General features: G+C 52.1%; 2 protein-coding genes across 2 annotated transcripts; one reads left to right on the forward strand and one right to left on the reverse strand.

Annotated features, from left to right (window-relative positions):
• Positions 1–33,990: 33,990 nt before the first annotated feature.
• Positions 33,991–110,854, forward strand: LOC136993050 (olfactory receptor 14J1-like; the record flags this gene model as incomplete). The annotated part of the gene is made up of 4 exons (XM_067303069.1): positions 33,991–34,512; positions 34,942–35,138; positions 109,891–110,033; positions 110,763–110,854. Coding segments are annotated over 4 exons (954 nt in total), but the record flags the coding sequence as incomplete, so codon positions are not given.
• A 5,185-nt stretch (positions 110,855–116,039) lies between these two features.
• Positions 116,040–123,423, reverse strand: LOC136993051 (olfactory receptor 14J1-like; the record flags this gene model as incomplete). The annotated part of the gene is made up of 2 exons (XM_067303070.1): positions 116,040–116,198; positions 122,971–123,423. Coding segments are annotated over 2 exons (612 nt in total), but the record flags the coding sequence as incomplete, so codon positions are not given.
• Between the last annotated feature and the right edge of the window lie 19,198 nt (positions 123,424–142,621).

Here is a 142,621-nt window from a genome sequence, read left to right on the forward strand (position 1 = left end):
AAGCACTAAATGCAATAAGCCCAACTTCCCTGAGGTAGGAGTCTGAGCAGGAGAGCTTGAGGATCTGGGGAATCTCACAGAAGAATTGCTCCACGATATTGCCTTGGCAGAGTGGTATGGAAAAGGTGTTAGCAGTGTGCAGGAGAGCATTGACAAAACTACTGCCCCAGGCAGCTGCTGCCATTCTGACACAAGCTCTGCTGCCCATGAGGGTCCCGTAATGCAAGGGTCTGCAGATGGCAACGTAGCGGTCATAGGCCATGACAGTGAGAAGATAATACTCTCCTCCTATCAAGAAGACAAATAGAAAGACCTGAGCAGCACATCCTGAGTAGGAAATGGCCCTAGTGTCCCACAGGGAATTGGCCATGGGTTTGGGGACAGTGGTGGAGACAGTGCCAAGGTCAAGGAGGGAGAGGTTGAGGAGGAAGAAGTACATGGGGGTGTGGAGGCAGTGGTCGCAGGCTACGGCTGTGATGATGAGGCCGTTGCCCAGGAGGGCAGCCAGGTAGAGGCCCAGGAAGAATGAGAAGTGCAAGAGCTGCAGCTCCTGTGTGTCCGCAAATGCCAGGAGGAGGAACTGGTTGAGGGAGCTGCTGTTGGACATTTTGCTATCTCCGGGCATGGGGGACTGTGCAAAGAGGAAAAGACATTGAGAAGTTAGGAGAGACTTTTCAAGCATGAAACCCCCAAATGTTGCAGTTCTCTCTTTGTGTTGGAGGATGATCACGCTCATATGTTGCCCTAGAAAGAAACCAGACCCTGCTGAGAGCACACGAGTCCAGTTTCAAAGTGCACATCTCCAAACTTCTCTCCCTTTCTCTGGGCACCTGAGGGAGCTCTCCACACTCCCCTTCTAGCCAAGGACAGAGAAGGCTCTTTTCAGATGCCCACATACAGCCTCCCACCACCATCTCCATACTCTCAGCATCTCTGCACCTTCCTCATGGGTCTCTCAGATATCACAGAGATGCTGTGAGACAGCAGTGCCTTTCTAGAGGGCAGGTGGCACACTGGGACGACACCACAGGGAAACGGTCAAAGGACCGTTAGGGCTGAAGATGGGCTGTCTTTAAGGGAGGATCAGCTCATTTCCCAGCCCCACGGACGGCATTTCCTGGAGCTCCACAGGTTAGAAGGGGGTTGGGGCAACCTCATTCCCATGCAGACCCCTCTGTTCTACAAGTTGCAGCATCAATGTCTGAACTGCAGCTGAAAATACCCAACCTCAGAAAGCCCAAGAACAAGAAGAGGAGCATCATGGACAGGAGGGGAAACAAGGAGCAACACCATGATCGTGCTGCCAAGGGAGGCAAGGAGAGAGACAGAGAGGCATTCTGGAAAGCCTTCCCCTTACCCAGCTGGGCATGCCACCTCGCAGATGGTGACATTGCAGGGCAGTCAATCTCAGCCCCTTTGTCAGGCAGCATGAAATGGGCCCATAACAGGAGAGATGCTCCACTCCTCTGCCGCAGTTCTGGCTGCAGAGGAGGTGGCTCATGCCCTGCACTTCCCTCTCATTCCCTGCCCATCTGTACTGCCTGAAGCTGTCCGTGCTGGCAGCTCTTTCTCTGTCACAACATGTTCTCCTGGTCAGTGCTCACAGACCCGTTCCCACCCTCTGTGTGCTCAGTTCTGCCCTACAGAAACCTCCCGCACCAGGGCACTGTCTAGGGGCATCTCTGTGCATGCACGTCCTAAGGAGCAGGTCACATAAACTCCTATGAGGCCACAAAGGTGATGTTGATGCTGTCTGCAGGCTAAGGTGGGGATGAAGCAGCTTCCTGAGGTTTCTCACTGACCTATTAATGTCTGAGAGTGAAGGTTTAGGAATCCCACTTCCTTGCCAAACCAGAAATCTTGTTCCTTTTTTCTCCCTGACAAAATTAGCGAACTGAAAGCACTGATACCAGAAGGAAAGCTCCTTCTCTTGCAAGCATCCCTTCTCTTGATATTCCTCTTGAAAAAGGTTCCTTGGACATCTCCTGTGCAAGAGTTAGAGCTGTGAGCAGCCCTGACCCATGCAGCACCCTCTCAGGAGGAGGATGAACCTGCCCTGCCAGGGATCTCTCCTACCACACAGAGTTTCATCCTGCAGTGCTGTGGGGAGCTTCTCGGGCAGGCTGAGTGCTGAGCCTCGCAGGATGCAGAGTCTCTGTTCTGGGCACACAGCACCCTGGGGCACAGGAACACTGCTCTGAATTATGGCACTGAGCAGACCTCTGTGCACACCCTGGCTTCACACCCTTGCAGGATCCCTGGGAGAAGTTAGCAGCATGCCCTGTCCCTGGGATAGTGTGGCAGGGAATCCCTGCTCTGAAGCATTTCCTCCTCCTCTGCAAAGGAAAAAAAAAAAAAAAGGGAGATACATCCTTAAAAAACAGGTGTGAGATGGGATGGGATGGGTTGTTTTTAGAAGAGCCCTCCAGGAACCTCAGTAGAATTGCCCTGCAGCCAGAGACTTACCGTGTCAAGGGCTGTGAAGATTTCTCCCACAAGGAGCTCTCCTCTCTCCTCCCACTCCACACTGCCTTGCACTTCTCTCTGCCTTGTCACCTCTCATGTCAGCAGCAGCAGGCAGTGCCTGCAGCCCTGCTGCTCTTTGCAGAGGAGCTGCTCCTGCACACAGCTGTCTCTGGGCAGTGCTGCCCAATTGCCATGAGCTCCCTCCGTCCCCAGAGCCTGGCCCTGCTCAGGAGCAGAGGCCCAGCTGAGCTCATGACTTTCTCTGTCCCTTGTGCTCCATCCTTCTGGGAAATGTTCACTGAAGTAGACTAAAATAATCAGGTATTGTCCTTTTCTAAAGAGTGAATAGAGACTGACTCCAGCACTGCAATTAATTTCATCAGAGGATGGCTATCTCGGAAAGGTGGAACTGTCCCACTCTAGAAGCCCCTGTTCCCATCTCCCCTAGATGGGGACAAGAAGGGAGCTCATTGACACATGGTTCAGGTGCTGATTCAGATGAGTCGTTTGGGGCTTCTCAGGGTGCTTTAGAAGGCCCTGAGCTGGTGTGGGATTCAGACCTTCTTGTGAGTTTCATAAAAAACACAAAGTGGGTGGGATTCCCCTGTCCCAGGCAGAAGTGAGCACAGCACAGATGTCTGCATGAAAGATCTTGGTCTATGCTCCCATTATAATCAATGGAGAAGGAGGGTGGGAATCAGTTGTTCACACACAAACACCTGGTGACATTTGAAGAGACAGAGATGCTGGAAGACATGTGCCAGTATCTGCTTGCTCTGATGGAGCAACTGTGAGACGCACATCCTTCTAGAGCATGAGGTGAGGTCCAGGAGGGGAATTGCCTTGGCCACCTGCAATGATACTAGATGGCCACTGCTACCAGAGCTCCACTCACTAGGAAGCTGAGACACATGCAGATCCCAACATTGCAAACAGTTGATGTCATCCAGTGCTGGCACTTGATTCAGTGACACAGAAATAGGCCTGCAGGGCCATGTCAGATGCCTGGGGTGTCCAGCACAACCACATGTCTCTAGCAGAGACACCACGGGACCTCTGGGAAAACAAGGCCCCTTTGGAGTGGTTGCTGGGCAAGTGCCCCAGGGCAACTGAGGTTTCCTACCAGTGCCCACACAACTGGATCCCTCCACTGCCTTTAGGCCAAGTCCTTCCAACCTACAGCCAAGTGTGCTTCATAAATAGGAGAGGCACATCCCACCAAGGTCTCCGCTCTAGTCTCTGTACTCTTAAAACCTTCTAGCTTTCCTCGCCTTCAACCTCTTCTCACGCCACCAGGTGATATGAGCAGGGACTGGGCTAACAATGTCCACAGGGTGCCAAATCACAGGCTGCCCATGCCCAGGGACTTCTTCAGTGGCACCTTGTCCTGCCTGGAGATCACTTCAACTCTGTCACAGGCACAACAGTGCCGCACAGTCGGCTCGGGCAGCCAACCCCTCTCCTGGCATTCTTGCTCAGCCCAGCTCTGTTTCTCCCTGGCCTTGGGCACTGCAGGCTCTGCTCTCTTAGGGGGAACCTCCTTTCACCATTACATTGCCACCAGCTATCTAGGCCAGCATGGCTCTGCTCTGAAGTTGGACCACTGTACACACAGTGTCTTTGGCTCTTGGTAACAGGTTTCACCATGACCAGTCTGTTCTCTCTGCCACAGCTGAGGCTCTGTAGCCTAAATATATGCAAATGCATGCAGCCTGGGGCACAGCCAGGAGCACAAGCTGTCACAGGACTGCAACATCGTTGGAATAACTGAGATATGTTGGGACCACTCACACGACTGGAGGGCTGTGCTGGTAATGTACAAGCTCTCCAGGAGAGACTGTCAGGGAAGACGAGCAGGGGGCATGACCTTTGTGTGGAGGAGCAGCTCAAATGTGCACAGTGCTTCCATGGGAGAGGCAAGGGTTTGGGTGGATGCTTGTGGGTGAGCATCACAGTAGGGGTGACATCATGGTGGGAGCTACAGACCACCTAAAGAGGGTAGGGAGGTGGATGCAGTCTAACCGGAGCAAGTCTGTGGATCACAGGGCCTGGTTCTTGTTGGGGGGACTTTAATCTTTCTGACATGAACTGGAAGGGCAAACAGCAGAATGCAAGCAGGCCGGGACATTTCTGGAGGGCCTCAGGGAGAACTTCTTAGCACAGCTGCATGATGGGCCAATAATCATGATGCTTTCTTTTATCTAGAATTTCAAAAGGAGAGGAACTGATCAGGGGTGGGATAGTCATTGTCATACTTTCCTACAGTGACCATGAAAAAGTGGCGTCCCAGATCCTGAGCAGAGTGAGGAAGGACAGTACTGGAGCACAGACCCTGGACTTCAGAGGAGCAAACTTGCGCCTGGTGAGGGGAGTGGTGGGGGATGCCATGGGAGGCAGCTCTGGAGGGCCCAGAAGCTCCCTAAAGCCAGCAGGTCTATAAGTTCAGCACCTGCCAAGCACAAAAATGGTCCATCCCAATGCTCAGTAAAACTTGCAGACATCTCAGGAGATCGGCTTGGCTACACTGGGAGCTCAGGAATGAGCTCCAGGGCAAGAAGGCAGCATGGAGGAAGCAGGAGGAGGGAGAGGCTGCAATGGAGAAATTCAGAAACATTGTCCAACAAAGCAGGGATGGTGTTCGGGAAGCCAGAGCTCCCCGAGGGTAGACACTTGCAGTGGATGTCAAGGGCATGAAGAAGAGCTGCTACTGCTTCAGTTGCAGTAAAAGGGTGAAAAGGAAAATGTGGGCTCACTGATGGATCAGGCAGGGAATCTAGTAACAGCAGGTACAGGTAGGTCTGAGGAGCTCAGTGCCTTCTTGGCTTCAGTCTTCACCAACAAGGTCATCCCCACCCAGCCTGAGCCTCTGGCAAGAAACCAAGGGGAGGATGGCACCATCTACTTAGAGGCACAAACTACAGAGGTAATCACACCGCAGAAAAGCTTGCTCTTCTCCCCTCACCCCTGTGAGGATCCAGGCAATGGACTTTCAGGTGGTTAAAGGTGGATGCAAGGAATTTCCACAGTAATGTAGATATGCCTGAGGCAGTGCCTCCCAGGCTGCCCTTACAGTCAACAGGGAGGAGGAGGTGTTCACCTGCCTTCTTTTAGATGGTCACATAAAGCACAAAGGACTCCTGTCCCAGAGACATTTGCTCTGTGCTTGAAATGGGCCCTGAGATCATAGGCTTTCAGGATAATTCAGGTTTTAGGGACCACAGGAGGCCTGTAGTGCAATGTGCTGCTCAAAGCAGGGTCAGATAGAGGGCCAGAAACCAAAAAATTCTGCTGCCAAAGGACTTCTGGGGATGATAGTGAAGAAGAAGACAGTAGAGGGTTGACGGGGTGGTACAATTCCCATGGACAACAGGGTTTCCTTTTTCCCCTTCTCCCGAGAATGAAATCCTCAGCTCTCCCAAAGAAGCTGGGACACGAAGAGAGAGGGGAGGGCAGAGGGGGATTTGCTCATGCCCTGGGCAGTGATTCCCTCCTTGCAGCCAGTACAGCCCTGCTGATGCCCTCTAACCTGTGAGCCCAGGAGATGGGACTGCAACCTGCTCTGGCTCTAAAGATTTCTCAGCTCCTCAGACCCTGGTTGCAAAGTACCGGTCTGGGGACACCTCAGCAGTTGAAGGGCCTGAATGCCTGGCATGTTAATGAGAATGTTTCTGTAGTCTCCTGGCACTGCTTTGACTCCTGCTGTCCATGGAGCAGAGACTCCTTTTGAGGATGAACTCGCTCACTGTGTCACTCTGAGGACAGGCTTAACCAGGCAGTCCAAATACCAGCAAGGCCTCAACCCCACAACAGTGTCCCCTGCCCAGGACTCCTCTTTCCAGGCCCTTCCTCCTAGAGGATTTGGGATGGGAGGGACCACCAGAGATCTCCAGGAACACGATCTGCTCTGAGCTGCGCTAAATTTGTAGTTAGATCAGGTTGGTAGGTGCTTTCTCCAGAAGAGTTTTTATAGATCTCCTGTCCCCTGCCCCAGTGCTACTCAACTACCATGGTTATTTCTTTATTTTTCCTTCAACTCATTTGAAATTTCCCTTCCTGCATCTTCTCCTTGTTGTCTCTTGTCCCTTCCTCCCCTTGGACCCCAGCCAGACCATCCCACCAACTTTGACGGAGGACAAACACAGCCTCACCTCCAAGCACAGCCTTCCTGGGATCTCCTGGGACCATATAGGCAGTCTGTGGTGGCCAGCTCCAAGCACAGCTATGCACTGCAGGTTCCTACGTGGTCTTAGACGAGAACGTATGTAGACCTAACATGACCCAGGGCAGAGCCTGTGTGCCGATGCCAGGGCAGAGTTGGGGGAAGCAGGCATGAGAAGAGAAGACCTCCAGCAGCTTCTCTCCACACCTGGGCAGGGAGTGATGCACCCGGCGGTTCTCCTGCGAGAGGACAGTGACACAGGACGGGGGGCACTGTGAGCTGCAGTGCTGGTTACTGACCATCTGTTCTGGGTCTGGGAGTCCTGGAAGGTGGTGCTGGTGATAGTAGCCCTCAAGAAGCCCCCAACCCTGCTAGCAGCAGTGAGTCGCCTCCATGACCACCGGAAGCTTCTGGAGAGTTGTGGCTCCCATCTGCACGTCATCCCTCCACTGACTCAGCCCTGCTGCCTTGCATGCATTCCCACATTGTGGGCATCACACAGGACAGGGTGCGTTCTGGTGTGGGGAAACATCCCCCCAGCATGGTCCCCATGACAGCCCTTGGTGCCCTGGCCACCACAGTGCACGTGCCTGGCAGACTCCCGCCAGCCCCCAGACCCTGCCCAGCCCTGATCCTCTCCCCCCCAGAGTTAGCAGAAGGCAATTCCAGGGTCTGCTGGGGTCTGGAGCACAGAGAGAACCCAGGCAGTGCTGGTCATTCCCCCCATACAGGTGCTTAGCCCAGCAGTCGGATGGAGCTGGTCACATTCAGAGATCACCCCTCACCGGGACCATGGGGAAAGGCCAGTGCTGGAAATAGCTGGTGTGAGAGGCTGGGTGTGTGAGGAGTTTCCTGGGGCAGCTTCTCCTCTCTGTTCATGCAGCAACAAGCTGGGCTCAATCTGTGTTCTGACAGACCCTGTCTGAGGCCCCCCATAGGAGGAGGATGGTCTACAGACCCAGTAGATGGCCCCAGGACTTCCTCTGCATGCTCCCTGCCAGCCCTGTAGAGGAAGCAGCAGAGGGCTCGTCCTCTCAGAGCTCACAGCTGGACATCCAGTCCTCCAGCTGGGCATGGAGCCTTGTCTGGGGGTGACGTTTGGGGTAAGGACCAGCACGCAGGGTGGGAGAGATTATCTCAAGGAAATGTGCTTGGGACAGGGCATAAGTGACAGCAGCTTTGGAGGAAGAGCCCAGCCTTCAGGCACTGCAACTGCAAGAACCTACTTTATTACAAAGATACTATGATGGAGTCAGCTCCGACCCATTGTTGGACGCAATCTAAAATAGGCACCAGGTGAGACAGAGCAGTCTCAGTGAAGGTGAAATAAATCCAACCATTTGTGCAGCAACATGGTGACAAATAATAATCACAACAGTAATATTAGTAATGATACAAATAAAGTGAACAAACAAAACTTAGTCCTGGTACAGGACACAGGGGAAGTCATTTGTGGAGAGCAATGGCAATGTTACCTCTGCTGAAAAATGTCCATGAAATCACTTTCCTCAGGGCATCTTTGAGCTCCTTGTTCCTCATGCTGTAGATGAGGGGGTTCACTGCTGGAGGCACCACCGCATACAGAACAGCCACCACCAGATCCACAACTGGCGACGAGACAGAGTGAGGCTTCAGGTAGGCAAACATGACAGTGCTGAGAAAGAGGGAGACCACGGCCAGGTGAGGGAGGCACATGGAAAAGGCTTTGTGCCGGCCCTGCTCAGAGGGGATCCTCAGCACAGCAGTGAAGATCTGCACGTAGGACAGCACAATGAAAATGAAACACCCAAAGCCTAAAAAGGCAGTAACCACAATAAACCCAACTTCTGTGAAGTAGGAGTCTGAGCAGGAGAGCTTGAGGATCTGTGGGATTTCACAGAAGAACTGCTCCACTGTGTTGCCTTGGCAGAGTGGTATGGAAAATGTGTTCCCAGTGTGCAAGACAGCATTGAGAAAAGCACTGGCCCAGGCAGCTGCTGCCATTTTGACACAAGCTCTGCTGCCCATGAGGGTCCCATAGTGCAGGGGTCTGCAGATGGCAACATAGCGATCATAGGCCATGACTGTGAGAAGATAATACTCTCCTCCTAACAAGAAGGCAAAGAGAAAGACCTGGGCAGCACATCCTGAGTAGGAAATGGCCCTGGTGTCCCACAGGGAATTGGCCATGGATTTGGGGACAGTGGTGGAGACAGTGCCAAGGTCGAGGAGAGAGAGGTTGAGGAGGAAGAAGTACATGGGGGTGTGGAGGCGGTGGTCGCAGGCTATGGCTGTGATGATGAGGCCGTTGCCCAGGAGGGCAGCCAGGTAGATGCCCAGGAAGAGCGAGAAGTGCAGGAGCTGCAGCTCCCGTGTGTCTGCAAATGCCAGGAGGAGGAACTCGTTGAGAGAGCTGCTGTTGGACATTTGCTATCTCCGCGCATGGGGGACTGTGCAAAGAGGAAAAGACATTGAGAAGTTAGGAGAGACTTTTCAAGCAAATAAACCCCCAAATGTTGCAGTTCTCATACAACCCCACACATTGCCTCTTTCTTTACTGAGAGGATCTTTGTGCAGCTCCCATGCTTGGGCTCCGCTTTGCACTGGCTGAGTGTGCTGTGAGGAGCGGGGACCTCTGCCCATGGGCTCCACAGGAGTCAGTCCTGCCGTAAAGCAGAGGGCACAGGGGAATGGGGGTGACCAGCTCTGACAGTCACACTTTCTGTCAGTTGAAATCCAATCATCGTGTAGAAGGGCTTTTAAGCATCTTCACTCTGAATCCTAAAGAATGAGGTTTGAGGAACAGAGTTTTAAGGATTTTTAAATAGTGTTTATTTTCTTTGAAATGTCCTTGTCACCCCTGGGGAGTGTTCCTCAAAGGTAGAAATTCTCAGCATTTCTGCTGAGAGTCCTGAGAAGATTGAATTCATTGTCACCTACTGCAGAGTGAGGACAGCTTGTCTGTCTATTAGCCTTGTTCCCAGCTGTCCTTTGCTCTCGCCTGTTTGAGTGAAGGTTAATGTTGCCCTAGAAAAAAAAACAGCCCCTGCTGAGAGCAGACGAGTCCAGTTTCAAAGTGCACAGCTCCAAACTTCTCACCCTTTCTCAGGGCACCTGAGGGAGCTCTCCACACTCCCCTTCTAGCCAAGCACACACAGGGCTCTTTTCAGATGCCCACATACAGCCTCCCACCACCAGCTCCATACTCTCAGCATCTCTGCACTTTCCTCATGGGTCTCTCAGATATCACAGAGATGCTATGAGACAGCAGTGCCTTTCTAGAGGGCAGCTCAAAGCCTGGCAGGACACCACAGGGAAACAGCTGAAGGACAGTTAGGACTCAAGATGGGCTCTCCTTAAGAGAGTCAGCTCATTTCCCAGCCCCACAGACTGCATTTTGTGGAGCTCCACAAGTCAGGAGGAGGCTGGGGCAACCTCATTCCCATGCAGACGCCTCTGCTGCACAATTTGTGTCATCCATGTCTGAACAGCAGCTGAAACCCCACAATCCCAGGGAGCCTGAGAGAAGAACAGGAGCAGCATGGGCAGGAGGGGAAACAAGAAGCGTCATGATCTTGCTGCCAAGGGAGGCAAGAAGAGAGAGACAGACAGGAACTCAGGGAAGCCTTCAACTTACCAGCTGCGCATGTCACCTCGCAGACAGTGATATGGCAGGGCAGTCACTCTCAGTCCCTTTGTCGGGCACCTCTCCTCTGCCGGAGGGCTACCTGCAGAGAAGGCAGCTCATGCCCTGGACCCCATGGCTGTCAGGGCAGAGGCTCTGCTGCGTGGGGTAGGAGACACAGGGAGCTTGCTCAGAGGAAGGTGTCTGCATCAGAGCTACTGACCATGACTTGCCCAAATCCATCCTCCCATGACGATTCTGTTGGCACTTCTCTCCCCTTGCCCATCTCTACTGCCTGGAGATGTTCCTGATGCCTGCAGCTTTCTCTCCCCCCACATCTTTTCCCTGTCTGTACTCACAGACCCTGTCCCACCCTCTCTGTGCAGTTCTGCCCTACAGAAACATCCCGTGACCAGGCACTGTCCAGGTCATCTCTGTGCTCGCATGTACAAAGGAGCAGGTCACATAAACCCTGATAAGTCCATAAAGACGATGCTGGTGCTGCTGTAGGTGGAGGTGGGGTTGGAAGGGTTTGCTGAGCTTTCTCACAGACCTACTGATCTCTGAGAGGGAAATTTAGTGAGTCCCAGCTCCTTGCCAAACCAGAAAATTCTTTCCTTTTTCCTCCCTGCCAACATTAGGAAACTGAAAGCCCCAGAAGGAAAGCTCCTTGCCTTTCAAGTACCCTTTTTTCACCTTCCTCTGCGGTGCAGGGACACTGCTCTGAATCACAGCCCTGCACAGACCTCGGTGTCTATCCCAAATTCACAGCCCTGCAGCCGTCCTTGGGAGAAAGTAGCAGCATGCCCTGTCCCTGTGACAGTGTGGCAGGGAATATCTGCTCTGAAGCATCTCCCCCTCCTCTGTAAAGGAGAGCGATCCCAGTCATGGGATGAAATAGGTTTAGAAGACCCTTCCAGGAACCTCAGTAGCATTGCCCTGCAGCCAGAGACTTACTTTCGCCCCACAATGAGCTCTCCTCTGTCCTCTCACTCCACACTGCCTTGCACTTCTCTCTGCCTTCTCTCCTCTCATGTCAGCAGCAGCAGGCAGTGCCCGGAGCCCTGCTGCTGTTTGCAGAGGAGCTGCTCCTGCACACAGCTGTTTCTGGGCATTGCTGCCCAGTTGCCATGAGCTCCCTCCATCCCAAAAGCCTGGCCCCACTCTGGAGCAGAGGCCCAGCTGAAGACAAGACTTTCTCTGTCCCTCGAGCTCCCTCCTCCTGGGAAATATTCACTGCAACAAGCTAAAATAATCACTAATGGTCCCTCTCTAAACAATACAGAGAGACCAGTTACAGCATTGTCCCTTGTTTCATCAGAGGATGGTTATCTATGAGAGGTGGAAACATCCCACCCAGGAAATCCATATTCCCATGTCTTAACTAGGCAGGACACCTGGAAGCGGACAAGAAGGGAGGTCATTCACCCATGGTTCAGGTTTTCATTCAGATGAGTCAGTCTGGACACTGCATGCCCAGTTAGAAGCCCCTGGGATGGAATACGATTCTGATCCCTCCTGTGAACTCCACAGACACAAAGGAGGTGGGATTCCCCTTGCAAAATAATGAAGTGTGCACAACAGAGGTGTCTGCATGGGAGCTCCTTGTCTAAGCTCCCATTGTAATCACTGGAGATGGAGGGTGGGAGTCAGTTGCTCAACACACAAACACCTGGTGACATTGGAAGAGACAGAGGTGGACCAAGGCATGTGCCAGAGTCTTCTTGCTCTGATGGAGCAGCTACAACGTCCCCATCCTTCTGTAGCATGAGTTGGGGGCCAGGTAGAGATTTCCCTTGGCCATCTGAAATGACTCTAGATGCCTCCTACTACTAGGGCTCCACTCACTATGAAGCTTAGACATAGGAAGATCCCAATGTTACAAACAGCTAATGCAATTCAGTGCAGACACTTGATTTAATGACACAGAAATAGGCCTGCAGGGCCATGTTGGATGCCTGGGTTGTCCGGCACATCCACATGTCTCTAGCAGTTCCAGCATGGGACCTACAGGAAGCCATGCCTTTTTGGAGTGCTTGCTGGGCAAGTGTCCCAGGGCACCTTGGGTTTCCTACCTGTGCCCAAACAAATGAATCCCACCACTGCCTTTAGGCACAGTCTGCACTGTCTACATCCAAGCATGCTGCACAAATGGGAGGCACATCACACCAAGGGCTCCACTCTAGTCTCTGCACTCTCAAATCCTTCTAGCTCTCCTCCTCCTGAACCCCTTCTCATTCCCCAGTATGATATGAACAGGGACTGGGCTAATGATGTCCTCAAGGTGGCTGGATCACGGAACCAGGGACTTCTTCAGTGGCACCTTCTCCTGCCTGCAGATTGGTTGACCTCTGTCACAGGCCCCAAGGTGCTGCAGAGTCAGCTCAGGCAGCAAACCCCTCTCCTGCCACTCCTTTGTGGCCCAGCTCTGTTTCTTGCTGGTCTTGGGCACTGCAGTTTTTGCTCTCTTAGTGGGAACCTCCTTTCACCATTACATTGCCACCTGCTATCCATGCCAGAATGTCACCACTTGCAATCAAAGCCTTTGCATCCATATGGTCCTTGGTAGCATGTTTCCCTGTGGCAGATCTTCAGTCAGTGCCACAGCTGATGCTCTGCCACCCAAATGTATGCAAGTATATGCAGCCTGGGGTGCAGCCAGGAGCAAATGGAGATACACAAGCTGTGAGAGGACTGCCACAGGGTTGGAATAACTGAGATGTGGTGGGATCACTAGCATGACTGGAGTCCTTCAAAGGCAGGGTGCAAGTTCTTCAGGCGACACCACCAGGGAAGATGAGGAGGGGAATAACCTGTGTGTGAAGGGGTAGCTTGAATGTATGGGATGGGCCAAGGGAGGTAGCTCTGAAGGGCAGAGTAGCTCAGGAAAGCCAACAGGTCATTTAGGACAGCACTCATCAAGCACAAGCATGCTCCCTATGAAGAGTTTGTAAAATTAGTAGCCATCTCTGGACCCCAGCTTGGCTAAAGAGGGAGCTCCCACCTGAGCTCCAGGGCAATAAGGCAGCATACAGAAAGGGGAAGAAGGCAGATGCTGCAAAGGAGGAATTTAGCAATATTGTCCAGTAAGTTCGGGATGGTGTTAAAGAAGCCAAAGCTCCTCTGCAATAGGGACGCTTGCAGGGGATGTGAAGGACAGGAAGAATAGATGTTCCGGCTTCAGTAACTGTAAAAGAATAAACAAGAAAATGTGGACTCACAGCTGAATGGAGCAGAGATTCCAGTAAAAGCAGATGTAGATATGTCTGAGGAAGTCAAGTCCTTCCTGGCTTCAGTCTTCACCAGCAAGGTCTCCTGAGCTGTTTTGCCTAAAGTCAGGACTCCTGAGGAGAAAAACAACGCGCAGTGCCTAAGTCTTGAGTGAGCAATGACTTGTAAGAACTCAACCCCTACAAGTCTATGGGATTGGATGGCTGGCATGCATGGACATTGAGAGAGCTGGCTGCTGTGACAGCAAGGCTGCTCGCTGTCATCTTTGAAAGTTTGGGGAGATTGGGGGTGGCGGTGGGTGGTCCCAATGACCAAAAAAAGGAGTATGTTGTGCTCATCTTCTAAAAAGGCCACAAGGACACACCAGGGAGCTGCAGGCCATTCAGCCCCATGTTGGTGAGGAGTGTGTCATGGAGGCAATCCTCTCCGATCCCATTTCTGGGCACATGAGGGAGAAGAAGGTGTTTGGAAACAGTCAGCATGGAGTTATGCAAGGTGAATCAGTCCTGACCAACTTGATTTCCTTCTGTGATAAAAGACCAGTACTTGTGGAGAAAAGGACAGTAGTGGATGTGCAGTAGACATCCAGATGGGCAAAAACCTGCTTGGATGATCGAGCTCAAAGGGTTTTCATGAATGGGTCATGCTTTACCAGGACATCAGGTAAAGCATGCAGTCATATACTCCACATCCTGTCCTGTTTGAGCGGTTCATGAGTAATTGCAGAATGGAAATCCCATCATGTTTGTAGATGACACCTGATTGGGTGGAAAAGTCATATGTTTGAGGGCTGCCATTCAGAGGGACCTCAGCAGGCAGTAAGAATGGGCTGTCAGGAACTTTGTGAAGTCCAACAACGAGAAATGTCAGGTCCTGCGCCTGGGGTAGAGCAACATCCTGCAGTGACAGAGGCTGGGGATTGTCCAGCTGGGCAGCATCTCTGCAGAAAAAGGACCTGGCAGTCTTTATGGGCAGGGAGCTGAACATCAGCCAGCAGCATTCCCTGGCAGCAAAGGAGGCCACAGTGTCCTGGGCTGCATAGCCAGGAGACCGAAGGAGGTGATTATCCCCCTCTACTCAGCATTGTTAGAGCCCATCTAGGTAATGCATCCAGCTGGGGCTCCCTGTAGAAGAACGCTGTTTGTCACTTGGCGTGAGTTCAGTGGCAGGCCCCAAGGTGGTTGGGGGCTGGAGCACTTGCCCTGTGAGGAGAGGCTGAGGGAACAGGCCTTGTTCAGCACAGAAAAGGGAAGGTTTTTGGGGAGGACTCATAGCAACTTCCCAACTCAAGGTTGCCATTGATAATGAACCAGGTTTTTACAGGAATTCATGGCAGGAGAATGAGAGGCAAAGGTCATAAGCTGAAAGAAGTGCAGTCAAAATTGTGTATGAGGAAGAAAAATCAATGAGGACCATGAAGCATTTGAAGTGGAGTCCAGAGGGGTTATGGACTCTCTCTTCTGGGAGGCTTGAAGGATGCAGCTGGACAAAGGCCTGAGGAACTTGGTGTGAACTCAGTGTTGATCCCTACGTGAGCAGGAGGTCAGACTAGAGTCCACCCAAGGTCCCTTCCAGCCTCAATGATTTGGTGATTTTGTCCTCTCTGGTGACAGCTACTGCAATTCTTGCAGGCAGGAAGTCCTTTGCTGCACATGGGTTAGCACCTGACATGGCCTCCCCAGAGCCAGCCCCTCCTAGTGGTGTGAGGTTGCCTCTTGGGCCTGAAAGGTTTTCAGTTCAAGGGTTAATTATGAGTGACTGCTTCTCCAGAATGGGCCCTGCTCACAGCCTACAACACCTGTACATTACAACATGATGCCAAATGAGTGTGACAAATGCAGAAAGTCATGGCATGAGGATGATTGCACTCTAACATCCATGAGGTCCTTTGCTGATCCAATAATATCCAGAAGGATTGGAAGAGCCTTAAACCTCCTAGGGACACACAGGTAATGTTGACTTTGTCACTATGGGAGGTGAAGGAGCTGTGTTTGTTCAACCTGGAGAAGAGAAGGATTTGGGGACACCTAATAGCAGCCTCTCCATGCCCACCAGGATGTCATCAAGGAGATGGAGCCAGGCTCTTCACTGTTGTGCATGATGCGAGGGTGAAGGCCAATGGGCATTAGCTGAAAGAAGAGAGGTTCAGGCTGGGTGTAAGGGGAAACTTTTGCCCCATTCAGAGAGTCAAGCACTGGGGCAGGTTGCCCTGAGAGACTGTGCCATCTCCATCCTCAGAGGTTTTCAAGTCTGAAATGAGTAAAGCCCTGAGCAACCTGATTGGACCTGATAGCTGAGCCTGCTGTGGGAAGGAGGTTGGGCCAGAGACATCCTGGGGTTCCTTCCAGAAGGAATGATTCTGCATTTCCTTCCACCTCGAGTCTTCTCTTGACATTGGGAAAACATTCAGCTTGCCTGTGATTGTGGAAGCAGATCTCACAAAAGTGTGATCAGATCAACTGCACGTTCCTTCTCCTGCTCCGGTTAGAGTCATTCAGACACAGGACTGCTTGGCAGCTACCCCCAAATAGCCCTGATTGTTCTTTTGTTTCACCTTTTATTGCATTTTTCCCTCTTTTCCACCTTCCAGGTTGTTCTAACATCCTGATACCCTCCCATGCAGGCAGCTGACCCCTCTTTACCCTTTCCCCCTTGACCCTGGATTTGCTTTCTTTGTACATTCACTTGGCTTTTATGAGATGCTTGCCATGGTGATCCCTACCTTTGCCAGCAGTCCCTTTAAACGACTGCCTCCTTTTCTTATACGTAGTGTCCTGCAGGTCCTTCTGCTGTTATCCTGTCAGAGGCACCGCAAGACAGGATGAGCCATCTGCACACACTCATTTACAGCTGACACAAGGGAGCTTTAGTTCAGAGGGGCCTTGAGAATCTTGGGGATTTGGCCAAGAGAAACCTCATGCTGTCGTACAAGGAGAAGTGGCAGGTGCCGCATCAGGGGACAGAACAGCCTGTGCATCAGGAGAGGCTGGCACCTGACCGTCAGAGGAGTGACCCTGAGGAGAAGGGCCTGGACATTACGAGGGATGGCATATGAGCCAGTAGTGCACGCTCACTGCAAATGAGGCCAGCTGCATACGAGGCTGCTTCAGGAAGAGTGTGGCCACCCAGACAAGTGGAATTATTATGTCCCTCAGCTCAGCCCTGGTGTGGCCACATCTGGAATAGTGTGTCCCAGTGTGGGCTGCCCAGTGCTGGAGGAATGGGGAGCAATTGAAGAGGGTCCAGAGGAGTCTTCCAAGATGGGGTTGGGGGCCTGAAGGAGAGGCTGAGGGACCTGGGCTTCTTCAGCCTGGTGAAATGGAGGCAAAGGGCAGTACAGTAGTGGCCTCCGAGTGCTTGAAGAAATCATGGATCTTTTCTTGGTAGTGGGAAACAGCATGAGAAGGGGAAACCAGGCTAAAATGGGAACTCACAACTCAGTTCCAGGGCAATAAGGCAGCATACAAGAAGTGGAAAGAGGGAGAGGCTGAAAAGGAGGAATTCAAAAATATTGTCCAATAAAACACAGATGGTGTTAGGAAAGCCAAATTCTCAGAGTGTACACACTGGCAGGGGACATCAAAGGCATGAAGAAGAGCTGCTACTGCTTCAGGAAGAGTAAAGAATTAAAGGAAAATGTTGGCTATTTGCTGAAGGGGGAAGAGAATCTAGTAAGAGCAGATGTAGGGAGGTCTGAGGAGCTCAGTGCCTTTTTGGCTTCTGTCTTCACCAACAAGGTCTCCCGGGCTGTTGTACCTAGATTCAGGGCTCCAGACGAGAAAAGCAACCAACAGTGCATGAGGGCTGAGTGAGGGATGACTTGCAAGAACTCCACCCCTACAAGTCAGTGGGATTGGAACAGCTGCACCCAAGCACACTGACAGTGCTGGCTGCTGTCATCCTTGAGATGTCGTGGAGATGGGGTGAGGTCCCAATAACTGCAGAAAGGCAAATGTTACATCCACTCTCAAAAAAGGCCCAGAGGGCAACCCAGGGAATGACAGACCGTTCAGCCTCAACTGGTTGAGGAGTGTGTCATGGAGTGAGTCCACTCATTTCTGGGCACATGAGGGAGAAGAAGGTGACAGGGAAGAGTCAGCGTGGATTTGCTCAGGGTAAATTGTGCCTCACCAACCTGATCGCCTTCTAGGATTGCATAGCTCTATTTGTGTTTGGAGAGCAGAAAATGTCTTTCAGCTTGATTTGAGCAAGGGGTTTGACACTGTCTCCCACAATAGCCTTGTGGAATACACTTTAGAAGTTTACCACCTAGATGGCTGGACAACCAGATGACTTGATTAGTGACATGGAAGAGGCAATACTCACTATGCTTGTTGAGGACAAAAAAACTGCAGGGGGGCCCAGCCATATGCTTGAGGGCTGCCATTCAGAGAGACCTAGGCAGGCAGGAGGAATGGGCTGTCAATACATGGAGTCCAGGGTATGAGCCACCTTGTCTGCATCCAGACCTCTGCCAGAGGAGAGGGGCATCTCTCCTGCCACAGGCCCATTTCATGCTGCCTGACAAGGGGGCTGACAGTGACTGCCCTGCAATGTTGTTTTCTGTGAGGCAGCATGCCCACCTGGGTAAGGTGAAGGCTTTCCTAAGTCCCCCTCTGTCTCTTTCTCCTTGTCTCCTTTGGCACCAGGATCATGGTGCCGCTCCTTGTTTCCCCTCCTGTCCATGCTGCTCCTCTTCTTGCTCTTGGGACAACTTCTTTGCAGTGCTGCCAGATGGGATGAGAAGCGTGATGCTTTCTTGTATCTGAAAATTTCAAACAAGGAGGAACTGATCAGGGATGGGATAATGTCAGCCTTGTCTACCATGACCATGAAAATGTGGATTCTCAGATCCTGAGGAGAGTGAGGAAGGACAGTAGCAGAATACAGACCCTGGACCTGAGAGGAGCAGACATTGGCCTCTTCAGGGGACTGCTGGGGGAACCCATGGGAGGCAGCTCCAAAGGGCCAGGAGCTCAGGAAAGCCAGTAGGTCTTTAAGGACAGCACCAGCCAAGCACAAGGATGGGCCATCCTGATACTCAGTAAAAGTATCAGATATCTCAGGGGACCAACTTGGCTACACAGGGACCTCACACCTTAGCTCCAGGGTGATAGGGCAGCATACAGAAGGGGGAAGAAGGGAGAGGCAAAGGAGGCATTTAGAAATATTGTCCAGGGTCACAGGCTTGGTGTTAGGGAAGAAAAAGCTCCCCTAGCACTGACACTTGCAGGGGATGACAAGCGCATAAAGATAAGCTGCTACTGCTTCCGTAAGAATCAAAGAATAGAAAGGAAAATGTGGCCTCACTGCTAAATGGGACAGGGAATCTTATAGCGGCAGATGCAGATAGGCCAGAGTAGCTCAACCCCTTGTCCACTTCATTTCCACAAGCAAGGTCTTCCGGGCTGTTGTGCCTTGAGTCAGGACTCCAGAGGAGAAAAGCAGCCACCAGTGGATGAGGGTTGTGAGGGATTACTTGTGAGAACTCAAACTGTACAAGTCAGTGAGGTTGGATGGGCTGCAGCCGAGGATGCTGTGAGAGCTGACTGCTGTCCCTGCAAGGCCACTCACTATCATCTTTGAAAGGTTGTGGAGATGGGATGAAGTCCCAATGACTGCAGAGAGGCAATTGTTACATCCATCTTCCAAAAAGGCCACAAAGGCAACCTGGGGAGCTGCAGGCAGTTCAGCCTCCCTTTGGTGAGGAGAGAGTCATGGAATGAATCCTCTCAGATCACATTTCTGGGCACATGAAGGAGAAGAAAGTGCCTGGGAACATTTAACATGGATTTACCCAGGGGAAATTCTGCCTAACCAACCCGGTTGACCTCTATCATTAAATAAATTGTATTTGCAGATGGAGAAGAGTAAATGTCCTTTACCTAGACTTTAGCAAGGTGTTTGACACTGTCTCCCACAGTATTCTTGTATGCACACCAGAACATTACAGTCTAGATGAGCAGACAACCGTATGGGTAAAAAGCTGCTTGTATGATCGGAGGCTGACAGGGCAGTGATGAATGGGTAGTACTCTTCCTGGAAGCGAGGGAGAAGTGGAGGACCGCAGGGTCTCTCCAGGAACTTGTCCTGTTTATCAACTTTATTAGTTACACTGAGGATGCAACAATCATCCTCCTTGTAGATGACACCTAACTGGAGGTGGGTGTGAGTGTGTGTGGGGTGGTCAGTCCTATGCTTGAGGGCTGCCATTCAGAGGGAGCTAGAGAGGCAGGAGGAATGGGCTGTCAGGAACCTCATGGAATTCTACAAGGACAAATGACAGGTCCTGCACCTGCGATAAACCAACACCCCACTGTGTCACAGGCTGGGGCCTGAGTGACTGGGGAGCAGCTCTGTGGAAAAGGACGTGAGGGTGCTGGGGGACAGGAGGCAAAACATGAGGCAGCAGCGTTCCCTGGCAGCAAAGAAGGCCAGAAGCATCATGGGCTGTATGAGCAGGAGCACAGGCAGGAGGTCAAGGGAAATGGTGATCGCCTTCTAGTCAGTATTCATTAGACACCATCTAGAACACTGCATCCAGGTTTGGGTTCCCAGAACAAGAAAGAGGTTGATAACTGGGAGCGAGTCTGGCCGAGGGCCCTCACAGTAGTCGGGGAGCTGGAGCACTTGCTCTGTGAGGAAATGGGTCTGCTTGAACTTGGAGAAGAGATGGCTTTGGAGGGATCTCATAGCAGCCTTCCAATGGCTACAAGGAGGTGGAGCCAGGCTCTTCACCAGGGTGCATGGTGGTAGGACAAGAGACAATGGACATAAGTTGGAAGGAGAGACGTTCATGCAGGAGATAAGGAAAAGCTTTTCCACTACAGGAATGGTGAAGCATTGGAAGTGGTTGCCCAGAGAGGCTGTGCAGTCTCCTACCTTGAAGGTTGCCAAGAGCAGACTCGATGAAGTCCAGAGCAACCCTGGTTTGACCCCAGAGCTGACCCTGCTGTGAGGAAGCAGATTGGCCTAGAGACCTCCTGAGGTCCCTTCCACCTTGAAGGTGTCCATGATTCTACCCACTCTCCATCTTCGCTTGTTGATGTCAGCGAAAGCACGCAGGTGCCCTGTGACAGTGGAAGCAGGCAAGCTTTCTTGTCCTCCTCCAGTCAGAATTATTCAGATGCAGGGCTTCTTGGCAGGAAGCCCCAAGACAGACATGATCAATCCTTGACTTCACTTTTAATTTCCTTGGGTTTTTTTTTTCCATGTCTTCTAACTCTGTCCCTTTTACCACCCTGATCCTGTCCCATACAGCCCACCCCACCCCTGCTCATCCTGAACTCATTGGCGCTGGTGTGGTTTGCTTTGTTTTTGAGTTGGTTGGGTTTTCGTTTTTTGGGTTTTTTTTTTTTTTTTTTTTTTTTGATTCGGAAAACAGATACCTCAGGAAGATTTACAAGAGAAGTGTCAAGTCCTGTGCCTAAGTCGAAATAAACACATTCATGAGGAGAGGTTGAGGGACCTGGTTTTCTTTAGCCTGCTGAAGTGGAGGCAAAGAACAGTAGAATAGGAGCCTGTGACTGCTGGAAGGGTGGTTTCAGAGATGATGGAGCTTTTCTTAGTATCGGGAAACAGCATGGGAAGGGGAAAGAGCCACAAACTGCATCTTGAGAGGTTCAGACTGCACTTCAGGTCAAAAGAATGTCACTTGTAAGGCAGTGCTCTGGTGCTACAGGTCACCCAGAGGGAGTCTGTGATCAGCCCCTGGCTTTGTGTTTCAAGGAAAAGCAAGTGAGGACTGGAAGACATCAGGAGAGGCAGGGAGATCGCGGGGTGAGAGCAAGGTGGGGAAGCAGCTTGGGTGTGTACAGTGTGCAGGGAAAGAGGCACAGGCGTGGGAAAGCATAGGACAGCCTGTGGTGGAGATGGCTGAGGGCACTGCCAAGGCTGAAAGCTCCCAGCACAGCTAGGTCTTTGTCCTTTTGGCTATGGCTGGTGTCTCTGCCACCGAGGCCCACAAGAAGACACCGTTCCTTAAAGCACTGTGGCCTTGCTGCCTCCTTGTCCCTTGGGAGTCCAGCAGGTGCCGTATCATGGTCCTGCACTTAGCGTTGTGCACCCTACCCACACACTGCCCACAAGAAGAGCCCTGAGCAATGCATGATGGAAAGCATCACCCTACCCAGGGACTGGCTGTCAGGGCCTGGTCACTCTACTCGATAACACACATCAAGGTTGACTTGGCATCACAGCCACCCTCACATTGCCTTTGCCTACCTGCAATCAGGGCCTCCAACTTTCGGCTCTAATCAGCCCCTGGGGAGCCTTTCTTGATTATGGCCCTCGGTGGGACTCATTATCTTTCCAAGAAACTTGGGATTTGCTTCTTGAGAGGTCGCTTCAGCCTCTTCTCAGCATCTGAGGTTCATGGGCCTAGCACCAAATACATTCGAGGAGTCATTAAAATGCAAAAAAAAACCCTAGGGAGCCATGCCTCTTGCTATAATTTTCTTCAGCTCTTCAATTCTTGTGTGGTTAATTGGAAAGTTTGCAGGAGTGTATTTAGAAGAGAAAGATTTCAATGAGCACCTGAAAAAGAAAGATGTCTGCTTCTTAAGCTTTCTTGATTCTTCAGTTTTCAGAATAAGTCACACCCACATTCCCCAATTCATGCTGATCCACAGTGACTCCTAATGAATTCTGGACATGTAGGCAAAGCAGTATTTTTGATAGGAGACATGTATGGCGAACCTTCCTCCCCAGCTCCCCAGCCCTGCCATTTCCCTCATCAGTCACTGGAGACTTCACATCACTCTTTTGAAAATCGAACCTTTTGCCACTCAAGGCTGTAGCTGAATGGTACAGCTCATGTGCACCAATTCCCACCTGCTTTCCTTAGAGAACTAGCTGCAGACAGACACAGAAGGGTTTGCCTTAAGAGCAAACAAACAAAAATAAAATTTGGAATAGTTTAATAAAAGATACAAGACAATCCTCAACTGTATGTCAAGTCCAAGCTGCCTCCAGTGAGGTCCACTGCCCACAAGACACAACCTTCCTTGAAATGTTTTCAACAGATAGATAGGAAAGGATAGACCAAAAAGCAACAAAGGAGGTGGCTAAAGAGACAAGGAGACTGCTGAAAGATGAGGCAAGCTTCAGACTCCCAGCAGCTCAGAGCAACCACTGGAGAGTTCAGCATTATCTGAATAGTTAAAGAGCAAGGGGAGGAGGAAACCTGGGAAACTATGGAAAATGCCTATGCCCAGAGAGTCTGATGCAAGGATGCCTTTAGAAATGACCAATTTAATCAGGACATGTGCAAATATGTGAGAGATCACTGAGACTACATCCACAGCCTAACAGACAGACCAGGGGAAACACAAGGTCAAGGGCAGATCGATATTTCTTCTCCCCAGATTAATACCCTTCCTGAAGTTTTCCACTCTCTCATCATAGGAAAACATTGACACTAAAATCAGCCAATTGTTTGAGCTGGTGAAAGTGTGCTCCTATTTTTGAAATGTTGAAAACAATTCTTCACCTTTCCAGGCAGAGCTCAGGGGTCCAACCACAAGCACCCAGGGGCACTTGGAGAGGCCCCGGTGTCTCTGAGGGACCTGCCTGGGCCTGGCAGCTCTCGCAGGGGACCTGTGGGAGACCAGAGCTCCTTGGAGCTGCAGAGGGACGCTGTGCAGAGGGGACCAGGGCACCTGCAATGTCACCAGCCATCCATGACCTTGTCACTGCATCCCACCCTAGCTCTGAAATTTACTTTCCCTTTCAAAAAAAAAAATACCTCCCCAAAAGACCAGTGTATCAAAAAAGAACCAAACATAAAAAGGCAGTAAGAACACAAAGAAGTTTCAAATGTTGAAAAGTGTAACAAAATAATTTTTTTTGCTTTAGATAATTTATTTAATTTCTTTCTTGTTTCATTTTTATTGTCAGTTTCCAAAGATTTCTTCTAGAATAAGGCCTACGCTATTAAAAAGGATGTTTTTGTGTCTTCAACAAGTCCAGTGCCCTCAAACCAATCCCGGCCCACAATCTTTCTTGCCACTCCTTGCTCTTTGCACACAGCAAGTCGCACCATGAGGTGTCGAGCTCTCACAACTGATAGAGGAAAGCAGCCCGATCAGCTTCACAGCTTTACTGAAGCACATGAGAAGACAAGACTGTCTGCACCAACTACGTATACGAGTGGTATCCCCCATTAGACTTTGCTAATAGGAGAAAAGGACAACTGCTACACGTCTAGCCTAGCAAAACTTGTGGTTGAGCACATCCCAGAAGTGTTAACTTCAAGAATCTCCAGCAAGGAACCCTTTCTGAAAGACGACCTCCTATGCTCCAAATACGCTAAGCTGCATGTTTCTATTTCACAGTCTATGTGGGATATCTGGCTGTGGATCCTGGCAAGAGCTGAGGAAACGCAAGGCCTGAACCTCAGCGAAGGCAGCAGGCTGCCAGCATCCCTGGCTCATGCCACCAGGGCAGCCTGGGCCCTGCAAGCCAAGGCACATCCTCACCTCACAGTGCTCCCAATCTCTCCATCCTGGCAGCACTCCCCATGCACAGCGCTGCTCTCTCCAGACAGCTCTTCCTGTGTGCAGCTCCAAGATACTGGGGCCATCGTCTGTCCCCATCTCAGCCTACCCCACCACTGTGACACGCTGCACCCCTGTCCCGCACTTCATAGAGGGTTGCCAGCCAACATGCAGCTGTGCTTCGGGGACACACAGGGGACAGGACCTGACAAGGCAGCACCCAGGGAACCCCCAGGGGCCCCAAAACAAACTGAGACCATCTCTCCAGACCTTCCAATCCCTTCTAGTTCTCCAAGGCCTTGCAACAGGCACTTCCTCTCAAAAGCCACGCACAGCCCTGCTCAGGCTCACTTTCTACCTCCAGGAAGCAGAGAGCAAGTGCTCTCCCAGGGGCTCAGCAGGCCAGCTCTTGCCTCTCACTTTTGCCTCACATGCCCTCAAGGCACTCACCCAACCAGCCTCCCTAATGAGGTCTCCCTTTTGGCAGTTGAATGGAGGAGTCTGAATACTTTCGGCACCACTCCCCCTCTCTCGCTTCTTGCTCAGGGGGATCACAAATGGCCATGTGGCAGCACACACACACCCTGACCAGCATGCACAGGGCCAGGGCACCAGTCCCACACAAGCAGGCTTCCAACAAGGAAAATGGACCAAGGCTTCTGCTGCTCTCAAGCATTTGCATTCCCCTCTCTCAGCAAGGACTGCCCAGGCAAAGCGTTGAGACAAGCCAGCAGGCTTCAGCAGTACGTGGGACACATAGAAAATCCAGTGAAGACTTGGCCTCCATGGTCTCACATGCCATGGCACAGGGAGAGTCCGAGAGCACCACCAAAGTCACCCACTGAAGGAGCTTGGAGTGTGGCAGAGCAAAACTTGTTAGTCCTCATTTTTGGTACAAGGAGCTCTCCTCTAAACCAGCACCAGGGGGCAGGCTGCAAAAAGGACCACTTCTCTCTCTTTCCTTAGGAAGCTATTGACCCCCAACACTCCACTCATTGGCACCTGGAATTTTCAGGGCTGCAGGCAGACTATGCCATGAGGGCCTCAGGGGGCACGAGTGGGAGAAAAAGAGTGGTCACAATGCAAAAGCTCTAGGAATCTCCCCTCAAAAATGCAGCAGAAGCTCTAAAAGTGCTCAGGTAGAAAACACCAAGGGTCATGTGCTTCAAGCACACAGGGTCTACAATGCCTGCCAAAAAGCCAGGAGCCTCCTTGGAGGATGGCTGTGCTTACCACCACTCTCTTAACTAGCTACTCGCAGCAATGCATCTAGAGCTAAGTGGGGCTCCTCATACCCACCTAAAGATCAGGCAAAAAATAGCGCTTTGCCCATGTCAACAGTGGCAGCACCTAACGACACCACACTTAGCACACTCATGCCTACACCTGGGCTGCTCTGTCATTTCCCTGCTGCATCACAGGATGGTCACACTACAGCGGGACAGTGGAGGAACTTGTCAAAACTGCAACAAGAAGGAAGAGAGACCTGGGCTGTGCATCCCTTACAGGGCACTCTGGCCTTGCCTTGCCTACTCAAACGGACTCCTTGTCTAGGGAGATTGTGCACAGGAAGGCATCAGACCTTTCTAGCTCATCTCCCAAGAACATACCTGCCAGTCTCCAAAGACCACCTCACCAGAAGGCCTTCACTCCTCCAAAGACCTGCCAGCACACTAATAGCCAGCCAGCCACGAGCAAACCCCACAGCCTCCTCCTCCCTCAGCAAACACTGCTGCAGAGGAAAGCTCTGACTAGGAAAAGTAAATGAGATGAAAGCAGGGGAAAAGCAGACTTGGTTTTCATCTCAGAGCAAGCAGAAACACTCCCTGTCCTTTAGCCTGGATCCTGCCTGCAGAGCCTGCAAGAGCTGAGGAAACTCAAGGCCTGAACTTCAGCGCACAGAAGGCAGCAGGCTGCTGGCACCCCTGGCTCATGCCACCAGGGCAGCCTGGGCCCTGCGAGCCAAGGCACATTCTCACCTCTGAGTGCTTCCAGCTCCCCAGCCTGGCAGGGCTCCCCATGCACAGCACTGCTCTCTCCAGACACCTCCTCCTGCCTGCAGCACCAAGACACTGGAGTGATCCCCGTCCCCGCCACAGGCCACCCCACCACTGGGATATGCCACACCCACTGCCCGACACCTCATAGAAGGTTGCCAGCCAACATGGGCATCTGCAGCAGGGACACACAGGGCACATGACCACACATGACAGCAGCCAGGTGATCTGCAAGGGCCCCAAAACACACCAAGACCAACTCTCCAGACTATCCAGTTGCTTCTAGTCCTCCAAGGCCTTGCAGCAGGCACTTCCTCTCAACAGCCAGGCACAGCCCAGGTCCTCTTCAGTTCCCACGTCAAAGAATCAGAGCACAGAGATGCTGTTCAGACCTTGAAAAATCTCACAGTCCCTGGGGTTTGGATGGGGCAGAACTTCTACAGCACATGAACACTGGAAATCAGAGATTACTAACTTCACTGCTCACACCAGTGCTAGATTCATTTAGCAGCCTAAAAAATCAAGCTGGACTCCCTGGCCACGCGTAGCAGGTTGTAAGAAGTGCAAAGTCAAACTCCATGTCTACGTTTACCAGAGAACATCAGCCTCATTTGAAATGTAGCACTACAAACTCATGGTGATGGAGTGGAATAACATTTGTGTCACATGATGTGGAATATTATCATCTACTTCTGCTTGATTTGTTAGTTGCATTTCTGTATTGCTGTAGAGCTTTGCAGCTGTCAGTCCCTCCTCTGGGCACACTCAGAAAACCCAGAAGTGACCTCACCACCAACATCCAAACCATGTGCCTTCTCCTGCTCTATCAGCTGCTCAGGTATAGCGACCTCACAAGCGCATTACCCCAGCATGTGCCTGCTGCTGGCCTATGGGCTTCAGAGTCACAAGTTTCCTCAAGGTAACTTCCCCAGCCATTTTCTATTGCCGGCCTGTCAGGTAGTCTGGCAAAAGAGACCTCCCAATCAATGTCCACGCCTATCTGCCTGCTGCTGGCCTATCAGGGACTCAGAAGAAGAGGACCTCACAGTCACCTTCACAGCCACGTGCCTGTCATTGGCCTACAACCCCCTGATAAAGCAGTTACCTCACTATAACTTCCCCAGCCATGAGCCAAATGCTGACCTATCAGCTGCTCAGGCAGAAGTGAGCTCCAAAGCACATGTCCCAGCTGTGGACCTGCTGCTGCCCCACCAACTGCTCACCTGGAAGTGACCTCACAAGCACCTTTCCAGCCACCGCTCTGCTGCTATTCAATCAGTTAATTACTCAGAAGTGACCACACCATCACTGCCCCCCATGGCTCAGAGGAAAATGCTTGGTGTCAGCAGGGATTTGTGGGGTGGCAATGGCACCCCCACTTGTTTCCAAGCTGCTCCCCCAAACATGCTGTCCTTTGGGTGCAGAGGTGTAGCGAATGATGGCATGGACTCAGGAGGCTGTGTGTCCTGAGACCTTTATTGTTTATTTCTAAGCATATTTATACTAAAAGGTTAGCTGCTTCAGCAGTTTTACAGATACATTTTGCTAAGCCAATCATCATGCAGATTATGTCACAGGTAGCCAATCATTACACCGATCACACATGCAGCGATCATGCCTTGTACCTTGCTACTTGTTTAGAAAAGCTGTCTTGCCCTCAACCTTGGTTCCCACTGGCTTCCGCTAGTTTATCTGTACTTTCTCAGGATGTATCATTCCCAGCTGCACCGGTGTCCTTGGGTACGTTTGTCTGAGGCTCCTGTTGCTTGCTACCTGCAACTTTCCACCAGTTTAACCCTGTCATGACCCTCCACACCTCCCCCTTCTTTTAATAATTGAAGAGCTAAGGCTGTATGGATCTGCAGGGTCATGACTTGTCTCATACTTTGGTCAATCATCCTTCGCACGCAGCTCAACAAGCATGGTACACAGATTAGTATTGCAACAAACATAAAAATTACAATAAGTCCTAGAATCAGTATGCGTTTTAACCAAGGCCCTATAGCAAGCATATGCAACCAATCAAACAGTCCCCACAAGTTTTCACCATCGTCTTCTTGCAGTTGTTTTGTTAACTCCTTCAGTTTTGTAATGCTTGTATGTACTGACTCAGAATGATCACTCAGGTTCATACAACACATTCCCTCAAAGTCCTGACAGCCATGGCCTTGGGCCAATAGCAGAAAATCAATTGCAGCCCGATTTTGTAAGGCGGCGTGTCTAATTGAATCTACATCTGTTAATAGGGCGCTTAAAGCAGTACTAGTAGCATTTGCTTCTTTTGCAAGCCAGCATCCTAATCTGTTAAATTGTGATAAAGCATGAGCAGTCCCTATTCCTGCAAAAATACTACTCAAGAGACGTTCTGCTGGATTCCAAAATTCTACATTACTATCGCAACCTGACATAAAGCTGTGGGTGGATCGCTTTGCTCAAAGATGGACCGTTCCATCAATTGACCATTTTTCAGGATGGAATATCGTCAAAAGTCCAAAGGTACATGGTCCCCCCACAGCTTTACCTGGTACGCCTTTCCAGGCTCTCTGGCCACAAATTAAGAATATCTTAGCAGCCAACCCTATGGGTTGTGGTCCAGGTGTTATTTGACCTGAGGTGGTGTGATTACACCATACAGATGTATTGGCATAAATGCCTGAGGGAGATACATCAACGTCACCCTCTTTGGTAGGTGCCCTTGCAGTATAATTTAGATAAAAGCAGACTGCTGCCTGTGTAATTCCCAATAAGTCAAGTTCTTGTGGCTGCAGTGGCAAGGCAGGAAAATTGTGTACATTGTGCATATTGTTATACCACGTAGAAATTTTCCCACTCCTGTGTCTCCATTCTGCATCGCACCACCATTTGGGCGGAAGTGTACCTGGCGCACTACAATTTGTTAACACAGTATCATTGTAAAGAGACCCCATGCGCTGTATATCAAGAGGAAGTCCGGTCAAGCAAGTGTGGAAAGGGTCTGATGGCATCGTCATTGATAAACAAGGTGTCCGTACTGGTTACATTCACAAGAGTCACCCAGATGTTGCCACGTTTCCAGGTGCCTGGTCCGATGGGCGTGCTTGTTGCTCCGAGGATGAGGCAACATAAGGTCATACATGTCGCGACGGCACCCATCGTAACCGAGTTCCTGTAGAAACACAAGCATTTCCCCTCCCCCAAGTTATCAGTTCCATTGGTCCCACCCATTGGCCGGAAACCAAGTCTTTGACCAAAACTGGGGGCTTTTGTATTGATCTCATGTCTGTGGCTTGCTGACGTTCGAAATTATTATGACCTGTTTCATCACAATTCAAAAAATTAAGGACATATAACGCTTTGTGTAGTCATTCTTGTGGGGTGAGCAGTGTCTCCCCCTTTTTTTTGTTTTTGTAGCATGTCTTTCAGGCTGCGGTGTGACTGCTCAACAATGGCTTGGCTGGTTGGGGAGTGGGGTATGCCTGTTACATGAGAGATGCCCCATGTATTGAGGAATTGACGTACACGGCCTGAGCAATAGGCTGGGCTGTTGTCCGTTTTGATGGTTGTCGGCACCCCCAAGACCACAAAGCAGGCAAGCCAATGATGAGTCACATCCCTTGCCTTTTCACCAGTGTGGGCAGTGGCCCACAAAATTCGAGAATGGGTGTTGAATGTGATGTGTACATATTTGAGATGTCCAAATTCTAAAATATACGTAACGTCTGTTTGCCATAATTCATTAGCCTTTAAACCTCTAGGGTTCACCCCCTCCTTTGAAGGCATTGGGGCGAACTACTGACAGTCTGAACAAGACAAAATATGTCTCTGGCCTGCTGGATGGGTAGCTGAAACTGCCTCTTCAGCGAGCAGGCGTTTTGATGAAAGAAGGAGTGAGACAGTCTGGCTTGTTCCAGAAGGTTGAGTACCACCGCTGGCACGGCTGCAGCATCAGCGCGTCGATTTCCCTCAGCGATGGGTCCGGCCAGGTCCGTGTGTGAGCGTACATGTAAAACATAAAAGTCATGCTTTCTGTGATTAATAAGAGTCCAAAGAGCATAAAGTTCTGCAAAGAGCAATGGATTGGAGACCTCACGGAGAAAGGAAGCCTCTAACCTTTGCACAGGGCCTGCAGCATAACAGGAATCAGTAACAACATTTACAGGTTCCTTGGCACAAAGTTCAAAAGCCATACGGACGGCCACCATCTCCAGTACCTGTACCGACCCTCGTTCCTGTGTACGTATGGTTGTTCTCCATTGTTGCGTGACAGGGTCCTGCCACATGATAGCAGCCCTTTTAGATCTGCACGAAGCATCGGTGAAGACAGTTAAACCAGGAACCGGGACAGGGCGACAGCGACTAGGGGTAGGCTGCCAGCCTCTGCCCATAGCCTGTGCCGAGGATAATGAATGGAAAGCTGCCCAGTGAAATCAGCAAGGGCGATTTGAAAACCCCAGTCTTCTGAAATTAACCAGTTCAGGTTGTCTATAGTGGCTGGGATTTAAATAACTTCAGGGTCACAGCCATTCATGGTTTGCAGTCTCTCCTGTCCCTTAATGATAAGCTTAGAATACATTTCTGTAAGAGTCCATAAGGTTTTCGGTGGAGTATGTGACAGAAAAATCCATTCCAAAATGTGCAAGGGATCTGTGCTTGTTGTATTCCATCGAAATAATACTGCAAAAGGCTGGAAGCTGTTGGCAATCAGAGCTAAATAAAAGGCAACGAGAAGTCATGTCGCCAACTCTGGCATTCCTCCAGAGCACGGGCACATAACTGGAGTGCCTCTCTCGCTTCAGGTGTCAAAGTTCGAGTGGAGGTTAGGGAGGTGTCCCCTTTGAGCTTTTCAAAAAGGGGGTGGAGCAGTTCCATGGAAAGTCCTAGCACTGGTCGGAGCCAATTAATGGCTCCTAATATTTTTAGTAGGTCATTAAGCATGACAATATCGTTTAATTGCAGTTGGACTGGCTGCAATTACAACAAGAAGTGAAGGAAGAGAATTAGAGCCATTATCTCTGAGGGTCATAGTCAAAAGGTTGTAGCATTACTTTGAATTTGAGGTCGGTGGGTGGATCGAGCACCAGGATCTGCTCGTGCTTAGCCAGAGCCCTGGCGGCCGGCATCTCGCTCGCTCGCTACCGTGGGGGGGGAGGAGCGGGAGGGGGAGGCGGGGAGGCCGGGCAGCAGCTCGGTGCTGGTGCTGGCGCTGAGGGGCAGCCGCCGCGTCGCGCCCCCCCCCCCCCCCCCCCCGCCAGCGCGGTGCTGCCCCACAACGGGAACATCCTTTTTTTTTTTTTTTTTTTTGTGTTCCCCCTTGCTCGTACCTCTGAGCCGCCAGTGCAGCGGCAAGAGATTCGGTGCTGTGGTGTTTAGAGCCTGCATTTTGACAAGCCCGCACCATCTCTGCAATAGTGCAAGTTGCTCGGTTCTTAATCGCCTGCAAGGCTCTCGCACAGTCAGCATTCGCATTCTCAAAAGCGAGCTGCCTCAGCAACAGTGCCCGAGCCTCCTCATTCTCAATCTGTCGCTCAGTTGCTGCATATAACCAATCAACAAATGCAGGGTACGGTTCTGTAGGTCCCTGTAATACTTTCGCAAATGACAAACTTGAATCGGCGTTTGTACCTGTCAGTCCACGCAAGGCTTGTAAAACGAACTTTGCAATCCTCTCATATGTTTCTCTATTGTATTCCGTCTGGGTTGCTGGATCCGCATGCAGCCCCTCTCCAGCCAATTGGTTATAGCCTACTCCTTGTCCGTTATTCAAGTTATCAACCGTCTGTACGGGACATTTGTCTCGAAAGTCCGAAAGCCACACAGCATACTGAGTGTTAGTCAAATCCATTTTCATTAACGCTTTCCAGTCACAGGGAGTCATCATATACGTAGTAGAAAGCGCTTCTAGGAATGTGATAGTATGAGTAGATTGAACTCCGCTTTCTTTTACCAATTTCTGCAGTTCCTGCCACTTATTCAAAAACACCAGCAAAGAGGTGGGCCCCAGAATCAGTTCAGCAAGGGCGCGGATGTCGCTCGGCACCAGGTTTTGATATTTCACCAGGGCTCTCAGCTGCGCTTGCACTTGGTGGTTGTTTATCCCGTACTGCATTACCAACTGTTGCAGCTTTGTTACCACTTGCCAATCCAGAGGCTCCCACCTCGTCTGTCCCTGACCCGTGGTCACGACCGGGGCTACTATAGGGAAAAACTGCATGTCCCCAACCAGTTCAGCATTCTGAATGATCCCGCGCCACCTTTTCGCCATGTCAAAGTCAGGGTCCCTAGGTGGCAGGGCTTTCTCCGGTGCTCTCGGTAAACGGTCCAAAATCGTTCGATACTCCTTTTGTGTTAAAGGTTTTTTTTTCCAGGCTTGCAGATGCTGCTCCGCCTGCTCAAGGGACCACGTCCCTTTGAGTACGTTGGTAATCACCCAGTCTCTGGGGGCGATCTCTTGGTTCTCCTGGGATCCGCCGGCAGGATCCCCGGAGAACCGTTCCTCAACCGCTTTCAGGCCGTCCACAATGGCCTGATGCGCCTTCTTATACGCCTCCCTCACATGCGCCTTTTTCGACCCCCTATCCAACCTCCTCATCTCCTCCAACAGTTCCTCCATTTTCTTTGAATATTCAGTCAGATCAATGCTTTCCTCCTCAGGTAAAGGCACAGCGGCCGGATCCACTTCCATGGGGGGAGTGGACGGTTCAGGGGGGGCGGCAAAGGCGTCAGCAACGTCCCCTTTCTTGTACAGTGGCAAGTCCTCATATCCTGTGCCAGTCCCCCAAGCCTCCCGCTCTAGCTTAGAGAGAGGTGCCGCACATGGCGGGGAGGGCTCATCTATCACCGAGGGCCCCCCCGAGGATGGTGTATCAAAGACGGGCACCGCGCACTCCGCTCCCTCGTCCTCATTCCCCGGCGAAAGTGCCGCCGCAGAGGGCTCCGCCTGCAGTGCCCTCCGTATGGCAGCGGTCGCCTGTGCCTCCCCGTGCAGCTGTTCGATCATGAGCCGCACGTCTCGATATGTTTTGGCCAGACGCCTGGCCTCTTTTTCTCTGTTCTGGATGGATTCCCACAGTTCCTTCCCAACCTCCTTCCAGGCTTCCTCGCTGAAGACCTGGCTGGACTCCCGTAACAAACCGCGCCGCCTCCTCCACCACAGCAAGTCCACCAGCGCCTGGCGCTCCACCTGGCGCTCTGTTTGTGCTGCCACTTGTAACAATTTTTCCAACGTGGCCTTTTCTACCACTGATACAGCGTTTCCCATACCGCCCGCCGCCTCACAAGGGCGCCTGACTCACCGGTCAGAAGAGTTGCGTAGCTACGACTTTTCTTTTCCCGTCTTTTTTCAGATGGCCAGGCTCGTTTTCCCCGGGCACGAGCCTCCCGGGCGGTATCCACTCCCGTTACTCGAACTCTTAGCAAAGCCAGCTTCTCCTCCGCAGTATCACGTCGGGGTCGCCAGATGTCGCGGTCCGCGGGAGTGACGGGAAAGAATCATATGCAGTCACAGAATGCAGATTCAATTCCAACTTTATTCAGCAATTTGACCATCTTATAGGTGGAGGCATGCGGCGCTTTGACCCTTGATTGGTGGTTCATACAGATTATGTCACAGGTAGCCAATCATAGCACCGATCACGCACGCAGCGGTCATGCCTTGTACCTTGCTACTTATTTAGCAAAACTGTCTAGCCCTTAACCTTGGTTCCCACTGGCTTCTGCTAGTTTATCTGTACTTTCTCAGGATGTATCATTTCCAGCTGCACCAGTGTCCTTGGTGGACTACTTCAAAGCATGTAGCAGCGGCTATAGCCTGAGGCCTAAGGCTTCAGCAAATTTAGCTACTAATGCTAAGCAAGTTGTGCTAAGCAATTAATCCTAAACAGTGTTAGTTCCATACTCTATAACTCATATAGATTATTGTTCTGAAGCACCGCAAGGGCCCCAACAATTTCCTTCTCAGGATGTGCTGCACAAGTCTTTCTATTTGTCTTCTTGTTAGGAGGCGAATATTCTGTTCTCACAGTCATGGCCTATGATCGCTACATTGCCATCTGCAGACCCCTGCACTATGGGACCCTCATGGGCAGCAGAGCTTGTGTCAAAATGGCAGCAGCTGCCTGGGCCAGTGGTTTTATCAATGCTCTCCTGCACACTGCTAACACATTTTCCATACCACTCTGCCAAGGCAACACAGTGGACCAGTTCTTCTGTGAAATCCCCCAGATCCTCAAGCTCTCCTGCTCAGACTCCTACCTCAGGGAAGCTGGGGTTCTTATGTTTAGTGCCTGTGTAGCCTTTGGGTGTTTCATTTTCATTGTGCTGTCCTACGTGCAGATCTTCACTGCTGTGCTGAGGATCCCCTCTGAGCAGGGACGACACAAAGCCTTTTCCACATGCCTCCCTCACCTGGCTGTGCTCTCCCTCTTCATCAACACTGACCTGTTTGCCTACCTGAAGCCCCCCTCCATCTCCTCCCCAGCTCTGGATCTGCTGGTGGCTGTCCTTTACTCAGTGTTGCCTCCAACTCTGAACCCGCTCATCTACAGCATGAGGAACAAGGAGCTGAAAGATGCCCTGAGGAAAGTGATTTCATGGACATTTTTTGGCAGTGGTAAAATTGCCATTGCTCTCCACAAATGACTCCCCCTGCGTCCCATACCAGGACTGAGCTTTGTTCACTTTATTTTTGTCATGAGTATTATTACTATTACTAGTAGTACTTGTTATCAATGTTGCTGCACAAATGCTTGGGTTCATTCTACCTTTACTGAGACTGCTCTGTCTCACGTGGTGCCCACATAAAGTTGTGTCCAAACCTAGGTCAGAGCTGACTCCCCCACAGTATATCTGTATTAAAATATGTTCTTCCTGGTGTAGTGCCTGAAGGCTGCGCTTCCTTCAAAGCTGGTGGCAAGAATAGCCCCAAGGAATTGTACTCCAGAAGGGCCTACTGCACAGGACTGTCCATGGGTTCAGGAACAAAAAGCTCATAATCATGTAATGATCTTTTAGAGACCAAGGACTGGCTTTAGGACTCACCAGTCGGTGTCCTGCGACAGTGGAGGGGATGAATGGTCACTGATTTACATACCCACAGCTGTCCCACATATTAAGGCCCAGTGTCAGATGTCCATCCTTCTGGAGGGCAATCTGGAAGTGCCAGGAGAGCACAGGGCATCTCCTGGGACAGCAAGTGCCTGGCATGGGCGGTGAGTGGAACCTTACAAAGGGAGAGATCCTCCAAGGTGGAGTCACTTAAAGGTAAAGCACTAAACGCAGCGATCTAAAGGCAAAAGGGGACTCTGCAATCCCAGGAGAGGCAGTTGGGACCTAGCTGGTATGGGGAAGGGAGACTGGAGAGTGACATGTCACCCTCTGTGAAATACCAGGGGCAAGATCTAGAGGTGCACCTGGACACAACTAATAGCTTTGGAAATACTCCACAGCCCCTCCAAGCACTTACCACATCTGCAGACCCCTGGAGGGATTAGAGGCCGTGATGCACATTTGGTTGGATCTGCCTCCCACCCTGACCAGCACAGCCAGTGCAGAGTCACCCTGTGGTCCTGTGGCCCCCCAGCCTGCTCACTCTGCAGAACAGCACTGTCAGCTTGGTGCCCAGTGGGGAGAGCAGGGAAGGACGTGCAGAAATGGCCAGCGAGATCAGAGGAGGGACTGGGAGAGATGAGAAGGAAGTGGAACTGGCCTTGAAATTGTCTTGGAGAGAGAAATGCCAACTTTTAATCCAAGACAATGTTCAGAGTGTGGGTACATTAAAGCAAGCTCATGGTGCAGAGCCAGAAGTCCTTGTTGTCCTAGCTCTCCACATGGCCTCAGAAGCGGCTGAAGAAGGATGAATGCTCCCCACCCTCCCAGCTCCTAGTGCCATCATCCCTCCTGAAGGGATGCACCAAAAAGAAGGCTGGGACCCCTTGTGGGAGCTTGCGTTGAAGGAAGCAGGACCTGGGAGCCATATCAGTTTGCTGCTGTCCCTCACGCCCTGTCCCCAGCACATCTCCTTCACACAATCTATCTCCCCCACCCTGTGTGCTGGTCCTTACCCCAAAAGTCACCCCCAGACAAGACTCCATGTCCAGCTGGAGGACCGGATGTCCGGCTGTGAGCCCTGGGAGGATGAGCCCTCTGCTGGGTCCTCTGCAGGGCTGTCATGGAGCATGCAGAGGAGGTCCTGGGGCCATCTCCTGGGCCTGTAGACCATCCTCCTCCCATGGGGGCCCTCAAGCAGGGTGCCTCAGTGCAAAGATGCAGCCCAGCTTGTTGCTGCATGAACAGAGGGGAGAAACTGCCCCAGGAAACTCCTCCCAGACCCAGACCCAGACCCTCATACCAGCCATTTCCAGCAGTGGCCATTCCCCACAGTCCTGGTGAGATGTGATCTTTGAATGTGACCTGCTCTGTCTGCCTGCTGGCCGCAGCACCTGTATGGGGGTAATGGCCAGTCCTGCCTGGCCTCTCCCTTTGGGCTCAGATCCCAGCAGACCGTGGAGCATGGCCTTCTGCTAACCCCAGGAGCCAGAATCAGGACTGTGCAGGACCTGTGGACTGGTGGGAGGCTTCAGGAGGGCTTTGGGGAACAGAGCACTGAGGACTGTCATGGAGACCATGCCTGGAGGACATTTCCCCACCCCTGAATGTACCTTGTCCTGTGCAGTGTCAGTGCAGTGGGGCCATGGGGCCACATGGAGGGCAGCAGGGCTGAGTCAGCACAGGGACAGGAGGGAGATGGGAGCCATGACACCCCAGAAGCTCCCAACAATCATGGAGGGGACTCACTGCTGCTAGCAGGGTCGGGGGTTTCTCAGGGTCTGCAGGCACTGGCACCGCCTGCCAGGACTCCCAGACCCATCACAGATGGTCAGTGCCCAACACTGCAGTTCACAGAGCCCCCCCGTCCTGTTTCACCATCCTCTCTCAAGAGCACCACCGGGTGCATCACTCCCTGCTCAGGTGCGGAGAGTAGCTGCTGGAGGGCTTCTCTTCTCACGCCTGCTCCCCCAGTGCTACCCTGGCATTGGCTCACAGGCTCTGCCCTGGGTCATGTTATATCTCCATACACTCTACTCTGAGACCATGTAGGGATCTGCAGTGCATAGCTCTGCTTGCAGCTGGCCACCACAGACTGCCTGCGTGGTCCCAGGAGATCCCAGTAAGGCTGTGCTTGGAGGTGAGGCTGTGACTGTCCTCAGTCAAAGTAGATGGGATGGTCTGTCTGGGGACCAAGGGGAGGAAAGGACAAGAGACAACAAGGAGAAGAGGCAATAAAGCAAATTTCAAATGAGTTGAAGGAAAAAATAAAGAAATAACCATGGTAGCTGAGCAGCACTGGAGCAGGGGATGGGAGATCTATAAAAACTCTCCTGGAGAAAGCACCTACCAACCTGATCTAACTGTCAAATTAGCCCAGCTCAGAGCAGATCATGGTCCTGGAGATCTCTGGTGGTCCCTCCCAAACCAAATCCTCTAGGAGGAAAGGGCTGGAAGGCAGAGTTCTGGGCAGGGGACACTGTTGTGGGGTTGAGGCCTTGCTGACATTTGTACTGCCTGGTCAAGCCTGTCCTCAGAGTCACACAGTGAGCAAGTTCATCCTCAAAAGGAGTCTCTGCTCCATGGACAACAGGAATCAAACCAGTGCCGGCATGCTACAGAAACGTTCTCAGGAACATGCCAGGCATTCAGGCCCTTTGACTGCTGAGGTGTCCCCAGACCGGTGTTTTGCATGCTGGGTCTGAAGGGCTGAGAAATCTTTAGAGCCAGAGCAGATTGCAGTCGCATCTCGTGGACTCACAGGCTACAGGGCATCAGCAGGGCTGTAGCGGCTTCAGGGAGAGAATCAGTGCCCAGGGCATGAGCAGATCCCCCTCTGCCCTCCCCTCTCTCATCACACCCTGGAACAGAGATCGTGTTTCCCGTGTTGGCCCTCTCTGCTGGGCTGTATTCCCAGCTGGAGGTGACGCAGGCTCCACACTGGGGAAATGCAGCAGAGCCCAGTCTCATCTAGAGGAGCAGGGTCCCCTACCACACCTGCTGGGTGGCCAGGGCTGCAGGGGGCAGACACCACTCTGTTCCCGCACACCTCCTGCCTGGGGCTGCAGGGTGCCCAGCAACAAGGCAGGCATGCCTGGGGGTCTGGTGCCATTGAGGTGGTGGCCTTTGCACCAGCCTCTGTCTGTAAGGGACTCAGGAGCTTCTCCACCTCCATGTTAGTGGCAAAGTTCATGTCCCAGCTTCTTCTTTGTGGAGAGCTGAGCATTTCATTCTCGAGAGAAGGGGAAAAAGGAAAGCCTTTTGTCCATGGGATCACCCTGTCAACCCTCTACTGTCTTCTCCTTCTCTATCACCCCCAGAAGTCCTTTGGCAGGGGCATTCTTTGATTTCTGACCCTCTATCTGACCCTGCTTTGAGCAGCAGGTTGCACTACAGGCCTTCTGTGGTCCCTTCAACCTGAATTACTCTAAAAAGCCTATGACCTCAGGCCCCATTTCAAGCACAGAGCAAATGTCTCTGGGACAGGAGTCCTTTGTGCTTTCTGTGACCATCTAAAAGAAGGCAGGTGAATACTTCCTCCTCCCCGTTGAATGTAAGGGCAGCCTGGGAGGCACTGCCTCAGGCACATCTACATTACAACGGAAATTCCTTGCATCCACCTTTAACCACCTTAAAGGCCACTGCCTGGATCCCCTCAGTGGTGAGGGGAGAAATGCAGGCTTTTCTGCAATGTGATTTCTCTACCTCTGTAGTTTGTGCCTCCAAGTAGATGGTGCCATCCTCCCCTTGGTTTCTTGCCTGAAGCTCAGGCTGGATGGGGATGTGAATCTGGAGGTTGTCTGTCACTGCAGTGACCGTGAGATGGTGAAGTAGTAAAAGGAATAACACAGTCACTGCCCTGGACTGCAGGAGAGAGGATTTCATCTTGTTTGAGATGGAGCTAGGCAAGGCAAAGCTCAGCTGGAGCTGGAGCTAGGAATGGATGGGGAGGAAAATCTGAAGGACTTCTACAAGGATGTTGGCAGCACAAGGCAGGCAGCCAAGGAAAATGTGTTCTCCCTGCTCAGTGGGGCAGGGGACGTAGTGACAAAGAGAGGGGAAAGGCTGAGGAGCTCATTGCCTCTTCTACCTTGTCTTTTCCTGGTCTTGTCTACTGCCAGGCCTCCCTGTCTCCCAAGTCCTTTGGCAGCACCTGTGTTAGCAAAGCCTCACCCATGGCAGAGGATGATGCAGCTGGGGAGAACGCTTTCCCACTGGGCAAACACAAGTCCATGGGACCAGATGGGAAGCAACCCAGGGTGCAGGGAGAGGTGGCTGCAGTCACTGCAACGCTGCTCCCAATTGTCTGTGAAATGTCAGGGTAATCAGGGAGGATCCTGATGACTGGGAAAAGGCAGACATTGCAGCCATTTTCCAGAAGGGCAAGAGGGAGAATCTGGGGAACGACAGGCTGGTCATCTTCATCTCAGTTCCTGGGAAGGTGATGGAGCAAATCCTCCTGGAAACCATCTCCAAGCATATGAAGGAGAAGGTCTGGAAGAGGCAGCATGTGTTGACCAAGGGGAAATGGAAACCATGCCTGACCAACCTGATTGCCTTCTACTATCAGAGGAATACCTGCATGCACAAGGGGAAAGCAGGGGATTCTGTGAACCTTCACTTTAGCAAAGCCTTTGGCACAGTCCCCCAGAATCTCCTTACAGGCAAATTGTTGAGCTCTGCCCTGGATCAATGGACCAGAAGGCAGGTGGAAGATTGGCTGGGCCATCAGGCTGAAACACTGTCATCAGCGGTACAAGTTCCAAGTGGCAGCCAGTTCCTAGTGGCATCCCTCAGTGATCAACATGTGGGGCAGGACTGCTTAACATCTTTATGAATGGCCTGCACAGTGGATGGAGCACACTCTCAGCACCCTTGTGGACAATGCATAAGTGGGGGGAGGCCCTGGGCAACCTCATCTAGTTCCCTCTGCATTGACCAGGGCAGCTGGGACTAGGTGACGTCCAGAGGTCTGGTCCATCCTAAGTGCTGTGATTCAGTGTATCTTTCCCTGGAGAGTTCTGTAAAGAGAGAAGAGGCCGAGGAAGAAGGCCAGAGAGGCAGAAGAAGAGAGCTGAAACATGACAGTTTAAATACACCAGTTCCTGATAACAAAGTTTCTCCATTCCGAGTGTTGGTAGGAAATGTATTTTGATGAATAATGCGTGTGTGTTTATATATATATATTGATATCGATATATTCACTCGCATAGACAGGCTTCTTCCTGTAGTGCATGAACATGGTGCTGCCAATTCATAAGAAAGAAAAAATATATGGCAATGGTAAAAACTGTGTGAAGTTTTGGAAAAGAGGATTTCTTGTCAATTGTTGCAGTGAGTTATCTTTTGAGAAGATCTCAACTTATGACTAGGTTCTACTTTTGGGGCTTGATTCATTTGACCACAGAGAGAGGCTTTTGCTGCCTGAGATGCCCTGGGGTAGCTGTGTTGCCATATGGTGCTGGAAATTTTGGAGGCGGCTCCTGCAGGCCCTTAGCTTGTCATTAGGAAAGGTATCTCAAAACAACTCAGCTGAGACAACTTAGTTCCCTCCACAGATGAGAAAGGGAGACCTGGATTTGACAGAGACATCTGCACTGATGGGGTCAGGCCTGGAGTGAGATCAGCCTCCTCCTTGTTGTCAATGAGCTCCCTTCTTGCCCTGTTCTATGTGTCCTGCCTAGTTAAGAGATGGGAATTGGGGCTTCCAGACTGGGATATTTCCGCCTCTTGCAGATAGCCATCCTCTGATGAGACAATTTGTAATGCTGGAATCAGTCTTCCTTCAGTGTTTAGAGATGGCGCATTGGTGATTATTTTAGTCTACTTCAATGAACATGGTGAAAGAGTGGAAATCTTCAGGAAGGGTGTTAATGGCAGGAGAAGAAATATCGATCTTCCCTTGACCTTGTGTTTCCACTGCTCTATTAGGCTGTAGATGTAGTCTCAATGATCTCTCACATATTTCCACATGTCCTAATTAAATTAATCATTTCTAAAGTCATCTTTGCATCAGACTCTCTGGGCCTAGGCACTCCCCATAGTTTCTCAGGTTTCCTTTTCCCCTTGCATTTTATGCATTCAGGTACCTCTCAACTCTCCAGTTGCTGCTCTGAGCTGCTGGGGGTCTGAAGCTTGCCTCGTCTTTCAGCAGTCTCATCGTCTCTTTAGCCACCTCCTTTGTTGTGTTTTGGTCTATCCCTTCCAATCTATCTCTTGAAAACATTTCAAGGAAGGTTATGTCTTGTGGGCAGTGGACCTCACTGCAGGCAGCTTGGACTTGGCATACAGTCGAGGGGTGTCTTGTATCTTTTATTAAAATGTTCCAAATTTTATTCTTCTTTGTTTGCTCTTAAGACAAAACCTTCTGTGTCTGTCTGCAGCTAGTTCTCGAAGGAAAGCAGGTGGGAATTGGTGCACACGAGCTGTAACATTCAGCTACAGCCTTGAGTGGCAAAAGGTTGGATTTTCACAAGAGTGATGTGAAGTCCCCAGTGGCTGATGAGGGCAATGGCAGGGCTGGGGAGCTGGGCAGGAAGATTCTCCATACACGTCTCCTATCAGAAACACTGCTTTGCCTACATGCTCTGACTTCATTAGGAGACACTGTGGCTCAGTATGAATTGGGGAATGTGGGTATGACTTATTCTGAAAACAGAAGAATCAAGAAAGCTTAAGAAGCAGACATCTTTCATTTCAGGTGCTCATTGAAATCTGCCTAATTTCAATACACTGCTGCAAACTTTCCAATTAACCACACAAGAACTGACAAACTGAAGAAAATTATGGAAAGAAGCATGGCTCCTTAGCGGTATTTGCATTCTAATAACCCCTCCAGTGTATTTGGTGCTGAGCCCATCAACTTCAGATGCTGAGAGGAGGCTGAAGCAACTTCTGAGGGAGTTAAAGTAAGAAGCAAATCCTAAGTTTCTTGGAGCATTAATGGGTCTCACTGAGGGTCTATATCAACAAAGGCTCCCCAGGGGCTGATTAGAGCCGAAAGTTGGAGGCGCTGATTGCAGGTAGGCAAAGGCAATGTGAGGGTGGCTGTGATGCCAATTCAACCTCGATGTGTGTTATCAAGCAGAGTGACCAGGCTCTGACAGCCAGCCCCTGGGTAGGGTGATGCTTTCCATCCTGCATTGCTCAGGGCTCTTCCTGTGGGCAGTGTACGCGTGGGGTGCACAATGCCGAGTGCAGGACCGTGATAGGGCACTTCCTGGGCAACCAAGGGACAAGGAGGAAGCAAGGCCACAGTGCTTTAAGGAATGACATCTTCTTGTGGGCCTCTGTGTCAGAGGCACCAGCCATAGCCAAAAGGACAAAGACCTAGCTGTGCTGGGAGCTTTCAGCCTTGGCAGTGCCCTCAGCCATCTCCACCACAGGCTGTCCTATGCTTTCCCATGCCTGTGCCTGTTTCCCTGCAGACTGTACACACCCAAGCTGCTTCCCCACCTTGCTCTCACCCCACGATCTTCCCACTTCTCCTGATGTCTTCCTGTCCTCCCTTGCTTTTCCTTGAAACACAAAGGCAGGGGCTGATCACAGACTCCCTCTGGGTGACCTGTTGCACCTCAGCACTACGCTAGGAGTGACATTCTTTTGACCTGAAGTCCACTCTGACCCTCTCAAGATGCAGTTTGTGCATCTCCTTTGCATGCTGTTTCTCTATATAAGAAAAACTCCATCATCTCTGCAACCACCCTTCGAGCAGTTACAGGCTCCTATCCTACTGCCTCCACTTCAGCAGGCTAAAGAAGCCCAGGTCCCTCAACCTCTCCTTACGGATGGAGTTATTCCCACTGAGGCACAGGACTTGACACTTCTCTTGGAAATCTTCATGAGGTGTCTGTTGTCCGAATCACCTGAGTTTTTCAAGATCCTTCGCAACCAAAACTCCTCTGCGTCAAAAAAAAAAAAAACAAAAAAAAAACCCACCCACCAAACCAACCAACCAAACCAAACCAAAGCAGTGCCAATGAGTTAAGGGTGAGGAGGGGTGGGATGGGCTGTATGGGACAGGATCAGGGAGGTAAAAGAGACAGACTTGCGGGGGGGGGGGGGCGGGGGGAAAAAAAGGAAATTGAAAGTGAAGGAAAGGACTGATCAGGTCTATCTTGTTGATTCCTGCCACGAAGCCCTGCATCTGAATACTTCTGAGTGGAGGAGGACAAGAAAGCTGGCCTGCTTCCACTGTCACAGGGCACCTGCATGCTTTCCCTGACATCTACAAGTGAAGATTGAGAGTGGGAAGAACCATGGACTCCTTCAGGTGGAAGGGACCTCAGGAGGTCTCTAGCGCAATCTCCTTGCTCCCAGCAGCGTCAGCTCTGGGGTCAGGCCAGGTTGCTCTGGGCTTCAGCCAGTCTGGTCTTGGAAACCTCCAAGGCAGGACACTGCACAGCCTCTCTGGGCAACCACTTCCAATGCTTCACCATCCCTGTAGAGGAACAGCTTTTCCTTATCTCCTGCACGAACGTCTCATCTTCCAACTTATGCCCATTGTCTCTTGTCTTCCCACCGTGCACCCTGGTGGAGAGCCTGGCTCCATTTTCTTGAGGACCTCTTCATAGCCATTGGAAGGGTGCTATGAGATCCCTCCAAAGCCATCTCTTCTCCAAGCTGAACCAGCCCCATTTCCTCACAGAACAAGTGCTTCAGCTCCTCGACTACTGTGAGGGCCCTCGGCCAGACTCGCTCCCAGTTATCAACCTCTTTCTTGTTCTGGGAACCCAAACCTCGATGCAGTGTTCTAGATGGTGTCTAATGAATACTGACTAGAAGGTGATCACCATTTCCCTTAACCTCCTGCCTGTGCTCCTGCTCATACAGCCCACGATGCTTCTGGCCTTCTTTGCTGCCAGGGAACGCTGCTGGCTCATGTTCTGACTCCTGTCCCCCAGCACCCTCACGTCCTTTTCCACAGAGCTGCTCCCCAGGCCCTCAGGCCCCAGCATGTGACACTGTGGGGTGTTGGTTTATCGCAGGTGCAGGACCTGGCATTTGTCTTTGTTGAATTCTATGAGGTTGCTGACAGCCCATTCCTCCTGCCTGTCTAGGTCCCTCTCAGTGGCAGCCCTCAAGGATATGGCTGGGCCCCTCTGCAGTGTGGGGTCGTCAACAAGCATCTTGAGTATTGCCTCTTCCTTGTCACTAATACAGTTGTTGGACAGGACAAGTTCCTGGAGAAACCCTGTGGTACTCCACTTTTCTCTGGCCTCCAGGAGGAATACTACCCACTCACCACTGCTCTCTGAGCTGCTGGTCATCCAAACAGCTTTTTACCCATCCCTCTGTCTGCTCTTCTAGACTGTAACATTCTAACGTGCACGCAAGAATATTGTGGGAGACAGTGTCAAACACCTTGCTAAAGTCTAGGTAAAGGACACTTACTCTTCTCCATCCACAAATAGAGGTTTTTTTTAATGATAGAAGGCAATCAGGTTGGTTAGGCAGAATTTACCCTGGGTAAATCCATGCTAACTGTTCCCAGACACCTTCTTTTCCTTCATGTGCCCAGAAATGTGATCTGAGAGGGTTCATTCCATGACTCACTCCTCACCAAAGTGAGGCTGAACTGCCTGCAGCTCCCCAGGTTGCCCTTGTGGCCTCTATGGAAGATGGATCTAACAGTTGCCTTTCTCCTGCTATCCCATCCCTGATCCGTTCCTCCTTCTTTGAAATTTCCAGATACAAGAAAGCATCACCCACATCGGCCCATCTGGCAGCTATGTGAAGAAGTTGTCCTTGATGCCCTCCAGAAACTCCTGGCCTGCTTGCACTCTGCTGTTTGCCCTTCCAGTTCATGTCAGGGGGATTAATGTCCCCGTGAAAAGAAACAAGGCCTGTGATCCACAGACTTGCTCACGTTGCTTAAAGGAGACTGCATCCACCTGCTCACCCTGATTAGGTGGTCTGTAGCTGCCATCATGATGTCACCCCTACTGTGATGCTCACCCACAAGCACTCACCCAAACCCTTGCCTCTCCCATGGAAGAGCTCCACACATCCAAGCTGCCCCTTCACACAGAAGGCATCCTCCCTCCTCATCTTCTCTGACAGTCTCTCCTGAAGAGAGTGTACCCCACAAGCACAGCTCTCCAATCATATGAGTGATCCCACCACATATCAGTCATTCCAATGATGTTTTCAGACCTGTGAAAGCTTGTACATCTCCATCTGCTCCTGCTTCTCCCCCAGGCTGCATACATTTGCATGTATTAGGTTTGCAGAGCACCAGCTGTGCACAGAGAGCAGACTGGTTGTGGTGAAACCTGTTACCAAGAGACAAAGACACTGTGTGTGCAATGGCCCCACTTCAGAGCAGAGCCATGCTGGCATAGATAGCAGGTGGCAATGTAATGGTGCAAGGAGGTTCTCAATAAGAGGGCAAAGACCTGCAGTGCCCAAGGCCAGGCAGAACCAGAGCTGGGCTGTGCAGGAATGCCAGGAGAGCGGTTGGCTGCATGAGCTGATTTGTAGCACCATGGGGCCTGTGACAGAGGTGAAGCGATATCCAGGCAGGACAAGGTGCCACTGAAGACGTCCCTGGGCCTGTGCAGCCTGTGATCCAGGCACCCTGAGGTCATCATTAGCCCAGTCCCTGTTCATATCATCTGGTGGTGAGAAGAGGTTCAGTCAGAGAAGAGCAAGAAGTGTTTGAGAGTGCAGAGACTAGAGTGGAGACCCTGGTGTGATGTGCCTCCCATTTATGCAGCACGCTTGAATGCAGTCGGGATGGACTTTGCCTAAAGGCAGTGGTGGGATTCAGTTGTTTGGGCACAGGTGGGAAAGCCTGAGATAACCTGTGTTGTCTGCCCAGCAACCACTCCAAAGGGGCATGGTTTTCCCATAGGTTCCATCCATGTGGTTGTGGTAGAAACCCCAGGCATCTGACATGGCCCTGCCAGCCTGTTTCTATGTCATTACATCAAGTGTGTGCACTGAATTACATTAGCAGTTTGCACTGTAGGCATCTCCATGTGTCTCAGCATCATAGTGAGGGGTGCTCTAACAGTAGTGGGCATCTAGTGTCATTTGAGATGGCCAAGGAAATTCTCCAGCTGACCCCCACCTCATGCTCTAGAAGGATGTGTGTCTCCCAGTTGCTCCATGAGAACAAGCAGACACTGGCACGTGCCTGGGACCACCTCTGTCTCTTCCAATGTCACCAGGTGTTTGTGTGTGAGCAACTGACTCCCACCCTTCATCTCAGGTGATTACAATGGGAGCTTAGACAAGGAGCTCCCATGCAGACATCTGTGTGGTGCACACTTCAGCTTGGGCAAAAGGAATCCCACCTGCTGTGTGTTTGTGGAGTTCACAGGAGTTAGCTGAATGCCACTGCATTCCAGGGGCTTCTAAATGGGCTTGAGATGCCCAGACTGACTCATCTGAATCAGCACCTGAACCAGGTGTCAATCCTTTCTTTTTCCTTTCTATGTGTCCTGTCTAGGTAAGAGATGGGCATCGGAGCTTCCAGAGTGGGACATTTCCACCTCCTGCAGATAGCCACCCTCTGATGAAACAATCTGTAATGCTGGAATCGGTCTTCCTTCAGTGCTTAGAGAGGGACCATCAGTGATTATTTTAGTTTATTGGAGTGAACATTTCCCAGGAGGAGGGAACACAAGGGACAGAGAAATTCATGAGCTCAGCTGGGCCTCTGCTCCTGAGTGGGGCCAAGCTCTGGGGATGGAGGGAGCTCATGGTAACTGGGCAGCACTGCCCAGAGACAGCTGTGTGCAGGAGCAGCTCCTCTGCAAAGAGCAGTAGGGCTCTGGGCACTGCCTGCTGCTGCTGACATGAGAGGAGAGAAGGCAGAGAGAAGTGCAAGGCAGTGTGGAGTGGGAGGAGAGAGGAGAGCTCCTTGTGGGAGAAATCTTCACAGCCCCTGACATGGTAAGTCTCTGGCTGCAGGGCAATGCTACTGAAGGGGCTTCCTGGAGGGGTCTTCTGAACCCCTCCCATCCCATAACTGGTAGGCTTTTTAAGGATCGCTCTGCTGGCACATCCAGTGCATAGGCAGAGGAGGAGATGCTTCAGAGCAGGGATTCCCTACCAAACTGTCAGAGGGACAGGGTGTGCAGCTCCATTCTGCCAGGGGTGGCTTTCGGGGTGTGAAGCCAGGGAGCACACCTAGGTCTGTGCAGGGCTGTGATTCAGAACAGTGTCCCTGCACCTCAGCTTGCTGTGAGCCCGGGGCAGTGACTGTGCTGTCTGCGAGGATGAGCCCTTAGCCTGCCCAGGGAGCTCCCCACAGCACTGTAGGGAGAAACTCTGGGTGAGAGGAGCGACCCTCGGCAGGGCAGGTTCATTCTCCTGTTGAGAGGGTGCTGCGTGGGTCAGGCCTGCTCACAGCTGTAGCTCATGCGCAGGATATGTGCAAGGGGTCTTTTCAAAAGGAGATCAAGAGAAAGGCCACTTGAAAGGGAAGGAGCTTTCCTTCAGGTATCTGCACTTTCAGTTTCCTAATTTTGGCAGGGAGAATGAAGGAACAAGTTTTCTGTTTTGTCAAGGAAGTGGGACTCCTAAACCTTCACTCTGAGAGATTAATAGGTCAGTGGGAAAGCTCAGGAAGCCATTTCATCCCCAATTTCACCAGCAGACAGCATCAACATCACCATTGTGGCCTCATAGGAGTTTACGTGACCTGTTCCATAGGATGTGTATGCACAGAGATGCCCCTGGACAGTGCCCTGATCCAGGAGGTTTCTGCAGGGCAGAGCTGAGCACCAAGCAGGTGGGATGGGGTCTGTGAGCACTGAGTGGGAGAAGATGTTGGAACAGAGAAAGAGCTGGCAGCAGGGACAGCTCCAGGCAGCAGGGATGGGCAGGGAATGAGAGGGAACCGCAGGGCATGAGCCGCCTCCTCTGCAGCCAGACCTCTGGCAGAGGAGAGGGGCATCTGCTCTGCTATGGGCCCATTTCATGCTGTCTGACAAAGGGACTGAGAGTGTCTGCCCTGCGATGTCACTGCCTGTGAGGTGGCATGCCTAGCTGGTAAGGTGAAGGCTTTCCTGAGTTCCCTTCTGTTTCTCTCTTCTTGCCTCCCTTGGCAGCAGGATCATGGTGCTGCTTCTTGTTTACCCTCCTGTCCGTGCTGCTCCTGTTCTTGTTCTTGGGCTCTCCGGTGTGGGAAGTGTCAGCTTCAGTTCAGACATGGATGCTACAAGTTGTGCGGCAGAGGGATCTGCATGGGAATGACATTGCCCCAGCCCCCTTCTAACCTGTGGAGCTCCAGGAAATGCAGTCTGTGGGGCTGGGAAATGAGCGTATTCTCCTGAAAGGAGAGCCTATCTTCAGTCCTAAGGTTCCTTTGACCGTTTCCCTGTGGTGTCCTTCCAGGCTGCATGCTGCCCTCTAGAAAGGCACTGCTGTCTCATAGCACCTCTGTGATATCTGAGAGCCCCATGAGGAAGGTGCAGAGATGCTGAGAGTATGGAGATGGTGGTGGGAGGATGTAAGTGGGCATCTGAAAAGAGCGCTGTGTGTCCTTGTCTAGAAGGAGAGTGTGGAGAGCTCCCTCAGGTGCCCAGAGAAAGGGTGAGAAGTTTGGAGATGTGCACTTTGAAACTGGACTCGTGTGCTCTCAGTGGGGGCTGTTTTTTTCTAGGGCAACATATATGAGTGTGATCATCCTCCAGCTGAAAGAGTTGCAAGCACCGGCCAGCTGGGAGTGAGACTAATAGAGCAGCTGGCCTCGCTCTGCAAGAATGACAGTGGATGCTTTTCTCTCATGACACAGTAGAAATGCCAAGGATTTCTACTTTGGAGGAACACTCCCCAGGGGTGACAAGAACATCTGAAAGAAAATAAAAAAATCCCTGAAACTGTTCCTCAAACCTCATTCTTTAGAATTCACAGTGAAGATGCTGAAAAGCCATTTTATGATGAGTGGATTTCACCTGACAGAAATTGTGTGAATGTCAGAGCTGGTCACCCCCATTCCCCTTTGCAGAGTACTTTACAGCAGGACTGACTGCTCTGGAGCCCATGGGCAGAGGCCCCTGTTCCTCACAGCACACTCAGCCAGGGGAAAGTGGAGCTCAAGCAAGGGAACTTTCCTCCAAAAGGTCCTCTCAGTAAAGGGAGAGGCAATGTGAGGGCTTGTATGAGAACTACTAACTTCTCAATGTCTTTTCTTCTTTGCACAGTCCCCCATGCCCGGAGATAGCAAAATGTCCAACAGCAGCTCCCTCAATGAGTTCCTCCTCCTGGCATTTGCAGACACACGGGAGCTGCAGCTCTTGCACTTCTCACTCTTCCTGGGCATCTACCTGGCTGCCCTCCTGGGCAACGGCCTCATCATCACAGCTGTAGCTTGTGACCACCACCTCCACACCCCCATGTACTTCTTCCTCCTCAACCTCTCCTTCCTCGACCTTGGCAACATCTCCACCACTGTCCCCAAATCCATGGCCAATTCCCTGAAGGACACCAGGGCCATTTCCTACTCAGGATGTGCTGCTCAAGTCTTTCTGTTTGTCTTCCTGATTTCAGCAGAGTTTTATCTCCTCACTGTCATGGCCTATGACCGCTTTGTTGCCATCTGCAGACCCCTGCACTATGGGACCCTCATGAGCAGCAGAGCTTGTGTCAGAATGGCAGCAGCTGCCTGGGCCAGCGGTTTTCTCCATTCTGTGCTGCATACTGCTAACACATTTTCCATTCCACTCTGCCAAGGCAACACATTGGACCAGTTCTTCTGTGAAATCCCCCAGATCCTCAAGCTCTCCTGCTCAGACTCCTACTTCAGCGAAGTTGGGCTCATTGTGGTTGGTTCCTGTGTAGCCTTTGGGTGCTTTGTTTTCATTGTGCTGTCCTACGTACAGATCTTTGCTGTTGTGCTGAGAATCCCTTCTGAGCAGGGTCGTCACAAAGCCTTTTCCATGTGCATTCCTCACCTGGCCGTGTTCTCCCTGTTTGTCAGCACTGACATGTTTGCCTACCTGAAGCCCCCTTCCCTCTCCTCCCCAACTCTGGATCTGGTGCTGGCTGTTATGTACGCGGTGGTGCCTCCAGCAATGAACCCCCTCATCTACAGCATGAGGAACAAGGAGCTGAAAGATGCCCTAAGGAAAGTGATTTCATGGACATTTTTCAGCAGAGGTAACATTGCCATTGTTCTCCACAAATGACTCCCCCTGTGTCCCATACAAGGACTGAGCTTTGTTTGGTCACATTATTTTTATTATTACTAGTATTACTGTTATTATTATTTGTCACCATGTTGCTACACAAATGCTTGGATTCATTCCATCTTCCCTGAGACTGCTCCGTCCCACCTGGTGTCCATATAAAGTTATGTCTAGCACTGGGTCAGAGCTGACTCCCTCACAGTATCTCTGTAATAAAGTAGGTTCTACCCAGTGAAGTGCTTGAAGGCTGGCTCTTCCTCCAAAGCTGCTGTCCCTCATGCCTTGACCCAAGCACATTTCCTTGAGACTATCCCATCCACCGTGCGTGGTGGTCCTTACCCCAAAAGTCACCCCCACACAAGGGTCCATGCTCAGCTGGAGGACTGGATGTCCAGCTGTGAGCCCTGGGAGGACGAGGCCTCTGCTGGGTCCTCTGCAGGGCTGTCAGGGAGCATGCAGAAGAGGTCCTGGGGCCCCCTACTGGGTCTGTAGACCATCCTTCTCCCATTGGGGTCCCTGAAGCAGAGTGCCTCAGTGCAAAGATCTGGTCCAGCTTGTTGCGGCATAAATGGAGAAGAGAAACTGCCCCAGGAATCTCCTCACACACCCAGACCCTCATACCAGTCATTTCCAGCACTGGCCATTCCCTGTGGTCCTGGAGAGGGGTGATCTCTGAATGTGACCCGCTCCGTCTACCTGCTGGCCTCAGCATGTGTGTGGGGGCAATGGCCACCCTGCATGGCCTCTCTGTGGGCTCAGACCTCATCAAACCCCAGAGCATGGCCTTCTGCTGATCCCGGTAGAAAGGTTTAGGACTGGGCAGGGTCTGGGGACTGGTGCGAGGCCGTCAGGCAGGAGAGCTGAGGGAGACAGGGCACCAAGGACTATCATAGGGACTATGTTAGGGGAATGTTTCCCCATCCCAGAACACACCCTGTCCTGTGTGATGCCTATACAGTGGGGCCGTGGGGCCACGTGCAGGGCAGCAGGGCTGGGCCGGTGGAGGGATGAGACACGGATGGGAGCCATGACACTCCAGAAGCTCCTGGCAGTCATGGAGGGGACTCACTGCTGCTAGCAGGATCGGGGGGTTTCTCAAGGTCTACAGCCACCAGCACCACCTGTCAGGACTCCCAGACCCAGCACAGATGGTTGGTACCCAGCACTGCAGCTCACAATGCCCCCCATCCTGTGTCACTGTCCTCTCTCTGGGGCACTGCCGGGTGCATCACTCCCTGCCCAGGTGTGGAGAGGAGCTGCTGGAGGTCTTCTCTTCTCATGCCAGCTTCCCTTGGCTCTGCCCTGGCATTGGCCCACAGGCTCTGCCCTCGGTCATGTTATGTTTCTATACATTCTCATCTGAGACTACATAGGGACCTGCAGTGCCTAGCTCTGCTTGCAGCTGGCCACCACAGACTGCCTGCGTGGTCCCAGGAGATCCCAGTAAGGCTGTGCTTGGAGGTGAGGCTGTGATTGTCCTCAGTCAAAGTAGATGGGATGGTCTGTCTGGGGACCAAGTGGAGGAAACGACAAGAGAAAGCAAGGAGAAGATGCAGTAAAGGAAATTCCACATGAGATTAAGGAAAAAAATAAAGAATACCCATGGTATTGAGTAGCACTGCGGCAGGGGATGGGAGATCTTAATAAACTCTCCTGGAGAAAGCACCTACCAACCTGATCTAACTGTCAAATTAGCCCATCTCAGAGCAGATCATGCTCCTGGAGATCTCTGGTGGTCCCTCCCAACCCAAATCCTCTAGGAGGAAAGGGCTGGAAGGCAGAGTTCTGGGCAGGGGACACTGTTGTGGGGTTGAGGCCTTGCTGGCATTTGGACTGCCTGGTCAAGCCTGTCCTCAGAGTGAAACAGTGAGCGAGTTCATCCTCAAAAATGAACCAGTGCTGGGAGAGAGCAGAAGTGTTCTCAGGAACACACCAGGCATTCAAGAGCTTCGACTACTGGGGTGTCCTCAGACCAGTGCTTTACATCCAGGGTCTTAAGGGCTGAGAAATCTTCAGAGCCAGAGCAGACTGGAGTCCCGTCACCCAGACTCACAGCTTACAGGGCATCAGCAGAGCTGTACTGGCTGCAGGGAGGGAATCACTGCCCAGGGCATGAGCAGATTCCCCTCTGCCCTCCCCTCTCTCTTCACAACCTGGAACAGAGATTGTGTTTCCCGTGTTGGCCCTCCCTGCCGGGCTGTATTCCCAGCTGGAAGGGACGCAGGCTTCACACTGGGGAAATGCAGGAGAGCCCGGTCTCATCTAGAGGAGCAGGATCCCACCACACCTGCTGGGTGGCCAGGAATGCAGGCTGCAGACACCACTCTGTTCCCCACACACCTCCTGCCTGGGGCTGCAGGGTGCCCAGCAACAAGGCAGGCATGCCTGGGGGTGTGGTGCCATTGGGGTGGTGGTCTTTGGAGCAGGCTCTGTCTGTAAGGGACTCAGGATCTTCTCCACCTCCATGTTAGTGGCAAAGTTTGTGTCCCAGCTTCTTCCCTCTGGAGAGCTGAGGATTTAATTCTTGGGAGAAGGGGAAAAAAGAAACCTTTTTGTCCATGGGATCACCCCCGTCAACCCTCTACTGCCTTCTTCTCTATCAGGGTGGGGTGGGGAATTTAGATTGTAAGGGTATAATTGCCCAGGGATTTCTTTGTTCGGGGTGCCTCTTCGGGGGCACCCAGCTCGAGCTGTAATTACCGCACGTGTATCATTAAATTTTATTTCTCTCCAATCTGACTTCGAAATTCTGCCTCAGTGGGAACCTAGGGTTGGACGCTGTTATGGTGGCCGGTGAACCTAATTTTCCATAACAACCCGATCCTCCTCTACAAAGGGAAAGTCTTCCTTTCTCTAGACTTTCTCTCTTGTCTCCAGGGCAAGTCTAGAAGAGTAGACAACCAGATGGGTAAAAAGCTGCTTGGATGACCAGAGGCTCAGAGGGCAGTGGTCAATGGGTAGTACTCTTCCTGGAGGCCAGGGAGAAGTGGAGCACCACAGGGTCTCTCCAGGAACTTGTCCTATTTATCATCTGTATCAGTAACACGGAGGAGGCAACACTCATCATGCCTGTAGATAAGGGCTGCCATTCAGAGGGACCTAGAGAGGCAGGAGGAATGGGCTGTCAGCAACCTCATGGAATTCAACAAGGACAAATGCCACATCTTGCACCTGCCATAAACCAACACCCCACAGTGTTACAGGCTGGGGCCTTATTGCCTGGGGAGCAGCTCTGTGGAAAAGGACGTGAGGGTGCTGGGGGACAGGAGTCAGAACACGAACCAGCAGCATTCCTTGGCAGCAAAGAAGGCCAGAAGCATCGTGGGCTGTATGAGCAGGAGCACAGGCAGGAGGTTGAGGGAAATGGTGATTGCCTTCTAGTCAGTATTCATTAGACACCATCTAGAACCCTGCATCCAGGTTTGGGTTCCCAGAACAAGACAGAGGTTGATAACTGGGAGTGAGTCTGGCCCAGGACCCTCACAACAGTCAGGGAGCTGGAGCACTTGCTTTGTGAGGAATCATTGGAACTTGTTGTCCAGACAGTGCTGTACAGTCTCCTCATTTGGAGGCTGCCAAGACCAGACTCGATGAAGCCCAGAGCAATCTGTTCTGACCCCAGAGCTGACACTGCTGTGAGCAAGGAGATTGGGCTAGAGACCTCCTGAGGTCCCTTCCTCCCTGAAGGAGTCCATCATTCTTCCCACTCACCATCTTCTCTTGTGGATGTCAGGGAAAGCATGCAGGTGCCCTGTGACAGTGGAAGCAGGCCAGCTTTCTTGTCCTCCTGCAGTCAGAATTCTTCAGATGCAGGGCTTCTTGGCAGGAATCCTCAAGGCAGCCCTTATCAGTCCTTGGCTTCCCTTTTAATTTCCTTGTTTTTTTTCTTCCACCCCTCCTAAGTCTGTCTCTTTTACCATTCTGATCCCGTCCCATACAGCTCACCCTTAATTCATTGGTGCTGGTTTGTCTGTTTTCTTTTGTTTTGTTTTACTTTGACACAGAGGAGCTTCAGTCCCGAAGGAACTTGAGAAATTCGGGTGAGTTGGACAACAAATATCTCTTGAAGATTTACAAGAGAAGTGTTAATTCCTGTGCCTAGGTGGGAATAACCGCATCCATGAGAAGAGGTTGAGGGACCTGGCTTTCTTTAGCCAGGAGGCAAAGGGCAGTAGACTATTAGCCGGTGACTGCTCGAAGGGTGGTTTCAGAGATGATGGAGCTTTTCTTGGCAGTGGGAAAAAGCATGAGAAGGGGAAAGATCCACAAGCTGCATCTTGAAAGGTTCAAACTGGACTTCAGGTCAAAAGAATGTCACTCATAGGGCAGTGCTGAGGTGCAACAGGTCACCCAGAGGGAGTCTGTTATCAGCCCCTGCCTTTGTGTTTCAAGAAAAAGCAAGGGAGGACAGGAAGACATCAGGAGAGGTGGGGAGATCCCAGGGTGAGAGCAAGGTGGGGAAGCAGCTTGGGTGTGTACAGGCTGCAGGGAAACAGGCAGAGGTGTGGGAAAGCAGAGGACAGCCTGTGGTAGAGATGGCCAAGGGCACTGCCAAGGCTCAAAGCTCCCAACACAGCTAGATCTTTGTCCTTCTGGCTACGGCTGGTGTCTCTGACACTGAGGCCCACGAGAAGATGCCATTCCTTAAAGCACTGTGGTCTTGTTGTCTTCTTGTCCCTTGAGAGCCCAGGACGTGCCATATCATGGTCCTGAACTTAGCATTGTGCACCCAAACCCACACACTGGCCCCAGGAAGAGCCCTGAGCAATGCGTGATGGAAAGCATCACCCTTCCCAGGGGATGGCTCTCAGTGCCTGGTCACTCTGCTTGATAACACACATGAAGGTTGACTTAGCCTCAGAGCCACCCTCACATTGCCTTTGCCTACCTGCAATCAGGGCCTCCAACTTTCAGCTCTAATCAGCCCCTGGGGAGTCTTTCTTGGTAATGGGCGTCACTGGGATCCCTTTCTTCTGACTTTAACTTCTTGAGAAGTTGCTTCAGCCTCCTCTCAGCATCTGAAGTTCATGGGCTCAGCACCAAATACACTGGAGGGGTCATTAGAATGCAAAAATCCCTAAGAGCCATGCCTCTTTCCATAATTTTCTTCAGTTCATCAATTCTTGTGTGGTTAATTGGAAAGTTTGCAGCAGTGTATTGAGATTAGGCAGATTTCAATGAGCACCTGAAAAGAAAGATGTCTGCTTCTTAAGCTTTCTTGATTCTTCAGTTTTCAGAATAAGTCACACCAACATTCTCCAATTCATACTGACCCACAATGTCTCCTAATGAAGTCTGGACATGTAGGCAAAGCAATATATTTGATAGGAGACGTGTATGGAGAATCTTCCTGCCCAGCTCCCCAGCCCTGCCATTGCCCTCATCAGCCACTGGGGACTTCACATCACTCTTGTGAAAATCCAACCTTTTGCCACTCAAGGCTGTAGCTGAATGGTACAGCTCATGTGCACCAATTCCCACCTGCTTTCCTTAGAGAACTAGCTGCAGACACACGCAGAAGGGTTTTTCTTAAAAGCAAACAAACAAAACTAAAATTTGGAACACTTTAATAAAAGATACAAGACACTCCTCAACTGTATGTCAAGTCCAAGCTGCCTGCAGTGAGGTCCACTGCCCACAAGACATAACCTTCCTTGAAATGTTTTCCACAGATAGACTGGAAGGGATAGACCAAAGCACAACAAAGGAGCTGGCTAAAGAGACAAGGAGGCTGCTGAAAGATGAGGCAAGCTTCAGATTCCCAGCAGCTCAGAGCAGCAACTGGAGAGCTGAGAGGTACCTGAAAGGATAAAGAGCAAGGGGAGGAGGAAAACTGGAAAACTATGGAAAGTGCATATGCCCAGAGAGTCTGATGCAAAGATGCCTTTGGAAATGACCAATTTAATCAGGACATGTGGAAATATGTGAGAGATCACTGAGATTTTATTCACAGACTATTAGACAGAGCAGTGGAAACACATGGTCAAGGGCAGATCGATATTTCTTCTCCCAAGATTAATACCCTTCGTGAAGATTCCCACTCTTTCATCATGTTCATTGAAGTAGACTAAAAGAATCACCAATGGGCCCTCTCTAAGCACTGAAGGGAGACTGATTGCAGCATTACAAATTGTCTTATGAGAGGATGGTTATGTGCAAGAGGTGGAAATGTCCCAGTCTGGAAGCCCTGATTCCCATCTCTTAACCAGGCAGGACACGTAGAACTGGGCAAGAAGGGGTTGACAACATTGAGAACAAGGAGGAGGCTGATCTCACTCCAGGCCTGACCCCCTCAGTGCAGATGTCTCTGTCAAATCCAGGTCTCTGCACTTCCCTTTCTTGTCCAAAGAGGGAACTAAGTTGTCTCAACTGACTTGTTTTGAGATACTTTTCCTAATGACAAGCTAAGGTCCCACAGGCGTCGCCTCCAAAATTTCCAGCACCACATGGCAACACAGCTATCCCAGGGCATCTCAGGCAGCAATAGCCTCCCTATGTGGCCAAATGAATCAGGCCCCAAAAGGAGATCTTAGTCATAAGTTGAGATCTTCTCAAAAAATAACTCACTGCAACAATTGAGAAGAAATCCTCGTTTCCAAAACTTCAAAACACAGTTTTTACCATTGCCAAATATTTTTTTCTTTCTTATGAATTGGCAGCACCATGTTCATGCACTACAGGTATAACCCTTTCTATGCGAGTGTGTGTGTATATATATATATATATATATATATATATATATATATACACACACTTATACACACACACACACACACACACTATTCATCAAAATACATTTGCTACCAACACTTGGAATGGAGAAACTTTGTTCAGAGGAACTGCTTTATTTAAACTGTCATGTTGGGATTGCAGAGCTCTCACTAGCCTGGACATTCATTGTTTTGTCCCTCTATCTTTGGGTGACTCCACTTGATCTTGTGAAGCTCCATTCACTGCCCACCCTGAGGCACATGGTGCCCTTGGAGATGCCCTGTGCTCTCCTGGGGGAATCCATACTCCCTTTGAGAAGGACGGGCATCAGTCTCCTGCCCTGTCAAATGGGAGATACTGCTTGACCATTCACCACCTCCAGGAGCACTGGGCACCCACAAGTGAGAACTGAATCCAGCCTTTGTTCCCTAACAATTCACCTCTTGAGTTCATCACCTTGAGCCCAAGGACAGCCTCTGAAAAGCAACAGGCCCTTTCAGGGTGAAAGTCCTTGAGCACATTCTCAGCTCCAGCTTTGGAAGAAGAGACCAACCTTCATGCACTGAACTGGAGATATCCTCTTTTTTTAAAGAGACTGCATCTGACACAGTGATAGACGTATTCACAGAAGGCCTCTGGGTCAGACAGACTGGGTTTGTGCTCCTGGAGAAGTGGAATGAATTCAGACATTTGTGGACTAAAACGCTTATCACAGGGAGAATGCACAAAGCACAAGAGTTGTCTGAGAGAAATTAGAAACCCCTTGTGAAGAGGGATGGGCAGGTTATTTTTGCTGGACTAGTACAAGCTGAATCAGTTTCCGCAGTGCATCCTTGAGCTCCTTGTTCCTCATGCTGTAGATGAGGGGGTTCAGAGTTGGAGGCACCACTGAGTACAGAACAGTAACCACCAGATCCACAGCTGGCAAGGAGATGGAGGGGGGCTTCAGGTAGACAAACATGCCACAGCTGATACAAAGGGAGACCACGGTGTTACCGTTCTCGCTCGTACCGAGGAGGCACGGGGCCTTCCCCCCAGACCCCGGACCATCACCACACAGACACCAATATGAGGAGTGGCAAAATGGCGTTTAATGAAGCGCGTCCTACTCTATTATAATGCTGTAAAGCCCCGCCTTCTTTTCCGGCAGCAGTGCTCCGCCCGTTACGACCTTCCCATGTTCCGCCCCGCAGTGCCTCCCTGCTCATCCTTTTTCCTCCACATCTCCCCCTCTCCCATCAACGTTGTTTCGTTATATCAAGCGGGACGCAACAAAACACGCAGAAGTGCGGTGTGTCTCGACGGGACCGCCATCGGGTGGTTCCTTGCATTAGTAGCTTCGTGATCAGAGCTGTGTGCTGCCTCCCCTTCTTCCGCTTCTTAACACAGGCGGTGTCCTTGTCTTCGTCGGTTCAGCGGCCATAGGCGGGATTGCTCAGTTCCAACAGACTATAGCCCCCCCCCCAAAGCCCAGCCATTCCTCCAGAATTTCTCCTTCTTGTTGTCGAGCAATCCAGACTTGGCCCGCTACTTTCAGCAAGGCTTTCTTAACGCAGCTCAGTATTACACACAAGCATAAGCCTATAATTATGAGATTAGCACAATGCGCAAGCCTTCAGCGAGCAGTCCTATTAGCCACTGTGGTAGATTGCCAAACAGGTTAGTTAGCCATTCGTCTAATGGCGTTTATTGTGGGCTGCGTGCAAGCTTACATACAGGTGCACTTTGTTTCCACCCCTAGGCTGCGCGTCACACCGCGTGATCTTCCGCTACGCCTAGTCTACCGCTTCTCATGCAAATATCTTGTCTAGAACCTCTTTTTCCTGTACTATTAATTGATATACTCTATGCTCATGTCTATCAAGCAGTTAAGCCGTACATGCCGTAAGCAATAATTCAGAATTAGCAAGCCGCAGCATATCGCTATTACTACTGTGAGTGCTATCAAGCCTAGTGTTATAAGCCATTTCTAATCAAACCATGACAAGATCCACGCCCCTGTGTTGACTTGTTCCCCGTCAGGAAAGTCTCTGTCGGCCCCGCCTCGGGGTTGAACGGGATGCAGTAGTGAGCTGCTCTGTGCGCCTGTGCTCATCTCCTCCAGTATGACTCTGCGGTCCCCGGAATCATGAAGCCGGCGATAAGCATCAATGCAGCCATGCAGCAGCATCCCGTCTGGCGTCACCCTGTTCAGGATGGAATCTCACCAAGAATGATTAGTTACACCCCAGACCCTCCCGTACGTGCATTTAGGTCAGGTTTTATGCATTTCATTGGAACCCATCTTATCTGCTCCTCCCGTTTTACCGCCGCATACCCTCTTCCCTGTGATATCCACAAGAGAAGCAACGCTGTGGTCCCTTTCTCATCTGGTCCACCGCCGTGACAAGAGCCTGCGCTGCTGCTGTTCCCTGATTCTGTTTTTGCAGTACCGTGCGGATGACAACCGAAAGTGGTGTTCCTTTAGGGATCGTTTTCAGGATGTCCTGCGTCATGGCGTCACTCTGCTGCCAGAGGCACTCCATCATGACCGGACCCTGGGCCTCAGGGGGCAAGTCTGACTCTGCAATGGCCCGCTGGAGCCTGTCACAGAATTCAGTGAAGCTCTCTGCGTGTGTCTGTTTTATCTTTGTCCAGGGTGGCTCTACCTTTACTAGCTTCCCGAGTTCTTCATACACGGCCCGCGAAGCCTCTGTTGTGGCCATGACCTCCCGCCGTATTTCCTCTAATGCACGCAATAGGGTGTCGACCGGGGATGTTGTTACTTCTTCTCCGCCCTTCGGCTTCCCTTTCGGCTGTGTCTCTCCTATTGCACACCCCCGCAGCCTGCGCGTAACTTCTCGCAAGCCCCCGCCTTCCTCGTCGCTGCTATCTTCTCCGCTCTCCTCCTCAACCGGCAATCTCACCTGAACCTTCCTCCCTCCTTTCAAGGTCGAACTCTGGTCTCTCCGCTCTGATTGGCCGTTACCCTTCCTCCCTCGCTGCAGTGCCTGACTCTCCCCACCTACAGCACCCTCCTCTGCCGGGGCCCACGGCAGCAGGGTCCTATCTTCCTCACTAAGCGTCTTCCTCAAAACTGCGCCAGGCACGCAATCCTCGGGTTCGGTCCCGTCGACCCCCCATCCCTCTCTGTCTTGTGCAAGATCTTGCCAGGGATACACCGGAGGCGGCTCCTGGGATTCCACCGGTAGGATCACTGGAACCTCCCCGCCCCCACTCTCCCGTTCTTTCGCCGGGGCCTCCCTCGCGCTCCGCAGGAGCATTCTTATCAGCCCCCACACCTTTAACTCCCTCGCGGATCCCCCGTTCATCAGGGACTCCGCCAGCGCTGCTGTGCATTGCAGCCACAGTTCCTCCCGCAGAATCTCCATAGGAGAAGTAATCGCTCCCTCCTTTACGAGCCTCTCTACACACGCTCGTATCGCGCTCGCCTTCAGCGGCGCCCGCCATTCCTTGGCGCAGGCCATTACTACCTTACATATGGCCTCCATGGTTCCGGATCCGGATCCCTTCCTTATGCTCCCGGCGCCTGCGCCGGCCGAGCCGCCTCCTCGGTATCACGTCGGGGTCACCACTTGTTACCGTTCTCGCTCGTACCGAGGAGGCACGGGGCCTTCTCCCCAGACCCCGGACCATCACCACACAGACACCAATATGAGGAGTGGCAAAATGGCGTTTAATGAAGCGCGTCCTGCTCTTTTATAATGCTGTAAAGCCCCGCCTTCTTTTCCGGCAGCAGTGCTCCGCCCGTTACGACCTTCCCATGTTCCGCCCCACAGTGCCTCCCTGCTCATCCTTTTTCCTCCACACCACGGCCAGGTGAGGGAGGCACATGGAAAAGGCTTTGTGCCAGCCCTGCTCAGAGGGGATCCTCAGCACAACTGTGAAGATCTGCACGTAGGACAGCACAATGAAAACAAAACACCCAAAGAATAAACAGGCACTAATCGCAATAAGCCCAACTTCCCTGAGGTAGGAGTCTGAGCAGGAGAGCTTGAGGAGCGGGGGAATCTCACAGAAGAACTGGTCCACTGTGTTGCCTTGGCAGAGTGGTATTGAAAATGTGTTCGCAGTGTGCAGGAGAGCATTGAGAAAACCACTGGCCCAGGCAGCTGCTGCCATTTCGACGCAAGCTCTGCTGCCCATGAGGGTCCCATAGTGCAGGGGTTTGCAGATGGCAACATAGCGGTCATAGGCCATGACAATGAGGAGAGAATACTCAGCTGACATGAAAAAGGCAAACAAAAATAGCTGGGCAGCACATCCCAAGTGGGAAACAGCCCTGGTGTTCCAGAGGGAATTGGCCATGGATTTGGGGACAGTGACAGAGATGGAGCCAAGGTCAAGGAGGGAGAGGTTGAGGAGGAAGAAGTACATGGGGGTGTGGAGGTGGTGGTCGCAGGCTATGGCTGTGATGATGAGGCCGTTGCCCAGGAGGGCAGCCAGGTAGATGCCCAGGAAGAGCGAGAAGTGCAAGAGCTGCAGCTCCCGTGTGTCTGCGAATGCCAGAAGGAGGAACTCGTTGAGGGAGCTGATGTTGGGCATTTGCTCTGTCTTGGTTCAGGGCACTGTCCAAGCAGGAAAAGGCAATGACCAGTTAGAACAGGCTTCTCTGAGCAAAACCCACTCCACTCCTCATAGCACCCCCCCACACACTGACTCTCTCCTTCACCTTGTTCAGCTCCCTTTCCCGACTCAGTTTTGTGCTGAGGGTGCCGTGCAGCGCAGGGGCCTCTGCTCATGAGCTCCACAGGAGTCAGCCCTGCTCTGCTGGGGGGTGTAAATGGAGGTGTTAGACTGCCCGTGTATTTGCTGGGGATACCTGGGGATGGGTGCCCTGAGCTGAGTGAAGGGGATTTGGTTTGGTGACCCAGGAGGAATATTCTCTTTTTATCTCTGTGAGAGACAAATAAAGCACTCATGGCGGCTGTATCTGAAAGAGAAGGTCCTTGAGAGGGATTCACCTCCCCCAAATTTGCCCTCTTGAACAGGGATGTCTGTATCTGGACCCTTCCTGGACATCTCTGTCCCATTGAGATGGACCCTGCCCTCACATCAGTTTACCATCTGCACTCTTTCTTCAGGCAATGTAGTGGGAGTGGGATGTTACTGCCTTAACTGCAGCTGAACCCCCTTCTTGACCCCAGAGAGCAGGAGAGCAAGAACCAGAGAAGCACAGAGAGGTGAGGAAACAAGGAGCAACACTGTGACACTCCTACCACAGGGAAAGCCAGGAGCGAGACAGACGGGCACTCAGGAAAGTCTTCCCCTCACCCAGCTGTGCACACCACCTCCCAGGTGGCTACATCTCAGGACAGTTGCTCTCAACCCCTCTGACACACAGTGGGAAATGGGCACATTGTCAGAGAGATGACCCTAACCTCTGCTGGAGTTCAGGCTGCTGAGGAGGCGGCTCATGCCCTGGACCCCCTGGCCTTCAGGGCAGAGGCTCTGCTGGGTGGCAGAGGAGAAACAGCAGGACTTGCTTAGAGGAAGAGGTCTGCATTGAAGGGGATGACAGGGAGGTCTCCAAATTCCCCCTCCCACAGCATTTATGGTTCTAGTTTCCTCTCATTCACTGATCATATCTTCACTGCTCAGAGCTTTTCCTCCTGGGAGTTGTTTCTCTTTCCCATGTCTTTTCCCTGCCAGCACTCTGCAAACAGCAGGAAAATGAAAGCACTGACTAAGGAGGGCTCCGACCTTTAAGGTAACCCCTGTCCCTGCCTTGACTGTCCTCTAGAAAAGGTCCCTTGGAAATATCCTGGGGGTGAGCTGGAGCTGAGAGCAGCCCTGACCCACACAGCACCCTCTCAGCAGGAGAATGAACCTGCCCTGTGGGAGGTCACTCCTACCACCCAGAGCTTCTCCCCACAGTGCCATGGGGAGCTCCCCAGGCAGGCTGAGTGCTGACCCTCACAGGCGGCACAGTCAATGCCCTGAGCACACAGCACCCTGGGGCACAGGGACAGTGCTCTGAATTACAGCCCTGGGCAGACCTGGGTGCACTCCCTGGCTTCACACACCTGCACCGTCCCTGGAAGCAGGTAGCCGTGATGCCCTGTCCCTCTGACCATGTAGCAATGAATCTCTGCTCTAAAGCACTACCTGCTCCAAACAGGAGAAGCTGGGAGAGCTGCCCTGACAGACCCTTTCAGCTGTGGAAGGTGTCAGCTGCAGAAGAACCATCCAGGAACCACAGCAGCGTTGCTCTGCAGCTGGAGACTTACTGTGTAAGGGGCTGTGAAGATTCCTCCCCGCAGGAAGCTCTCAGCCATCCTCCCATTCCCAACTGTCTTTATCTTCTGAGTCGCTCATCTCATCCGGGCCCCTGCAGGCAGTGCCCTGAGTCTTGCTGCTCTTTTAAGAGGAGCTGCTCCTGGACAGAGCTGTGTCTCTGCAGCGCCTGCCAGGTTGCCATGGGCTCCTGTGGTCCCAGGAGCCAGGCGCAGCTCAGGAGCAGAAGCTCAGCTGAAGATGTTACTTTCTCTGTCCCCTGCACACCCTCAAAATGTTCCTGGAACACCGGGGCTGACAGTTCCTGAAAGGCAGCAGGGTCACCCCTGAGAAATGTCCACTGAAGGAGACTAAAGTAATCCCCAAAGGTCCCTCCCTAAACCATGGGGAGAGACTCAGTCCAGCACTGCAGTTTGTCTCATCACAGGATGGTTTTCTAAGAGAGGAGGAAACATCCCACTCTAGAAGGCCGTGCTCCCATCTCATAAGAAGACAGGACACCTGCAGAATGACAAGAAGGGAGTTCATTTACTTGTGCTTCAGGGACTGATCTAGAGGAGTTAATCATTACATCTAATGCCCATTGAGAAGCCCCCGGGATGGAGTGGGATTCAGTTCCCTCCCGTGCACTCCACAAACTCATATGACATAGGATTCCCCTTGCCCAAGTTTTAGTGTGCACAAAATGCCTGTCTGCATGGGACCTCCTTGTCTAAGCTCCCACTGTAATCAGTGGACATGGAGGGAGAGAGTCAGCTGTACACACACACACACACACACACACCTTTGGACATTTGAGGTGTCAGAGGTGGTCCAAGACATGTGCAAGTGTCTGCTAGCTCTGATGGAGCAACTGTGAGACCCACATCCTTCTAGAGCATCAGCTGGCGACCAGGAGGAGAATCTCCTTGGCCATCTGAAATGACACTTGCTGCCTACTACTGCAAGAGCTCCACTCACTATGAAGCTGAGGATGTCAGAGGAGCAGAATTTGGCCTACTGGGGGGCCTGGTAGAGGGATCCCATGGGAGGCAGCTCTGAAGGGCAGCGGAGCTCAGGAAAGCTGGCCAGTCTTTAAGGACAGCATCCTCCAAGCTCAAGAATGGCCCATGCTGTTACCGAGGAAAGCAAGTAGATGTCTCAGGAGACAGGGTGGCTGAACAGGGAACTCACGACTGAGCAACAGGAGGGAATGGGAAGCATGGAGAGGCTGTAAAGGAAGAATTTAGAAAGATTGTCCAGGAAAGTCAGGAAGCGGATAGGAAAGCCAAAGCCCCTCTAAGACTGACATTTGCAAGGGATGTCAAGGGCACAGAGATGAACTGCTGTTGCTTCAGTAACAGCAGATGTTAGATAGGTCTGGGGAACTCAAAGCCTTTGCTTCAGTCCCCACCAACAAGGTCTCCCAGGCCATTGTCCTAGAGTCAGGAATGCCAAGGTGAAAAACAACCAGCAGGGCATGAGCGTTGAGTCAGGGTTTATTTGGGAGAACTCAACCCATACAAGTGTATGGGATTGGATGGGCTACAGCCGAGGATGCTGAGAGCTGGCCGCTATCTCACAAGGTCACTCTTCATTGTCTTTGGAAGGCTGTGGAGACTGGGGGAGGTCCCAAAGACAGGAGGAACGCAAACGTTGTATTCCACTTCAAAAAAAGCCAAAAGGACAACTTGGGGAACGACAGGCTGTTCAGCTTCACTTGGATCAGGAGTGTGTCATGGAGTGAGTCCTCTCTGATTGCATTTCTGGGTCCGTGAAGCAGAAGAAGGCCACTGGGAACAGTCAGCATGGATTTACTGAGGGTAAAACATGCCTCCCCAACCTCATGGCCTTCTGTGTTAAAAGAACTGTATTGGTGGATCATCGGAGAACAATGCACAACAGTTACCTTGACTATAACAAGGCTTTTTACACTGTCTCCCTCAATACACTTGCATACAAGCTTGGACGTTAAGGACTGCATGGGTAGACAACCAGGTAGCTAAGAACTGGTTGGATGATCAGGCTCAGAGGGTTGTGGTGAATAGGGTAGTTCTCTTCCTGGAGGCCAGAAGAGAAATGGAACACCACAGGGTCTCTGCTGGGACCTGTCCTCTTTAACACTTTGATGAGTGACCTGGAGGAGGTAACTTTCATCACATTTGTAGATGACTCCAAAGTGGGCGAGGGGCACCAGTCTTATGCTTGAGGGCTGCCACTGAGAGGGCCCTGGACAGGCAGGAGGAAAGGGCTGCCAGGAATCTCGTGAAATTCAGTAAGGGCAAATGCCAGCTTCCTGCACCTGGGACAGACCAACACCCTGCAAAGATACAGGCCAGGGACTGGCTTGCCGTGGAGCAGCTCTGCTGCAAAGGACCTGAGGGTCCTGCTGGACAGAAGGCAAAATATGAGACAGCCGTGTGCCCAGGCAGCAAGGAAGGCCAACAGCATCCTTGGCCGTGTGAACAGGAGCATGGCCAGGAGATCCATGGAAGTGATGACCCCCCTCTACTACTCACTCCTTAGACAAATGGACACTACTGCATGCAGTTTGGTGCTGACTGGTACAAGAAAGATGTTGATAACTGGGAGCGAGTTCAGCAGAGGGCCCTCAACATGGTTGCAGAGCTGGAGCACTAGCTTTGTGAGCGAACAGGGCTTGTTCAGCCTGGAGAGGAGATGGCTTTGGGGGGGGCCAAATAGCAGCCTTGCAATACCTATGAGGAGGCTATCAAGAAGATGAAGCAAGGCTCTTTATCATGGTCCATGCTGGGAGGACAAGAGACAATACCTTCCCATACAAACATCCCACCTGTGTTTATTCTTTCCCCATTGGCCCTGGTTTTGTTTGCCTTGCACCCTCACTTGGTGTTTCTGAGATTATTGCCCTGGTAATTCCTATTTTGGCCAGGAATTCCATTAAACTAGAACCTCCTTTTATTACTTGTGTTTTCCTGCAATTCCGCATGCTGTTATCTTCTTAGAGGCACCACAAGTCAGGGTGAGCCATATGCACACACACATTAAGAGCTGACACAAGAGAGCTTCAGTCTGGAGGACCTTTAGAAACTTGGGGATTTGGCCAACAGAAACCTCATGAGGTTTTTACAAGGAGAAGGGGCAAGTCCTGCATCCGGGGAAGGATAACTCCATGTGTCAGGGCAGGCTGGGACCTTATTGGCTGAGGAGTGACCCTGAGGAGAAGGCCCTGGGCGCCATGAGAAATGCCATATGAGCCAGTGGGGCACACTCATTGCGAAGAAGGCCAAGTGACTGTGGGCTGCATTAGGAGGAGTGTGGCCACCCACACAAGGGGAGCCATTATCCCCTTGACTCAGCACTGGGGTGGCCACAGCTGGAGTAGCGTGTCCCAGTGTGGGGCTCCCAGGAGCTTTTCTTGGGAGTGGCAAGCAGCACAAGAAGGGGAAACAGTCACAATCTGCAGCTTGGGAGGTTCAAACCAGACATTAACATGAATCAATGTCACTCAAAGAGTAGTGCTGTGGTGCAAAAGGTCACCCAGAGGGAGTTTGTGATCAGCCCCCGGCTCTGTGTTTCAAGGAACAAGCAGTGAGGATGGAGAGACATCAGTGAAGGGAGGGAGAGCCCAGGGTGAGAGCAAGGTGGGGAAGCAGGTTGGGTGCCTACAGTCTGCAGGCACCCAGCAGCAGGCATGGACAGTGTAGGACAGTCTGTGGTGGAGACAGCTGAGGGCATTGGCAAGGCTGAAGGGCCCGAAAGAACAGAGGTTTTTGTCCTGTGACTGTCGTCTCTGTCACCGAGGCCTACCAGGAGACACCAGGGCCTCATTGTCCCCTTGCCCACCAGGGGATCCCAGGAGGTGTCGTGTTGTTGTCCTGCACTTGGCATTGCACACCCCCACCTGCACACTGCCCCCAGGAACAGCCCTGGGCACCACATGGGGGAAAGGATCTCCCTTCTCAGGAGCTGGGTGTCTGTGCTTGGGCGTTTTGCTTGATAACACACATCAAGGTTGACTTGGCATCAGAGGCACCTGCACATTTCCTTTGCCTACCTGCAATCAGGGCCTCCAACTTTTGGCTCTAATCAGCCCCTGGGGAGCCTTTGTTGCTAATGGCCCTCAGTGGGACCCATTAATGCTATGTGTAACTTGGGCTCTGCTTCTGACTTTGACTTCTTGAATGTTTTGTTCAAGCTTCTCTCAGTAGTTGAGGTTCATGGACTCAGCACCAAATACATCATGGGGTTCATTAAAATGCAAAAAGCCCTGATGAACCATGTCTCTCCCTATAATTTTCTTCAAGTCTTGTAGGTTAATTGGAGAGGCTTTGGGAGTGTAGCTGAAAGATGCAGACTCAATAATATACAAGTACTTCTGCTTTGAAAGGATTTTTTTAAGGATTTTTCAGCTTTCAGAATAAGTGACAGCAACATTCTCCAACTGATATTGATCCAGAGTGTCTCCTAACGAAGTCTGGACATGTAGGAAAAGCAGTGCCCTGGAGGTTAGACATCTTATGGACAATCTTCCTCACCATCTCCCCAGTTGCTCTCATCAGCCACCTGGGACTTGCATCACTCTTGTTAAAAGCTAACCTTCTTCCCCTTAAATCTGCAACTGAATGTCACAGCTCACACGCCCCAGTTCCCACCTGCTTTCCGTAGACAAGTAGCTGCAAACAGACACAGAGGTTTGGGTTTTGTTTTTTTAACTGCAAGCAAAGAATAAAGCATGGTATAGTTTCTTAAAAAATAATTACACTCCTCAACAGTATGCTAAGTTCCAGCTGCCTCTAACGAGGTCTGCTTTCCTCATGGGATAGTCCTACTAGAAACCTTTTGGATAGATAGGAAAGAGTAGATAGAAACACAAGTAAAGACTTGGCTAAAGGGACAGACTAGTGAAAGCTGGGGGAAGCTTGAAACATCCTGAAGTGCAAATCAGCAACCAGGTACCTGAATGAACCAAGAGTAAGGGGAGGAGGAAAACCGGAAAAAATGGAAAGTTACAATGTCCAGCTAGTGTGCTGTAAAGGTGATGGCAGAAGTTCTCAATTTAATCAGGGCTCCTGGGGGGCCCGGGCTGTACTGAGGGCTGTGCTGCTCTTGGGGATCCCGGACTGGGCTATGTTTCTGTACAAAGGATTGGAAAAGCCTTGATATGAGGCCCTAGAGAAGAAGGATTTTCGCGGGTGTTCAGAGCAACCCATGCAGGATTCAGGCATGTGGAGGGAAATGCATCCCACATACACCAAACCTGCTGCTGTCCCCAGAGGACTTCCTGGGACCTTAGCCTGGAGTAGGAGGGGATGTGGGGACATGACCACGTCCCAGATTAGTCCCCATCAGCCCTTCAACTCCACGTGTCACAGCTTCAAGGGAGCTCTCTAAAGCAACACTTCCATAATTTGAAGCCATGCCCATGGTGCGTAGAGAAGACTTGGGGTAGACACACAGGAGACAGGGGGGAGAAATGGCAGAGACCGCAGGGTGCAGAGCTGGGGCTCCCAGTGCCACAGAGGGGATGTGTCGGAGTGGGGGGAACGGGCCCGGAGTAACGATGAGTCTCAATATGAGTATGGTCGTTCTCCCTTTATTAGAGCTTACACAAAGTATTTATATCGAAAAGCAATACGCATGCGCTAGCAATAGCTACATGATTGGTTACAGTTTCTGTCCACGCGCATAAAGCGGATATATGATTGGTGCAAGGTTGCTGACCACGCTCCGTCGACATTTATGGAACCTGGTTCCATTCAGACTTGTTTACCAGTTTTGTGAATACCTTCTTTTGTAGTGCTCAAGGCCGCTGCAAGGCTCGCTCGGCCGCTGCAAGGCTCGCTCGCCTTGGCCTACATTCCTTCCCTTACCCTGAGAACGGGATTGCTCATCCCAATCAGATCATGCCCTCTCTCACTTAACCATTCCTCCACAATTCCCCCCTCTTGTTTATGAGCAATTCAGGCATGGTGCACTACTTTTAGCAGAGCGCTCTTAAGGCAGTGTAGTACTACACAAAAGCACAAACCTACAATTATAAGGATTGTTAAAATGCGTAAGCCTTCAGTAAGCAACCCTATTAGCCACTGTGGCAGATTTCCAAACAGGTTAGTTAGCCATTCGTCTAATAACCCATGGTTCTGATGGATTTTTCTTGTGTGCTCCTTCAACCATTGCAGCTGTTTATGAATGGATTCACCATGATCAGACAAATTCATGCAGCACATACCTTCAAAATCATGCAGCCCTATTTTGCAGAAGAGCATGTCGCAGGCTACTATGGCCCTCTAGTAGGTTAAGGCGTTGCCTGCTGCGGAAATAGCTCTTGAGGATCCTAAGGTAGCATAGCACTTAATGCATTAATAAGCGCAGCACTACAATTATTAGCAGGCATACTGCTGTTGCACCTCCCCCTTCTATACTCAGAAAATTCGCTTTTCTCATACTGCTGGGAATTTCTACTAGGCAGGTTCTAAAGGATTGTGTAGCAGAAGCGAGTGACAGATGAAAGGCGTGTTGCCCTGTTCGCCCAGGTAACGCACAGATATTGTCTGTGTTCAATCTTGTGGACAGTCATTACCACTGGGAACAGCATTCCCAGAAACAGGATCTCTGTCTGCTTGTTCGCTAGATGAGTCATGGTGAGTTAAGACAGGCTTCACGTTCTTGCTGGGTACCCACACTGGACCACGATCTGTGAAGACACACATATAACCTCGACCATTAAAAACAACAGGGGCGGGCCCAATCCATATTCCGGAGACTGGGTCCCTATACATTACTTTAAACTGTGGCAACGTTGTTGTATTATTAAACTTAAGATTTTGGTGGTGAATGATTACCGGGGGCTCCTCACGGTCTCCCATGAGACAAAGATAATTCAAGGTGAAGAGCGCACGGTGCAGCCTCTGCTGTGCGTCCGTCTCCTCACCTTTTTGCTTTCTGAGATAGTCTTTTAATACTAGATGGGTACGTTCTATGAGCCCTTGCCCGGTAGGTGAGTGTGGAATCCCTGTAACATGATCAACTCCCCATCGAGATAGAAACATCCTAAGTTTTGACTGACATAGGCAGGTCCATTATCCGTTTTTATGCGCTCAGGCACGCCCAATATGGCAAAGCAGGCCAACAGGTGTTTACACACATGATGTGCCTTTTCTCCGGGTAATGCAGTTGCCCATAACATTTTCGAAAAAGTGTCAATGGTTACATGCACATATTTTAATTGGCCGAACTCGGGAATATGCGTGACATCCATCTGCCATAATTCTAAAGCCTTTAACCCTTTTGGATTTACTCCAAGCCCAATACCAGGGCCGTGGTTCCCACATCTTGGGCAAGCCTGTACAATACCTCGGGCCTCATTCTCTGTCAAGCCAAATTGCCTTTTTAAGCCCTTGGCATTGTGATGAAACATGTCATGACTTTGCCTAGCCTGTTGAAACTTGTCCATAAGGGGTAGATGACACACTGCGCTAACCAGGCTATCAGCGAGCTGATTGCCCTGGCCTAGCCCCACATCTAGCTGGTGACTACGAATGTGGATAACACAACAAGCCGCTGTTCATTGGCCAAGCACAGGTCGCAATGCAATAAACAGACTTCCCAATCTGGGGTTCGCTGTCTCCTGTATTAAAGCGTCCTCCAATCGTGGCACTATCCCTGCTACATACATCGAATCAGTCACTACGTTTAGAGGGGTATTTAACCAAGTAGTTAGAGCCCAAACTACTGCAGTCAATTCCAGGGTCTGAAGAGAATCCCGGGGCTGTCCTTCCATAACATGTTGCTTCCATTGGTTACTTTCCCTCCATACGCACACTGCATGTCGCAAGCGCTTGCCTGCATCCGTGTAGACAGTGACACCGTCTGAAAGTGGTTTCTCACTTACTTTGGATTTTTCTAGCCACTGATTTTGCTTTAATACTTGCCACAGCTTTCCCTGTGGTTGGCACGAATGTACCTTACCACTGAAGCCCAACAGAGCATTTTGTATGGCCACAGCGTTTTGGAGCCACCATTCTAGGTCAGCCATACTGACGGGTATGCTAATATCGTCCAGCTCCTGGCCACTGATCTCTATGATTCTTGATCATCCCTTGCGTATCAAGTCACCAACTGCTTCGGTTCGGGTCTGGACACTCGTTTTTGGTTGTACCCTCAAAAATACCCATTCCAAGATGTTAAATACATTTCTGTGATTTTTGCTTTTGTCAGTGGCACCGACCAGAACGGGGGGGGGGGAGACTCAAGAGACTTCCCGTTTTCGTTGTGCCACTGGCAAATGACTGCGTATGGTGAGTCTTTCCCATTGCATATGATTAAGGATATGGGCAGGCTTAGGAGGCGGCGCGAGGACCATGATAGATGTAGTTTGTCCGCAATGCGCTGCAATACTGCATGGTGTTCAGGTGTCAGGGTAATCTTGTTAGCAGGATTCGTGCCTCGCAGCAAAGCCGTTAGGGGTGCAATATCAGTGTTAGAGATACCAACACAATGCCGCACCCATTGAATGTCTCCAAGTAAGGTTTGAATGTCATGCAGGGTGCATAATTGAGTTGCGAGCTCCGTTTTTTGGGGTAGAATTTTTGACTCTGCAATGGACCATCCAAGATATTTCCACGGAGCCGTGCGTTGGATCTTTTCTGGTGCAATGATAAATCCCTTTTTAGAGAGAATGTCACTTAATTGTGTTAATGACTCATCCGTAAAAGACTTTTCCTGGCAACAAAGAATGTCATCCATATAGTGATAGATTACGGTGTCTGGCCATCGGTTTCGGAGTGGCTGCAATGCCCAGGCAACATAAAGTTGGCACAATGTCGGTGAGTTTTTCATTCCTTGTGGCAAAACAACCCACTCATAACGTTCCGCAGGTGCAGCCTTATTTACTGCTGGCACAGAAAAGGCGAAACGCTGTGTATCTTGAGGATGTAAAGGAATGGTAAAAAAGCAGTCCTTTAAGTCGACTATCAGTATGTGCCACCCGTCTGGTAGCATATTAGGTGATGGCATCCCGGGTTGCAACGTTCCCATATGTGGAAACGGTTGTACGGGCCTGTTGTAAGATCTTCCAATCATGCGGTTCCCATTTTTTATCTCCCCCTCTGTAAACGATCGGGAAGGCCAAGGCCGACGGCCCGCCTCCCCCGGGGGCTGGCTGCCACTGTCCCTCTACAATGGCATCCTTGATGATTCCGCTCCACCGGGGCTCCCGCGGGATGAACCCACCGGAGGTCCGCATACACGGGGGAAGATCCCTCTTCCCGTCCCTCAGTTCCAGTTTTTCCAGTTTTTCTGACAGCTGTTCAAACATTTTTAATAGTTGAGCCGTGGACGGCTTTGTCCCCATGGGGGTGGTAGGCGAGGCCGTGCCTGACGACTCCGGAGATAACGATGTCAGGGGCTCCCGCCATGGCCTCAGCGGGGCTGTGCTGCCCTCCCCTGGTACGGGCGGTGACGAGGGCCCTGGGCATGGCGCACTGCCGGCTCCCTCTGGAGCGGACGGCGGCAAGGGCTGCGGGGGGGGCGGTGGCGGAGGGACTGACGGTCGAGGCGGCCCCTCTGTGGGCGGCAGAGGCGGGGCACTAGGAGCTGTCCCGCCCTCCCCCGGCTCCTGGCAGGCATCCTGCTGTACTTCTGCGTTCTCGTCAGTACTCGAGCCGACTGGCTCGGTGGTAACTTCCCCTTTTCCCGCAGAGCCGGCTGGACCCCCCCATAGTTTTTGCAGCATCTCCGCCACGGTGCAGTACGGTTTGCCCGTGGAAACGGTTCCCCTGATGGCAAACTGGGACCCGCCGTCACGACAGGAAGAGGCACTAGGTGGCGTAGGGCGCAGCATTGTTGCGGCAGCAGCCGCGACCTCTCCCTCAGCCTTCATGGCTGCTAGGGTCTCTAAGACCATGCTCCACAGAGCTCGCACCACCTTAACCTCCTTCTTGTCCTTGTCTCCACCCTCGATGGTCTTATGCCACATTGTTTCTCCGAAATCTTGCCATTCCGATACGGAAAATAGCATATGAGTATCAGGGAAATGTCCCCATTTTTGCCCTAGCTTAATCAATCGGTGCAACTGCTTTTCCGGGGCGTCAATTCCTCTCTTAGAGAGTATCCCGGCGAGCAAGGTGGCGGCAGCATCAGCTTCCATGCTGCTCCCTGAGAGACGGGGTGCGACCCCGAGGCCTCAGTGTCTGACTGGCTAGCGGCGTACAGTCAGCACTCCTCTCAGCCGTACACTCCCCACTCCCGTCCTCTCGCTGCTTACCGCAGTCTCGGAGCTCTTATCGGAAATCAACCATCCTCTGCTACCAGATGTCGGAACTCTTATCGGTAGTCACGGAAGTAAACCATCCTCTGCTACCAGATGTCGGAGTGGGGGGACGGACCCGGAGTAACGATGAGTCTCAATATGAGTATGGTCGTTCTCTCTTTATTAGAGCTTACACAGAGTATATATAGACAGGCGATAGAGCATGCGCTAGCAATAGCTGTATGATTGGCTTACAGTCTCCGTTCACGCGCCTAAAGCGAATACATGATTGGTGCAAAGTTGCTGTTCACGTGGAGGGGCTTGTCGGCCCCCTCCTTTACTTGTTTACCGCTACTTGTCTTCCCCCTGTGTAATGGTCTAGGAATGTTCAAGGACAGTTCACATAGCCGTGAGGCCCTCCCTTCATCATGAAGGCAGGATTGCTCACTGCTAAGAAATCATGCCCCTGTTCACTTAACCATTCTTCCACACTAGGTGCATGGCTGCTGTTTGTGGTTGTGAGGTCACTTGTGGCTCAGTTCCTGCTAGGCCAGTGCTAGGTGCGTGGCTGCTGTTTGTGGTTGTGAGGTGAGTGGTGGCTCAGTGCCTGCTAGGCCAGTGCTAGGTGCGTGGCTGCTGTTTGTGGTTGTGAGGTCACTTGTGGCTCAGTTCCTGCTAAGCCAGTGCTAGGCCCACCGATTTTAAGGTGAGCGGCTGGGAACGCGGGAACGGAAAATGGGATCACAGATATCTATAGAGGAACAGGTGATCATGTGTATTTTAGTTAAGATATTGAACAAAAGGGGAAGGTTATCCCTAGAACAGAAACAAAGTCTCGATGTATTGCGACGGCTTCTGGACAGACAGAATTGGGTCCTTTCAGACAGCAAATTATTCACACTTTTGGACTGGATTACGAGAAATGTACCTGACTTCCCTGTAAATGGGACATTTCAACTTGATGAATAGGTGAAAGTAGGTAAGAAGGCGACGCCGATCCGGTAGTGAAACCCGACTGAACCAGGAGACTCGCACGGGGACTGGACCAGGAGACTGGACCAGAAAACAAAACCAGGACCCAGGGCCTTACCAATAGTGTGCACCCATTGCCTCGACAAAGGTGAGCTGTCGGGAATCATGGGGGGGAAGGTTATCCCTAGAACAGAAACAAAGTCTCGACGTATTGAGACGGCTTCTGGACAGGAAGAATTGGGTCCTTTCAGACGGTAAATTACTAACACTTTTGGATTGGATTACGAGAAATGTACCTGACTTCCCTGTAAATGGGGCATTTCAACTTGATGAATGGGTGAAAGTAGGTCAAAGATTACATGAAGAAGTAGGGACTGGAAATGTTGCAGTTTGGAAGCATCTGGCTACATGGGGGACGATTATGAGTACTCTTAAAGCCACGCAAAAAAGTTGCCTCCTGCCCCCCCCCGCCTCTGATACATCTTTACCCTCGGCACCTTCCCTTGAGGAGCCACCCCCGGTAGTTGCGGCATCCCCCCACGACCAGGATCCTGCCCAATTGATCCCTGAATCGGGGAATGGGGAAGGCGAGAGGGGTATTTGCAAACTGACCCCACCCTCCGAAACTGACGGTCGTGATGAAGGTGGTGATTCCTTTGATGCGGGATTTGTGGACCCCCTCGCTGGCGAGCGGGGGCTACGGGCAGGAAAAGGGAAAGATAAATGGGTCAAGTGTCGTCAGGAAGCCTTACTAGCAGGGGACTTCCAAGCTATTACTGCATTCCCTGTCATCTATAAACCAGGGGAACATCCAGCTTATGAGAGTTTTAATTATGAGATAGTCAAGGAACTGCGGAAATTGGTAAAAGAAAGCGGAGTTCAAACTACTCAAACTATCACATTCCTAGAAGCGCTTTCTACTATGTATGTGATGACTCCCTACGACTGGAAAGTGTTAATAAAAGTGGTTTTCACTAACACTCAGTACGCTGGGTGGCTTTCGGACTTTCGAGACAAATGTCCCGTACAGGCGGTTGATAACCTGAATAACGGATGAGGAGTAGGCTATAACCAATTGGCTGGAGAGGGGCTGCATGCAGATCCGGCAACCCAGATGGAACATAATAGAGAAACATATGAGAGGATTGCAAAGTTCATTTTACAAGCCTTGTGTGGACTGCCAGGTGCAAGCGCCGATTCAAATTTGTCATTTGCGAAAGTATTACAGGGACCTACAGAACCATACCCCGCATTTGTTGATCAGTTATATGCAGCAACTGAGCGGCAGATTGAGAATGAGGAGGCTCGGGCACTGTTGTTGAGGCAGCTTGCTTTTGAGAATGCGAATGCTGACTGTGCGAGAGCCTTGCAGGCGATTAAGAACCGAGCAACTTGCACTATTGCAGAGATGGTGCGGGCTTGCCAAAACGTAGGCTCTAAACACCACAGCACCGAATCCCTTGCCGCTGCACTGGCGGCTCAGAGGTACGAGCAAGGGGGAACAAAAAAGAAAAAAGGATGTAACCGTTGTGGGGCAGCACTGCGCGGGGGGGGTGGGGGGGCGCGAAGTGGTGGCCGCCCCTCAGCGTCAGCACCAGCACCGAGCTGCCGCCCGGCCTCCCCACCTCCCCCTCCCGCTCCTCCCCGCCCCCCCCCCCCCCAGCGAGATGCCAGCCGCCAGGGCTCTGGCTAAGCACGAGCAGATCCTGGTGCTCGATCCACCCACTGACCTCAAATTCAAAGTAATGCTACAACCGTTTGACTATGACCCTCAGAGATAATGGCTCTAATTCTCTTCCTTCACTTCTTGTTGTAATTGCAGCCAGTCCAACTGCAATTAAACGATATTGTCGCGCTTAATGACCTACAAAAAATATTAGGAGCCATTAATTGGCTCCGACCAGTGCTAGGACTTTCCACGGAACTGCTACACTCCCTTTTTGAAATGCTCAAAGGGGACACCTCCCTAACCTCCACTCGAACTTTGACACCTGAAGTGAGAAAGGCACTCCAGTTATGTGCCCGCGCTCTGGAGGAATGCCAGAGTTGGCGACATGATTTCTCATTGCCTTTTTATTTAGCTCTGATTGCCAACAGCTTTCAACCTTTTGCAGTATTATTTCAATGGGACCTAAGAGACAAAGATCCCTTGCACATTTTGGAATGGATCTTTCTGTCATATACTCCACCAAAAACCTTATGGACTCTTACAGAAATGTATTCTAAGCTTATCATTAAGGGCAGGGAGAGACTGCAAACCATGAATGGCTGTGACCCTGAAGTTATTTATATCCCAGCCACTATAGACAACTTGAACTGGTTAATTTCAGAAGATTGGGGTTTTCAAATCGCCGTTGCTGATTTCACTGGACAACTTTCCATTCATTATCCTCAACGTAAGTTACTGGCAGAGGCTGGCAGCCTACCCCTAGTCACTCGGCGCCACTGTTGCCCTGTCCCGGTTCCTGGTTTAACTGTCTTCACCGATACTTCGGGCAGATCTAAAAGGGCTGCTATCACGTGGCAGGACCCTGTCACGCAACAATGGAAAAAAACAGTATGTACACAGGAACGCGGGTCGGTACAGGTACTGGAGATGGTGGCTGTCCGTATGGCTTTTGAACTTTGTGCCAAGGAACCTGTAAATGTTGTTACTGATTCCTGTTATGCCGCGGGCCTTGTGCAAAGGTTAGAGGCTTCCTTTCTCCGTGAGGTCTCCAATCCATTGCTCTTTGCAGAACTTTATGCTCTTTGGACTCTTATTAATCACAGAAAGCATGACTTTTATGTTTTACATGTACGCTCACACACGGACCTGGCCGGACACATCACTGAGGGAAATCGACGTGCTGATGCTGCAGCCATGCCAGCGGTGGTACTCAGCCTTCTGGAACAAGCCAGGCTGTCTCACTCCTTCTTTCATCAAAACACCCGCTTGCTGAAGAGGCAGTTTCAGCTACCCATCCAGCAGGCCAGAGACATTATTTTTGTCTTGTTCAGACTGTCAGCAGTTCGCCCCAATGCCTTCAAAGGAAGGGGCGAACCCTAGAGTTTTAAAGGCTAATGAATTATGGTAAACAGACGTTACGTATGTTTTAGAATTTGGACGTCTCAAATATGTACATGTCACAGTCGACACCCATTCTCGATTTTTGTGGGCCACCACCCACACTGGTGAAAAGGCTAGGGATGTGACTCGCCATTGGCTTGCCTGCTTTGCGGTCTTGGGGGTGCCGACAACCATCAAAACGGACAACAGCCCAGCCTATTGCTCAGGCCGCGTACGTCAATTCCTCAATACATGGAGCATCTCTCATGTAACAGGCATACCCCACTCCCCAACCAGCCAAGCCATTGTTGAGCGGTCACACCGCAGCCTGAAAGACATGCTACAAAAACAAAAAAGGGGGAGACACTGCTCACCCCACAAGAATGACTACACAAAGCGTTATATGTCCTTAATTTTTTGAATTGTGATGAAAAAGGCCATAATAGCTCTGAACATTAGTATGCCACAGACATAAGATCAATACAAAAGCCCCCAGTTTTGGTCAAAGACTTGGTTTCCGGCCAATGGGTGGCAGCAATGGAACTGATACTTGGGGGAGGGGAAATGCTTGTGTTTCTACAGGAACTCGGTTACGATGGGTGCCGTCGCGACGTGTATGACCTTATATTGCCTCATCCTCGGAGCAACAAGCATGCCTACCGGACCAGACCTCTGGAAGCGTGGCAACATCTGGGTGACTCTTGCGAATGTAACCAATACGGACACCTTGTTTATCAATGACGATGCCATCAGACCCTTTCCACACTTGCTTGACCGGACTTCCTCTTGATATACAGCGCATGGGGTCTCTTTACAGTGATACTGTGTTAACAAATTGTAGTGCGCCAGGTACACTTCAGCCCAAATGGTGGTGGTGCGATGCAGAATGGAGACACAGGAGTGGAATATTTCCACATGGTATAACAATATGCACAATGTACACAATTTTCCTGCCTTGCCACTGCAGCCACAAGAACTTGACTTATTGGGAATTACACAGGCTGCAGTCTGTTTTTATCTAAATTATACTGCAAGGGCACCTACCAAAGAGGGTGACGTTGATGAATCTCCCTCAGGCATTTATGCCAATACACCTGTATGGTGTAATCACACCACCTCAGGTCAAATAACACCTGGACCACAACCCATAGGGTTGGCTGCTAAGATATTCTTAATTTGTGGCCAGAGAGCCTGGAAAGGCGTACCAGGTAAAGCTGTGGGGGAACCATGTATCTTTGGACTTTTGACAATATTCCATCCCGAAAAATGGTTAATTGATGGAACGGTCCATCTTCGAGCAAAGCGATCCACCCACAGCTTTATGTCAGGTTGCGATAGTAACGTAGAATTTTGGAATCCAGCAGAACGTATCTTGAGTAGTATTTTTGCAGGAATAGGGACTGCTCACGCTTTATCACAACTTAACAGATTAGGATGCTGGCTTGCAAAAGAAGCAAATGCTACTAGTACTGCTTTAAGTACCTTATTAACAGACGTAGATTCAATTAGATATGCCACCTTACAAAATCGGGCTGGGGATCGGGCCCTGGTTGGCGGCGGGAGTAAAACAACTGATTACCGTAGGTGTCGTGGGTATGTTCCTATTGATCTGTGGGCCTTGTATACTACAATGCATCCTAGCTCGGGTACAGAAAATGGTTGATCTATTATTTAAAAGAAGAGGGGGAAGTGTTGGGGCCCTTGCGGTACTTCAGAACAACAATCTATATGAAATATAGAGTATGAAACTACAGTGTTTAGGATTAGTTGCTTAGTACAACTTGCTTAGCATTAGTAGCTAAATTTGCTGAAGCCTTAGGCCTCAGACTGTAGCTGCTGCTATGTGCTTTGAAGTAGTTTACCAAGGACACTGGTGCAGCTGGGAATGATACATCCTGAGAAAGTACAGATAAGCTAGCAGAAGCCAGTGGGAACCAAGGTTAAGGGCTAGACAGCTTTGCTAAACAAGCAGCAAGGTACAAGGCATGACCGCTGCGTGCGTGATCGGTGCAATGATTGGCTACCTGTGACATAATCTGTATGAACCACAAATCAAGGGCCAGAGCGCCGAATACCTGTACTTATAAAATGGGCAAATTGCTGAATAAAGATGGAATTGAACCTGCATTCTGTGAATGCGTATGATTCATTCCCGTCACTCCCGCGGACCGCGACAGTGGGGTACAATCTCTTCAAGAGAGACTGTCAGAGAAGATGAGGAGGGAGGATGCCTTTTGTGTGAAGGGGCAGCTCAGATGTGTGGAGCTCTTCCTTGGGAGAGGCAAGGGTTTGGGTGAGTGCTTGTGGGTGAGCACCACAGTAGGGGTGACATCATGGTGGGAGCTAAAGACCACCTAGTGAGGGTATGGAGGTGGATGCAGTCTCCTTTAAGCAACCTGAGCAAGTCTGTGGATCACAGGCCCTGGTTCTTATAGGGGGGGACTTTAATCCCCCTGACATGAACTGGAAGGACAAACAGCAGAGTGCAAGCAGGCCAGGAGGTTTCTGAAGGCCATCAAGGAGAACTTCTTCACACAGCTGATAGATGGGCTGATAAGAGTGATGCTTTCTTGTATCTGGAAATTTCAAACAGGAGGAACTGATCAGGGATGGGATAGTAGGAGAAAGGCAACTGTTACAGCCATCTTCAAAAAAGGCCACAAGGGCAACCTGGGGAGCTGCAGGCAGTTCAGCCTCACTTGGGTGAGGAGTTAGTCATGAGGTGAATCCTCTCAGATCACATTACTGGGCACATGAAGGGATAGAGACCTCCTGAGGTCCCTTCTACCCTGAAGGTGTCCATGGTTCTTCCCACTCTCAATCTTCGCTTGTGGATGTCAGGGAAAGCATGCAGGTGCCCTGTGACAGTGGAAGCAGGCCAGCTTTCTTGTCCTCCTCCAGTCAGAATTATTCAGATTCAGAGCTCCTTGGCAGGAATCCCCAAGAGAGCCCTGATCAATCCTTGACTTCACTTTTAATTTCCTTGTTCTTTTCTTCCATTCCTTCTAAGTCCGTCTTTTTTACCACCCTGATCCTGTTCCATACAGCCCACCCCACCCCTGCTCACCCTTACCTCATTGGCACGGGATGGTTTGTTTGTTTATTTGTTTTCTTTTTTTGTTTGTTTTATTTTGACACATATGAGCTTCAGTCCGAAAGGAACTTGAGAAATTCAGCTGATTTGGACAACAAATACCTCATGAAGATTTACAAGAGAAGTGTCAAGTCCTGTGCCTAGGTAGGAATAAACCCATCCATGAGGAGAGGTTGAGGGACCTGGGTTTCTTTAGCCTGCTGAAGTGGAGGCAAAGGGCAGTAGAGTCGGAACCTGTGACTGCTTGAAGGGTGGTTTCAGAGATGATGGAGTTTTTCTTGGCAGTGGGAAACAGCATGTGAAGGAGAAAGATCCACAAACTGCATCTTGAGAGGTTCACACTGGACTTCAGGTCAAAAGAATGTCACTCCTAGGGCAGTGCTGAGGTGCAACAGGTCACCCAGAGGGAGTCTGGGATCAGCCCCTGCCTTTGTGTTTCAAGGAAAAGCAAGGGAGGACAGGAAGACATCAGGAGAGGTGGGGAGATCGCGGGGTGAGAACAAGGTGGGGAAGCAGCTTGGGTGTGTACAGTCTGCAGTGAAAACAGGCACAGGCATGGGAAAGTATACGACAGCCTGTGGTGGAGATGGCTGAGGGCACTGCCAAGGCTGAAAGCTCCCAACACAGCTAGGTGTTTGTCCTTTTGGCTATGGCTGGTACCTCTGACACCAAGGCCCACAAGAAGACAACATTCCTTAAAGCACTGTGGCCTTGCTGCCTCCTTGTCCCTTGGGAGCCCAGGCAGTGCCATATCATGATCTTGCCCTTAGCGTTGTGCACCCACACCTGCAAATTGCCCCGAGGAAGAGACCTGAGCAATGTGTGAGGGAAAGCATCACCCTACCCAGGAGCTGTCTGTCGGTGCCTGGTCACTCTGCTTGATAACACACTTCAAGGATGACTTGGCATCACAGCCACCCTCACAATGTCTTTGCCTACCTGCAATCAGGGCCTCCAACTTTCATCTCTAATCAGCCCCTGGGGAGACTTTGTTGGTAATGGTCCTCAGTGGGACCCATTATCTTTCCAAGAAACTTGGGATTTGCTTCTTGAGAGGTTGCTTCAGTCTCTTCTCTGCATCTGAGCTTCATGGGCTCAGCACCAAATACACCCAAGGGGTCATTAAAATGCAAAAAAACCCTAAGGAACCGTGCCTGTTGCCATAATTTTCTTCAGCTCTTCAAATCTTGTGTCGCTAATTGGAAAGTTTGCAGGAGTGTATTGAAATTAGGCAGATTTCAATGAGCACCTGAAAGGAAAGATGTCTGCTTCTTAGGCTTTCTTGATTCTTCACTTTTCAGAATAAGTCACACCCACATTCCCCAATTCATCGTGATCCACAGTGTCTCTTAATGAAGTCAGGCATGTAGGCAAAGCAGTATTTTTGATAGGAGACATGTATGGAGAACCTTCCTCCCCAGCTCCCCAGCCCTGCCATTGCCCTCATCAGCCACTGGGGACTTCACATCACTCTTGTGAAAATCGAACCTTTTGCCACTCAAGGCTGTAGCTGAATGGTACAGCTCATGGGCACCAATTCCCACCTGCTTGCCTTCGAGAACTAGCTGCAAGCAGACACAGAAGGGTTTTTCTTAACTGCCAACAAACAAATTATAATTTGGAACAGTTTAATAAAAGATACAAGACAGTCATCAACTGTATGGTAAGTCCAAGCCGCCTCCAATGAGGTCCACTGTCCACAATTAATAAAATTCCTTGAAATGTTTTCCACAGATAGATAGGAAAGGATACACAAGAAACACAACAGAGGAGGTGGCTAAAGAGACAAGGAGACTGCTGAAAGATGAGGCAAGCTTCAGACTCCCAGCAGCTTAGAGCAGCAACTAGAGAGTTGAGAGGTACCTGAATGGATAAAGAGCAAGGGGAGGAGGAAAACTGGGAAACTATGGGAAGTGCATATGTTGAGAGAGTCTGATGCAAAGATGCCTTTAGAAATGACCAATTTAATCAGGACATGTGGAAATATGTGAGAGATCACTTACACCACATCCAGAGCCTACTAGACAGAGCAGTGGAAACACAAGGTCAAGGGCAGATAGATATTTCTTCTCCCCATTTTAATACCATTCCTGAAGATTTCCACTCTTTCATCATAGGAAAACACTGACATCAAAATTGGCCAATCATTTGAGCTGATGAAAGTGTGTTCTTATTTTTGAAGTGTTGAAAACAGTTCTTCACCTTTCCAGGCAGAGCCCTGGTGTCCAACCACAAGCACCCAGTGGCACTTGGAGAGGCCGCGGTGTCTGTGAGGGACCTGCCTGGACCTGGCAGCTCTCCCAGGGGAGCTGCAGAAGACCAGAGCCCCTCGGAGATGGAGGGGAAGGCTGGGCAGAGGGGACCAGGGCACCTGCAATGGCACCAGCAGTCTGTGACCCTATGACTGCATCCCACCCCAGTTCTGAAAATCACTTCCCCTTTCAAAAAAAAAAAAAAAAAAAAAAAAACACTCTCCAAAAGACCAATGTATCAAAAAGAACCAAAAAAAAGGCCAATAAGAGCACGAAGAAGTTTCAAAAGCTGAAGTGTAACACAACTTTTTCTTTTTTTGCTTTAGATAATTTATTTAATTTCTTTCTTGTTTCTTTTCTATTGGCAGTTGCTAAAGATTTCTTCTATAATATGGCCTACACTTTTAAAAATTATATTTTTTTGTCTCACTCAAGTCCAGTCCCCCTCAAAGAACCCCCTGCCCGGATCTTCCTTGCTGCTCCTCAATCTCTGCACACAGCGAGTCACACCATGAGGTGTTCAGCTCTCACAACTGATAAGAGGGAAGCAGCCTGATCAGCTTCAATGAAATGTTCTGTTTATCAATGGCCGAAATTGCACCAATCTCAACGTACCTCTGTTACACTGACATCTTAAAGGATTCCCCAAACATCTAGCCACAAAACCTTTTCATTCACGGCATGGTCATGAAGCGTGACTCCATGTCAGCTGACAACAGGGATGGGAATTATCTCACACTCTGCCAGACCGCTTCTGTGCAGTTGTCTCTGGCTAACCCAGCTGTCTGGACTTCCCTTTCTAGTCAATGGAAAGAAAAAAGTTGTCCCACTCAGAGGTCTTGAGATGCTTCTCCTGCTGACCAGCCAATGCTCCAGAAAGGTTCCCAGAGTTCCTGGGTCACATTTCCCAGCACCACATGGCAACACAGCTACACAGGGCATCTCAGGCAGCAGTGGTCTCTATATGTGTCTCTAAGGGCCTGAATGTAAAATTCTCGTCATTGGGTGAAATCTATGCAAAAAATAGCTCCTTGCAAGAACTGAAAAGTATCCTTTGTTTTTAGAGCTTCAAGCATTTTTATCATTTCTAATGAATGTTATCTTTCTTTTTGATTGGCAGCACCATATGCATGCACTACAGACATTACTCTATGGGAGTTTACATGTTTACATAGATGTATATGTTATTCTTCATGATATGTTTCCTGGCATCTCTCTGAATGGAGAAACTTGGTTCTGAGTAACTACTGTATTCAAATTCACGTCTCCTCTCTCTTCTCCTGCCTCTCTGTGCTCTCCTCCTCTGCCTTGTCTGTCTTTACAGAGGCCTCATGGCCCCTCTGCCCTCCAGGGAAGTCTCCTGTGGGGTCCTGCAAAGCAGATCCTGAAGGAGCTGAAACACTACCAAAACGTCACCCAGACTGGTGTGCCCTCTTATCCTTACTACAAGGTCTCAACTGGCTCATCACCTGCTCCAAGGCAAAGGTCTCTGCACTCCAGCCACCCCTTTGCACAGAGCACACCTGCACCTCCTCACCACACCAGCCTGCCTTCCCCAGGAACCCAGTTTCACCCTGCCACGTGAGCTGTCCAACCACGTGTGTGTAATTCCACAGGGACAGGGGAGAGGAAGGTGCCAGCAAAGGGGACATGGCTGGGATGTTGACTGTGGGGTCCAGAAGAGAGGACGACTCAGAAGAGGGGCACGGGAGAAAATCAAAGAAGTGACACCTGTGCAGTGTTGATGGTGAGGTCACCTCTTGTACAGGAACCTCATGGGCTGGGTTCTGGTAGAGCCATTCTGAGGACAAGAAGAGAATAACACCACCACTCATCCCACCAGAGATGATATACGGGCAGGAGGATGGGGATAGGCAGGCAGAGGGGACATGGCCGCAATGTTGATTATCAGGTCACCTCCACTGCAGCTGCCTGATTGGCCCTCAGCAGATGTGCTGGCCAGCAGGCTTTGGGATGTCACCCAGCACCTCAGAGAGTCTACCCAGCAGAAATGACTGCCCTGGGGAGGGGAGGCGGTGATGGAGGTGACAGGGACCCATCTGGGTGCTGATTGTGAGGGCACCTCTGCTGCAGCCACCCCATGAGCCTGCGGCTGGCAGGCATGCAGGTACGGCTCATGGCCACCGTGCTCAGGACTAGCCTTCTAGAACAGACCTGCCACCAAGCAGTGCACAGCTCCTCACCTAGGTCTCCTCTGAGCCCAGTGTGCTGCCCTGTGGACCACAGACTCCATGGACATTATCTGGAGGCTTCCTTTGGCAGATCAACCTTCCCAAAGTAACACATGATGGATTATTACCAGCCAGAAGGGTTTTTTTTATACTGTGATGCCAAGAAAGAGTCATTCTGCAGGCTCCAATGTACACTGTGATGATGGGTGGGTGACCTGAACTGTGCAAGGCATGCTGGGACAACCTTGTACCATGCTAGAAGGAAGTGACCCTCCCTTGCTTTTATCCACACCTCCTTGCCAAGAGGGGACCTTTGTCCAAATTAGCCTCAGATCCACACTTGCGATTTCATCTCAGAGCGGGTTGCTAGCAAAGAGTCCATGAGTGAGCTAATATGCAGGCTGTGCATGAATTGGTCAGGCAAGAGCTTCAGAACCTGCAGGCTCCCAGCTGGGGGGCTCTTCGGGGACCCAGACATTCCCATCCCATGTTTCTGGATCCCAACCTGCTTTTCACACCAGTGCCTGCATCACCAGGAGATGGACATCTCGCCGAGCCCACTGTCACTGCCAGCAGTTTGCAATGCAGGCAGCCAAAATGGTACACCGGTGCTCCAGCTTCTCAACTCCATCCATGGTTGGAGTTGCAACCTCCTGGGTCAGTTGGCAAGCCCCCTTAGCCGCTTTGAGATCACTTTCCAAACGCCCATTTCACTGGCACTGCATCAGCAATGCCTTGTCCAGGGTGCAGAGAGCAGCCAGTAGGATCCACCCCAGATCCCCCACTTCCTTTCACCCTGCCAGGCCTACTTTTTTCAGCCAGAGCTTGGAGACCAGTTCCAGGAGCCGCTCTGGGGATACCTCCGGCTCACTCTCTAGCTCTGGCCATGCTGCGGGGGCAACTCACCCCACCAGCTTGCAAGCCATGGGTGCCCATCGACCTGTAGCGACCACCGGGGACTGCAGCCACCCGCCTCCCCCTTGTCCTTTCACCCCCAAAGAGGCATCTCCACACCAGTATTCTGCCGACTACGTCAAATGTGACCACAAGGCAGGCAAGAGAAGGTTGGATACCGGCGGAGAGAGACACTCAAGGTTCATAAGGGGTTAAACAGGGTAGATTTAATAAAGGACTTTTACAGTCCAAGCTGCATGTGGAGCCCTGGGAACTGCATGGAGGGGTCACCGATGGGAGTCTGCTGGAGGCATGGGTCGGACGCAGGGGTCGGATGTCCAGGCGGGGCTCAACTCGTCATATCCTATGGGCCCCTTAAATCTACTACAACTATTTCCTTATCTCAGCTGTGCTAACCTTGAGCAGTTACTGTCTGGGAAATGCTGTCCTACTATTAATCTTTTGGATAGATAGGAAATGCTAGATAGAAACAGAATTTAGGACTTGCCTAAAGGGACAAACTACTGAAAAGCAAGCTTTAAACTCCCTGAAGTGCAACTCAGTAACTAGGTTCAGCTTTGTTCATTTGAATGCGGAAAGAGCAAGGGGAGGTGTCACAGTGGTACAGTGTTAGGATGTCCAGCTAGTGTGCTGTAAAGGAGATGTTAGGAATTGTCTATTTAATCAGGGCACGTGGAACTAGAAGAGAGAGTCACACAGCTCCTGGGGGTCCTGGGCCATGCCAGGGGCTGCACTGCTCTTGGGGATCTTGGACCAGGCTGTGTTTCTGCACAAAAGTCTGGAAAACACTTTATGCAAGTCCCCAGAGAAGAGGGATTTTCCTGGGCACTCAGAGATACCCATGCTGGACTCAGCACATGTTGAGGGAAACCCATCCCACCGTACTAAGCCCACTGCTCTCCTTCCTGGAACCTTCCTGGGTGCTCAGGTATGGAACAGGAGACGAGGAAGAGCAATAAGGTTGGGTGTAGGGACATTCTCAAGCTTCAGCAGTTGCAGAGCTGGGAGCTGGTCACGTCACAAACTTCTGAATGAGCCCAAATGCAGATCCTGAGGCATTGCACTGCCTTCCAGGCTCTGCACTGGAGCCTGGGCGGCAGCACTGCAGCATGTGGGCGTGTCCTGAGATGCCCAGGGTCAAACCTGTGGGAGATCCAGGGAGACAGGGCTGTATAGCCCCCTTGGGAGAGCCAGGGTGCCTATGGTGGGGGGCTCTGGGGTGCCAGGGCTGTACAGCCCCGAAGAGAATGGGGGTCCCAGGGTGGGTCCAGGGTATCAGGGACTGTACCCAGGGGAGAAGCACTGCCTCGAGGTCATGCTGAGAAGCCCAAGGATCAGCTGAGCCCCAGAGAGGAGAAACAGCTTTCCCCAGGCTCAGCCCAAAGGAAAGTTGGGCAAAATTCATGGAAAAACTTCCCTAAATTTGCTACTTGGCCTGGCCCATGCCTTTGGAGCATGGCAGGGACCCGGGTTCCAGAAAAAGCCCTCCAGATGATGTGTGTTAAGGGCAGGTTTGCTCTTTTCTGGTGCATCATCTCTATCTCAAGCACTGCAGACCAAGAAACCTTGCTGAAGACTTTTAGAACCAAAGAGCCTGCTTTGGTGCCTCAAGGAGGAAGGTTGCGTCCTGTCCCAAACTGTCCTACATCCTACTTCTACAAAAAGAGCAACCCACAGTAGTTATCAGTTTTGAAGCTCACCAAAGCATCTCAGCACATGGCCAGGCTCTGTGCTGTTTCATCCCACATGACTTTGATCCTGACTTTGAAAAACGCCAACTCCCAAACCAACCCCCAAGCCCTAGGTTATTAAACAGCTCTGCCCAGTGCAGAGACCTGTTGGTGCAGGGGCGCAGAAGTGACCTCTCCAGTGCCCCATCTGAGATTTTTCACAGCCTTTGGCACTGTCTGGAGACGTTCCAGAAGGATTTATCAGCAATTTTGGGACATAACTGGGAACTGAAGGGAGGTGGCTGCTTTCCAGGACATGAGGGGAAATCTCTCTGCTCTCTCCTGGTCTGGGCCATCTCCATGGCACTGACCTACTGAGCCCCCAGATGACACCAGCTGAGGTCACAGTGGGATGTGCCGCATCACAGGGAGGTCTCCCCGGTGCCACAGGAGTGTCCTCACTACCATGCGCCACTGGACACTGCTCACGTGTTCCCTATCACTGCCCTTTGGAGCTGCTCCATGGCAAGGGGTGCGGACAGGAGGCAGTGGGGCCACACTGGGGCCACTCACTGACAGGCAGAGGAGCAGGGACGTGTTGGAGAGCTGTTCTGGGTTATTGGACAGGAAGAGCGTCCTGTTTCCCTGGCTGGGGAGGCGAGCTGAGAGTAAGGGGGCAAGCGAGATGGAGAACTGCTGAACTGAGACCATCAGCCCGCACCGCAGTTCCCTGTTCCCATCGCTCCTGCGGCTCTCCACCAAGGGTAAGGGCTTCATGACCTCCTTCCCCAGGTGCTGTACAGAGACTGTTAATTCCCAAAATGGCTGTGGGTCCTGGGCTGTGGGGGTAAATGGACAGGGTGGGGGCTGCCTCAAGAGCCTTTCCTGAGGGTCCCACGTGGCTCAGGGGACACTGTGGCAGCCAGGACTCCTGGGTCCTGGGGATGCCCTGAACCCCAGCCCTATCCCCTAAAGGCAGGGGGCAATCCAGGGCCAAGTTTCCCTGGGAGGGGGTCCCCCTTTGGGATCTGGCTCTGGCACGAAAGGGGTCCTGCGTCCTGGAGGTTGGGGTGTCCTGCAGCTCCTGTGGGGCTCTCAGGAGCCTGCTGGAAATGCCCATATGGGAATGTGTGATATGTGCTAATTTGTTACATCAAAGTGAGAAACAGCCTTGGGAACAGCCTGGATTGCAATATGTGCTAATTTGTTACATCAGAGTGAGAAACAGCCTTGGGAACATCTGTGGGAACATCCTACATCCTGTGGTGGGGGCATGTACCCCGCCTGAGAAAATTGAGCTGAGCTAGCAAAGCGGCAATGTTAGTTTAGATAGCCTAATATGGCGATGGCGAGGTCACACAGTTGTAAAATATATGCGTGACCTGAGGGTCACCACTCACAATGCAGAGGAAGACTCCAGCCTTCATCCCCACGACCACCAGAGGGCTGAAGAAGACCCCCTAGCAACAGCCGGCGCAACCGCAGAAGTTACAGGAAGTGCCATGTATACCCGGAACTGGAATCGCATACAAGGAGACTGTGGGGGGGGGGTGCGTGCACCGTTGGTGGAGCAGGAGACTCCCCGTCCGCCCAGCGCTGTTTTGCTTACTTGTAACTTGCTCAATTATTCCATTAAATTGGATTTTATGCAAACCAATTGGAGTGGTCGTGTTTGCCTAAAACAAATGGATCCTTCATCTTGTAATAACCCCAAGGTGTCTGCTCCTTTGGGAGAACCTCTGCTCCTTCCCCCTGGATCCTTTTATGTTTCCAGTTTGGCAGAGCATGTTTTGGGCTCAGAGGTGTTGTCCTCAGATGGCCTCAGACCCTGTCCTCCTGCAAATTGGGGTCAAACCTCTGCACCCAGAAGACAGCATGTTTGGGAGAGCAGCTTGGAAACAGGTGGGGGTGTCATCACCACCCCACAAGTCCCTGCAGCAGAGCCCAGCCACGGCGGGGCAGTGGCCATGCCCTGCGGCCCCGCACTGCCCGGCCACACGGGGCCACGCTGCCCCCAGGCCCTGCGATGTCTCGCACTGCCTGCGCTGCCACCCACAATATGGCGCCTCACCGCGGGGGAGGGGGAGGAGCCACCCGTGGGGTCATACAGGGCCGCAGTGTTGCCATGGCATCGCCCCCAGTGCTGCCCTCCTATTGGCCGGACAGGGGAGGAGGGTAGGGCAGGGTTTGACTGGTGGCTCTGTCAGCCAATCAGAGTGCGGCATGTGGAAAAAAAGTGGTGAAAGGGGAGCGGGAGCCAAGCCAGAGGGAGGCAGCGGGCGAGAGCGGGTGTGAGCGGGACTGGCGGGGCTGCGGGCGCCTTCAGCTGCTGACAGGTGCCCTCCCGCCGGGGCAGGGGCAGCGGTGCTGGCAACGGGGCTGCTTTCCTGCAGGAGCTGCAGCAGGGGCTGGTGGGGCCGTGAGCACGGCACAGAGCAACTGGGGACAGAGCGGGGAGCTGCCCTGCAGCCAGACGTGGCGGCCTGCCCCGAGCAGCTGGGCCGGGGCAGCTGCTGGGGTTGGGGGGCAGGAAGCTTTGCCCCTGCTGGGGGTCGGAGATCCATTTGGAAGCGTTTCCCTGAGCTGCTGCTGCCACCTCAACCCCCAGGTGCTGCTCCGAGCTGCGTTTGGGAGGTGCTGGGCAAAGTGTGAGCAGGCTGCTGGTGTCCTCACCAGGGCCCTTCCCAGTGGTGTCTTTTGTTCTGAAAACAGCATTTCTGAGTGGCTCTGAGAGTCCTGGAGATGGGAAGTGAGCAGGCACCGGGTTGTGAGTGGCTGTTCGGAGGCAGTGCCTGTTGCAAGGCCTTGGAGGCCTAGAAGGGAATGGAAGGGCTGGAGAGTTGGGCTTTGTGTGTTGTGGGGCACTTGGGGGTGCCCTGTGTGCTGCCATGTGTGGTGCTGTGGGCTGTGTGTTGCTGATGCAGAGGCATGTGTTGGCTGCCAACCCTCTGTGAGGTGTAGGGTAGCGGCGTGTTACAGTGCGAGATGCCCTGTGGTGGAGCCAGGTGGTGGCCCCAGTGTTTTGCTGCTCAGCCTGGGAGGAGGTGGCTGGAGAGAGCAGTGCTCTGCTCCCAGAGACCAGCCTGACATCACGGTGTCCTTCTGGGAGACGTGGGTGAGGACTGTTGGTGACCGTGTTGCCTCCTTGGAGCATCGTGGTGCGAGGCAGGGCTGCTCACAGTTTGGTGGTTTCTGTCAGCTGAGGTTCAGGCTTGCAGTTTCGGAAGGTCTTGATGCTTCCGTGAGTCTTTGGGATTTTACTGACTCCCCTGGAGAAAGTCCTCTTCTCCCTCCTTAAAGGCTTTCTGTTGCATCTGGACCCTCATTGCATCTTCCCAACCCAGACCCTAATCCATTCCGATCCCTCAGAGAGATGGGTAGTTAATCAAAGCAGTCAGAGCCATTTCTCCACTTTGTGCCTACGCAGACCCTTGCAGAGAGGGGAGATGCCACCTCATGAGAAGTCAGGCCTCTCAGGACGATGGGTGGCTCTGAGACACCTGTCCTTGGTGAGCGGTGGCGGCGGCATCTCCAAAGCTGCTGGTGTCTTTGGAAAGAGTCTCAGTATAGGAGATTCCTTGAGGCTGCAAAAGGGGAGACGTGGAGGTAAGGATCCAACGGCCTGCTCAAGGCAGGTGCCAGTAGATGAGGTGTCTTGGGTCCTTTTCCAGGGAAGTTTTGATCAGGCTCTCACCAATACAGCTCAGCATGGAGGGGAGACATTTGCCCCTGCCTGTTGAGACTCTGTAAGGCCAGCAGAACTGACAGTAACACTCCAATTCTTTCTTTCTTTCTTTCTTTCTTTCTAGGTTGCTCCACTCCTGGAGGTTCCCAGTGCAGTCCTGGAGCCCCTGAGGGTGGAGGCAGGATGCCAGGGTGTGCCCTATGCCTGTCAACATCTTTGCCAACATCGTGAGCCCTCTGTGAAAGCAGCTGCAAGAGAATGAGGTGAGGCTACATATGGATGCGAAGGCTTCCATAAATGCGCCTGGCTTTTTTGGGAGACTTGGGGTGTGGCTTCACCTCCTGGTACCTCTCCTCTCCCACAAATTCTGCCTCCCACAACTGCTGTTAGTGCCGGCCTGCTCAGCAAATGCTGTAGTGCCCCGTCCTTTTCCTAAATGATTGTGGTGCCGTGTAGAACGAGTGCAAGACCCTTATAATAAATGCCCACATGTCTTGGGTGCCTTTGTGTGAGGGCTCCAAAGCCTCCGTAGCTTGACCTGAGGAAGTCTGACAGCTTTTGGGCTCCTGGCTGTGCGAGGGGTGAAGATGTGTCCAGGGCCAGGTTGCCCGTGGCACCCAGCCCTCCGTGCTCTGTGAAGCCAGCTGTGGAGCCCGGACTGCTGCTGCAGAGCCTGCGCAGCCAGGAGAGCTGGCATTTCAGGAGAAGTCCAATGTGGGGCTGTCTCATTGCTTGGGCCTCATGTCAAAGCCTCTGCACCCTTTGTCCCTTCCACGGAGCTCCTTGTCCAAGTAAGTAAAGGAAAGGACCCGAGGTTCCTTTGGGCTCAGGAGCCCTTCTGGACTCTCTACTGTTTCTACACTGTATCTGTATCTTTTGTATTACTAAAGAAAATCCCCATTCCCCCCATCCCTAGGTGGAGGTTCCTTAGGGGATGGAGGTGGAAAGCAGTAGCCTGCTGTGCCCAAAGAAAGCAGGATCCTTCCCTCAGAAAAGAGCAGCATCTCCCAAGGAGACAGCTCTGTCCCCGATCTTGTGCTGCTCATTTGCACAGGCCTTGTGAGCCCAGAGTGCCTTGGCCACCTTGTGGTGTCACCGCAAGAGCTTCGCTGTGTGTCTGGGTTGAGGAGCCAAGGGAAGGCAGCGAGCAGAGCAGTGGCTGGGGAGTGTGCAAGTGGCGAGTGTCCTGCATCCATGTCTTCTTGCTGGCACCTGGTTGTATCGAGCAGAAGAGGCAGCTCTGTGGGGCAGAGACAGTGTGTTTGTAGACTAGGGGGCAGAGCAGAGGTCTGGCATCAGGTTGATGCCTGGTGCAGTGCTGAGCTGATGTGACAGTGTCAGAAAGCCTTTGCAGTGCAGCTGCTCCCTCAGCTGGTCTCTGTCCCTAGAAATGCACCAGAAATGGAAGTGGTGTCCTGCTGTCACTGTGTAGGTGCTGCAGTGCAAAGGCTCCCAGCTGGGACTTGATGGCACTGAAGGAAAAGCAAGACCAATTGTTCCCTTTTGTGATTTGTGCGCAGGGTGACAGAGTGGAGCTGTGCCATGACCTGGAGAGAGTCTAGCCAGGAGATGAAAGCCGTTTGCAGAAGACTGTTCTGTACGGAGTGCTAACAGCGTAATCAAGGGACATGCAAGTGGCCCAGGTGAGCTTCTCCTCTCCTCTCACTTCTGCCTCAGCACCTGACAGACCAGCTCAATGCATATTGCTGATGTTTGTGTTTGTGAAGTCATTGGGGCTCAGTATCTCCTAGGCCACCAGCAGACACATTGCTTCTTTTTGTACAGGTGCAGGAGCACTTGGTAGAGCAGCAGTATGGAGATTAGTGCTGTTTGTGCTTCTGGGGATGGTGTGCCTCAGTCCATGCTAGGCCAGCAGCACGCACGTGGCTTCAATGCAGGCTGTGAGGTCACTTTTGTTTCAGTATTGAGAGGCCAGTGGTGGGCACATGGCTGCTGTTTTCGCTTGTGAGGTCATTCTTGCCTTCCTATATACTAGGCCAGCAGATGGCACGTGGCTTTGCTGAAGCCTGTGAAGTCACTACTTCCTCGGAATGGGATAGGCAAGCAGCAAGCAACTTCCTGTGATACACACTGTTAGGCCAGTTCTGCATCTATAAACGACAGCCAACAAGGAAACACTATATCACTGTTTGTGGTTGTGAGGTCACTTGTGGCTCAGTGCCTGACAGGCCAGTGCTAGGTGCGTGGGTGCTGTTTGTGGTTGTGAGGTCCCTTGTGGCTCAGTGCCTGCTAGGCCAGTGCTAGGTGCGTGGCTGCTGTTTGTGGTTGTGAGGTCAGTGTTGGCTCAGTGCCTGCTAGGCCAGTGCTAGGTGCGTGGCTGCTGTTTGTGGTTGTGAGGTCAGTGTTGGCTCAGTGCCTGCTAGGCCAGTGCTAGGTGCGTGGCTGCTGTTTGTGGTTGTGAGGTCAGTGGTGGCTCAGTGCCTGCTAGGCCAGTGCTAGGTGCGTGGCTGCTGTTTGTGGTTGTGAGGTTAGTGGTGGCTCAGTGCCTGCTAGGCCAGTGCTAGGTGCGTGGCTGCTGTTTGTGGTTGTGAGGTCACTTGTGGCTCAGTGCCTGACAGGCCAGTGCTAGGTGCGTGGGTGCTGTTTGTGGTTGTGAGGTCCCTTGTGGCTCAGTGCCTGCTAGGCCAGTGCTAGGTGCGTGGCTGCTGTTTGTGGTTGTGAGGTCAGTGTTGGCTCAGTGCCTGCTAGGCCAGTGCTAGGTGCGTGGCTGCTGTTTGTGGTTGTGAGGTCAGTGGTGGCTCAGTGCCTGCTAGGCCAGTGCTAGGTGCGTGGCTGCTGTTTGTGGTTGTGAGGTCAGTGGTGGCTCAGTGCCTGCTAGGCCAGTGCTAGGTGCGTGGCTGCTGTTTGTGGTTGTGAGGTTAGTGGTGGCTGAGTGCCTGCTAGGCCAGTGCTAGGTGCGTGGCTGCTGTTTGTGGTTGTGAGGTTAGTGGTGGCTCAGTGCCTGCTAGGCCAGTGCTAGGTGTGTGGCTGCTGTTTGTGGTTGTGAGGTTAGTGGTGGCTCAGTGCCTGCTAGGCCAGTGCTAGGTGCGTGGCTGCTGTTTGTGGTTGTGAGGTCAGTGGTGGCTCAGTGCCTGCTAGGCCAGTGCTAGGTGCGTGGCTGCTGTTTGTGGTTGTGAGGTTAGTGGTGGCTCAGTGCCTGCTAGGCCAGTGCTAGGTGCGTGGCTGCCGTTTGTGGTTGTGAGGTTAGTGGTGGCTCAGTGCCTGCTAGGCCAGTGCTAGGTGTGTGGCTGCTGTTTGTGGTTGTGAGGTTAGTGGTGGCTCAGTGCCTGCTAGGCCAGTGCTAGGTGCGTGGGTGCTGTTTGTGGTTGTGAGGTCAGTGGTGGCTCAGTGCCTGCTAGGCCAGTGCTAGGTGCGTGGGTGCTGTTTGTGGTTGTGAGGTCAGTGGTGGCTCAGTGCCTGCTAGGCCAGTGCTAGGTGCGTGGGTGCTGTTTGTGGTTGTGAGGTCAGTGGTGGCTCAGTGCCTGCTAGGCCAGTGCTAGGTGCGTGGCTGCTGTTTGTGGTTGTGAGGTCAGTGGTGGCTCAGTGCCTGCTAGGCCAGTGCTAGGTGCGTGGCTGCTGTTTTCAGTTGTGAGGTCAGTGGTGGCTCAGTGCCTGCTAGGCCAGTGCTAGGTGCGTGGGTGCTGTTTGTGGTTGTGAGGTCAGTGGTGGCTCAGTGCCTGCTAGGCCAGTGCTAGGTGCGTGGATGCTGTTTGTGGTTGTGAGGTCCCTTGTGGCTCAGTGCATTCTAGGCCAGTGCTAGGTGCGTGAGTGCTGTTTGTGGTTGTAAGGTCAGTGGTGGCTCAGTGCCTGCTAGGCCAGTGCTAGGTGCGTGGCTGCTGTTTGTGGTTGTGAGGTCAGTGGTGGCTCAGTGCCTGCTAGGCCAGTGCTAGGTGCGTGGGTGCTGTTTTCAGTTGTGAGGTCAGTGGTGGCTCAGTGCCTGCTAGGCCAGTGCTAGGTGCGTGGGTGCTGTTTGTGGTTGTGAGGTCAGTGGTGGCTCAGTGCCTGCTAGGCCAGTGCTAGGTGCGTGGCTGCTGTTTGTGGTTGTGAGGTCAGTGGTGGCTCAGTGCCTGCTAGGCCAGTGCTAGGTGCGTGTGTGCTCTTTTCAGTTGTGAGGTCAGTAGTGGCTCAGTGCCTGCTAGGCCAGTGCTAGGTGCGTGGCTGCTGTTTTCAGTTGTGAGGTCAGTGGTGGCTCAGTGCCTGCTAGGCCAGTGCTAGGTGCGTGGCTGCTGTTTGTGGTTGTGAGGTCAGTGGTGGCTCAGTGCCTGCTAGGCCAGTGCTAGGTGCGTGGGTGCTGTTTTCAATTGTGAGGTCAGTGGTGGCTCAGTGCCTGCTTGGCCAGTGCTAGGTGCGTGGGTGCTGTTTGTGGTTGTGAGGTCAGTGGTGGCTCAGTGCCTGCTAGGCCAGTGCTAGGTGCGTGGGTGCTGATTTAAATTTTGAGGTCCCTTCTTGCTCAGTGCCTGCTAGGCCAGTGCTAGGTGCGTGGGTGCTGTTTGTGGTTGTGAGGTCAGTGGTGGCTCAGTGCCTGCTAGGCCAGTGCTAGGTGCGTGGGTGCTGTTTGTGGTTGTGAGGTCAGTGTTGGCTCAGTGCCTGCTAGGCCAGTGCTAGGTGCGTGGCTGCTGTTTGTGGTTGTGAGGTCAGTGGTGGCTCAGTGCCTGCTAGGCCAGTGCTAGGTGCGTGGCTGCTGTTTGTGGTTGTGAGGTTAGTGGTGGCTCAGTGCCTGCTAGGCCAGTGCTAGGTGCGTGGCTGCTGTTTGTGGTTGTGAGGTTAGTGGTGGCTCAGTGCCTGCTAGGCCAGTGCTAGGTGTGTGGCTGCTGTTTGTGGTTGTGAGGTTAGTGGTGGCTCAGTGCCTGCTAGGCCAGTGCTAGGTGCGTGGCTGCTGTTTGTGGTTGTGAGGTCAGTGGTGGCTCAGTGCCTGCTAGGCCAGTGCTAGGTGCGTGGCTGCTGTTTGTGGTTGTGAGGTTAGTGGTGGCTCAGTGCCTGCTAGGCCAGTGCTAGGTGCGTGGCTGCTGTTTGTGGTTGTGAGGTTAGTGGTGGCTCAGTGCCTGCTAGGCGAGTGCTAGGTGTGTGGCTGCTGTTTGTGGTTGTGAGGTTAGTGGTGGCTCAGTGCCTGCTAGGCCAGTGCTAGGTGCGTGGCTGCTGTTTTCCGTTGTGAGGTCAGTGGTGGCTCAGTGCCTGCTAGGCCAGTGCTAGGTGCGTGGGTGCTGTTTGTGGTTGTGAGGTCAGTGGTGGCTCAGTGCCTGCTAGGCCAGTGCTAGGTGCATGGCTGCTGTTTGTGGTTGTGAGGTCAGTGGTGGCTCAGTGCCTGCTAGGCCAGTGCTAGGTGCGTGGCTGCTGTTTTCAGTTGTTAGGTCAGTGGTGGCTCAGTGCCTGCTAGGCCAGTGCTAGGTGCGTGGCTGCTGTTTGTGGTTGTGAGGTCAGTGGTGGCTCAGTGCCTGCTAGGCCAGTGCTAGGTGCGTGGATGCTGTTTGTGGTTGTGAGGTCCCTTGTGGCTCAGTGCATTCTAGGCCAGTGCTAGGTGCGTGAGTGCTGTTTGTGGTTGTGAGGTCAGTGGTGGCTCAGTGCCTGCTAGGCCAGTGCTAGGTGCGTGGCTGCTGTTTGTGTTTGTGAGGTCAGTGGTGGCTCAGTGCCTGCTAGGCCAGTGCTAGGTGCGTGGGTGCTGTTTTCAGTTGTGAGGTCAGTGGTGGCTCAGTGCCTGCTAGGCCAGTGCTAGGTGCGTGGCTGCTGGTTGTGGTTGTGAGGTCAGTGGTGGCTCAGTGCCTGCTAGGCCAGTGCTAGGTGCGTGGGTGCTGTTTGTGGTTGTGAGGTCAGTGGTGGCTCAGTGCCTGCTAGGCCAGTGCTAGGTGCGTGGCTGCTCTTTTCAGTTGTGAGGTCTCTTGTGGCTCAGTGCCTGCTTGGCCAGTGCTAGGTGCGTGGGTGCTGTTTGTGGTTGTGAGGTCAGTGGTGGCTCAGTGCCTGCTAGGCCAGTGCTAGGTGCGTGGGTGCTGATTTAAATTTTGAGGTCCCTTCTTGCTCAGTGCCTGCTAGGCCAGTGCTAGGTGCGTGGGTGCTGTTTGTGGTTGTGAGGTCAGTGGTGGCTCAGTGCCTGCTAGGCCAGTGCTAGGTGCGTGGCTGCTGTTTGTGGTTGTGAGGTCAGTGGTGGCTCAGTGCCTGCTAGGCCAGTGCTAGGTGCGTGGGTGCTGTTTTCAATTGTGAGGTCAGTGGTGGCTCAGTGCCTGCTTGGCCAGTGCTAGGTGCGTGGCTGCTGTTTGTGGTTGTGAGGTCAGTGGTGGCTCAGTGCCTGCTAGGCCAGTGCTAGGTGCGTGGGTGCTGATTTAAATTTTGAGGTCCCTTCTTGCTCAGTGCCTGCTAGGCCAGTGCTAGGTGCGTGGGTGCTGTTTGTGGTTGTGAGGTCAGTGGTGGCTCAGTGCCTGCTAGGCCAGTGCTAGGTGCGTGGGTGCTGTTTGTGGTTGTGAGGTCAGTGGTGGCTCAGTGCCTGCTAGGCCAGTGCTAGGTGCGTGGCTGCTGTTTGTGGTTGTGAGGTCAGTGGTGGCTCAGTGCCTGCTAGGCCAGTGCTAGGTGCGTGGCTGCTGTTGGTGGTTGTGAGGTCAGTGGTGGCTCAGTGCCTGCTAGGCCAGTGCTAGGTGCGTGGGTGCTATTTGTGGTTGTGAGGTCAGTGGTGGCTCAGTGCCTGCTCGGCCAGTGCTGGTCATGTGCCTGCCCTTTTCTATTCTGAGGTCATTTGTGGCTCTTTGTCTTATATTAAACTATCTTTTCTCTTTTGTTCATTCTCTGGCACTGGTAATGAGCAGAAGCAGTTAGATTCTTTTTTTGTTGTTGTTGTTGTAATTTTTTGGTAGCGATATGGTGCCTCCTGTTTGGAGCACAAGGAAGCACCCCAAGCAGTTTTTTGTTACACCTTTTAAAGAATAGTAAGTTGTTACATATTCAGTACTTCAGTTAACATAACTACCACATCTATCCACGACTCTTATTTCTACCAATCCCCTTGCCGTGTTATTGTACGATGTAGATCCATGCCAGCCTTTATGGTCCATCTTATAACTGTTCATTAGCTGATTTGCACCTCTTCTGGTGGTACCTTTGAACGACTTTTGTACAGCTGCCTGGGTTAAACTGGCTTCTTTGCAGGTCTTCAGCTTCAAACAAAAACCAGAGCTAAGACAAGGTCAGATAAGATGTTCTGCTTGCAGGGCACCGTGACTTTGCATGTTCTTCCTCTGCAAAAGCTCGAGTATAGTGGACATTTTCTTAACGTTCCCTCCTTTTATTTTTATGCATACCTGCCTTCAATGTTATGCTGGTCTAGACTCATGTCCCCTTACACACGAGACGCAAGTGGAACATATTAGACCCATGCAGGAGACACAACAGAAAAGCACAGTTCTAATGCCAGAATTAACATTCAAATTATTCAAACACATCTGGTCCACACTCCCAGTTCCTGTAGCCATGACCACAACCATGACCAGTCTGCCGCTAGAGCATTAGACAGGGCCTGCTCTTTGGGTATTCGATGGAAGGTACGAACATATTGTTGAATGACGTTTACAGCATATTCAATTTGTTTTGATATGTCTGCATGAAAACAACAGGCGGTGTTTACCAGCACACACACTCCTCCCTGTGTGGCCAACAGGCAATCTAAAGCCCATCGATTCTGGACGGCAAATTGAGAGAGAGAGTTCACTTCAATTTGTAGATTTTTTGAGACATTGAGGCGTTTTGATAGGCATAAGGGACCAGGTGTCCAATGGTGCAGGTGCCAGCCCATCATGGTGGAAAACTCTTGTAGGCGTTGGTTCCACGTAAGCAGAATGACACGGATGTCACAATGGTCGGTTTCCCTACTAGGATGGTCTTGTTTCTCTGCCCTGTCCCCTATCAGGCATTGAGGCCCAAGTGACCTCACAACCACAAACAGCAACCACAGGACCACAACTGAACTATCAGGCACTGTGAGATAAGTGACCTGATGTCACGCTACAAAGATCTGATAGTAACGACTGAGACTGTAAAGTAATAAAAAACTACGTTTACTTCCTCACGCAAGCTCTTAGATTAGTAACATCCGTTAAAATAATGCGATTACCAATTTAGAAAGGATAGCCTGAAAAAGGATAGCCCGAAATCATCGATTATTGATTTAGAAAGGATAGCCCGAAATAATGCAATTACTGCTTTAGAAAGGATAACCCGAAACCGTCAGTTACTGCGCTAGTAATTGGAAGCACTGCTTATCCCTACTTCAAAGCTTTCTTGTTCACGCTCTTAGTGAGAGGACTCTCAACCTCAAGGAGTTACCTTAACCCATCGTCCCAGGAAAAGGGGAGGGGGGGAAATACTCATGGTCCAGCCGGAGAGGATGGTCAGGTCACGTTCCCGTCCCTGCTCCAACTCTCTTAGCTGCCAAGTCTCTTTTTATATGGCTGGGGCTCTGGGCAAACACTGCTTTTGCTGACCTCTGCGAGTTTCACAATCAAGGGACTGCTTGTTTGTCTGCTTGGAAGGACCCTGCTAGCGAGGCAAGACCACAACACCTCCGTATCGCTTCTCCCCTCCCTGCAGGTCCATGCAGATTCCTTGGCCTTGTCAGGCAGCAGAGTTCTTTAGCCGTTAGCTCTTCTAGTCTGCAGCCTTGAGCATATCAGTTGGCAGACTTTCTCAGTCCTGTTAACTCTTAACTCACTTGACAGTCCTTGTTGAATTCCATGAGGTTCCTGAAAACCCATTCCTCCTGCCTCTCTAGGTCCCTCTGAATGGCAGCCCTCATCTACAACCCATCCAGTTGTCTGCTCTTCTAGACTCCAACGTTCTAACGTGCATGCAAGAATATTGTGGGAGACTGTGTCAAACACCTTGCTGAACTCTCTTTAAAGGACATTTACTCTTCTCCATCAACAAATACAGTTATTTATTCATAGAAGGCAATCAGGTCGGTGAGGCAGAATTTAGCCTTGGTAAATGCATGCTAACTGTTCCCAGGCACCTTCTTCTCCTTCATGTGCCCAGAACTGTGTTTTGAGAGGATTCACTGCATGACTCACTGCTAACCAAAGTGTGGCTGAACTGCCTGCAACTCCCCAGCTTGCCCTTGTGGCCTTTTTGGAAGATGGATGTAACATAACTGCTCTTCTGCAGTCATTGGGTCTTCACCCCATCCCCACAACCTTTCAAAGATGATAGCGAGTGGCCTTGCAGGGACTGCAGTCAGCTCTCTCAATGTCCTTGTCCAATGTCCTCATCTGCAGCCCATCCAACCTCTTTGACTTGTATCATTTGAATTCTCTCAAGTAATCCCTCATGAACCTCGTCCACTCTTGGTTGTTTTTCTCCTCTGGAGTCCTGACTCAAGGCACAACAGCCCAGGAGACCTTCCTTGTGGAAACAAAGCTGACAAGGGGTTGAGCTACTCTGGCCTATCTGCATCTGCCGCTACAAGATTCCCTGTCCCATTTAGCAGTGAGGCCACATTTTCTTTTTTTATTCTTTGATTCTTACTTGAAGCAGTAGCCGCTCATCTTCATGCCCTTGTCATCCCCTGCAAGTGTCAGTGCTAGCGGAGCTTTTTCTTCCCTAACACCATGCCTATGACCCTGGACAATATTTCTAAATGCCTCCTTTGCTTCTCCCTTCTTCCCCCTTCTGTATGCTGCCCTATCACCCTGGAGCTAAGGTTTGAGGTCCCTGTTTAGCCAAGTTGGTCCCCAGAGATATCTGCTAGTTTTACTGAGTGTGGGGATGGACCATCCTTGTGCTTGGCATGTGCTGTCCTTAAAGACCTGCTGGCTTTCCTGAGCTCCTGGGCCCTTTGGAGCTGCCTCCCATGGGTTCCCCCCCAGCAGTCCCCTGAAGAGGCCAAAGTCTGCTCTTCTCAAGTGCAGGGTCTGTATTCTGCTACTGTCCTTCCTCACTCTCCTCAGGATCTGAGAATCCACCTTATCATGGTCACTGTAGGCAAGGCTGACACTATCCTATCACTGATCAGTTCCCCCTTGTTTGAAATTTTCAGACGCAAGAAAGCATCACGCTTCTTATCCCATCTGGCATCTATGCGAAGTTGTCCCAAGAGCAAGAAGAGGAGCAGCATGGACAGGAGGGGAAACGAACAGCAACACCATGATCCTGGTGCCGAAGAAGGCAAGGAGAGAGAGAGAGGGGGGGACTTAGGAAAGCCTTCAGCTTACACAGTTGGGCATGCCGCCTCACAGACAACGACATTGCAGGGTAGTCGGTCTCAGCCCCCTTGTCAGGCAGCATGAAATGGGTCTGTAGCAGGAGAGATGCCCCTCTCTCCTCTGGCAGAGGTCTGGATGCAGAGGAGGAGGCTCATGCCCTGGACTCCATGTATTGTCGGCCCATTCCTCCTGCCTGTCTAGGGCCCTCTGAAAGGCAGCCCTCAAGCATATGGCTGGGGTCGCCCCTGCAGATTTTTTGTCCTCAGTGAGCATAGTGAGCATTGCCTCTTCCATGTCACTAATCAAGTCATCTGGTTGTCCACCCATCTAGGTGGTAAATCTCTAAATTGTATTCCACAAGGATGTTGTGGGAGACAGTGTCAAACACCTTGCTCAAATCAAGTTGACAGACATTTTCTGCTCTCCAAACTCAAATAGAGCTATGTAATCATAGAAGGCAATGAGGTGGTGAGACACAATTTACCCTTGGCAAATCCATGCTGCCTCTTCCCTATCACCTTCTTCTCCCTCATGTGCCCAGAAATGAGTGGACTCACTCCATGACACACTCCTCAACCAGTTGAGGCTGAACAGCCTGTCGTTCCCTGGGTTGCCCTCCGGGCCTTCCTTGAGAGTGGATTTAATGTTTGCCTTTTTGCAGTTATTGAGGGGGGGGACCACACCCCATCTCCATGACCTTTCAAGGATGACAGTGGGTGGCCTTGCTATGACAGCAGCCAGCTCTCTCAGTGTCCTTGGGTGCAGCCGTTCCATTCCCACTGACTTGTAAAGGTGGAGTTCTTGCAAGTCATCCCTCACTCAGCCCTCATCCACTGCTGGTTGCTTTTCTTGCCTGGAGCCCTGACTCTAGGCACAACAGCCTGGGAGACCTTGTTGGAGAAAACAGAAGCCAAAAAATCACTGAGCTCCCACCATTCAGCAAAGAGCCAACATTTTCCTTTCTATTCTTTACCATAGCTGAAGCAGTAGCAGCCCTTCTTCATGCCTTTGATGTCGCCTGCCAGTGTGTACCCTCTGAGAGCTTTGGCTTTCATAACACCATCCCTACTCCAGTGAACACAATTTTGAATTCCTCTTTTGCTGCATATCCCTCCTTCCACTTTGTCTTTGGTGCCATATTGCCCTGGAGTTGAGCTGTGAGTTCCTGTTTTAGCCTGGTTTCCCCTCTGTTATTTCCCTCTACCAAGAAAAGATCCATGATCTCTTCAAGCTCTCGGAGGCTACTACTGTACTGCCCTTCGCCTCCATTTCACCAGGCTGAAGAAGCCCAGGTCCCTCAGCTTCTCCATACAGGCCATGTGCTTCAGCACACTAACCCCATCTTGGAAGACTCCTCTAGACCCTCTCCAGTTGCTCCCCATTCCTCCAGCACTGGGCAGCCCACACTGGGATACACTATTCCAGATGCGGCCACACCAGGGCTGAGTTGAGGGACATAATAATTCCACTTGTCTGGGTGGCCACACTCTTCCTGAAGCAGCCTTGTATGAAGCTGGCCTCATTTGCAGTGAGCATGCACCACTGGCTCATATGGCATCCCTCATAACGTCTATGCCCTTCTCCTCAGGGTCACTCCTCTGACGGTCAGGTGCCAGCCTGTCCTGATGCATGGACTGTTCTTCCACCCGATGTAGGACCTACCACTTCTCCTTGTACAACAGCATGAGGTTTCTGTTGGTCAAATCCCCAAGTTTCTCAAGGCCCCTCTGAACTGAAGCTCCCTTGTGTCAGCTGTAAATGAGTGTGTGCAGATGGCTCATCCTGTCTCGTGGTGCCTCTGACAGGAGAACAGCAGGAGGACCTGCAGGACACTACGGGTAATAAAAGGAGGTAGTTGTTTAAAGGGACTGCTGGCAAAGGTAGGGAATCACCATGGCAAGCATCTCAGAAAAGCCATGTGAAAGTACAAAGAAAGCAAATCCAGGGTCAATGGGGAAAGGGTAAACAGGGGTCAGCTGACTTCATGGGAGGGTATCAGGATGTTAAAAGAGAAAAACTTGGAAGGTGGAAAAGAGGGAAAATGGAATAAATGGTGAAGCAAAAGAAAAATCAAGGCTATTTGGGGGGAACTGCCAAGCAGTCCTTTGTCCGAGTGACTCTGACTGGAGCAGGAGAAGAACATGCAGTTGGTCTGGTCATATTTGTTTCTGACATACTTCCATGGACATGGGGAAGCTGAAGGTTTTCCCTAAGGTTAAAAAGAGAAGATGCAGTGTGGAAGGAAATGCAGAATCTTTCAGGCGAGAAGGGACCTCAGGATATCCCTAGCCCAACCTCCTTCCCACAGCAGGCTCAGCTATCAGCTCCGGATTTCTCAGGGCTTTATTCATTTAGAACTTGAAAACCTCTGAGGATGGAGATAGCACAACCTCTCAGGGCAACCTATCCCAGTGCTTGGCTGTCTGGATGGGTCAAAAGTTTGTCCTTACACCCAGCATGAACCTCACTTCTTTTAGCTAATGCCCATTGGCCTTCACCCTTGCATTATACACAACAGTGAAGAGTCTGGCTCCATCTCCTTGATGACGTCCTGGTGGACATGGGGAGGCTGTTATTAGGTGTCCCCAAAGCCTTCTCTTCTCCAGGCTGAACAAATGCAGCTCCCTCACCTCCCAGAGTGACAAAGTCAATATTACCTAGGTATGCCTAGGAGCTTTAAGGGTCTTTCAGTCCTTCTGGATATTGTTGGATCAGCAAAGGACCTCATGGATGTTAGAGTGCAATCACCCTCACGCCATGAATTTTTGCATTTGTCACACTCATTTGGCATCATGTTGTAATGTGCAGGTGTTGTAGGCTGTGGAGGGGGTTCACTCTGGACAAGCAGTCACTCATAAAGAAACCTTGAATTGAAAACCTTTCAGGCCCAAGAGGCAACCTCACACCACTAGGAGGGGCCGGCTCTGGGGAGGCCATGTCAGGTACTAACCCACGTGCAGCAAAAGATTTCCTGCCTGCAAGAATTGCAGTGACTATCGCCAGAGAGGACAAAATCACCCAATCATTCGGGCTGGAAGGGACCTTGGGAGGTTCTAGTCCAATGTCCTGCTCACACAGGGATCAACACTGATTTCAGACATGTTCCTCAGGGCTTTGTCCAGCTGCGTCCTGCAAGCCTCCAAGAACAGAGAGAGTCCATAACCCCTCTGGACCCCAATTCAAATGCTGCAGGATCCTCACTGATTTTTCTTCCTTCTATACAATTTTGACTGCGCTTGTTTCAGCTTATAGCCGTTGCCTCTCATTCTCCTGCCATGAATTCCTGCAAAAAACTGGTTCGTTATCAGTGGCAACCTTGAGTTGGGAAGTTGCTATGAGTCTTCCCCAAAAACCTTCCCTTTTCTGCACTGAAGAAGCCCTGTTCCCTCACAGGGCAAGTGCTGCAGCCCTCAACAACCTTGGAGGCCTGCCACTGGACTCACTCCCTGTGATCAACAGCATTCTTCTACAGGCAGCCCCAACTGTATGCAGTATCTAGATGGGCTCTAACAAGTGTTGAGTAGAGGGGGATAATCACTTCCCTCCATCTCCTGACTGTGCTCCTGTTCATGCAGCCCAAGATGCTGTGGCCTGCTTTGTTGCCAGGGCACGCTGCTGGCTGATGTTCAGCTCCCTGCCCACAAAGATTCCCATTTCCTTTTTTGGCAGAGCTGCTGCCCAGCCGGGCACTCTCCAGCACGTAGCACTGCAGGGTGTTGGTCTACCCCAGGTGCAGGACCTGCATTTGTCCTTCTTGAATTTCCTGACAGTCCATTCCTCCTGCTTGCAGAGGCCCACCTGAATGGCAGCCCTCAAACATATGACTCTTCCTCCTGACTAGGTGTCATCTACAAATGTGATGAGAGTTGCATCCTCCAGGTCACTGATGAACCTGATAGACAAGACAGGTCCGAGTATAGACCCCTGCAAACTCCACCTTTACCTGGCTTCCTGGTAAAGCATGACCCATTCAAAAAAAACCCCACCTCTGAGCTCCATCATCCAACCAGCTTTTTACCCACCTGTGTGTCTACCCATCTTATCGTAATGCCTTATTGCATTCCTCATTGCCCTCATGATCTGGGACTCCACTATTCCACAGTCACTGCAGCGAAGGTTGCCACAGATTATCACAGCCCTGATCAATTCTTCCTTGTGTGTGAGTACCAGGTCCATGTGAGTGTCACCTTACAGGCCCATCAGGAAGCTGTGCTTAGAAGCAGTCCCTGACACCCTCCAGAAATCTCCTGGACTGCTTGCACCCTGCGGTTTGCCCTTCCAATGAATGTCAGTGAGATTAAAGTCCCCCCATAAGAACCAGGCCCTGTGACCCACTGACTTGCTCAGGTTGCTTAAAGGAGACTGCATCCACCTCCTCACCCTCATCGGGTGGTCTGTAACCCCCATCACAACGTCACCTTTACTCTGATGCTCACCACAAGATCTCACCCAAACCCTTGTCCATCCCATGCAAGAGCTCCATCCATCTGAGCTGTCCCTTCACACCAAGGGCATCCCCCCTGCTCATCTTCCCTAACGGTCTTGCCTGCAGAGATTGTACCCTGCCATCACAGCCCTCAAATCATGATAGTGGTCCCACGGCATTTCAGTTATTCCAACCAAGTTTCAGTCCTGTGACAGCTTGTACATTTCCATCTGCTCCTCTCTGTGCCCCAAAATACATGCATTTGCATATATTTGGGTTGCAGAGCCTCAGCTGTGGCACAGAGAGCAGACTGGTCATGGTGAAACATGTTACAATGAGCCAAGGACACTGTGTGTGCAATGGCCCCACTTCAGAGCAGAGACATGCTGGCCTAGATAGCAGGTGGCAATGTAATGGTGAAAGGAGGTTCCCACTAAGAGAGCAAAGCCTGCAGTGCCCAAGACCAGGCAGAAACAGAGCTGGGCTGTGTAGAAATGGCAGGATAGGGGTTGGCTGCCTGAGGTGATTTGCAGCACCTTGGAGCCTGTGACAGAGGTGAATCGATCTCCAGGCAGGACAAGGTGCCACTGAAGAAGTCCCTGGGCCTGGGCAGCCAGTGATCCAGCCACCCTGAAGTCATCATTAGCCCAGTCCCTGTTCATATCACCTGGAGGTGAGAAGAGGTTCAGGGGGAGGAAAGCTAGAATGTTTTAAGGGTGCAGAGACCAGAGCAGAGACCTTGGTGGGATGTGCCTCTCCCATTTGTGAAGCAGTCTTGGCTGTGGATGAGAAGAACTTGGCCTAAAGGCAGTGTTGGGATCCAGTTCTCTGGATACTGGTAGGAAACCTGAATTGCCCTGGGGTACTTGTCCAGCAACCACTCCAAAGGGAAATGGTTTTCCTAGAGGTCCCATGGTGTATCTGCTAGAGACATGTGCTTGTGCTGGACACCCCCAGGCATCCGACATGGCCCTGCAGGGCTGTTTCTATGTCACTGAATCAAGTGCCTGCACTGGATGACATCAACTCTTTGCAGTGTCAGGATCTGCATGTGTCTCAGCTTCCTAGTGAGTGGAGCTCTGGTAGTAGTGGGCATCTAGTATCATTGCAGGTGGCCAAGGCAGTTCCCCTCCTGACCCAAACTCATGCTCTGGAAGGATGTAGGTGTCACACTTGCTCCATCAGAGCAAGTAGACACTGGCACATGCCTTCGACCATCTCTATCTCTTCCAATGTCACCAGGTGTTTGTGTGTGACCAGCTGACTGTCACCCTCCATCTCCAGTGATTAAAATGGGAGCATAGACCAAGATCTTTCATGCAGACATCCATGCTGTGCTCACTTCTGCCTGGGACAGGGGAATGCCACCTCCTCTGTGTTTTTTGTGGAGCTCATGGGAAGATCTGAATGCTATGTCAGCCCAGAGCCTTCTAAACCAGCCTGTGAAGCCCAAACTGACTCATCTGAATCCATTCCTGAACAATGGGAAAAGGAGATCTATTCTTATGCTCATCTAGGTGTCCTAGCTAAGAGATGGGAGTAGGGGCTTCCTGAGTGGGACATTTCCACTTTTCATAGATAACCATGCTCTGATGAGGCAAATTGCAATGCTGGAATCAGTCTTCCTTCAGTGTTTAGACAGGGACCATCAGTGATTATTTTAGTCTACTTCAGTGAACATTTCCCAGGAGGAGGGAGCAGAAGGGACAGAAAAAATCATGCCTTCAGCTGGGCCTTTGGTCCTGAGTGGGGCCAGGCTCCAGGGATGGAGGGAGCTCATGGCAAGTGGGCAGCACTGCTCAGAGACAGCTGTGTGCAGGAGCAGCTCCTCTGCAAAGAGCAGCAGGGCTCTGGGCACTGCTTGCTGCTGCTGACATGAGAGGTGACATGACAGGGAGAAGTGCAAGGCAGTGTGGATTGGGAGGAGAGAGGAGAGCTCCTTGTGGGAGAAATCTTCACAGCCCCTGACACGGTAAGTCTCTGGCTGCAAGGCGATGCTACTGAGGTTCCTGGAAAGGTCTTGAAATCATTCCAGTCTCACAATTAGATTTTTAAGGATCGATCTCCTGGCTTCTCCTTTGCAGAGGAGGAGGAGATGCTTCAGAGCAGGGATTCCCTGCCACAGCGTCACAGGGACAGGGCATCTTGCTACCTTCTCCCAGGGATCCTGCAGGGCGGTGAAGCTGGGGTGCGCACACAGGCCTGCGCAGGGCTGTGATTCAGAGAAGTGTCCCAGCGCCCCAGGGTGCTGTGTGCCCAGGGCAGTGACTCTGCCACCTGCAAGGGTCAGAACTCAGCCTGCCCGGGGAGCTCCCCATGGCACTGCCGGCAGAAGCTCTGGGAGGGAGGAGAGATCGCCAGCAGGGCAGCTTGAGCCTCCTGTCAAGAGGATGCTGCATGGGTCAGGGCTGCCCACAGCTCCAGCTCACTCGCAGGACATTTCTGGAGGAGACTTTCCAAATGGAAGGTCAAGGCAGGGGATACATGAAAGAGAAGGAGTTGTCATGAGTCTGTGCTTTCAGTCTGATTCTCTTTGGGTGCGGTGAAATGGGATTGGATCTGTCAGGTTTAGACAGGGGACTGAGACAGTGACAGTGAGAGAGGAGCAGTTCTGGGAGGGACTCAGCAAATGCCTTCATCCACTCCTCCACCTAAAGACAGAACCAGCATTGCCTTTCCAGCCTCACCAAGGTTTCTCTCCCCTGCTCCATAGCACCTGCAGACACGGAGGTGCCCTGGGCAGCGTCCTGCCCCCAGGAGGTTTCTACAGGGCAGAGCTGAACTCCCAGCGGGTGGGATGGGGTGTGTGAGCACTGAGAGGGGAGAGACGTGGGGACAGAGAAACAGCTCCCCACAGGGACAGCTCCAGGCAGCAGAGTCATGCTCAAAGTGTGAGAGGAAACTGTCAACTCCAAGGCCTCCTCTCCTCTCCCAGCCAGCACAGCCCTCTGCTCTCAAGGCTGGGGGGTGCAGGGCAGGAGTCGTTTCCTCGGCAGCCGGACATGCAGAAGAGGAGACACTCCTGAGTGCCCTTCTCTCCCTCCCTGTCCCTGCCTCCCTCACCACAAATATGATGGTATTGCTCCATGTTTCCTACCTGCACATGCTGCCCTTGTGCTTCCCCTTGGACTCTTTGGGCAGGGGGCTTTCTGATGCAGTTCAGACACTGAGACCCTGCAGGTCCTGCCCTGCAGATGTGTCCTTGACAGTGTGGTGCCCAAGTGCCCCTCTAACCTGTGGGGCTTTGGGCAATGCAGTGTGGGGGTCTGGGAATGAGCCAACGCTCTCGTCAGCACACCCCATCCTTAGGACATTCTGCCATTTCCCTGGGGTGTCTGGCTGGGCTGCAAGCTGCCCTCCACAAGGACACAGCTCTCCCATTGCAGCTGCGTGTTATCTGGGTGCCCCAGGCAGAAGCCACCTAGATACTGAGGCCACACTGAGACATTCTGCTGGGTGGCTGGATGTGGGCAGCTGGAAGGAGCCCAATGTGTTGCTGGCTAGAAGGGGAGGGCTGAGACCTGCCTCACGTCCCCTCAGAAAGAGTGCTGATGGGCACTTTGCAAGTGCATTCCTCTGCTCTCTGCGGTGTCATTTCTTTTTGGGGTAACACAAGTGCAACTGTCCTCCACCTCCGAGGTGCGAGCACAGGGCAGCTGGGAACAAGGCAGATGGACAGGCCAGCTCTGCTCCCTCTGCACTCAAGCCAGAGTGAATCCTTTTGCCTCTCCAGAACCATAGCTGCTCACTCTGAGTGCAGCAGCAATGCTGAGGATTTCTACCTCCAGGAATGCTCCTCAGGTGTGACAGGGTCAGCTAAAGGAAACAAAAGAAGCCTTAAAACTGTTAATGCACCCACATTATTTAGAAGTGGGAGTGAAGATGCTGAAAATGCCTTCAACATTATGTGTGGATGAAATCTGACTGGAACCGGGAATACAAAAGTTTAGTCACCCCTGTTCCCATGTCCGCAGTGCTGTAGGTCAGGGCTGACTGCTCTGGAGCCCATGGGCAGAGGACCCTGCTCCTCATGGTAAACTCAGCCAGCAAAAACCAGAGGTCAGGCCATGGAGCTCAGTGATGGTGTTGCTGATATGGGGAGAGGTAATGTGTGTGTTTGGGGGAGGTTATGAGAAAGCTTTGCTCAGAGAAGTCTGCCCTAACCTGTCAATGTCTCTTCTTCCTCAGACAGTCCCCCTGTGCCGCAAAGGAGCAAATGTCTAACAGCAGCTCCTATACCGAGTTCCTCCTCCCGGCATTTGCGGACGTGCTGGAGCTGCAGCTCTTGCACTTCTCGCTCTTCCTGGGCATCTATCTGGCTGCCCTCCTGGGTAACGGCCTCATCATCACAGCTGTAGCCTGCGACCACCGCCTCCACACCCCCATGTACTTCTTCCTCCTCAACCTCTCCCTCCTTGACCTAGGCTCCATCTCCACCACTGTCCCCAAATCCATGGACAATTCCCTCTGGAGAATGAGGGCGATTTCTTACTTGGGATGTGCTGCCCAGGTCTTTTTCTCCTTTTTCTTTTGCTCAGCAGAGTATTATCTCCTCACAGTCATGGCCTATGACCGCTTTGTTGCCATCTGCAGACCCCTGCACTACGGGACCCTCATGGGCAACAGAGCTTGTGTCAAAATGGCAGCTGCTGCCTGGGCCAGTGCTTTTCTCAATGCTCTCCTGCACACTGGAAACACATTTTCAATACCACTCTGCCAAGGCAATATTGTGGAGCAATTCTTCTGTGAGATTCCCCCGCTCCTCAAGCTCTCCTGCTCAGACTCCTACCTCAGGGAAGCTGGACTTATTGTGTTTAGTGTCTGTTTATTCTTTGGGTGTTTCATCTTCATTGTGCTGTCCTATGTGCAGATCTTCACTGTTGTGCTGAGGATGCCCTCTGAGCAGGGACGGCACAAAGCCTTTTCCATGTGCCTGCCTCACCTGGCCGTGGTCTGCCTGTTTATCAGCACTGCATTTTTTGCCTACCTGAAGCCCCCCTCCCTCTCCTCCCCGGCTCTGGATCTGGTGGTGGCCATTCTGTACGTGGTTGTGCCTCCAGCAATGAACCCCCTCATCTACAGCATGAGGAACAAAGAGCTCAAAGATGCACTGAGGAAACTCGTTCATTGGGTACAATGTCAGCACCAGTAACTGTCCATTGTGCAGCTGCTCCTTGGTATCTGGCATCAGGGCTGTGTGTTTTGCATTTCTTTCTTTCTTGTTTTTCTGTTTTTTCTTTAAAATATATTTCAGGTTCATGTCAAGTCTCTTCAGGAATCTTTCATTTGAATCTGACCCAGAGGCTGTGTTGAAGCAGGAAGCCAGGCTTCCCCCTTCGTCAGCAGACATGGGGGAATCTCAGAGACCACTAGTCTGAGCTCCCTCTGATGCCCCCAGTGCAATGTGGAAAGTTTCCCTTTGCAGTTTCTCTTTCGGCACTGACACCGAGGGAGTTCAGGGGCACAGAGTCAGGCTCAGATGAGCACAGGCAGGGTGAGACCATGGGGCCTGTGTCTATTAGGAGAGCTCAGCTCCCCTGGCTGCAGTCAGGGTGTGTTTTCACACCCCTCTTCTGCAAGGGTGGCACCCAAGTGTCACCGAGAGCTGGTTCCTTCCCTCTCCAGCGCTCCAACACTACAAGTGGAGAAGGAGTGGAGGGGAGGGGAGTCAGGCAGCAGCTTGTGGGGACAGACCCCGTGCTTGACAGTATCAGCCCCCCACTGCCACAGCAAGCATTTCCTCACTGCAGCCTTCCCATGGGGGCTGCAGCTTTCCTGGAGACATGTCCCCACACAGCAGTAGGACTTTCTCTTTTTAGAGTTGTTCTCTTCATTTCCATGCTGGCCTTCTGGGCTCCATTCTGTGGATATGGCCCAGGAGTTGTCATAACCTGGTGGTGGTAGGGTTGTGTTTCCATGTGCATGTGTCCTGTGAGCACAGGCAGGACCAGGCACTTGGCACCCTTATGCCAGACCTGGCCTCCAGAATAACATTTCCATAATAAAAGAACATTTCTCCTATGACATGCCTGAAATCTGGCCTTTCTTCAGTAGATGGATTTAAAAATACGCCCAAGGGATTGCACCGCAAAAGGGCCTGCTCTTCTGCTTGTGAACTCCATGGGATCCAGGGGATGAGCTCAGAGTCCCTCAATGATCTGTTAGGGACTAAGGGCTGGATTCCAGGTTTCTCTCTTGGTGAACAGTGAAGATGGGGAATGGTCTCTGAATTGCCTGCACCAGGCTGTCCCACAGGCGACAGTGCTGACGAGAGATGCCCATCCTTCTGGAGGGGAATTTGAGCCCCCAGGAGAGCTCAGGGGATCTCAAGGGACAGCATGTGCCCGGGGGAGGGAAATGAGTGGAGCCTCACAAAATGAAAGATGGTCCGTGGTGGAGTAACCAGAAGACAGAGCACTAAATCCAGATATGCATGGAGAAATGAGGGCTCTGCAATCCCCGAAGAGGCAGTGGGGACCCAGGAGGCCCAGGGAAGGGGCACTGGAGAGTGATTCCTGCACCCTCAGTGAAACACCGCAGGCTGCAGCTAGTGCACACCCAAACACATCTCCTGCCATTGCAAATGCCCCGGGGTCTCTCTGAGAACCATCCATGAGCACAGACGTGTCAGCAGCATGAGCGGTGTTGATCCCTGTCCAGCCGGGTCTGCTTCCCTCCCTAACCAGAATGGCCAGAGTCGAGACAGGAGTCACCCCATGGCCTCATGACCCCACAGCAACTCGCTCTGCAGAGCAGCACTGCCAGCCCAGGGCCCTGTGGGGAGCACAGAGCAGGGGTGCAGGAGCGGCCACGCCAGCATGGACAAACTGACCCTGGGGAAAGGCTCTCTGGGGAGCAGGGATGTCCCAGGAGAGAAGCAGGGCAGCGTTCAGAAATAGGAAATGAGAACAAGAAGCAGGTTTCTTTGTTCACCAGCTGGGGGCAGGCAGCTCTGTCCCCGAGGCAGCAGGAGCTGCCAGAGGGGCTGCAGGGCCAGGGCTCTCGTGCTGTGCTGGGCAGCGGGGTGGGCTTGGAGGGGCTGCAGGCAGACAGGGAGGGGGATGTGCTGGGCACAAGAGCAGGGCAGACAGAGAGTGACTGGCCCCATTGCGGGGCCTCTCGCCCCTGCTGGGGGCCTTGGGCCATGCCTGAGATGCACTGTGGACATGGCTGTGCCTGGTCCTGCACCTCTCGGGTCCTGACTTGTCCCTGTCCCCCTCCTGCTGACCTGACTCCCCATCTCTACCTTGGACCTGCCTCAACTACAGTCAAGAAAGCCTTGGCAAGGGAAGCTGGCGTCCAAGGAGATCCCAAAGAAGGCTGTAAATGCAGAAGGTGACCCTATATCCGTAGCAGCAACTCTTGCCTGACAGGCAATTTAAAGGTGTCAGGAGAGCTTCAGATTTGGACCCTCTACCCAGGGAACACTGCATGCAGAGTCTTAGCTGCGTGAAGAAGCGAAAGCAGTCACTTGGGGTCTGATTTGATGATGGCCAGTTATGACAACAGGTCTTTCTGTGTCACAGCTTGACAGTTTATGAACCATTTGTGACTGGGTTCCTGCTACAAAGAGGATGTTGTTGGGAGCAGCAAGAGTGGGGTTGCTCCACGTGGGAAGTGGAGCCAGGAGCTGAGGGTGCCGGGAAGGCAGGCAGGGCAGGGACCCACCAATGAGACGAGCCATCCCACAGTGCCCGGACGAGAAGAGCAGAGCAGATTTGGGGATGGTAACTGGGGTCAGGCACAGTTCAGCAATGGCCAGACAAGACTGGAGGACTCCAACCAGCCCTGCTTTGTGTGGGAACTTGGACTGGAGAGCTCCAGAGGTCCCTTCCCACCAAAACTCCTCTGTGACTCCATGAATTCTTGCTCCTCAGTTCTGCTCCGGCACAGCTGGCAGGGGGATGAGAGCATGCAGGGCAGGACAGAACGAGCCCCATTCTCGGCTGGGGTCTTCACCCCAATTTCCCTGCTCCTCCCCCTGCTTCTGGCACTTCTGCTGTTGTGCCCATGTCAAACCCTCCTGCCACCAGACTGCCCTGGGCCCGAGGCAGCTCCAGCTTCCTCCAAGGCTGCGCTGGAGCCTTTCTGGGGTGGGCTGAGGCGGGGCTTACATTGCCAGGGTGGGTTGGGAGAGGGCAGCTCCCCTGTGACACACTGGGGCTGCAGCTGGGCATAGCGTTTCCATGGGGAGCTCCCTGAGGAGCCGCTCCGGGGGATCCTCCACCTCTGCCCTGGCAGCAACACCGGCACTCAGGGTGTTGGGGTGGACATGCACAGAGGGTGGAAAGGGGACGGGCTGCCCAGGTGGATAATGGAGACGTTGTCTGTGCATGCAGGGATGGAGTGAGGAAAGGCAGAGCTCAGCTGGAGCTGGCACCAGAGACCTCAGACATGGAGAGGGCTGTGGTATTATTAAAAGATTCTTAAATAATCCCCCGGAGTTTGGGGGGTCTGAGAACCTGCGGCCTGCCCAGTCTGGGCTGGGCCCCACGTGGGGGTCAGCAAACAGCCGTGCTCCAGGATCTGCCAGGCTCTGGTGCAGAAGAGAGGTCATGCAAGGCTGCCTTTTCCCCTCCATCAGGATACAGAAACCTGCAGGAGGATGGAGGTGGCCATGGACAACCCCACAGCTGGGGTGAGCAGCCAGCACAGGAAAAGGGGTGATGTGAGGGGCTGGTGTGGGATGATGGACTTGAGGCAGCTTCCCCAGTGTGTCCATGCAACACAGGGAACAACCTGGGATCTTCTCTCCTGCACCCGCCATGTCCTGGTGCCTTTCCCAGGAGACCTGCATTTGCCCTCCAAGCACACAGCTCTGTGCTCCCACACTGCCATTCACACAGAGTAGCTGCCTGTTGGCATTTTTTTCCCCTCCTGGGCCCTTTCCAGCCCAGCAAAGACCCTCCCCAGCTCTCCCCACCTCCCCTGCCCTCTCCCCAGACCACCCAGCAGAGCAGCCCACGCTGGGGGTGCCCAGCAGCAGTGCCTGTTACAGGGGGCTGCAGAGCTCTGGGCACTCACTCCACAGCCACAGCCCCTCTGAAGGGCACAGCAGGTCCTGGGGGGCAGAGAGGGGTGTCAGCCTCCCCATCAGACCCAGGGCTGGGGGCAGCAATGGCCCAAGGAAATGGAAGCCAGTCACACTGTGTCTCTACTCCTCTCGTGACCAGGAAATCCTTAACCCTGGCTGCCTGCAGCCCCTCTGGGCAGCCCCTCTCCCCAGGACAGCACAAGACTCCTGGCCCTGAGGCTCCTCAGGCAGCTCCAGTGACAGAGCAGCCTGCCCTGAGCTGACACACATAGAAACAGGTTTTCATTTATTCCCCCCCACAGAAGCAAACAATTGTGCCTTTGCTTTTCTCCAGGGATGTCCCTGCTCCCCAGAGAGCCTTTCCCCAGGTCAGTGTGTCCGTGCTGGGCTCACCAGCCATTCATGCACCTCTCCCCTGTGCTCCCCACAGGGCCCTGCACTGACAGGGCTGCTCTGCAGGGCAAGTGGACTGTGGGGCCCCGGGGTGACTCCACACTGGCCATGCTGGTCAGGGCAGCCCCAGCTGCACCACCATCATTGGACCTGACAATCTCCTCCCCAGGGTCTGTGTCTGTGGAGAATGATTGGAGCAATCACAGGGCATTTCCAATGGCTCAGGGGTGTCATAGACCCAGCCCACTGCCTCTCCTGAGATTGCAGAGCTCTGATTTCATGCATTCTTTGGCTTAGCCCTTTGCTTTGGGTGACTCCACTTGGTTTTCTGAGACTCCACTCACTGCCCATCCCAGGAATGGGCTGTCCCTGGAGATCCCCTGTGCTCTTCTGGTGGCTCATAGTCCCTTCCAGAAGGATGGGCATCCTTCACCAGCCCTCTAATATGTGAAACCGTCCCTGGCAGAGACCTCTTGACCACTCACCCTCCTCAAGGGCACTGGGCACCCTCAAGAGAGGGATGAATCCAGCCCTCATTCCCTCATACATTACCCAAAAGAGCAGATGCCCCTTAGCAAATGGAAAACCCAAGCACAGCAACAGGGCCTTTTCAGGTGCAATTCCCTGAGTGCATTCTTGGCTCCAGCTTGGGAAGAAGAGCCCAACCTTCAGGCACAGTACTAAGGAGATCCCCTTTTATTACAGTGGTGCTACTTGGGAGGCCAACTCTGACACAGTGATGAGCAGATTTACAGAAGTCCTCTGGGTCAGACAGCAGGGTTTGTGCCTCTGGAGAGGTGGGATGAATTCAAACTTTTCTGTAAAAACATGACTATCACAGGCAGAACTCCCAAAACAAAAGAGCTGTCTGAGATAAACTGGAAATGGCTTGTGAGGAAAGATGGGCAGCTTATTGTTGCTGAGCTAGTACCAACTGAATGAGTTTCCTCACTGCATCCTTGAGCTCCTTGTTCCTCATGCTGTAGATGAGAGGGTTCACTGTTAGAGGTACCAAGGAGTACAGAACAGTCACCACCAGATTCAGAGTTGGGGAGGAGATGGAGGGGGGCTTCAGGTAGGCAAAAAATGTGGTGCTGATGAACAGGGAGACCATGGCCAGGTGAGGGAGGCACGTGGAAAAGGCTTTGTGCCAGCCCTGCTCAGAGGGCATCCTGAGAACCACAGTAAAGATCTGCACGTAGGACTGCACAGTGAAAATGAAACACCCCAAAGTTAAAGAGGCACTAAACACAAGAACCCCAACTTCCCTGAGGTAGGAAATCTGAGCAGGAGACCTTGAGGATCTGGGGAACTTCGCAGAAGAACTGGTCCACTGTGTTGCCTTGGCACAGTGGTATGGAAAATGTGTTAGCAGTGTGCAGGAGACCATTGAGAAAACCACTGGCCCAGGCAGCAGCTGCCATTTTGACACAAGCTCTGCTGTCCATGTAGTGCAGGGGTTTGCAGATGGCAACATAGCGGTCACAGGCCATGACAGTGAGAAGAAAATACTCTGCCAACATAAAGAAGACCAAGAAAAAGACCTGGGCAGCCCATTCCGAGTAGGAAATGGCCCTGGTGTCCCTCAGGGAATAGGCCATGGATTTGGGGACAGTGGTGGAGATGGTGCCAAGGTCAAGGAGAGAAAGGTTGAGGAGGAGGAAGTACATGGGGGTACCAAACCAAAAAATGGTCCTGCCAAAGGACTTCTGGAATGATACAGCCGGGAAAGGCAGTAGAGGGTTGACGGGGTGCTACAAGTCCCACGGACAAAAGGCTTTCCTTTTTCTCCTTCTCCCACAGAATCACAGAATCACAGAATCACTGAGGTTGGAAGGGACCTCTGGAGATCATCTAGTCCAACCCCCCTGCTCAAGCAGGGTCACCTAGAGCACATTGCACAGGATTGCATCCAGGCGGCTTTTGAATATCTCCAGAGAAGGAGACTCCACCACCTCTCGGGGCAACCTGTTCCAGTGCTCTGTCACCCTCACAGTGAAAAAGTTTTTCCTCATGTTAAGATGGAAGTGTCTGTGTTTCAGTTTGTGCCCATTGCCTCGCGTCCTGTCGCTCGGCACCACTGAAAAGAGTCTGGTCCCATCCTCTCGACACCCTCCCTTAAGATACTTGTACACATTGATAAGATCTCCTCTCAGCCTTCTCTTCTCCAGGCTAAACAGGCCCAGCTCTCTCAGCCTTTCCTCATAAGAGAGATGCTCCAGTCCCCTAATCATCTTTGTGGCCCTTCGCTGGACTTGCTCCAGTAGTGCCACATCCCTCTTGTACTGGGGAGCCCAGAACTGGACGCAGTACTCCAGATGTGGCCTCACCAGGGCTGAGTAGAGGGGGAGAATCACTTCCCTCGACCTGCTGGCAACACTCTTCCTGATGCAGCCCAGGATACCATTGGCCTTCTTGGCCACAAGGGCACATTGCTGCCTCATGCTTAACTTGGTGTCCACCAGCACTCCCAGGTCCTTCTCCGCAGAGCTGCTTTCCAGCAGGTCAACCCCCAACCTGTACTGCTGCATGGGGTTATTCCTCCCCAGGTGCAGGACCCTGCACTTCCCTTTGTTGAATTTCATGAGGTTCCTCTGCGCCCACCTCTCCAGCCTGTCCAGGTCTCTTTGAATGGCAGCACAGCCCTCTGGCGTATCGGCCACTCCTCCCAGTTTTGTATCGTCAGCAAACTTGCTGAGTGTGCACTCTGTGCCTTCATCCAGGTCATTGATGAAGAAGTTGAACAAGACTGGACCCAGTACTGACCCCTGGGGGACACCGCTAGCTACAGGCCTCCAACTAGACTCTGTGCCACTGATCACAACTCTCTGAGCTCTGCCATTCAGCCAGGTCTCAATCCACCTCACTGTCCACTCATCTAACCCACACTTCCTGAGCTTGTCTATGAGGATGCTATGGGAGACAGTGTCAAAAGCCTTGCTGAAGTCTAGGTAGACAACATCCACTGCTCTCCCCTCATCTACCCAGCCAGTCATTCCATCATAGAAGGCTATCAGATTGGTTAGGCATGATTTCCCCTTGGTGAAGCCATGCTGACTACTCCTGATCACCTTCTTTTCCTCCACATGCGTGGAGATGGCTTCCAGGATGATCTGCTCCATCACCTTTCCAGGGATGGAGGTGAGGCTGACTGGCCTGTAGTTCCCTGGGTCCTCCTTCTTGCCCTTTTTGAAGACTGGGGTGACATTGGCTTTCTTCCAGTCCTCGGGCACCTCCCCTGTTCTCCATGACCTTTCAAAGATGATGGAGAGTGGCTTAGCAATGACATCCGCCAGCTCCCTCAGCACTCGTGGGTGCATCCCATCAGGGCCCATGGATCTGTGGGTGTCAAGTTTGCTTAAATGGTCTCTAACCCACTCCTCCTCCACCAAGGGAAAGTCTTCCTCTCTCCAGACTTTCTCTCTTGCCTCCAGGGTCTGGGGTTCCTGAGGGCTGGCCTGACCAGTAAAGACTGAAGCAAAGAAGGCATTCAGTAACTCTGCCTTCTCTGCATCCTTCGTCACCAGGGCACCCACTCCATTCAGCAAAGGGCCCACATTTTCCCTAGTCTTCCTCTTGCTGCTGATATATTTGAAGAAGCCCTTCTTGTTGTCCTTGACATCTCTAGCCAGATTTAATTCCAAACGGGCCTTAGCCTTCCTCGTCGCATCCCTGCATACTCTGACAACATTCCTATATTCCTCCCAAGTGGCCTGTCTCCCTTTCCACTTTCTGTATACTTCCTTCTTCTGGTTGAGTTTTGCCAGGAGCTCCTTGCTCATCCATGCAGGTCTCCTACCTCCTTTGCTTGACTTCCTACTCATAGGGATGCACCGCTCTTGAGCCTGGAGGAAGTGATGTTTGAATATTAACCAACTCTCTTGAACACTCCTTCCTTCCAGGGCCCTCACCCATGGGATTCCTCCAAGTAGGTCCCTGAAGAGGTCAAAGTTTGCTCTCCTGAAGTCCAGGGTTGCGATCCTACTTGGTGCCCTGCTGCCTCCTCGCAGGATCCTGAACTCCACCATCTCATGGTCACTGCAGCCAAGGCAGCCCCCAACCTTCACATCTTCCACCAGTCCTTCTTTGTTTGTTAGTACGAGGTCCAGCAGCACACCTCTCCTTGTTGGCTCCTCCACCACCTGGGTCAAGAAGTTGTCACCAATGCTCTGCAGGAATCTCCAGGACTGTTTGTGCCTAGCTGTGTTGTCTTTCCAGCAGATATCGGGGTGGTTGAAGTCCCCCATGAGAACCAGGGCCTGGGAACGTGAGGCTACTTCCAGCTGTCTGTAGAAGGCCTCATCGACTTCCTCATCCTGATCAGGTGGCCTGCAGTAAACACCCACAACAGTGTCACCCATGCTAGCCTGCCCTTTCATCCTTACCCATAAGCTCTCGACTCGCTCTTCATCCACCCCTAGGCACAGCTCAATACATTCCAGTTGCTCTCTCACATAAAGAGCAACTCCACCACCTCGCTTGCCTGGCCTGTCTTTCCTAAAAAGCACGTAGCCATCCATGACAGCACTCCAGTCATGCGAGCTATCCCACCATGTCTCTGTAATGGCAATGAGATCATGGCCCTGAGACCGCACACACATCTCTAGTTCTTCCTGTTTGTTCCCCAAGCTGCGGGCATTGGTGTACAGGCATTTCAGGGAGGTGATCAAGCATGCAGGTTTCCCAGGAGGGATACAAGAGGATCCTCCATAGCCACATCCCATGCGCACTTCCCTGGCTGCATTCACCTGTTGGAGGCATCCTGACTTGAGCAGTCTTTTGCCAACTACCCTGTCACTATAACTCTCCCCTTCCCCCATCTTTCCTAGTTTAAAGCCCTCCTTAGCAGGTTGGCCAACCTGTTGGCAAAGACCCGCGTGCCCCGCCTCGTGAGGTGGATCCCATCTCTCGCCATCAGTTGTCGATCTTCAAACAGGGTCCCATGGTCGTAGAAACCAAAACCCTGTTGCCAACACCAGCGGCGCAGCCAGTCGTTAACCTGCAAAGTCCGTCTCCTCCTCCTCTCCTCCATCCCCTTCACTGGGGGGATTGAGGAGAAGATGACCTGGGCTCCCAGACCCTTGACCACCATCCCCAGAGCTCTGAAATCCTGCTTGCTGGTCTCCAGTTTGCCCTTGGTGTCATTGGCGCCCACATGGAAGAGCAGCAGTGGGTAATAGTCCGAAGAATGGACGAGCCTAGGCAGTCTTTGCATGACATCTCTCACACAAGCCCCCAGCAGGCCACAAACCTCTCTAGACAAGAGGTCAGGTCGGCAGATAGATGCCTCTGTCCCCTGCAGCAGGGAGTCCCCCACAACAATCACCCGCTGCTTCTTCCGGGCATTCCCGCAAGGCACAGGGTCTGTTGTCCCAGTTACTTCCCTTGCAGCCATGCCCATCTCCTCCTCATCCTGGAGGGCACTAAACCTGTTCTTCAGCTGCAAGTCTTTGGGAGGAGTAGGAGCCTTTCTCCTCCCACGAGCAGTGACCAGCTTCCAGCCTTCTTCTACAGTGTTATGATGTATCATTTCACACAGCACAGAGCCCTCAGGCAACTCCACTGCTGTGGGGGGCTGGGACTCCTGAAGCTGCACAGTCTCCGAAAATACCCTATCTCTTGCTCATCTTCTCAGATGCTGTGCAGCCTACTAACTTCCTCCCATAACTCCCTTACCTGACTACACAGCTCGTCAACAGCAGCACACCTCCTGCAGGAGAGCTGACTGCCAGCCCAGGCCTCCCGGAGAGGCCCCAAGCACTCCCTGCAGCCTGAGACCTGCAGGGCTACTTCTACTGTCAGAGGGTCTGTCTGAGTCCAAGCCTCTGACACAGCAACTCCAACAGCCACTGGGGAATGTGCTCCACGGCATGTCACAACCATACTTGAGGAAGCATACACCACAGGGATCAGAAACAAAGGTAGCTTCATGCACCCTGCTGCACAAACTGCTGCCTCTGCTCACTGCCTCTCTGGAAGCTGCCTCTGGGCCTGGCTCTTATATAGGCCTCTCCCTAGCACTGACTCCCAGGGTGCTTGACCTGCCCTAATCAAGGGCCATCTGGATCAAAGGCCCCAACTCCCTCTGGTCAGGGGCAACCAAGAGAGCTCATTAGCAGCAGCCACTCCTAGCTAGAGCTTCTCCCAGGAGCTTTTCCCAGGAGAAGTCAAGGCCTCCTGCAGTTGTCCTTGCCTAGCTTCCGCTCTCCTGTTCACAGCAATCACCTGCTAGTTCCTCGGGGGTCCTCAGAAAGCCCACAACTTCCACAAGATCCTCAAGTTCTAGTCAGAGCCCAAACATTGCTGTGCAAACTGCTGCGTCTGTTCGCTGCCTTTGTTAGCTGCGCTCTCCATCTAAGATCTAAGCAGAGCTATGTGCTGCAGGACCCTACGTGGTCTCAGATGAGAGCTAGAGGAGACATAACATGACCAAGGCAGAGCCTCTGGGGTGATGCCAGGGCAGAGCCAGGGGCAGCAGGCGTGAGAAGAGAAGACCTCCAGCAGCCCTCCAGCAGTTCCTCTCCAAACCTGGTCAGGGAGTTATGCACCTAGTGGTGCTCCTGAGAGAGGACGGTGACAAAGGATGGGGGGCACTGTGAGCTGCATTGCTGGGCACTGACCATCTGTGCTGGGTCTGGGAGTCCTGGCAGGTGGTGCCAGTGGCTGCAGCCCCTGAGAAACCCCCGACCCTGCTTGCAGCAATGAGTCCCCTCCATGACCGTTGGGAGCTTCTGGGGTGTCATGGCTCCCATCTGCCTCCTCTCCCTTTGCTGGCCCAGCCCTGCTGCCCTCCATGTGGCCCCATGGCCCCACTGCACTGACACTGCACAGGACAGGGTGCATTCAGGGGTAGGGAAGTCTCCTCCAGGCATGGTCTGCATGACAGCCCTGAGTGCTCTGTCCCCCAAAGCCCTCCTGAAGCCTCCCACCAGTCCCCAGGTCCTGCTCAGCCCTGATCCTGTCCCCCGGGGTTAGCAGGACTGACCATTATCCCCATACAGGTGCTGAGCCCAGCAGGGAGACAGAGCAGGTCACATTCAAAGATCACATCTCTCCAGGACCATGGGAATGGCCAGTGCTGGAAATGACTGATACAAGAGGCTGGGTCTGGGAGGAGTTTCCTGGGGCAGTTTCTCCTCTCTGTTCATGCAGCAACAAGCTGGGATGGATCTGTGTTCTGACAGACGCTGTTTGAGGGTCCCCCATGGGAGGAGGATGGTCTACAGGCCCAGCAGATGGCCCCAGGACCTCCTCTGCATGCTCCCTGACAGCCCTGCAGAGGACCCAGCAGAGGGCTCGTCCTCCCAGGGCTCACAGCTGGACATCCAGTCCCCCTGCTGGGCATGGAGCTTTGTCTGGGGGTGACTTTTGGGGTAAGGACCAGCAAGAATGGTGCGTGAGATTTTCTAAAGGAAATGTGCTGGGGACAGTGCGTGAGGGACAGCAGCTTTGGAGGAAGAGCCCAGCCTTCAGGCACTGCACCTGCAAGAACCTACTTTATTACAGAGATACTGTGAGGGAGTCAGCTCTGACCCAGTGTTGGACACAGCTTTATATGGGCACCAGGTGAGACAGAGCAGTCTCAGTGAAGGTGGAATGAACCCAACCATTGGTTCAGCAACATGGTGAGAAATAATAATAACAACAGCATTAATAGTCGTGATAAAAATAAAGTGAAAAAAGAAAGCTCAGTCCTGGTACGGGATATGGGGAACTCATTTATGAAGATCAATGGCAATGTTACCACTGCTGAAAAATGTCCAAGAAGTCACTTTCCTCAGGGCATCTTTGAGCTCCTTGTTCCTCATGCTGTAGATGAGGGGGTTCACTGCTGGAGGCACCACTGCGTACAGAACAGTCACCACCATATCCAGAGCTGGGGAGGAGATGGAGGGGGGCTTCAGACAGTCAAACAGGCCAGTGGTGACAAACAGGGAGACCACGGCAAGGTGAGGGAGGCAGGTGGAAAAAGCTTTGTGTCGTCCCTGCTCAGAGGGCATCCTCAGCACAGCAGTGAAGATCTGCACGTAGGACAGCACAATGAAAATGAAACACCCAAACACTAAACAGGCACTAACCGCAATAAGCCCAATTTCCCTGAGGTAGGAGTCTGAGCAGGAGAGCTTGAGGATCTGGGGAATCTCACAGAAGAACTGGTCCACTGTGTTGCCTTGGCAGAGTGGTATGGAAAATGTGTTAGCAGTGTGCAGGAGAGCATGGAGAAATCCACTGCCCCAGACAGCTGCTGCCATTTTGACACAAGCTCTGCTGCCCATGAGGGTTCCATAGTGCAAGGGTCTGCAGATGGCAACAAAGTGGTCACAGGCCATGACTGTGAGAAGAGAATACTCTCCTCCTAACAAGAAGACAAACAGAAAGACTTGAGCAGCGCATCCCCAGTAGGAAATGGTCCTGGTGTCCATCAGGGAATTGGCCATGGATTTGGGGACAGTGGTGGAGACGGTGCCAAGGTCGAGGAGGGAGAGGTTGAGGAGGAAGAAGTACATGGGGGTGTGGAGGTGGTGGTCGCAGGCTACAGCTATGATGATGAGGCCGTTGCCCAGGAGGGCAGCCAGGTAGATGCCCAGGAAGAGCGAGAAGTGCAAGAGCTGCAGCTCCCGTGTGTCTGCAAATGCCAGGAGGAGGAACTCGTTGAGGGAGCTGCTGTTGGACATTTTGCTCCTTTGTGGCACAGGGGGACTGTCTGAGGAAGGAGACACATTAACAAGTTAGGACAGACTTCTCTGAGCAACTTTCTCGTAACTTCCCCCAAACACACACACATTACCTCTCCCCATCTCAGCAGCAGTGTCACTGAGCTCCATGGCTTGAGCTCTGGTTTGTGCTGGCCGAGTTTGACACAAGGAGTAGGGGCCTCTGCCCATGGGCTCCAGAGGAGTCAGCCCTGACCTAGAGCACTGTGTAAACGGGAAGAGGGGTGACTAAAATCTATATTCCCAGTTCGAGTCAGACTTCATCCACACATACTGTTGAAGGCATTTTCAGCATCTTCACTCCCACTTCTAAATAATGTGGGTTCATTAGTAGTTTTAAGGCTTCTTTTGTTTCCTTTATCTGGACCCCATAACCTTGAGAGCAGAGGGCTGTGCTGGCTGGGAGAGGAAAGGAGGCCTTGGAGTTGACAGTTTCCTTTCACACTCTGACCATGACTCTGCTGCCTGGAGCCGTCCCTGTGGGGACCTGTTTCTCCGTCCCCACGTCTCTCCCCTCTCAGAGCTCACACACCCCATCCCACCCGCTGGCAGCTCAGCTCTGCGGTGCAGAAACCTCCCGGGGGCAGGACACTGCCCAGGGCACCCCCGTGTTTGCAGGTGCTATGGAGCAGGTGAGAGAAACCTTGGTGAGGCTGGAAAGGCGATGCTGGTTCTGTCCTTAGGCGGAGGGGTGGATGAAGGCATTTGCTGAGTCCCTCCCAGAACTGTTCCTCTCTCACTGTCACTGTTTCGGAGCCTCCGTCCCCTGTCTAAACCTGACAGATCTATTCCCATTTAACCCCACCCTAACAGAAAATAACTGAAAGCACAGACTCATGACAGCTCCTTCCCTTTCATGTGTCCCCTGCCTTGAACTTCCTTTTGGAAAGTCCCTTCCAGAAATATCCTGGGAATGAGCTGGAGCTGTAAGCAGCCCTGACCCATGCAGCATCCTCTGGAGAGGATGCTCAACCTGCCCTGCCAGGGATCACTCGTCTCACGCAGAGCTTCTCCCAGCAGTGCTGTGGGGAGCAACCTGGGCAGGCTGAGTGCTGACCCTCACACACAGAAGAGTCACTGCCCCAGACACAGAGCACCCTGCAGTGCAGGGACACTGCTCTAGATGACAGCCATAAGCAGACCTGTGTGCACACCCAGGCTTCACACCCCTGCAGCATCCCTGGGAGAAGGTAGCAGGATGCCCTGTCCCTCTGACTGTGTGGCAGGGAATCTCTGCTCTGAAGCATCTTCTCTTCCTCTGCAAAGGAGAAGCCGGGAGAACAATCCTTAAAAATCCAATCCTGAAGACCGGAATGATTTCAAGACCTTTCCAGGAACGTCAGTAGCATTGCCCTGCAGCCAGAGACTTACCGTGTCAAGGGCTGCGAAGATTTCTCCCACAACGAGCTCTCCTCTCTCCTCCCACTCCACACGGCCTTGCACTTCTCTCTGTCATGTCACCTCTCATGTCAGCAGCAGCAGGCAGTGCCCAGAGCCCTGCTGCTCTTTGCAGAGGAGCTGCTCCTGCACACAGCTGGCTCTGGGCAGTGCTGCCTGGTTGCCATGACCTCCCTCCATCCCAGGAGCCTGGCCCCACTCAGGAACAAAGGCCCAGCTGAAGGCATGATTTTTTCTGTCCCTTCTGCTCCCTCCTCCTGGGAAATGTTCACTGAGGTAGACTAAAATAATCACTGATGGTCCCTCTCTAAGCACTCAAAGAAGACTGATTCCAGCCTTGCAATTTGTCTCATCAGAGGATGGTTGTCTATGAAAGGTGGAAAGTCCCACTCAGGAAGCCCCAAGCCCCAACTCTTAGCTAGGCAGCACACCAAGATGGGTATAAGAACAGAGTTCCTTTTCCCATTGTTCAGGTACTGATTCAGATGAATCAGTTTGGGCTTCTCAGGGTGATTTAGAAGGCCCTGGGCTGACATAGCATTCAGATCCTTCCCATGAGCTCCACAAAAAACACAGAGGAGGTGGGATTCCCCTGTCCCAGGCAGAAGTGAGAACAGCATGGATGTCTGCATGTGAGATCTTGGTCTGTGCATGACCATGCAGGTCTTCTGCTCCATCTTCCTGGGAAATGTTCACTGAGGTAGACTAAAATAATCAGCTATTGTCCTTTGCTAAAGAGTGGAGAGAGACTGATTCCAGCACTGCAATTTATTTCATCAGAGGATGGCTATCTATGATAGCTGGAACTGTCCCACTCTGAAAGTTCCTATTCCCACCTCTTAACTAGGCAGGACACCTAGGTGGGGACAAGAAGGGAGCTCATTGACACATGGTTCAGGTGTTGATTCAGAGGAGTCAGTTTGGGCTTCTCAGGGTGCTTTAGAAGGCCCTGGGCTGGTATGGGATTTAGATCCTTCTCGTGAGCTCCATAAAAAACACACAGGAGGTGGCATTCCCCTTGCCCAGGCAGAAGTGAGCACAGCATGGATGTCTGCATGCGAGATCATGGTCCGTGCTCCTGTTATAATCAATGGCGTTCAAGGGTGGGAGTCAGTTGCTCACACACAAACACCTGGTGACATTGGAAGAGACAGAGGTGCTGGAGAACATGTGCCAGGGTCTGCTTGCTCTGATGGAGCATCTGAGAGACCCATATCCTTCTAGAGCATGAGGTGGGGTCAGGTAGGGAATTGCCTTGGCCACCTGCAATGATACGAGATGCCCACTGCTACCAGAGCTCCACTCACTAGGAAGCTGAGACACATGCAGATCCTGACATTGCAAACAGTTGATGTCATCCAGTGCAGGCACTTGATTCAGTGACACAGAAACAGGCCTGCAGGGCCATGTTGGATGCCTGGGGGTATCCAGCCCATCCACATGTCTCTAGCAGATACACCACAGGACCTCTACGAAAACCATGGCCCTTTGTAGTGGTTGCTGGACAAGTGCCCCAAGGCATCTCAGGTTTCCTACCAGCACCCAAACAACTGGATCCCGCCATTACCTTTAGCAAAGTCCCTCTGATCTACAGCCAAGACTGTTTCATAAATGGGAGAGGCACATCCCACCAAGGTCTCTGCTCTAGTCTCTGCACCCTTAAAACCTTCTAGCTTTCCTCCTCCTGAACCTCTTCTCAACCCAAGATGATATAAACAGGGAGTGGGCTAATGATGACCTCAGGGTGGCTGGATCACAGGCCACACAGGCCCAGGGACTTCTTCAGTGGCACCTTGTCCTGCCTGGAGATCACTTCACCTCTGTCACAGGCCCCAAGGTGCTACAAATCAGTTCAGGCAGCCAACCCCTCTCCTGCCATTCCTGCACAGCCCAGTTCTGTTTCTCGCTGGCCTTGGGCACTGCAGGCTTTGCTCTCTTCATGGGAACCTCCTTTCACCATTACATTGCCACCTGCTCTCTAGGCCAGCATGGCTCTGCTCTGAGGTGGGGCCATTGCACACATGGTGTCCTTGGCTCATGGTAACAGGTTTCACCATGACCAGTCTGCTCTCTGTGCCACAGCTGAGGCTCTGCAACTGAAATATGCACAAGTGAATGCAGCCTGGGGCACAGAGAGGAGCAGATGGAGCTGCACAAGCTGTCACAGAACTGAAACACGGTTGGAATAACTGAGATGCGGTCAGACCGCCAGCATGACCAGAGGGCTGTGATGGCAGTGTACAAGCTCTGCGGGCAAGACCTTTAGAGAAGATGAGCAGGGTGGATGCCCTTGGTGTGAAGGGAAAGCTCGGATGGATGGAGCTCTTGCATGGGATGGACAAGGGTTTGGGTGAGAGCTTGTGCATGAGCATCAGAGTAAAGGTGATGTTGTGATGGGAGTTACAGACCACCCGATGAGGGTGAGGAGGTGGATGCAGTCTCCTTTAAGCAACCTGAGGAAGTCAGTGGTCACAGGGCCTGGTTCTTCTGGGGGGACTTTAATCTCGCTGACATTCATTGGAAGGGCAAACTGCAGGGTGCAAGCAGTCCAGGAGATTTCTGGAGGCTGTCAGCGACAGCTTCCAAGCACAGCTCCCTGATGGGCCATTAAGGGTGATGCTCACCTGGATCTGGTACTCACACAAGGAAGCATGGATCAGGGATGTGATAATCTGTGGAAACCCTGGCTTCAGCGACTATGGAATAGTGGAGTCCCAGATCGTGAGGGCAGTGAGGAAGGACAGTAGTAGCGTACAGACTCCAGCCTTCAAAGGAGGAAACTTTTTCCTCCTTTGGGGAATGGTGGGGGATCCCATTGGAGGCAGCTCTGAGGGGCAATGGAGCTTAGGAAAGCCAGCAGGTCTTTAAAGACAGCAGCCACCAAGCACAAGGATGGTCCATAGTGATACCCATTAGAACTGGGAGACATCTTGGGAGATTGGCTTGGTTCAACAGGATGCTGTTGTCCACCAAAGTAGGCATGGTGAAACCCAAGCTCCCTGAGGGTAGACACTTGCGGAAGATGTCAAGGGCATGAAGAAGAGCTGCTACTACTCCAGTAACACAGAAAGACTAAGCAAAGAACACCTGGTCTCACTGCTGAATGGGGCAGGGGCTCTAGTAATAGCAGATGCAGATAGGTCTGAGGAACTCAGTGCCTTCTTGGTTTCAGTCTTCACCAGCAAGGTCTCCTGAGCTGTTGTGCCTCGAGTCAGGGCTCCAGAAGAGAAAAACAGCCAGCAGGGGATGAGGGTTGAGTGAGGGATTGCTTGTAAGTACTCAGCCCATGCAAGTCTCTGGGATGCGATGGGCTGCACGTGAAGACACTGAGAGGACTGGCCAACGTTGTAACAAGGCCAGTCTCTATCAACTTTTGAAAGGTTGTGTAGATCAGGGGAGGTCCCAAAGACCAGAAAAAAGGAATAGGTTCTGCCCATCTTCAAGAAAGGCCACAAGGACAACCTGGGGAGCTGCAGGCCCTTCAGCCTCACTTTGGTGAGGAGTGTGTCATGCAGCAAATGCTCTCATATCATATTTCTGGGCACATGAAGAGTGTGCCTGGGAACAGTCAGCATGGATTCACTGAAGGTAAATCATTCCTGCACAACCTGATTGCCTTCTGTGATAAAAGACCTGTGATTGTGGAGGAGCAGAAAGTACTGGATTTTTTTTATGATGCTTTTAGGAAGGTGTTGAACACTGTCTCCATGAATATTCTTGAATACAATAAGGCATCATGTTAAGATGGGTAGACACGCGGGTGGATAAAAAGCTGTTTGGATGATGGAGCTCAGAGGGTTTTTTGAATGGGTCATGCTTTACCAGGAAGCCAGGTAAAGGTGGAGCATGCAGGGGTCTATACTCGGACCTATCTTGTCTGACAGGTTCACCAGTGACCTGGAGGATGCAACTCTCATCACGTTTGTAGATGACACCTCATCAGGAGGAAGAGTCACATGTTTGAGGGCTGCCATTCAGAGGGACCTCAGCAGACGGGAGGAACGATCTGTCACCTACTTTGTGAAATTCAACAAGGACAAATGCAGGTCCTGCACCTGGGGTAGACCAACACCCTGCAATAATATGGGCTGGGGAGTCTTTGTGGGCAGCGAGATGAACATCAGCCAGCAGCGTGCCCTGGCAGCAAAGCAGGCAACAGCATCTTGGGCTGCATGAACAGGAGCACAGCCAGGAGATGGAGGGAAGTGATTATCTCCCTCTACTCACCACTCATTAGAGCCCATCCAGAGACTGTGTACAGTTGGGGTTCCCTGTAGAAGAACACTGTTGATCACATGGAGTGAGCTCAGTGGCAGGCCCCCAAGGTGGTTGGGGGCTGAAGCACTTGCCCTGTGAGGAGAGGCTGAGGGAATGGGTTTGTGCAGTTAAAATTGTATATAAGGGAGAAAAATCGATGAGGATCCTGAAGCATTTGAAGTGGCGTCCAGAGGGGTTGTGGACTCTCTCTTCTTGGAGGCTTGCAGGACGCAGCTGGACAAAGCCCTGAGGAACTTGGTGTGAACTCAGTGTTGATTCCTAAGTGAGCAGGAGGTTGGACTAGAGTCCTCCCAAGGTCCCTTCCAGCCTGAATGATTTGATGATTTTGTCCTCTCTGGCGATAGCCACTGCAATTCTTGCAGGCAGCAAATCCTTTTCTGCACGTGGGTTAGCACCTAACATGGCCTCCCCAGAGCCAGCCCCTCCTAGTGGTGTGAGGTTGCCCCTTGGGCCTGAAAGGTTTTCAGTTCAAGGGTTCATTATGAGTGACTGCTTGTCCAGAGTGAACCCCCTCTACAGCCTACAACACCTGTACATTACAACATGATGCCAAATGAGTGTGACAAATGCAGAAAGTCATGGCATGAGGGTGATTGCACTCTAACATCCATGCGGTCCTTTGCTGATCCAACAAAACCCAGAAGGACTGAAAGAGCCTTAAACCTCCTAGGCACACACAGGTAACGTTGACTTTGTCACTATGGGAGGTGAGGGAGCTGCGTTTGTTCAGCCTGGAGAAGAGAAGGCTTTGGGAACACCTAATAACAGCCTCCCCGTACCCACCAGGATGTCATCAAGGAGATGGAGGCAGGCTCTTCACTGTTGTGCATGATGCGAGGGTGAAGGCTGATGTGCATGAGCTGAAACGAGGTGTCAGGCTGGGTGTAAGGAGAAACTTCTGACCCAACCAGATAGTCAAGCACGGGGGCCAGGTTGCCCAGAGAGACTGTGCCATCTCCATCCTCAGAGGTTTTCAAGTCCGAAATGAGTAAAGCCCTGAGCAAACTGATCGGACCTGATAGCTGACCCTGCTGTGGCAAGGAGGTTGGGCCAGAGACATCCTGAGATCCCTTCCAGATGGAATGATTCTGCATTTCCTTCCACCTCGAGTCTTCTCTTGATCTTGGGAAAACATTCAGCTTGCCTGTGATTGTGGAAGCAGATCTCATAAAAGTATGACCAGATCAACTGCATGTTCCTTCTCCTGCTCCAGAGTAGTTCAAATTCAGGGTTGCTTGGCAGGTACCCCCAAATAGCCTCTTTTTTTTTTATTCTTCTTCACTTTTTATTGCATTTTTCCCTCTTTTCCACCTTCCAAGTTGTTTTCTTTTACCAACCTGATACTCTCCCATGAAGTCAGCCAACCCTTCTTTACCCTTTCCTCTTTGACCCTGGATTTGCTTTCTTTGTACATTCACTTGGCTTCTCTGAGATGCTTGCCATGGTGATGCCTACCTTTGCCAGCAGTCCCTTTAAACGACTACCTCCTTTTATTATGCGTAGTGTCCTGCAGTTCCTCCTGCTGTTAGCCTGTCAGAGGCACCGCAAGACAGGATGAGCCATCTGCACACACTCATTTACAGCTGACACAAGGGAACTTTAGTCTAGAGGGGCCCTGAGAAACTTGGGGATTTGGCCAACAGAAGCCTCATGGTGTTGTACAAGGAGCAGTGGCAGGTCCTGCATCGGGGGACAGGACAGCCCATGCATCAGGACAGGCTGGCACCTGACCGTCAGAGGAGTGACCCTGAGGAGAAGGGCCTGGACATTATGAGGGATGCCATATGAGCCAGTGGTGCACGCTCACTGCAAATGAGGCCAGCTGCATACGAGGCTGCTTCAGGAAGAGTGTGGCCACCCAGACAAGTGGAATTATCATCTTCCTCAACTCAGCCCTGGTGTGACCGCATCTGAAATAGTGTGTCCCAGTGTGGGCTGCCCAGTGCTGGAGGAACGGGGAGCAACTGGAGGTGGTCCAGAGGAGTCTTCCAAGATGGGGTTGGGGGCCTGAAGGAAAGGCTGAGGGACCTGGGCTTCTTCAGCCTGGTGAAATGGAGGCAAAGGGCAGTACAGTAGTAGCCTCTGAGTGCTTGAAAAGATCTTGGATCTCTTCTTGGTAGTGGGAAACAGCATGAGAAGGGGAAACCAGGCTAAAACAGGAACTCACAGCTCAACTCCAGGGCAATATGACACCAAAGACAAAGCGGAAGGAGGGATATGCAGCAAAGGAGGAATTCAAATATATTGTGCAGTAAAGTTGGGATGGTGTTAGGGAAACCAAAGCTCTCAGAGGGTACACACTGGCAGGGGACATCAAAGGCATGAAGAAGGGCTGCTACTGCTTCAGCTATGGTAAAGAATAGAAAGGAAAATGTTGGCCCTTTGCTGAATGGTGGGAGCTCAGTGCCTTTTTGGCTTCAGTCTTCTCCAGTGAGGTCTCCCAGGCTGTTGTGCCTAGAGTCAGGGCTCCAGGTGAGAAAAGCAACCAACAGTGCATGAGGGCTGAGTGAGGGATGACTTGCAAGAACTCCACCCCCTACAAGTCAGTGGGATTGGAACGGCTGCACCAAAGGACACTGAGAGAGCTGGCTGCTGTCATAGCAAGGCCACGCTCTGTCATCCTTGAAAGGTCGTGGAGGTGGGGTGAGGTCCCACTAACTGCAGAAAGGCAAATGTTACATCCATCTTCAAGAAAGGCCCAGAGGGCAACCCAGGGGACGACAGGCCATTCAGCCTCAACTGGTTGAGGAGTGTGTCATGGAGTGAGTCCACTCGTTTCTGGGCACATGAGGGAGAAGAAGGTGATAGGGAAGAGTAAGCACGGATTTACCCAGGGTAAATTGTGCCTCACCAGCCTGACTGGCTTCTAGGATTGCATAGCTCTATTTGTGGCTGGAGAGCAGAAAATGCCTTTCAATTTGATTTGAGCAAGGTGTTTGACACTGTCTCCCACAATAGCCTTGTGGAATACAATTCAGAAATTTACCACCTAGATGGGTGGACCACCAGATGGTTGATTAGTGACATGGAAGAGGCAATACTCACTATGCTTGCTGAGGACAAAGAAACTGCAGGGGACCCCAGCCATATGCTTGAGGGCTGCTATTCAGAGGGCCCTGGACAGGCAGGAGGAATGGGCTGTCAGTACATGGAGTCCAGGGCATGAGCCACCTCCTCTGCAGCCTGACCTCTGCCAGAGGAGAGGGGCATCTCTCCTGCCACAGGCGCATTTCATGCTGCCTGACAAGGGGGCTGAGAGTGATTGCCCTGCAATGTCGTTGTCTGTGAGGCAGCATGCCCAACTGGGTAAGCTGAAGGCTTTCCTAAGTCCCCCTCTGTCTCTTCCTCCTTGTCTCCTTCGGAACCAGGATCATGGTGTTGCTCCTTGTTTCCCCTCCTGTCCATGCTGCTCCTCTTCTTGCTCTTGGGACAATTTCTTTACACTGCCAGATGGGATAAGAAGCGTGATGCTTTCTTGTATCTGAAAATTTCAAAGAAGGAGGAACTGATCAGGGATGGGATAGTAAGTGTCACCCTTCTCTACTGTGACCATGAAAATGTGGATTTCCAGATCCTGAGGAGAGTGAGGAAGGGCAGAAGCAGAATACAGACCCTGGACTTGAAAAGAGCAGATTTTGGCCTCTTCAGGGGACTGGTGGGGGAACCCATGGGAGGCAGCTCTCAAGGGCCCAGGAGCTCAGGAAAGCCAACAGGTCTTTAAGGACAGCACATGTAAAGCCCAAGGATGGACCAACCTGATGCTCAGTAAAACTAGCAGATATCTCAGGGGACCCACTTGGCTAAACAGGGACCTCGCACCTTAGCTCCAGGGTGATAGGGCAGCATAGAGAAGGGGGAAGAAGAGAGAGGCAAAGGAGGCATTTAGAAATATTGTCCGGGGTCATAGGCTTGGTGTTAGGGAAGGAAAAGCTCCCCTAGCACTGACACTTGCAGGGGATGTCAAGGGCATGAAGATGAGCTGCTATTGCTTCAAGTAAGAATCAAAGAATAGAAAGGAAAATGTGGCCTCGCTGCTAAATGGGAAGGGAATCTTGTAGCAGCAGATGCAGATAGCTCTGAGCAACTCAACCCCTTAATAGCTTCCGTTTCCACGAGCAAGGTCTCCCGGGCTGTTGTGACTTGAGTCAGGACTCCAGAGGAGAAAAGCAGCCAACATTGGACGAGGATCGTGAGGGATTACTTGTGAGAACTCAGACGATACAAGTCAATGAGGTTGGATGGACAGCAGTCAAGGATGCTGTGAGAGCTGACTGCTGTCCCTGCAAGGCCACTCTCTATCATCCTTGAAAGGTTGTGGAGATAGGGTGAAGTCCCAATGACTGCAGAAAGGCAATTGTTACATCCATCTTCCAAAAAGGCCACAAGGGCAACCTGGGGATCTGCAGGCAGTTCAGCCGCACTTTGGTGAGGAGTGAGTTATGAAGCAAATCCTCTCAGATCACAGTTCTGGGCACATGAAGGAGAAGAAGGTGCCTGGGAAGAGTTAGCATGCATTTACCAAGGGTAAATTCTGCCTCACCGACCTGATTGCCTTCTGTGAATAAATAACTCTATTTGTGGTTGGAGAAGAGTAAATGTCCTTTCCCTAGACTTTAGCAAGGTGTTTGACACTGCCTCCCACAATATTCTTGCATGCACGTTAGAACGTTACAGTCTAGAAGAGCAGACAACTGGATGGGTTGTAGATGAGGGCTGCCATTCAGAGGGACCTAGACAGGCAGGAGGAATGGGCTGTCAGGAACCTCATGGAATTCAACAAGGACTGTCAAGTGAGTTAAGAGTTAACAGGACTGAAAACGTCTGCCAACTGATATGCTCAAGGCTGCAGACTAGAAGAGCTAACGGCTAAAGAACTCTGCCGCCTGACAAGGCCAAGGAATCTGCATGGACCGCAGGGAGGGGAGAAGCGATACAGAGGTGTTGCGGTCTTGCCTCGCTAGCAGGGTCCTCCCAAGCAGACAAAAAAACAGTCCTGTGATTGTGAAACTTGCTAAAAGTCAGCAAAAGCAGTGTTTGCCCAGAGCCCCAGCCGTATAAAAAGAGACTTGGCAGCTAAGAGAGTTTGAGCAGGGATGGGAACGTGACCTGACCATCCTCTCCGGCTGGACTATGAGTATCCCCCCCCCTCCCCTTTTCCTGGGACACTGGGTGAAGGTAACTCCTCGAGGTTGAGAGTCCTCTCACTAAGAGAGTGAACAAGAAAGCTTTGAAGTAGGGATAAGCAGTGCTTCCAATTACTAGTGCAGTAACTGACGGTTTCGGGTTATCCTTTCTAAATCAGTAATTGCATTATTTCGGGCTATCCTTTCTAAATCAGTAATCAATGATTTCAGGCTATCCTTTTTCAGGCTATCCTTTCTAAATTGGTAATCGCATTATTTTAACGGATGTTACTAATCTAAGAGCTTGCGTGAGGAAGTAAACGTAGTTTTTTATTACTTTACTGTCTCAGTCGTTACTATCAAACCTTCGTAGCATGACATCAGGTCACTTATCCCTCAGTGCCTGATAGGTCAGTACTGGTCCTGTGGTTGCTGTTTGTGGTTGTGAGGTCACTTGTGCCTCAATGCCTGATAGGGGACAGGGCAGAGAAACAAGACCGTCCTAGTAGGGAAACCAACCATTGTGACATCCATGTCATTCTCCTTACGTGGAACCAACGCCTACAAGAGTTTTCCACCATGATGGGCTGGCACCTGCACCATTGGATGCCTGGTCCCTTATGCCTATCAAAAAGCCTCAATGTCTCAAAAAATCTACAAATTGAAGTGAACTCTCTCTCTCAATTTGCCGTCCAAAATCGATGGGCTTTCGATTGCCTCTTGGCCACACAGGGAGGAGTGTGTGTGCTGGAAAACACCGCCTGTTGTTTTTATGCAAACATATCAAAACAAATTGAATATGCTGTAAACGTCATTCAACAATCTGTTCGTACCTTCCATCGAACACCCAAAGAGCAGGCCCTGTCTAATGCCCTAGCAGCAGACTGGTCGTGGCTGTGGTCATGGCTACCGGATCTGGGAGTGTGGACCAGATGTGTTCGAATAATTTTAATGTTAATACTGGCATTAGGAACTGTGCTTTTCTGTTGTGTCTCCTGCATGGGTCTAATATGTTCCACTTGCGTCTCGTGTGTAAGGGGACATAAGTCTAGACCAGCATAACATTGAAGGCAGGTATGCATAAAAATAAAAGGAGGGAATGTTAAGAAAATGTCCACTATACTCGAGCTTTTGCAGAGGAAGAACATGCAAAGTCACGGTGCCCTGCAAGCAGAACATCTTATCTGACCTTGTCTTAGCCCTGGTTTTCGTTCAAAGCTGAAGAACTGCAAAGAAGCCAGTTTAACCCAGGCAGCTGTGCAAAAGTTATTCAAAGGTACCACCAGAAGAGGTGCAAATCAGCTAAAGAACAGTTATAAGATGGACCATAAAGGCTGCCATGGATCTACATCATACAATAAAACGGCAAGGGGATTGGTAGAAATAAGAGTCGTGGATAGATGTGGTAGTTATGTAAACTGAAGTTCTGAATATGTAACAACTTACTATTCCTTAAAAGGTGTAACAAAAAACTGCTTGGGGTCCCTCCTTGTGCTCCAAACAGGAGGCACCATATTGCTACCAAGAAAATTAGGAAAAAAAAAAAAGAATTTAACTGCTTCTGTTCATTATCAGTGCCCAAGAATGAATAAAAGAGAAAAGATAGTTTAATATCAGACACTGAGCCACCACTGACCTCACAACCACAAACAGCAGCCACGCATCTAGCACTGGCCTAGCAGGCACTGAGCCACCACTGACCTCACAACCACAAACAGCAGCCACGCACCTAGCACTGGCCTAGCAGGCACTGAGCCACAAGTGACCTCACAACCACAAACAGCAGCCACGCACCTAGCACTGGCCTAGCAGGCACTGAGCCACCACTGACCTCACAACCACAAACAACACCCACGCACCTAGCACTCGCCTAGCAGGCACTGAGCCACCACTGACTTCACAATTGAAAACAGCAGCCATGCACCTAGCACTGGCCTAGCAGGCACTGAGCCACCACTGACCTCACAACCACAAACAGCAGCCACGCACCTAGCACTGGCCTAGCAGGCACTGAGCCACCACTGACCTCACAACCACAAACAGCAGCCACGCACCTAGCACTGGCCTAGCAGGCACTGAGCCACCACTGACTTCACAATTGAAAACAGCAGCCATGCACCTAGCACTGGCCTAGCAGGCACTGAGCCACCACTGACCTCACAACCACAAACAGCAGCCACGCACCTAGCACTGGCCTAGCAGGCACTGAGCCACCACTGACCTCACAACCACAAACAGCAGCCACGCACCTAGCACTGGCCGAGCAGGCACTCAGCCACCACTGACCTCACAACCACAAACAGCAGCCACGCACCTAGCACTGGCCTAGCAGGCACTGAGCCACCACTGACCTCACAACCACAAACAGCACCCACGCACCTAGCACTGGCCTAGCAGGCACTGAGCCACCACTGACCTCACAACCACAAACAGCACCCACGCACCTAGCACTGGCCTAGCAGGCACTTAGCCACCACTGACCTCACAATTGAAAACAGCAGTCACACACCTAGCACTGGCCTAGCAGGCACTGAGCCACCACTGACCTCACAACCACCAACAGCACCCATGCACCTAGCACTGGCCTATCAGGCACTGAGGCACAAGTGACCTCAGAATCGCAAACAGTGATATAGTGTTTCCTTGTTGGCTGTTGTTTATATATTCAGAACTGGCCTAACAGTGTGTATCAAAGGACGTTGCTTGCTGCTTGCCTATCCCATTCCGAGGAAGTAGTGACTTCACAGGCTTCAGCAAAGCCACGTGCCATCTGCTGGCCTATTATATAGGAAGGCAAGAATGACCTCACAAGTGAAAACAGCAGCCATGTGCCCACCACTGGCCTCTCAATACTGAAACAAAAGTGACCTCACAGTCTGCATTGAAGCCACGTGCATGCTGATCGCCTAGCATGGACTGAGGCACACCATCCCCAGAAGGACAAACAACACTCATCTCCATACTGCTGCTCTACCAAGTGCTCCTGCACCTCTACAAAAAGAAGCAATGTGTCTGCTGGTGGCCTAGCAGATCCTGAGCCCGAATGACTTCACAAACACAAACATCAGCAATATGCATCGAGCTGGTCTGTCAGGTGCTGAGGCTGAAGTGAGAGGAGAGGAGAAGCTCACCTGGGCCACTTGCATGTCCCTTGATTAAGCTGTTATCACTCCGTACAGAACAGTCTTCTGCAAACACCTTTCATCTCCTGGCAAGACTCTCTCCAGGTCATGGCACAGCTCCACTCTGTCACCCTGCACACAAATCACAAGAGGGAACAATTGGTCTTGCTTTTCCTTTAGTGCCATCAAGTCCGAGCTGGGAGCCTTTGCACTGCAGCACCTACACAATGACAGCAGGACGCCACTTCCATTTCTGGTGCATTTCTAGGGACAGAGACCAGCTGAGGGAGCAGCTGCACTGCAAAGGGTTGCTGACACTGTCACATCAACTCAGCACTGCACCAGGCATCAACCTGATGCCAGACCTCTGCTCTGCCCCCTAGTCTACAAACACACTGTCTCTGCCCCACAGAGCTGCCTCTTCTGCTTGATACAACCAGGTGCCACCAAGAAGACATGGATGCAGGACACTCGCCTCTTGCACACTCCCCAGCCACTGCTCTGCTCGCTGCCTTCCCTTGGCTCCTCAACCCAGGCACACAGTGAAGGTCTTGAGGTGACATCACAAGGTGGCCAAGGCACTCTGGGCTCACAAGGCCTGTGCAAATGATCAGCACAAGATCGGGGACAGAGCTGGCTCCTTGGGCAATGCTGCTCTTTTCAGAGGGAAGGAGCCTGCTTTCTTTGGGCACAGCAGGCTGCTGCTTTCCACCTCCATCCCCTAAGGAACCTGCACCTAGGGATAGCAGGGATGGGCATTTTCTTTAGTAATACAAAAGATACAGATACAGTGTAGAAACAGTAGAGAGTCCAGAAGGGCTCCTGAGCCCAAAGGAACCTCGGGTCCTTTCCTTTACTTACTTGGACAAGGAGCCCTGCGGAAGGGACAAAGGGTGCAGAGGCTTTGACATGAGGCCCAAGCAATGAGACAGACCCACACTGGAGGTCTGCTGAAATGACAGCTGTCCTGGCTGTGCAGGCTCTGCACCAGCACTCCAGGCTCCACAGCTGCATTCACAGAGCACTGAGGGCTGGGTGCCACGGGCAACCTGGCCCTGGACACATCTTCACCCCTCGCACAGCCAGGAGCCCAAGAGCTGTCAGACTTCCTCAGCTCAAGCTATAGAGGCTTTGCGGCCCTCACACAAAGGCACTCAAGACATGTGGGCATTTATTATAAGGGTCTTGCACTCGTCCCACATGGTACCACAACCTCCTAGGATAAGGAGGGGGTAGGTAGCATTTGCTGATCCGACTGGCAGCAACAGCAGCTGTCGGACATGGAATTTGTAGCACAGCAGAGGTACCAGGAGGTGAAGCCACACCCCAAGTCACCCACGGAAGCCAGACGTACTTATGGAAGCCTTCGAATCCATACGTAGCCTCTTCTCATTCACTTGCAGCTGCTTTCACAGAGGGTTCACGATGCTGGCAAAGATGTTGACAGGCACAGGGACGCACCCTGGCATCCTGCCTCCACCCTCAGGGGCTCTAGGACTGCACTGGGAACCTCCAGGAGTGGAGCAACCTAGAAAGAAAGAAAGAATCGGAGTGTTACTGTCAGTTCTGCTGGCCTTACAGAGTCTCAACAGGCAGGGACAAATGTCTCCCCTCCATGCTGAGCTGTATTGGTGAGAGCCTGATCAGAACTTCCCTGGAAAAGGACCCAAGACACCTCATCTACTGGCACCTGCCTGGAGCAGGGCGTTGGATCCTTACCTCCACATGTCTCCCCCATTGCAGCCTCAAGGAATCTGCTCTTCTGAGACTCTTTCCAAAGGCACCAGCGGCTTTGGAGATGCCGCCTCCACCGCTCACCAAGGACAGGTGTCTCAGAGCCACCCATCACCCTCAGAGGCCTGACTTCTCTTCAGGTGGCATCTCCCCTGTCTGCAAGGCTCTGCGTAGGCACAAAGTGGAGAAATGGCTCTGACTGCTTTCATTAACTACCCATCTCTCTGAGGGATCGGAATGGATTAGGGTCTGGGATGGGAAGATGCAATGAGGGTCCAGCTGCAACAGAAAGCCGTTAAGGAGGGAGAAGAGGACTTTCTCCAGGGGAGTCAGTAACATCCCAAAGACTCACGGAAGCATCAAGACCTTCCGAAACTGCAAGCTGAACCTCAGCTGACACAAACCACCAAACTGCCAACAGCCCTGCCTCGCACCACGATGCTCCAAGGAGGCAACGCGGTCACCAACAGTCCTCACCCACGTCTCCCAGAAGGACACCGTGATGGCAGGCTGGGCTCTGGCAGCAGAGCACTGCTCCCTCCAGCCACCTCCAACCATGCTGAGCAGCAAAACACTGGGGCCACCACCTGGCTCTACCACAGGGCACCCTGCACTGTAACACACCGCTACCCCTACACCTCACAGAGGGTTGGCAGCCAACATGCGCCTCTGCATCAGCGACACACAGGCCACAGCACCACACATGGCAGCACGCAGGGCACCCCAAGCGCCCCACAACACACAAAGCCCAACTCTCCAGCCCTTCCATTCCCTTCTAGGCCTCCAAGGCCTTGCAACAGGCACTGCCTCTGAACATCCGCTCACAGCCCGGGGCCTGCTCGCTTCCTACCTCCCGGACGTCTCTCAGAGCCACTCAGAAATGCAATTTTCAGAACTAAAGAGACCATTGGGAAGGGCCCTGGTGAGGACACCAGCAGCCTGCTCACACTTTGCCCAGCAGCTCCCAAACGCAGCTCCGAGCAGCACCTGGGGGCTGCAGTGGCACCAGTGGCTCAGGGAAATGCTTCCAAATGGGTCTCCAACCCCTGGCAGGGGCAAAGCTTCCTGCCCCCAAACCCGAGCGGCCACCCCAGCCCAGCTGCTTGGGGCAGGCCGCCCCGTCTGGCTGCAGGGCAGCTGCCCGCTCTGTCCCCGGTCTCTCTGTGCCGTGCTCACGGCCCCACCAGCCCCTGCTGCAGCTGCTGCAGGAAAGCAGCCCTGTTGCCAGCACCGCTGCCCCCGTCCCCGGCGGGAGGGCACCCGCCGGCATCTGAAGGTGCCTGCAGCCCCGCCAGTCCTGCTCACACCCGATCCCTCCCTCCGGCTTGACTCCCGCTCCCCTTTCTGGGCTGTTTTTTCCACATGCCACACTCTGATTGGCTGACAGAGCCACCAGTCAAACCCTGCCCCAGCCTCCTCCCCTGGCCGGCCAATAGGAGGGCAGCACTGGGGGCGACGCCATGGCAACACTGCGGCCCTGTGTGACCCCATGGGTGGCTCCTCCCCCTCCCCCGTGGTGAGGTGCCATGTTGTGGGCGGCAGCGCAGGGCAGCGCGAGGCGTCGCAGGGCCTGGGTGCAGCGCGGCCCCATGTGGCCGGGCAGTTTGGGGACCTGAGGCCGGGCCACTGCCCCACCGGGGCTGGGCTCTGCCACAGGGGGCCCGCGGGGTTCCTGGCTGCCCTGCACCCAGGGGCTGTGCCAGGCGCAGGGCGAGCAGCTGCAGGGCCTGTTGCTGGTGCTGGCCCTGGAGCCAGCGTGGGGGCCCTGGGCTTGGCTGGGGCACCGGAGCCCGTGGGCAGCGTCCTGCTGTCCCCAAGGCAGGGCAGGGCCGGGGGGGGGACAGGCAGGGCTGGGCAGTGTCTTCTTGCCCCTCCTGCCCCGGCCTCCTGCCTGCAGCAGCCCTGGGGCTCGGCAGTCCTCACACTGCGCCCGGCAGGGCTGGGCTGTGGCCAGGCAGGGTCTGCTCTCTGTGGGGCTGCGCTGGGCCCCGGCACGTCACTCTGGAGGGCTGAGGAGCCCCGCATTGTCCCCTGAGCCAGACGGGACCCTCAGGCAGGGCTCTTATGGCAGCCCCCATCCTGTTCAGCCACCCCACAGCTCAGGATCTGCAGCCATTTTTGCGATTAACAGTCACTGTGCTCCTCAGCAAGGAGCTCCTAAAGCCCTTCCCCTTGCTGGGGAGCCATAGGAGTGTTGGGAACAGGGAACCACGGTGCAGGCCGATGGTCTTGATTCAGCGATTCTCCATCTTGCTTGCCCCCTTGCCCTTGGATTGCCTCTCCAGCTGGGGAGGAGGGACGGTCTTCCCATCTCGTCACCCAAATTCCTCTCCAGCATGTCCCTTCTCCTCTGCCTGTTGGCAAGGGGCCCCAACGTGGCCCTGCTGCCTCCTGTCCCCCATCCTTGCTGTGGAGCAGCAGTGGGGAGCACGTGAGCAGTGCCCAGCAGCTCCTGGGCCTCGCAGAGAAGTGAGGGCACCACCAGGGCACCAGGGAGACCTCCCTGTGATGCAGCACATCCCACTGTGACCTCAGCTCGTGTCATCTGGGGGCTCAGTAGGTCACCGCCATGGAGATGGCACAGCCAGGGAGAGAGCTGAGAGATTTCCCCTCATGTTCTGGAAAGCAATAAGTTGCCACCACTCCAGTTATTTTCCAAAACTTGCTGACATATCCTTCAGGAACATCTTCAGATGGTGCCAAAGGCTGTGAAATATCTGAAAGGGAGCCGTGGAGAGGACATGTCTACGCCCATGCACTGTCAGGTCTCTGCACTGGGCAGACCTATGTGGGAATCTAGGCCTTTGGGGTTGGTTTGGTGTTTGGCATTTTTTAAAGACAGGATCAAAGTCATGTGGGATGAAAGAGCACAAAGTGCAGACACATGTTGAGATCCAAAACTGATTTCTCCTGTGGGTCGCTCTTTTTGTAGAAGCGGGATGTAGGACAATCTGGGACAGGTCACAGCCTTCCTCCCTGAGGCACCAAAGCAGGCTATTTGCTTTTAGAAGTCCTCAGCAAGGTTTCTCGGTCTGTGGTGCTTAAAATAGAGATGGCATGCCAGAAAAGAGCAAAGGTGCCCTTAAAACACATCATCCGGAGAGCTTTACCTGGGACCCTGGT

This window comes from Apteryx mantelli, chromosome 11 (genome assembly GCF_036417845.1).
Source record: "Apteryx mantelli isolate bAptMan1 chromosome 11, bAptMan1.hap1, whole genome shotgun sequence".
Taxonomy (NCBI): domain Eukaryota; kingdom Metazoa; phylum Chordata; class Aves; order Apterygiformes; family Apterygidae; genus Apteryx; species Apteryx mantelli.